At 40.3% G+C, this 144179-nt stretch overlaps 1 non-coding gene across 1 annotated transcript; it reads right to left on the bottom strand.

Moving 5' to 3' along the window:
• Nucleotides 1–88625: 88625 nt before the first annotated feature.
• On the bottom strand, nucleotides 88626–88698 carry TRNAK-UUU (transfer RNA lysine (anticodon UUU)). The gene has a single exon. It is a non-coding gene; the product is annotated as a tRNA-Lys (tRNA).
• Between the last annotated feature and the right edge of the window lie 55481 nt (nucleotides 88699–144179).

Below are 144179 nucleotides of genomic sequence, written 5' to 3' on the forward strand. Positions count from 1 at the left end.
TGGCAGAATTAGAGATGTTAGAGTCTCCAAGCTCTCTGAAATGAAGTTTTACAGTTGTTGAGAAAACTAGGAATGACTCTTTGTGACTCTTGTGTCGTCTCCTTCAGAAAGCTTCTTTAACCTCCATCTCCCTTTCCCCTACACTTCCACCTTTCCCTTAAACATCCCTTCCTGAGGCTCCCGAAATTCTTGTGCACAGTCTGCGTTTTAATTGACTCCCCTCTTGGACTGTGGACTTGGTGTAAGCAATGACAGGGAATTTTTCTTGGTACCTTCAGTTCCTGGCATAGAAACTGTTACTTGATGAGCTTTCAGTCAGTGTTGAAACAAATAAATGAAGGAGTGAACCATGATATTAAGTTTACCTGAAATAGTAGTGTATCTAGAGGCTGAAAAGCATTTGGAATGATTTAAGAGTGGGAAGGTTACTTTCTTCTATTTGGAGAGAAGATCAAAGAGTTACAGCATGAGAAGAGGCTTCCATATGGTTTTTATTGTCATCTTTCTTTTTTCTCCTACTGATTAAAAATAAAAAAAGAGAGAGTCCAAACTAATCTGGGAGACTGGCAGAACTGTGAAAAGGCTGTGAAGCCCTATTTTTAGGACCTTCTGGCAATCTTTGTCAACCCAGGCAAAGCTTGCCCAGTGTTCTGGGCTCTCAGTTTTTAGATGCATCAATGGACACCTTGCTTCTTGAAGGCCAAGTTTCAGAGGCTCCTCAGAGGCTGCTCTGTCATCCCTGTTTTCTCTTCCTGCTAGTTCTACCTGCCTGGTGCTCAGCAGACTGTACTGATGCCCTCCTGCTCTGTGCACTTAGCAGAAAAAGTTAGTATTACTTCTGCTGCCTCTTACACTAGATTCTGCCTAAGTTGCTGCCAATCTCCTATCCTTGTTATCAAATGCAAACAAACTTAAATGTTGGAGTTTAGAGCAGAGTAAGATTTACTGCAGGGCCATGCAAGGAGATGGGTGACTCATGCCTACAAAACCCCAAACTCCCTGAAGGGTTTCAGCAAAGTATTTTTTGAGGCAAGGAAAGCAAAGGGTGTGGTTAGTTGTTGGAAACTTCTAGGTGTAGGAATCCTTTGTTCTTGTAGCCTTCCATGTAGGTCAGGTCACTATGTTCCCGTAAAGCTCCTCCAAGATGAATGTTATTCTCAGTTCTGCAACTTTTTATCTCTGTGTGTGCTCAGTCACTCAGTTGTGTCCAATTCTTTACAACACCATGGACTGTAGCCCACCAGGCTCCTCTGTCCATGGAATTTTCCAGGCAAGAATACTGGAGTGGGTTGCCATTTCCTACTCCATACCTCTGTATGAATGGGCCCTTAAAGGTCAGAGCCCTGAGAACAGGCCATCCTGTATGTTTCAGGCTATAGGCAACATTCTTTTATGAAAGGTACAGAGCTAGCAAGACTAAACACAGGCAACAGAACACAAAGGCTTAAGTAAAAGGAACAGATCTAATATGGAGTTGGATTTGTTCTTCCCCATTATCTCTGCCCCATCTTATTTTGTCTTGCTACCTAGTCCTTTTACTTTGTACTCCTTGAAAAGATTTTGACCATATCCTGATCTTGAATGAAATCCGCCCCTTCCTTGTCCACTTATTTCTTCTACCTGAAGAACCTATACCTGAAGAATAGATAGGTGTATCTATTCAAAGCAGAGTAAGTCATCTGACAAAGTTCTCTGCATGAGGCAGGCATTGAAGACCAAAAGGCAAAAAGTGCAGAATCCAGAGAGAAAACCAGGGCAATGGAAAATCTTGAGAACAGGCAGAAAAATGATGCTATGGGGAATTAAAAACTGAAACAAAGAATTAGTGTCACAGAGGCCAGGAAGCCAAATAGAGAGCATGAGAAATAGCTACAGGGTTACAGCAACAGGCCCTTGCTTCTGCATGAATTCTTTGCTCCTGTCAAATAAATTTGTAGTTATGTCCTATTAATGAAAGGGGAAGCCCAGGAGAAGAACTGTTCATAGTTTGAATTGGGGCACTCCACACATGTGTTCCTGTGTTCTAACTACTCTGCCTTGATTTCCTCTTCTGTAAAATGTAACTAATAGTAGTACCTACACTAAGATTTTTTATTTTTTTGGCCATTAAATGAGATAAGTAAAGTGTTTCCAACAGAAGGTTATCAATGCGTACTATTTATTATTATTACTGTGAAGGCAGTAGTGTTTAGTGTGACTAGCATGGGTCATGCTGAAGGTTTTAGGATTTCCCAGATAAAATGGAAAGAGCCATCAGAATATCATTTGTTGATAAGTAGCTCTGAAATGGAAAAATACTAAAAGCTTAGTTATTTTATTTGGAATTGTTCTACAGCTTTCAGTTCAGTTCAGTTCAGTTCAGTCGCTCAGTCGTGTCCGACTCTCTGCGACCCCATGAATCACAGCATGCCAGGCCCCGCTGTCCATCACTAACTCCCGGAGTTCACTCAAACTCATGTCCACAGAGTTGGTGATGCCATCCAGCCATCTCATTCTCTGTTGTCCCCTTCTCCTCCCGCCCCCAACCTTTCCCAGAATCAGAGTCTATTCCAGTGAGTCAACTCGTCACATGAGGTGGCCAAAGTATTGCAGTTTCAGCTTGAGCATCAGTCCTTCCAATGAACACCCAGGATTGATCTCCTTTAGAATGGACTGGTTGGATCTCCTTGCAGTACAAGGGATGCTCAAGAGTCTTCTCCAACACCACAGTTCAAGAGCATCAATTCTTCGGCGACCAGCTTTCTTCACAGTCCAACTCTCACATCCATACATGACCACGGGAAAAACCATAGCCTTGACTAGACAGACCTTTGCTGGCAAAGTAATGTCTCTGCTTTTTAATATACTATCAAAGTTGGTCATAACTTTCCTACAGCTATATTGGGGTATAATTGACACCTAATAAACTATATGTTTCGGAGAAGGCAATCGCAAGCCACTCCAGTACTCTTGCCTAGAAAATCCCATAGATGGAGGAGCCTGATAACTGCAGTCCATGGGGTCGCTAAGGGTTGGACACGACTGAGTGACTTCACTTTCACTTTTCACTTTCACACATTGGAGAAGGAAATGGCAGCCCGCTCCGGTGTTCTTGCCTGGAGAATCCCAGGGATGGCAAGCCTGGTGGGCTTCTGTCTATGGGGTCACACAGAGTCGGACACGACTGAAGTGACTTAGCAGCAGCAGCAGCAGCAAACTATATGTTTAAAATATACAGTCTGATGAGTTTTGACATACATGTACACCCCTAGAGCCATCACCACAATCAAGATAATGAACACATCCACCACCCCCATAAGTTTTGTCCTGTCCTTTTATAATTGTTACCTCCCACTCCTCTCCACCCCACCCTCAACATCCTCAGGCAACTACTGATCTGCTTTCTGTCACTATAGATTAATTTACATTTTCCAAGATTTATATAAATGAAATCACACAGTATTCTTTTAAAATTTTATTTTGGCCTGGCATCTTTGACTCCCTGTGATTATTTTAAAATTAATCTGTATTGTCATTTGTGTCAATAGCTCCTTCCTTTTCATTGCTGAGTAGTATTCCATTATACAGCATGATCTGTTCATCCATTCATCTGTTCATGGACATTTAGGTTGTTTCCACAGTTTGAAGCTATTACAAATAAAGGAGCAGTGAACATTCATGGACAAGTCTTTTTATGGACCTTGACTTTCATTTCTCTTCATCTGGGGTGAAAATGGCCAGATAGTATGATAAATGTAAACTTAAGTTTTAAAGAAACTGCTAAACTATTTTCTAATGTGGCTGTACCACTTACATACTTAATAGTCAAAGACTTATCTTTTGAATTATTTTTATAAGGGTATGAAACAGGCTTGGCTCTTGTTTCTATCTGGACCTCAGATTTCTAGCTAGGTCCTTGATCCTAAGTGCTGACCTCCCTTGGAAACTTAACCTAACTGTTTTGTTGCTCTGGGAAATACTCTTTAAAATGCAAACCCACAAAATTAAACAAATCAAATGATAAAAAGCAAGCTTCATAACAGCCATTGGATAAGGCATTTATTTGTTTAACTTCATACTCTTTCAAGATTCAGCAGTGGAGCCTTGAGTAGAATAGTCTGGCATATGATGAACAAATCCATCCTTGTCCCATGGCCTTCCAGCCCATCCTCTTAGGTCCCCACTCCCCTGTCAGACTGAAGAGGCAAATAAGTCTCAAAATAAATACAAACTAAAAGCACACTGTGTTGTTCAAGTTAATTGGTCACTTCAGTCCCAGAAGGTTCGAAATCTCTGTTCTGTCTCTCACTTGAAATCCAGTGATGCCAATGGGATCTTCTAATAATAGGACCAGCAATATTCCTGTATTTTTGGCTGACAGCTGTTAGTGTAAATCACACCCCTCTCCTTCCATGTCTCCCTCCCACACCCAAATCCCAACTCCCTCTCTCCTTCTCTCTCTCTCATGGGTATGGGAACTCTGGCTTCCTAACTGAGGGAGGAAAGAGGAAATTTTGGTATGCAGAAGGACCAGGAAAGCTGAAGCAGAAGATGGAAGGCAAAAGCTTATGAGCTGGGTTTAGGCATCTTTGGTTAGAAGAGTGAAAAACAGAAGCTATCCAAGAGGGATTTGGTAGAACTTGGGAGTATGTCAGCCGTCTTCAGGTCCAGGACACAAATGTGTCAACTCACTGTGAAGCATGAAAACAATTCCTGTGGTACCAGAGGATAGGACTCCGGGCAAGTGTTCAGAGGCTGCTCCGTGAGTGAGGCCAGTGGCCTACAAAGCAAGAAAGGGACTTCATCAAGTAACTCTTCAGGCAGTGGATGTACGTTGTGACAGCAATAGTGTTAATAGTGATTTAAAAAAAAAAATAGCTAACATATATAACTAAGGTCCATCTAGGCAAAGCTATGGTTTTTCCAGTAGTCATGTATGGATGTGAGAGTTGGACTATAAAGAAGCTGACCACCAAAGAATTGATGCTTTTGAACTGTGGTGACAGACAAGTCTCTCGAGAGTCCCTTGGACTGCAAGGAGATCCAACCAGTCAATCCTAAAGGAAATAAGTCCTGAATATTCATTCGAAGGACTGATGCTGAAGTTGAAACTCCAATACTTTGGCTACCTGATGTGAAGAACTGACTCATTTGAAAAGACCCTGATGCTGGGAAAGATTGAAGGCAGGAGGAGAAGGGGATGTCAGAGGATGAGATGGTTAGATGGCATCTCTGACTCAATGGACATGAGTCTGAGCAAGCTCCAGTAGTTGGTGATGGACAGGAAAGCCTGGCATGCTGCAGTCCATAGGGTCGCAGAGTCAGACATGACTAAGCGACTGAACGGAACATTTATGAAGCCCTTCTATGTATTAACTATCGTTCTAAATGCCTTACAAATATTAGTTCATTGTACCTTCAAGATAAATGCATTTTCCTGGGTTTCACAGACAAAGAAATGAAGGCACAAGGAAGTTAAGAAAATTGCAAGGCCACACAGCTGGTGTGTGTTAGAGCCAGAATTAGGTGCAGTGGGTCTGCTTCTAGAATCCCTTCTCCCAGGAAAAGGGGGATATAGGAAGAGGGGATTAGATGTGTGTGGCACTGAAGCTGGAAGGCTGTTGTGTGTCAAGTGACAACATGTGAGCCATGTGAGACCCTCTTAGTAAACTCCCAGGAAAAAGTAGGGGGTTCTCCTAAGTAAGAGGAGGCTCCTCACGATTGTTACTGAGTCCAGGCTCACACTGCTCACTGCGTGACAGGCCCAGAAATGGAGAGACAAAACACTGGGGCAAAGAATACCAACTTCATTCAAAAGCCAGCAGACTGAGAAGATGGTGGACTAGTGGCCCAAAGAACCACCTTACTCAAGTTAGAATTTAGGCTTCTTTTATACGAAGAGGGGAGGTGTTGTGGCTGGATGCTGCAAACTATTTGGTGCCTAAATCTTTTGTTCTTGCATCTGTCCTGTAGGTCTGCTCAGAGTGTTCCTATAAAACTCCAATGAGATAATTGTTGTATTCTGTTCTGCCACTTTTTATTATACCTTTAAGTTCAAGCCTGGAGGCAGAGCCTCAAGAATGGGCTAACATGTATATTTCAGGCTAGAGGCAACATTCTTTTACAAAAGGCACAGAACTAGCATGACTAAGTACAGGTAACAGAGCACAAAGTTTAGAGCTGAAGAAATATATGGAGTCAAGCGTGTTCTTCTCTGTTACACCATCATGCAGATGTAGGCTGTCCAGCACAGCCATCTGGGTACCAGAAAAACCTGACAAGTGTCAATTTCCATAGAAGATCTTAACCATAGAACTGTGTCTATTAGGGGTTGGACTTCATGAAACCACTTACAATTTTAGAAGATGTTGTTTGTAGTGAAGTTTCAATTTGGTCTGTTATGAATGTTCCAGAAAACAGACATGCGAGTAAGATCATCTCAGGTCAATGGGCAGCAAAAAGCAGTTTCTGGGAAGGATGCTCAAGCACAGCAGACAGAGGAAAAAAGCCACCAGAGCACATCTGAACTGAAGCCCGGGTGCATGTATACTAAGTCGCTTTAGTCGTGTCCGACTCTTTGCAACCCTATGGACTGTAGCTTGGCAGGCTCCTTTGTCCGTGGGATTCTCCTGGCAAGAATACTGGAGTGGGTTACCATGCCTAGGGGATCTTCCTGACCAAGGAATCAAACCTGAGTCTCTACGTCTCTTGCTTTGGCAGATAGGATTTTTACCACTATAGCCACCTTGGAAGCCAGGGTGAAGGTGAAAGTGTTAGTTGCTCAGTACTATCCAATTCTTTGCAACCCCATAGACTGTAGCCCACCAGACTCCTCTGTCCATGGAATTCTCCAGGCAAGACTACTGGAAGGACTAGCCATTCCCTTCTCCAGGGAATCTTCCTGATCCAGAGAAGCTAGGGTAGGAACCATCAAAAGTTCCTTTCCTGATAGTGATCTCTTTACCCAGAGGAGTCACCACCTCTCAGAGAGATTTTAAGGTTTGGGTGGCTATGGATTCCTTTGAGGCTTGCAAAGAAATCCACGGCTCACCTGGGAGTTTTTCCAGCTTTAAATGCTGACTTCAGGCTCAAGGAGGAAGGAAGAAATTCAGCTCTGCCTAGCCCTAGGAACGGATCTCCACTTTCACATCCCTGTGCTCAACCCCCTGCCCCTGCTTGGCTGCAATGCTCCTCTTTGGGATCACAATCAAGCATCTCCTCCAAAAGGCCTTCCTGACACTTTACTTGTTGCCCACTATCCCCCAGTCCCTGGCTCTCTGAAGGCCCTATGATGATGGAACATATTCGTTGTTCTCGTCTGTCTTTCCACACTAAGGTAGAAAGTTTTTAGAGGGAGCAATCCTGTATTAATCACCTCTAGCTCAATACAGGGCACGAAATATTTTTAATATTTATTTTTTTTTATTTCCCTAGGGCTTCCCTGGTGGCTCAGATGGTAAAGAATCTGCCTGCAGTGCAAGAGACATAGGTTCAATCCCTGGGTCGGGAAGATACCCTGGAGAAGGGAATGGTAACCCACTCCAGTATCATTGCCTAGAGAATTCCAGGGACAGTCCATGGTGTCACAGAGAGTCAGATATTTATTTATCTATTGGTCTGTGTCTGGTCTTTGCTGCAGCATACAGAATCTTTAGTTGCAACGTGAAAACTTAGTTATGGCATGTGTGATCTTGTTCTCTGATGGGGGATCAAGCCCAGGCCCCCTGCTTTGGGAGCACAGAGTCTTAGCCACTGGACCACCAGGGAAGTCCCATACAATATGTTTTTAGAATGAAGGGATGGCAATGAGGAGTTAGTACAAACTTCAAGAAAGAAAGCCAGACTTGCTAGAAACCCTAAACCTTTTCTGATTTTTGTTTGTTTGTTTGTTTGCACTTTCCCCTAGGCCAGAATTGCTCCTCCCTCACTACAGGGTTTAAGAAAACTGGTAATAATATGTGACAGATGGACACTGTCCTCAGAACATCTTCAGTAAGCCCTAGGCCTCAGAAGCACCCAATTGACAGCTCCCATGATGGATGAGATTGCTTGAAAAGGAGAGGCTGGCCAGAGCTGGCAACGCTGGGGCTGATGCCGAGAGACCAGGGCAAATGGGAAATTTAGGGATGTCAGAACAGAGGCTGTCAATGTCATCCCCATCCCTGTCTAACATGCTCTGAAAACAAACAAGGGCCCTGTCCAGGCATCACTTTAAATTTGAGATATAAAGGCTCTCCTAAAAATAAAGGTTGGTACCGCAGCTTTGTCATCATCGTTACCATTTTTTGACGTGTACACATAACTTTAAGAGCAACCTTCTCCATCTCTTTCTTACAAACCGGGCGAAGGGAGGACAAGAGAAGAATAATTTCAGAACATATTTACCCTGCCATCTTTTTTCCCACTGGAGTATAGTTGCTCTACAATATTTTGTTAATTTTTGCTGTACAGCACAGTAAATCATACACACACACACACAGACACACACACACGTATATCCCCTCTTCCTTAGATTTCCTTCCCATTTAGGTCACCACCCTGGTGACTCAGATATTCAGATAGTAAAGAATCTGTCCACAATGTGTTTCTATCCCTTGGTTGGGAAAATCCTCTGGAGAAGGGAATGACAACCCACTCCAGTATTCTTGCCTGGAGAATTCCATGGACAGAGGAACCTAGCAAGTTAAAGTCCGTGGGATCCCAAAGAGTCCGATATGACTGAGTGACTAACATTTTTCACTTTTTTCACTAGGTCACCACAGAGCACTGAGTAGAGTTCCCTGTGCCAGTTCCCTGAGTTGGTTCTCATTAGTTATCTATTTTATACTGTATGTGTATCAATCCCAATCTCCCAATTCATCATCTCACCCCTCTTCATCCCAAGAGCCTATACATTTGTTCTCCACACTTGAGTCTTTATTTCTGCTTTTCAAAAAAGTTCACCTATACCAATCTGTATTCTACATATATACATTAATATACAATACTTGTTTCCCAATCCTGGCATCTTTTGATTTTATTCTTTCTGTCTTGCCAGTGTCTCCATCATATCAGTAAGAACTATGTCTTCTAAATCATTCAACTTCTAGGTCCATTAGAATGTGGACTTCTGTGCAGTTTCTAGCTTTTGAGAATATTTAATAAAATGTAAAATACAATAAAAATAAAACTGATGCTAATTATATCTAAGATTTTTTTTGGAACAGAGTACAGACCTCCATGTGGCTTAATTATACCTAAAAAAAGACTTTGTTGTTAAGTGTGGGAGTGGGGGTTAATTTACTATATTGATTCCTCTGAGACATCCCTTGAGCCATAAGTTGACATTAATTATTTATAGCCCAGAGAGGTCCTGTATTAGGAGAAAATTTTTCCATTAAGACTTAATTCACTAGCTCAACCCTTTAAAAAGTTGATGCCTGGGTTACTCAGAGGTAGAAACATAGTCTAATCATGGCAGCCTGGGGTGAGTCTGACCTGCCTGCCACAATACAGGCTGCAATTGACGAGGGGGAGAGAAGCAAGCCAATAGCAATCTCCCTTTTGCCTACATTATTTACAGAGAGAATCATTATCATTATCACCACTCAGATAAAAAGACTCTTGGCTGAAACCCCAAGATCATCTTTCTCAGTAATAAAGGAGTTTGTTCCCTCTCTTCAAACATCTTTTGTGCCCACTCTTCTTGTTTGTTTTTTTATTATTATTTCCTTACTAGGACAAATGTGCTCACAAAAATATTCCCCAATCTGGCTCCTCCATGGGGAATTGACCACAGGTCACAGACCACAGAATGACATACTACATTATCATCCAATCAAACAAAAAAATAATAAACAGGAGGAACTAGCTATGAGGTCTTGAAAGCGTAGACCTCATAGCCAGTTCTGCCTTTGAAGTTTCACTTTTTTATTCAATACTGATGTGGTGTTGTTCTTAGCCTATGACCTGTGTGCCGTCTCCTGCAGATGGTGGAGATCTGAGGACCATTGTTGTGGAGTGTGTTCATTAGATATGAAAAAAGAGACTGTGAATGAATGAAACAAAATGTCAACTCCCTTCAGATTCTTTAAGAATAAAAGCAAACAAGCCAGATACTGAATACTGTTAGGTTTTACGTGTGTCAGGGAACTGAATTAATTTCGTCTATTAAATCCATTCTATCAAAGAGGAAAAAAAATAGGAAACGATCTTCAAATTAAGTTTTGCATGATGTTTGCCAAATCTAGGTAATATTGTTGCATCCTTTTTAAATAAAATGCCATTTGTACCATGTGTAGAGTATATACCGAGGCCTCCTCATGCAACTTTGAAAGGGATGAAATTCCTCAACAGATGGAGGAAGAATGGATGCCATAGACAGAGATAATCCATATGCTAGAGAACACTGCGAAATAGCTCCCATCATGGAATGGAAAGGTCAGTTGTTAGGATAAAAATTCAAATTCTGCAAGCCCTTCTCTGAGTATGTGCCTTCCTTCATTTTTTCCTTCAAATATGTATAGCGTGTCTACTACCTGCCCACACTGTCCTTGGCCCTGTAGATACAGCAGTAAGGAAGAGCGGATCCATACCCTCAAGTAGGTGACAGTCCAGCCTGCTACCACACCCTTGTCACTTTATCTACTATGTCACAGGCCAAAGAAGAAATCTTATTTATCAAGGATGCTTAAGAAAGCCTGACGCTTAATTTTAAGACTTAACTGCTATTCTTTCATCAGTTCCTTCCTAACCCTCCTCTGGACTGAAAGGTCACATCCTCCTCCATCCGGTATCCACTGCTCACCTCCCACTCCCATCTGCTCAGATGTCTTCTCATTGTGCACCTAGCTTCTCCTTATCTCCATCCAAAAGAAGAGATTTAGCTGTTTTGTTCATGCTTTTTTTGTGGAAAAAGAAAAGAATTGGGGGAATGTATAGAAACTGCCTGAGGGCAGAGGAATGGCTGCAGGAGACTGGAACAAGCCCTCAGAGATGTAGGGCAACCTGGGGAACAGGTTTGAGAATGAGGACATGAGAGAGATGCTCTGAGACACGGGCGGGATGGAACAGGTATGGGTGAGAAACTAGCCGCAAGGGTTTAAAACACTGCTCTGGGTTAAGACTGAAGATTCCTCTTAATGTTATTCAAGAGATGCAAACAACAATTGGAGTCACCTCATTTTTTTTTTTCTTTTTGCCATGCTGTGAGGACCAAATATTTTCAAGTTAACACTTCTTATTCTCATTTTTCCAACTGAAATTGCTGAGGCACAGAGAATTTGTGGGATTATACAGCTATTCAGGCCGGGGTTTCAGACTGGAACCTTGATCTCCAGACTCAAGGCTTTGGACCTTTTCCACTCAGAGCACACTATGAAGCCAAACTGCTAACATGGGAATCTCAGCTTTGCTGCTTAATAACTGCCTCTGTTTCCCTAATCATAGAATAACAGGAGAACGTTCTGACTCCATACTTAATCTCTTTCTTTATCACTAATCTTTGTGCTCTGCTAACTGTGCTTAGTCATGCTGGCTCTGTACCTTTTGTAAAAGATTGCTGTCTATAGCCTGAAATATACAGGATAGCCCATTATCAAGGCTCTAACTTCTAAATGTATAATATTTTTCCAGCCATAACATTTATCCAGAGATAAAAAGTTGAAGAGAGAATAGCCTGTGTCTTGTTGGAGCTTTATGGGAACCTTGTTACCAGACCTCTGAGGGCAGCTTCAAGAACAAAGGATTCCAGAATCAAGAAATTTGCAACAACCAACCACACCTCCTTCCCTTTTAGTGTGAAAGAAGCCTGAATTCTAAATTGGGTGATAATGGTTTTTTGGGACACTAGTTCATCAGCTTCTTGGTCTGATGGCTTTCTGAATAAAGTTGCTATTCCTTGCTCTAACAAATTAGCTCTGGATTTATTGGCCTATCCTGCAGAGAGCAGTATGAGCTTGGACCTGAGAGCAATAGTTGCCACCTCAGACAATGGCTGTGTAGACAAATAGATTAATATATGAGAAAATTTTCAGTAGTCATAGTAAACATTCAAGAAATATAGGTAGCAACAGCAGTACTAGCATTAATAATAGTAATAGTAAAGGAAGTAAAAATGGTGATGGTAGTAGTCCTAGTAGAAGCATTTGCCACAGGTCTGGTAGTTTGCTAAAAAATATTATAAATTGGGTCCTGGTTCCTTATACATGGGTATATTGTATGCCATTAGACTTACTAGAGATACATTCTTGACCCACAAATAATAAATGCCTATTGACATTTGGTGCGACTTTTTATGTAGCAATAGATAACTATTATATAAGCATTATATATATATAGGGGCTTCCCTGGTAGCTCAGACAGTAAAGCGTCTGCCTACAGTGCGGGAGACCCGGGTTCAATCCCTGGGTCAGGAAGATCCCCTGGAGAAGGAAATGGCAACCCACTCCAGTATTCATGCCTGGAAAATCCCATGGACCGAAGATCCTGGTGGGCTACGGTCCATGGGGTCGTAAAGAGTCGGACACGACTGAGTAACTTCACTTCACTTCATATATATATATATAACTATATAAAGTAACAGCAAAAATATATTTAGAAAAACAAGAAGAATATACCCCAAAATATTAAAAGTGATCATCTCTAGTGAGGTTATGTGTATATATTTTTCCTTCCCCTTCTTTCTGAATTTATTGAATGATCATATATTTTCTTTTAAAAATTGAAAAAAATAAACCTTATGTTGAAATCAAAATAGTAAAATAAAAATAACTTATTTCCCTTCCAAAATTACAGGTCCAGGTAAAATACTTAGCCATTGTATCAGAATACAATTTGAAGTGAACAAAGGTTTATTTTCTTATTTAATTCTATGTTGAAAAGAGACCAGACTCTTACAACAGTAAATGACATGAAGAGAAAGCTGTTACTCATCCATTTCTTCCAGTATGTGTCCCACAACTTTAAGAGGTTTAAATGTACTCCTTCTTGTCATGGGTGCCACTCACAGACCCCTGGGGAGTAGAGGGTGGTCTATTCAATGCTGGCCCATCTCATATACACCATCTTTTGTAATCCTTCTCTAAAGCCATATCTGGGTTCTTCTAAGGTCACAAAGTTCAAAGTGGCAGGAGGTTCAAACCCTGACTCTTAATTCAGACCTCTTTGCAGTACACAGCAGTTTCCAGCACCGGAAGTGTCACCCATACACATCCCAGGGAGTTGAAAGATCTCTGCTTTAACCTATTTCTATTCTTGTTCCAAAACACATGATGTTTATCAAAGATCTTTTTCAGCTACCTCTCAAAGGAAACATGATGATCAACCTTACTGAATAAGTCCTAGTCTAACTTCAAAAGCAGCTGACTATGCAGAGGAAGCCTGGAAGAATCCAAAGGTTGCTCCTGCCTCGTGCATGCATGCTAAGTCGCTTCAGTCATATCCCACTCTTTCCAACTTTATGGATCTTAGCCACATCAGGCTCCTCTGTTCATGAGATTCTCAAGGCAAGAATACTAGAGTGGGTAGCCATTCCCTTCTCCATCCCCTGCCTCGTTACCACACTAAGATCTCTGCCTGGAGCCAGGAAGATGTACCTTCCCAGGCACAGTGAATGCCGGGTGCAAAGGAACCTGAGGGACTGCACATGCTTGAGCTGTTTCTGGGCATCTCCACAGTTTTCCCTAGTTTTGTTTTTGTTTTTTCGGTTGTGTCAGGTCTTACTGGCGGCATGAGGGATCTTTCATTGCAGTGCAAACTCTCTAGTTGTGGTGCAAGGGCTTAGTATTTGGGGCGCCGAGGCTTAGTTGGCCTGTGGCATGTGGGAAGGAGATCCAATTAGTCAATCCTAAAGGAAATCAGTCCTGAGTATTCCTTGGAAGGACTGATGCTGAAGCTGAAACTCCAATACTTTGGCCACTTGATGTGAAGAACTGACTCATTGGAAAAACCCCTGATTCTGGGAAAGATTGAAGGTAGGAGGAGAAGGGGACAACAGAGGATGAGATGGTTGGATGGCATCACCGACTCGATGGACATGAGTTTAAGCAAGCTCCAGTAGTTGGTGACGGACAGAGAAGCCTGGCACGCTGCAGTCCATGGGGTCACAAAGAGTCAGACAAGACTGAGCTATTGAACTGAAACTGATGTGGGATCTTAGTTCCACAACCATGGATCAAACTTGCATCCCCTGCATGGCAAGGCAGATTCTTAACGACAGCACCATCAGGAAAGTCTCTCTCCCAGTTTTTGATGGTACTGCTGCTGCTGCTGCTGAGTCACTTCAGTCGTGTCCGACTCTGTGTGACCCCACAGACGGAAGCCCACCAGGCTCCCCCGTCCCTGGGATTCTCCAGGCAAGAACACTGGAGTGGGTTGCCATTTCCTTCTCCAATGTGTGAAAGTGAAAAGTGAAAGTGAAGTCGCTCAGTCGTGTCCGACCCTTAGCGACCCCAAGGACTGCAGCCCACCAGGCTCCTTTTGATGGTACACCTGCCTCTAATTCCTTACAATCCCCCATTTTCCTCTCTTCAGAGAAAACAGGTCTTTTGAGCACAAGCTCTTCATTCTCTATTCCTTGATCAACAAATAAAGTTTCTGCTCTGCTTGGTCGATGTGGTCTCTTTAAAAACTGGCACAAGAGGCACTGGGCAAGGGAAGGACCCAGTCAGGATCCACCCAATCCAAGAGGGTGAGAAACAGAAGCATGAAACAGGGCTAAGTTTCTACAAAAGTATAAAGATACTATTAGCTTTTAAGCCCTAACCGTGGAGTTACCCCAATGCTGGTCTCCTTTCTAGTCTTCATCGAGTTGATTTTCCCTCCCAACTTCAGCCCCCAAACATTCCTCCCAGGTTAACATTTTCCTGCAGCCAACCTATTCTTCTACAGCTCTTGCAAGTTATTTGATGAACTAATTTGAGTTTTACACCCTCCTCACTCTCCCATCTGGGTAGCATATGTTCATCCGGCTACTGAACATTTATTGAGCAATATCATGTGAAAAGAGCCTTGCAAGGTATCAAAAGTGTAAAGGAAGAATGGATAAAGCAAAGTCTCTGTCCTACAGGAACGTATCATCTGGTAAGGAAGCAAAGAGGAGCAGAAATGATCACAGCAGAAAGCACAAGGTGCCGAGTACCTCTGGAGCATGACAAATATATAAGCACGTCCACGGTGACTTTTCTGGAGAGAAAGCTTCCCTAACATTTTAAGACTCAGATTCAGGGACACCACAGATCATGTCGAAAGCAGGTCAATAAAATGTCAATAAAAATCTGCAATTATGCAAAAAAGGTAGAACACATACAGAAAACCTACTGAATGTGTGCAAGGCACATTTCTATGGGAGCTGTACTCTTTCCAGAGATAGAGCTTTTGCAGGGGGAAGAAACGGAAACAAAAGAGGTTTTGATATTGATCTGACAACATTGCCAACCAGCAACAGCAGGTTATTTTGTTCCAAAAATCTATAATGCAATCAATTCCTGATTAAGAATTGTTTATTATTCTTTATAGAGATGATCTAGCGCTTGTCCATCCATACAAACTAACTAATTTCCACTCATTTAATTTTTAAAAGAGATGTCGACTCTACGTGTTGAAAGAACAAAGGATGCGCAGAGATTAAGTGGAGATGGTGTCTGAACGGGTGTTAGGCTCTTTTGTTATGAAAGCATATCACTCCAGTGCCTCAATCCCATTTTAACAGGGCACATTTGAAAAAGTCTGCACAAATGTGAATCTGGTTTCATGATCATGAAGTTTTTTGTTTTTTTTTTTTTTTTCAGGCCAATTAGGGGAAACTGATGAAGGACATTAGATACAATGATGCCTGTGTAATCACTGATTTATAGATTTTCTCCTCTATCTGCTAATTCACTCCTGCTGATAGTCAGGGTTTGAGGTTTTCACTTTTTTCAGATCCCAATTACTCAATGTAAACAAATGAAGAGGAAGTATGGGTATTCAATGTGATTCATTTGAACAGAAGGTAGGAAACATTAGTATCGATGTAGTCCAGGACTTGCAAGCAAAGCACAACTAAATTTAGCAGCCAGTGATATTGATTTGATTAAAAATGGTTTAAGACTTGTAAATGTCACTGGAACTTAGCAAAATGAATATTATTAAATCCTTCTGGTGATGGGGAAAACTAACAAAGGGATTTGCAGTGGTTTCTGTAATTAATTGCTCTGTCATGATTTATATTAACTTACAGTACAACTCCATTAGCTCAGACCTGTCATCTCTGCTCAAGGAACCACCAAGTAATCACTAGCACATTAAAGAATAAATTAGTTCTTGGCTTGGAGCCTAGTTGTAGAATGTTTCATTTGTGTCTGCTGCAGACATATGTACCTAATAAAGTTGGGACGAATGAGTTAAAGTACATATATATCAATGTCAGTGGGTTATATTTTAGAGACAATAGGCTCAGCATTGTTCATTAGGGCTAATGAATCATAGTCTTTCAGCTACATCACCTTGTGTTGAGCAAATGCCTTCAGGTAAGCTGAGATGCAAAAGATTCCTTGAAAATAGGTACGTCTCCAGAGAGTTTGCCCTCTTAGCAGTCTGTGGCCTGTGGTTGTAATAATAGCTTCATGTGGTTTTTGTTAACACTTCATTACCCTAAAGTTGGATAAATGATCCTCCTGCTTCTGCCCTACATGCAAACACAGAGCCAAAGCCTTAGCTACTACTATTTACCATAGATTATGGGGATTTGTAAGATTCTATCAAATCATCTCTGACTTTGATAGTTGGATGATACCTTAAGCAGCGCTTGATAGAAGACTGTTTTACATTTCAAAGAAAGCTCCAATTGCCTTGAGGGTTTGTAAGCTAAAACTTGAACCACTTCCTTTTCATTTCAGGCTCAGGAAAGCTAAATTGGCATTCCGCTGGCCTGAATGATAACTGACACGGAGAGCAGAACCTATGGGGCAGCGTCCTACGGAGGGCTGCGTCCAGGAAAGCCCGTGGCCTCAAGAGTTCACCCAAATCTGCAAGGCTCCAAGGGCAAAGTCACTCCAGCTCAAACTCTTTGGGCACTACCCAGACGTTCATAATTCGTCCTGGATCATTTCTGCAATTTGAATCATCAGATGTCAGTGACTCCTTCACAGATGCTGTGCCTGCAGTGCAAGGAGCTCTCTACACGGGGGCTTCTCCTGCCTGGCTGAATAGAGTGACAAATGTCCAAAATGCAGAAAGATTGCAGTCTTAGCCAGCTGGAAAATGCATACGTTATTGAGGATAAAATATGAAGAGTGTGAGTCGGTTTGTGAAATATGGGGAAGCTTATTTTTGCTCTTCTAATGTGCTAAGTGATGAGATTTCATCTTTGCAGTGAGCAGGGCTGGTAGCTTTTCACTTAATTAGAGGAAAACCTGAAAGCACCCCTCCCCCAACAAAAAATTATTCTGTGTCCTACATATGATCGTGTATCCCCGGCTTCATTGTAAATAGCAAATGAAGCAAAAGAAATATTTTCTCCTGAAATAAAACAAACCAAAAAATTTAAATGGTGTCACGTTGCTGTACACCTGAAACTGACACAACATTGTTAACCGACTATATACTATACATTGCTAACCAACCAATATAAAACAAAAATTTAAAAACAAATAAATTAAAAAGTGGCGCCAGGGGAGGTTGAAAGTAAAGACTTGACATTAAGAGCAGGATGGAGGATGATAACTTATGTAACGGTTCAAGGGAGTATTCAAGTTTTTTGTTAAATAGGAATTATTTCTAAATATGTCTAAATACTGATTTCAGCTCCCTTCCAGATAAAGAAACCCTCTTGAAGCTCTGAAGTTTTCCAGTTATCCCTATGATGTCCTTACTAAAATTACCTCTGTTTGCAGAGTGGATTTTTAAATACGTCCGGGAAATAACTTCTCAGAGAAGCAGTCTCATGTATATTCTTTGGAACTTTATGATGATTTACCTAAATGTTTGATTCTAACATATCAGCAATCAGATACAAAAATATATCTCCAACTAGATTTTAAAAATAGAATAGCTGGTCCTTAACATTTGTTCAGGACTGGGTGAAACATTTCATCAAAGTCAGAATAAAGTGAAAATTGAGGAGGCAGCGAAGGAAAAAAAAAATCAGATGATTCATTAGATTCATTTGGCTGATTATTTTTTATGAAATCACTCCTTTGTTTTCAGGTCTTTCTTATTTTTGCTCTTACTGCCAAGCAGATGCATTCAGAGAGAATTCACAGGCTCAACTCGTGTGTAGATGGAATTAAGAGGCACTACATGTAACACAAAGAGAATCCTTTCCTTAGGCGGTGCTTTGTGATTCTGCCCTTTTGTTTATGCTTCCCCAAAGGGTTTGGAAATATCAAATACAGGTTCTAAATCTATTAGAACAGTAGATTCCCCATGGACAAAAAAGAAGCACATGCAGATCAAACATTCAGATTTTCTAATCTTTCCTGGATGGGTAACACAGAAGCAGCTATATTATCCGAACAGTTACGAAAACATGAGAGGTGCAGAAAGCATCGACAGCCCCCTTTTTCATATTCTTTTGTTTGAGTCAACTAATCATATAAATTGAGAAATTAAAATATAATTTTTTCCTTCTTTCTCCCATCTGTTGGCCAGTTTTTGTGTGCTGGACAACTTCAAACAAATTATATAGCTTTCTCCCTTTTTTTTCCCTCTACTTTGAGCTCTGGCGGAAGTTTCACATGCAGGGTTGAGCCCCCAAGTCCTTCAGTAAAGCAAATGTTTCATTTTCAGCAGAGTCCACATATTCCATTCAGACTGGCTTCTTTCACTTCTAGATGTAAAGAGCAGCTGTGTCTCCCGAGTTGCTAAAGAAGATCCTATGTACAAAGTTAACAAAACACAGCTCGGACAATGGATTTGATCTCTACAGCAGGGAAGCTGTACTTTTCAAATTCAGCTCTTTCTGGCTCCAACAAATTACAGGTCCCTGAAAAGATCTGGTGACCCTTTTTAAGTGTGTTTGTTGAACAAGCTCAGAGGTGACTATATGATTTAGTACAGCATGTTAACATTTTGCCAAGCACCAGAGTGCAGGCGAGACCATCTATGGACTCCAGGCTCCCTCAGTTGGTGGCACTTACGGGATCCATTAACTCTGCACAAACTCCTTTTTTTCACCTGCTTTCCACTGATTGAGGAGCCTGTTTACCCTTTCACACCCTAGAGGCTGATGCTAATATATGGGTACCTTCTCCCTTCAACCACAAGACACTCTAACCTCCACAAAATCGTGTTTTCTAAATATTTGTTCATCATTTATTTGATGGGACAGGGGAAAGCATACTTTTATTAGGAAACTTAAATAGCCACGTATTTACATACTGGGGAGACATATTCAAGCACTTAGAAGGGAAATGATAAATAGGTCATTCCTATGGAAAAACATCTATGACCTGAACCTTGTTCAGGTTTTCCACTGACTTCAGATGATGGACTCTTGGGGTCTCAGAGTTAGTGGTAAGGGCTATGCAACTTCACAACTTGCACATGTCTCTTACAAAAGATATGCAACAAAGTTAGGTCAAAGCTAGCAAAAGGCACACAGTTAATTCTTACTTGAGTATGTGACAGAAACAGTACTGTTACCAAGTACAAGTTCTTGTGTTTGATGCACAGTGAGGGCAAACAAACCACAACATCAAGTTTGCAGCAGAGAAAAGTGTATTGCAGGGCCATGCAAGGAAAAGGGTGACTCCTACCCCCAAAACCCTGAACTTCCTGAATGGTTTCAGCAATCTAAAAGGCAAAGTGAGGGATGAGTGTGGTTAGTTGTTGGAAACTTCTTGATTTCGAAATCCTTTGTTCTTGTAGTTGTCCACACAGGTCAAGTCACAAGGTCTTGTAAACCTCCAACAAGACAAATGCTATTCTGGGTTCTGCAACTTTTAATCTCTATATGAATGGACTCTTAAAGTTCAGATCCCTGAGAAAAGATTTTCCTGTATATTTCAATTGTTAAACAACATTCTCTTACAAAAGGTGCAGAGGCAGCATCACTAAGGCTAGGCAACAGGGAACAAGGGTTAAAGGGAAAGAAACAGGTCCAATGATGAGTTAGATGTGTTCTTCCCTATAATAGTTATAATTTATATATATTTCCAATTAAGTTGTGCATGTGGGAACACAAGTTGAAGGGTGTTCTGCATTTGATTTAGTGCACTGATTTTACTGCCTCTTAAATGTTGGCACCCCTGCCAGCTGCTTGGGCAACCCAATCCTTAAGCTGGCTCTTCCTTTCTGTGTTCAAATTGAACCAAAGTTGTTCATTTAGTGAACTGGACCTTTCCCTGCTAGCAGAGGAGTCACATTCCTCCCTCTTAAAGAAATAATTCCTAGAGCTTACTTATTTCCATATCTTACTACTAATTGATAAATGTTTTTACTTCTTTTTGTGAACCCAAAAGAGATTGAATTCTGCCTTCTCTGTTCTCCCTCTGTAGTCAGCTCAGACTATGGAACTTTACCTAAGACCTTTCTGGGCATGAAACAAAGATTCATTAAGGGATAATTCAATGAAGACTAAATCTGAATATTGTGACAAGCAGAAGTCCCACTTCTACTTTCAACATCTCCATATTTGCTCACATTCCTACATGTTCTACAGATTCATGTTTGCTTGTCTAAACGCTGGCCAAGATGAGTGCCCTAAAAGAAGTACCTAGATGGCATCAAAATTGCCTCAAGTAGAATATGTCAGAGAAAGCATTTGCTGTCTTTTAGGGGAATCCCAGGTACAGGGGAGCCTGGTGGGCTTCCGTCTATGGGGTCACACAGAGTCGGACACGACTGAAGTGACTTAGCAGCAGCAGCAGCAGCAGCAGCAGGGTTAAAAAAAACTATTCACAAAGTTTTTCTATGCTCGCACAATGGAAAGTTAGTGCCCTTTGTCTGGTGTTAATAGTAATTTGATGACATTAAACTTAGAAAATGTCAAACCAAACAGAATCTGTTTCAAAGTACAGATTCATGAAGATGGGTAATAAATTTACTTATATAATGACAGGATAGAATTCAGAAGAGACTTTAAATGTCTGACTTTAACTAATTAGTCACACAAAGAGCTTGACATGAATCAAAAAGGAAAAGCACAATGTTCTTATTTAATGTCTATTAGAGTTCTCTCCTACTATCTCTGCTCCATGAAAAACCAATACAGAGTAAATATAAAAGACCTGCTGTTTGAATTCATTTCTATAAGGTGCTTTTGAAAAAAAAAAAAAACCAACAGGAGCTTAAAATCTGCATAGGTTAATCAGCTTCCTCACCTACAATGTTTTAAAAGCAGTGCCGGTCCAGCTGACTCACAATGTAAACTGCTGATCAGATGAGAATGCCAGTAGAAGAGTGTGGAGGAGTTAGCACAATATTTATCCCCACGTTTTATTTTAAATAGATACATGTTTTTATTTTTCCCTATGAGCTCACTACTATGAAGAAGAAAAATACCTTTAAGGTACATATATTCTAACAATGATGCATCTTTTGTGAAATACAAAGGAAACGTATTCAAGAATTTGGTATAACTTGATGTGAACTTTGGAGTATATCCCACATAAAATTGTAACTACGTGACTCTGGTCAAAGCACAATCTCCCAAAGCTATAATAGAAAACCTCTGAGTATTTTAAGGTGCACTCAATAAGATGTGATTATAAAAGTAGGTTTAATCTTCCCATTTAAAAAAGGAACACGAAGATTTTAGGTGGCAGGATTCATTTTCTGTTGTTGTAGTTATTGATTTAACGGTATGTAGATTCCAAGAAGTTTTATTGAAAAGTTAGATGCTACATCCCCTAGGATGTGGTCATGAACTTGTTACGGGTTCTCATCTTTGGTATTCCTACAATATTCCTTGCACACCTCTGCAGTTACATTTATTACATATTCTCTGTTTATGTGGCTTTGCCTTTGGATATGAACTCTTTGAGTTCAAGGTCTTACTCATCTTCAAAATTCTTGCATAGTATTTACAGACTATTTGGTCATTGTATTTGGCATGCAACATATGTGAACCAAACAAAAAGTGTTTAAGTGAATGATTTAATGAATAAACTATAGCCTACCATCTAAAAAAATAAAAAGGGAACACGAATTATAGATGCTCTCAATGCAAAGAATCATGCCTGTCTTCCTTGTTCCTCCATTTATGCGATTCTCCATATAAACAGGCATCATTGTGATTCTTGCCTATGATTTCATTTTGTCTACTAGTGCTTGCTGCTGCTAAGTCACTTCAGTCGTGTCCGACTCTGTGTGACCCCATAGACGGAAGCCCACCAGGCTCCCCCGTCCCTGGGATTCTCCAGACAAGAACACTGGAGTGGGTTGCCATTTCTTTCTCCACTACTAGTGCTTAGGAGAGTAATTTTGTTATACACAAGTTTAAAGACTTAAACCATCAATTACAGGGTATCACAGCATGTACATACCTCCTGGATAGAGACCCATCACCTTGAGTGAGTCATTTACTGTTTGGGATAACAACCCACCTAGATCATTTTTGGACCCTTGATCAAAACAAACAAACAAACAAACAAAAACCTCCTTTATAATTTTACTAAAATGATTAAACCTAAACCCCTCATGATTACAACTACTAATTTACTCAGCAAAAGTTTTCTTAGGCAGCTAATATGTTCTAGAGACTAGAGATTCAGCACCAAATGCCATGTTTCACCCTTGTCTTCAAGGACCACACAGTCCAGTGATGGACACAGACACATAAACTGCTATACGTTATATAAGACAGAATAAACATGGCTTAAGAGAGAAGATGCCAAATGCTGAATTAGAAAAGAAAGTTCAAGAAAGTTTTCACAGAAGAGGCAGATTGTGAGCAGGGCCTTTGATAACGCATAGAACTTTAAAAGGCAGAGAAAGAAACTTCCAGGGTGAAAACAGTGACTTCCACAAAGACTTAGAACATCAGTGGCAGCAAGTCATGTGGAAACGAGAACATAGCCTGAGTGAACAGATACCATGGTAGATGATAGGTCACTAGAGTAATAAGGAAAGGTGCTGGGTGTCCTACTAAGGAGCTAGGAATTTTCTAAGGGGTGGAGGAAATGCAAGATTTTGTAGAAGAGTGACATAAACAAATCAATGTTTTCAGAAGAAGCTTCAGCATAGAGCTGGACTAAAGAGGCAAGAGCTTGGAAGACTAGAGAATCTTCAGAGAGAAGAGCTAGAACAAGAGATTAGCAGTGAGGTTAGATAATGTGTTGTGCACTGGTGGAATTAAGAAATCTTAGCAATTAGTTGGCTGTGGACAGGAGAAAGTGAAGTTTGGAGTGAGGCAGAGATTGGAGCCTGAATGTGGCTATTACCCAGGGAAACTGAAAAGAAAGAACAGGTTTAGAAAAACAGAAAATACCTAGGTTGGTTTTGGACACTGAGAAAAAAGAAGATAGAAGAAAAAGAAAGAGGAAGAAGAAGAAAGAAAAGGAGAAGGAGAGCAGAAAGATAAGAAAGACAGCAAGAAGAAGTTAAACATAAAAGGAGGATTTTCCCCAAAAATAGAATCAGTTTCAGTCAGAGTGGTAGTTTCAAAAAGCCTAATTTTTTATGTCCTGTGATTCATGGGGTTGCAAAGAGTCGGACACGACTGAGCGACTGAACTGAACTGATGGAGAGGAAAACGTTGATTTTTGTAACTTGTCAATTGTATCACAATTTATCACCACACCACTAAGCTAGTATTTGAACTTCAGATTACTCATCCAAAACTATAATGCCATCGATCAACTACAAATACATTCATTCATTTATTGATTCAACAAATATTTTTTGAGTAACTACTACATGTCAGGCACTGTATTAACTGCTAGGCACACAACAGTGAATATAACAAAAATCCCTGCCCTCAAGGATTCTATCCTTCTATCAAATGAGATTTTACATCCTTTGGAAAAAAGCAAGTCCAAGGGCTATAAAATTGTCAACTGAAGACCTTATGTCTTGTTTTCACTTGAATGGAAATTAGACACACTCATTAGTATATTTACAATGCGAGTTCAAAGACAGGAGATTCATGGCTGGTAGAAACTTCAAATTGGTTAAGGAATGTTGTCCTTTCTCAGTCCAGTCTCTGTCCCCTCTCCTGTGTGGTCTCTACTCATCCATGAAACTGAGATAGTTTGAGTTAAAATCAGGGGTTTGTAACACCTTACTCAGAGATCCAACCAGTCCATTCTAAAGGAGATCAATCCTGGATGTTCATTGGAGAGACTGATGCTAAAGCTGAAACTGCAATACTTTGGCCACCTTATGCGACGAGTTGACTCACTGGAAAAGACTCTGATGCTGGGAAAGGTTGGGGGCGGGAGGAGAAGGGGACATCAGAGAATGAGATGGCTGGATGGCATCACCGACTCTGTGGACATGAGTTTGAGTGAACTCCGGGAGTTGGTGATGGACAGGGAGGCCTGGCGTGCTGTGATTCATGGGGTCGCGGAGAGTTGGACACGACTGAGCGACTGAACTGAACTGAACTGAACTGAAGGGAATTTGAAACATAAGCACTAGGCCCCACTCCAGGTCAATTAAAATGTCTTTGAGGGTAGAGTGTTTCGTTTTTAAAACTCCCCCTATGATTCTAAAAGTCATCACCAAAATTAAGAACCATCAATATACTATAAATTCTTAGTTTTGCAGAGGAGGAAATTGAAATGCATATCCTTGCCTATAGTATCAAGTGAAGTGAAAGTCGCTCAGTTGGACTCTTTGTGACTCCATGGGCTATACAGTCCTTGGAATTCTCCAGGCCAGAATACTGCAGTGGGTAGCATTTCCTTTCTCCAGGGTATTTTCCCAACCCAGGGACTGAACCCACGTCTCCTGCATTGCAGGCAGATTCTTTACCAGCTGAGCCATAAATGAAGCCCATGTCTTGTATTTCTACATGATGAGTCTCTGGGCTCTTAGGTTTGGATACACTCTTTACTTGACGCTATACTTCATTTCACATTAGTAAGCTCTTCGTTCCTACAAGCAAACTGCGCAATACAAACTGAGGTGGAGAACTGGTACCTCACCAGGGATGTGATTTGACGGTATAGCCAATCTGATTCAATCAGAGTAAAAGTACATCACCTGCCCACCAACAACATTTTCTTTTGCTAAACCCTTGAAAAGGAAAAAAAAAAAAATACAGGTTTTGCAGTCCTTGAACATCTAAGGAATCTATTTACATAAATATTTGTACTGCAGGAGGACAAACTCAAAACAGTATTACTGAAGACCTATTACTAGTATAATATTTGTTAATTGTCTATATATGCAGTAGACTCTTGCATTCCCTTAATAATTGATATCCTTTTACTTCAGCTCATATTGGATGGACCTTTCCAGAAACAACTGCTCTCTTCAGGCTTTTAATGGAAATACCATTCAGAAACCTAAGGTTCTATGACCCAGACTCTAAAAACTACTGGTAAGGAAAGTCTGATAGAGAATATGATCATGGCCTTAAATGTGACTGTGAAAATGTGGAATCCAAAAATAAAACTAAGTTTTCCCAATCCTAACTCCAAAATGATGATGTTATTTTGCAAATCAATTCATCTAAAATGTCTTCTTTTATACTTCTTTCAAATTGCCCTCACCATCATAGGGCCCTAAGAACTCAGCACCTCAAATGGTGTGATTAAAATTGGTTGTTAAAAGTCAAGATCAGAGATTTCTCTTCACGCCTTCACTCCCTGCTTCAGTGGCTTCTTGGCTTTACAGGAGGCTCATTAATAGGCCAGCTTGCCCAGTTTGTCATCTATTTCATTATGCAAAATATATACTTTTCAATTACTTTTCTTGTGTGAAAATCTCTTAACTCTAACCTGATATAATGATTTCTTTGGATTTCTTCTCAACCTCTGAATGGCACAGCTTTCCTAAAATCTCAACTGGGGGTAGAATACTTGGAAACCCTGATGGGAATTAATTTTAATGTAATGATCTTTATGTGCCCATTAAAATAGAAGTGAAATAACTTACAAAGCTGACCACTGGGCAAACCTAGAGTTGACCTCAAAGGAAGGGAAAAAAAAATTGTCTAAAGCGTTCTGATCATTTTGTTTAATCTATTTAACATGGAGTGTAAGGAAGTTATCCCTAAGATAAAGCTTTGGTTTGCAACACTGATTTTATTTCAGTGAATAAAGTGGAAAAAGTTAGAATAGGATTCTCTCATCTTCAATGGTCTCATCCAAAGTTAAACTTTTAACATCAGTAGTAGTTGGAATCACACACACAAAATAAGAAGCTGTAACAGTTATCACAATAATAGGTATTTGGTGAACAACCGTGCTTTTTAATTTGCCATGTATAGTCTTTTTCCTGTATAAGAATCAGGATACCTCAAGAGTTGTCCAAATATAGATCCTTTTGTCTGCCTTCTAGGTAGACCCAGACCCATATACACACCCATGACTCCAGGCCCCCATAATATATGGGTGCATTAATCTGGTTATCTTGGTGCACTTGATTCAAAAATATTTTACTTCCCAAAGCTCTACTGCACAATATATTTTTTAAAAGTACTAATACCCACAAAATTGTCTAATTTTTAAGAGGAGGCATGAAAAGCAAGCCTGAAGACCTTCCTGTATTACCATGAGTCTTCATTCTGGAAATAAGCAGGTAGTGCCAGCCTAAATGATGCTTTTGTGAGAGTTGAAGAAAGCTGCAGCTCCCTTAAGACATTTAACTATGGTATGCTTTTAAATTGCTGTTGATTGATACACAAATATATGATATTACAAATGTAAATGGTGATCCTAGAGGTGTGAAATGCACACTTTGCACAACCATAGATAGCAGCCCTAGAAAGTTGTTCAAAGAACACAGAAAACTCACTTCTGATTTTGCTTCTCTGAGAGTCCGTCTTAATTCAATCAGGTACTGTACTGGAAAGGAAGGGTTTACTGTACAGCATTCTATGAATGAGAAGGTAAAGTGTGCATGTGTGTGTGTGTTTCCAAAGCAGGAAGAAATCCTACTTCTGAACCCCTTGACTGGTATTTATGGCACAAAAGAACTAGGGTACATTAAAGGCGGCTCCTTTAAAGCCAGAAGAAACCCAGAAAAATCCTTATATCTTATGCTGTCTAAAACTTGGTTGAGAGAAGGACTGTCCAGACCAAAGAGGGCTTGAGGAACAGAAGGTGGATATGCAGGGGATGGAAAATTGAGAATGGAAAGTTCCAGAAGTAACTCTCTGAGAAATTCAAGGTGGGCAGATGTGATGGAAAGACTGCAGTGGGAAATCCACATGGGTTAAGGATGTCCTAGAAGGTGCAGAAAAGTATCATCTCAGGCTTCTGGATTCAGGAGAAGGTAGACACAAAGATTTCCTAAAGAAATCGACCCTGATTATACATTGGAAGGATTGCTGCTAGAGCTGAAACTCCAATATTTTGGCCACCTGATGTGAAGAGCCAACTCATTGGAAAAGACCCTGATGCTGGAAAAGATTGAAGGCAGGAGGAGAAGGGGACGACAGAGGACGAGATGGTTGAATGGCATCACCAACTCAATGGAAATGAATTTGAGCAAACTGTTGGAGATAGTGGAGGAGAGGGCAGCCTGGAGTGCTGCAGTCCCTGAGGTCACAAAGAGCAGGATACAACTTAATGACTGAACACCAACAGAGGAAAGATCCAACAGCAGAGCTTTGACACTGTGCACACATAATTCAAGTCCTGCGTCTACTTCTCACCCAGTGAATGACTTAAAGAAAACTACTAGATTTTCCTGGTCTCAGCTCTCCCTCTAAAGATGAAAACTAAAACTAATTAGGCTTCAAGGCTACTTTATGCAAGCAGCGAGTTTCCAATACCTTTCTGCTTCATTATAATAATGAAGTACAGCAGATAATTAAACAGACCCAATGTGTGTTTGTATATTTGATATTCAAAATTAAGATAGAAGGCAATGTTATTTAAATAAATGCTTGTCATTAAACCAGCTTCGTAATCATTCTGATGACTCTTCTCTCTTCATATAAAAAAGTTCACTTGAATTAGCTGTTTTTTGAGTGCATGGATTAAACAGAGGATTTGACAGAATGTAAGTGTATTCATAATAGAAATAATTCCCAGTAATTTATTAATTATATGTAAAATTAAATCACATCAATTTAGTACTCTTCCTGTCATAGCTGACCAGTGCGCACTGACAAATTTACTGACGTAAAGTCACTGTGATCCTACATAAAGAAACAAGGATGTCAGAAATATCCTACAATTGCAAATGATAAAATAGGCAATGTCTGGAAATGAGAACGCTATTACCAAAAGTGGCTCATCAGTTACCAGAGGAGGCTGACTGTATGCAGGATGCAGTGACTTCACTGTGATTGACTATGACACATAAATGCTTCAAGAACCAGCACCCACAGAGAGGCTGACCCTTCTTTTTCTCAGCAAATTATTGATGGCACTTCTCTCTGACAAGAAGAAAACTTTGCTTGACTTCAGTTTGTACAATCCAGAAGATCCCTACTGGGACAAGTTTGGAGGCAGAGGGGAAGTATGTCTTATCAAACCCATTCCACATTTTCTCTAGGAAATGGGACAGCAGCTTGGTTTGCCAGATCTGTCTGAGATTGGTAAAATTTACTCAAATGACAGACAGCCACCATTACTTTGAGCTAAACAGTGGTGTTCTTAAATCTACAGATGTCGAAAGTGTTGTAATGAAATTAATAATTAATCAACAAATACATATCAAAACCCCAGCACATTAGAAGTATTCAGTAAGTTTTATACAGGATTTAAGGAAAAATATTATCGTATCGTTGGGCTTCCCAGGTTGCACTAGTGGTAAAGAACCAGCCTGCCAACACAGGAGCTGTAAGAGGTGCTGGGTAGAGAAGATCCCCTGGAGGAGGGCATGGCAACCCACATCAGTATTCTTGCTTAGGGAACCCCATGGACAGAGAAACCTGGAAGGCTACAGTCCTTGGGTCTCAAAGAGTCTACATGACTGAAGCAACTTAGCATGCAGGCTCCTGTTATCTTATCCTTCAGTTCAGTTCAGTTCAGTTCAGTCACTCATTCGTGTCCTACTCTTTGCAACCCCATGGATTTCAGTACACCAGGCCTCCCAGTCCATCACCAACTCCCAGAGTTTACTCAAACTCATGTCCATTGAGTTGGTGATGCCATCTCATCCTCTGTCATCCCCTTATGCTCCTGCCTTCAATCTCTCCCAGCATCAGGGTTTTTTCAAATGAGTCAGTTCTTCACATAAGGTGGCCAAAGTATTGGAGTTTCAGCTCTAGCAGCAATCCTTCCAATGAATATTCAGGGTTGATTTCCTTTAGGATGGACTGGTTGGATCTCCTTGCAGTCCAAGGGACTCTCAAAAGTCTTCTCCAACACCACAGTTCAAAACCATCAATTCTTCCGCTCTCAGCTTTCTTTGTAGTCCACTCTCACATCCATACATGACCACTTGAAAAACCATAGCCTTGACTAGATGGACCTTTGCTGACTAAGTAATGTCTCAGCTTTTTAATATACTCTCTAGATTGGTAATAACTTTTCTTCCAAGGAGCAAGCGTCTTTTAATTTCATGGCTGCAGTCACCATCTGCAGTGATTTGGGAGGCCCCCCCAAAAAGTCTGTCACTGTTTCCACTGTTTCCCCATCTATTTGCCATGATGTGATGGAACTGGATGCCATGATCTTTGTTTTCTGAATGTTGAGTTTTAAGCCAACTCTTTCACTCTCCTCTTTCACTTTCATCAAGAGGCTCTTTAATTCTTCTTCGCTTTCTACCGTAAGGGTGGTGTCATCTGCGTATCTGAACTTATTGGTATTTCTCCCAGCAATCTTGATTCCAGCTTGTGCTTCATCCAGCCAAGCATTTCTCATGATGTACTCTGCATATAAGTTAAATAAGCAGGGGGACAATATATAGCCTTGATGTATTCCTTTCAGGATTTGGAACCAGTCTGTTGTTCCATGTCCAGTTCTTACTGTTACTTCCTGACCTGCATACAGGTTTCTCAAGAGGCAGGTCAGGTGGTCTGGTATTCCCATCTCTTTCAGAATTTTCCACAGTTTGCTGTGATCCACACAGTCAAAGGCTTTGGCATAGTCGATAAAGCAGAAATAGATGTTTTTCTGGAACTCTCTTGCTTTTTCAATGATCCAGTGGATGTTGGCAATTTGATCTCAGGTTCCTTTGTCTTTTCTAAATCCAGCTTGAACATCTGGAATTTCACAGTTCACAGTACTGTTGAAGCCTGGCTTGGAGAATTTTGAGCATTACTTTACTAGCGTGTGAGATGAGTACAATTGTGCAGTAGTTTGAGCATTCTTTGGCATTGCCTTTCTTTGGGATTGGAATGAAGACTGACCTTTTCCAGTCCTGTGGCCACTGCTGAGTTTTCCAAATTTGCTGGCATATTGAGTGCAGCACTTTCACAGCATTATCTTTTAGTATTTAAAGTAGCTCAACTGGAATACCATCACCCCCAGTGGCTTTGTTTGTAGTGATGCTTCCTAAGGCCCATTTGACTTCGCACTCCAGGATGTATGGCTCTAGGTGAGTGATCACACCACTGTTATTATCTGCATCATGAAGATCTTTTTTGTACAGTTCTTCTGTGTATTCTTGCCACCTCTTCTTAATATCTTCTGCTTCTGTTAGGTCCATACCATTTCTGTTCTTTATTGTGCCCATCTTTGCATGAAATATTCCCTTGGTATCTCTAATTTTTGAAGAGATCTCTAGTGTTTTCCATTCTATTGTTTTCCTCTATTTCTTTGCATTGATCACTGAGGAAGGCTTTCTCATCTCCCCTTGCTATTCTTTGGAAGTCTGCATTCAAGTAGGTATATCTTTCCTTTTCTCCTTTGCCTTTAGCTTCTCTTCTTTTCACAGCTATTTGTAAGGCCTCTTCAGATAACCATTTTGCGTTTTTGCATTTCTTTTTCTTGGGGATGATCTTGATCCCTGCCTCCTGTACAGTGTCATAAACCTAGCTTCCCTGATATCTCAGTTGGTAAACAATCTTATCCTTAGAAACTTAAAATTCTTTGCATTCTCAGTTGCCCAGTCATGTCACACTCTTTGCAACCTCATGGACTGTAACCTGCCAGGCTCCTCTATCCACAAGATTTTCCAAACAAGAATACTGGAGTGGGTTACCATTTCCTACTCCAGGGGATCTTCCTGACCTACAGACCAAACCCCCATCCCTTGATCTCTTGTGTCTCTTGCATTGGCAAGCAGATTCTTTACCAGTGTGCCACCTGGGAAGCCATTGAGTTGGCTAAAATGTTCATTCAGCATTTTCCATAAGGTGAAACAGAATAACTTAAACCAAGTTTTTGCCCAATCCAATATATTGAGCAAACCATCATTTATATGTATGTGCAACAAAAGATAATCATCAGTTTAGGCTTAGCAATGTTACATTGACAAATGACCCCAATATCTTAGTGGCTTACAAAAACCAAGATTAATTTCTTGTACTTGCTACTGGTTCATTATCACCAGTTATGATCCTGCTCCACGCCTTCTGTCCAAGACCCAGCCTTATGGAACATCCTTTTTTTGAGATGCTGCTGAACCTGTGACACGGAGAAACTAAAATAAAGGAACCATAGAATGAATTCTAAAGTTTCTGCTTGTAAATGGCATGTATTTTCTAGGCTAACCAAACTATTGTGCTTTGTCTAGTATGGGCTGTGTTTTCAGAACCAAAGATCCACATCCCAGGGGTACCCTGAGTCCCAAGTAAACCAGGATGGGTTGCCTGCATGGTTCTGATTTTAAAACTGAAAACCTTAAATCCTAAGAAATTTGTCAATCCTGATAAAATAGGACAACTGGTCACTTGGACTAATTACCACTTATATTTCATTGGTCAAACAACTGATCAGCCCATTCTGATTCTAACAGGGTATGGTCATATGTTCATCTCACAGAAAGGGCCACTATGAGTCAGAGAGCCAACTCTAATGTTGACATCAATGCAATGGGGAAACAATAAGCCTTTGCCAGAAAGGGACAGCAAAAAAATAAATAAATAAAAACAAAACTGAAAAATAATACAATTGATCATAACAACAAAAAATAAAAGGCGTATTTGAAAATCAACACAATTTTTTGGTTGGACACTATTTGTTAAGTCACTGTCATGTGTTGGATTCTACACAGGTCTGTGACTCTCAGAGACAAAATGACAGTGCTCTTGTGGAGGTCACATTCTAGTGAGAAAAACAGACATATGAACTGTAATGGAAGTGTCACATGATTGATGTGAAAATAAAGTAACCGTGCTTCTTATTTTCCCAAGATATGTCCATTCGAATCTGTTGTGTTAATATATTTTTGAGAGAGTCTCCTTTTGTTCTCAAATGTGTTCCAGTTTGGATGAAAAAAATATATATATTTTCCTGGGGAGATAGAGAGGAAAGTAAATTCCTGGGGATTTATTTCCCCAAGGCAGGTGATATTTAAGCTAAGTTTCAAATAATGAGTAGGTATGGGCCAGGTCGGAGAAGGCAATGGCAAGCCACTCCAGTACTCTTGCCTAGAAAATCGCATGGACAGAGGAGCCTGGTGGGCTGCAGTCCATGGGGTCGCTACTAGTCAGACACGACTGAGTGACTTCACTTTCATTTTTCACTTTCACATGTTGGAGAAGGAAATGGCAACCCACTCCAGTGTTCTTGCCTGGAGAATCCCAGGGACAGCGGAGCCTGGTCGGCTGCCGTCTAGGGGTCACACAGAGTAGGACACGACTGAAGCGACTTAGCAGCAGCAGCAGCAGCATGGGCCAGGTGGAAAAAGTAGTAGAAATTCTTAACAGAGAAAATGCTTGCGCGCGTGTGTGCACAAACACACACACCCACACACAGAGTAGGAGTGAAACAATGTAGTTAGGAAATCTACAGCAGTTAAATATCACTAGAGCTCCAAATGATTGTCCATCTCCCTACAGATAAAGTCTGTAATTTTCACAGCCCCAAAGATCTTCATGATCTGGGCCTTGACCTCTCTTTCTAACTTCATCTCCTCCTACTCTCCACTTGCTGGTTCTACACAAAGCATGTTGGCCTCCTAAATATTCCTCAAAACACACTTCCTCCTCAGTGCAGTTGCCTGGTTTCTTCTCGTTGCTTGGAGCACTTCCCCATACCCGCTTTATATCTGCACAGCTTGTTTCCTCACTGAATTCAGGTCTCCGCTCAAATTTCTCATTATTAGGAAAGCCTTCCTATACAAAATAAAATATCAATAATTCTCCATTTCTGCTTTAGTTTTATGCATAGCACTCAGCATCATCTCACATGGTGGAGTATGTAATGTCATTTATTGATTGCCACTTGCCCTGCAATTCAAGCACTTTAAGGGCAAGGGCCTTGTTTATTCTGTTCACTGTTATTTCCTGTTAATTCTCCCTGGAACCTAGGAGAATTCCTGGTACATCATAGATACCCAGTATGTATTTCTTGAGTCAATAAAGCATAGGAGTCATGAAGACAATGGAAGGTGGTGATAAGAGATGAAGTTAGAGAGTTAAATGCATTCAAACAGATGGATGTGTGTTTGCTGGGGGGAGGGATCTATCGTAGGCATCCATCATTACAAAACCCAGGACATCAGAACCATGATAATTTGATTCTTAATTTCCTTCCAAAGATAAGTCTTAAAATAGAAATGGGTAAAAATGCTATATCTGTCCAAAATGTTTATTGGTCCATGCGTATGAATACAACCAATAGGGAAAAAAAAATGATGAGATCGAATGAAACACTTCATGACTACCAGAAAGCAACTTGCATTCCTCTTTCTTTCCTTCATCCCACTACCTTTTAAAAAAGGTTGTGAAGAAAGTACTTTCCAGACCAGCTAGAGTAAAAGGAAGGTGAGTCACTTACCTCTCACTGTGTAATACCTCCACTCTGAGTGGCCTAAAACAACCACCATGTTCATTATTTCTCATCAGTCTACAGGTTAACTATGTGCTTCTGATAAGCATCAGGCCAGATCTGGATGATTTTCCTGGATCTGCTTATGAATCTGAATTGACAGGTCAGCTAAGGGCTGACTGGTCTATCAGCTGTTCTGATAAGTCAGCTCTTCTGTCTCACATGGTCTATCATCACTCAGGTGACCGTGTGCTTGTTCCCATGGAGAAGGAGTGCCCATCACAAAGGTGATGTGTGCAAGGTCTTTTGAGACTCGGGCTTTGTCTTGCCACACAGACGTAGCCACTGCATCCACAAGGCCACTAGAAATTCACAAGGCCAGTCTAAAGGGTGGGGAAAGAGCTCTACCTTTTCAAAGAACAAACTACAATGCCACATCACATAATGTGTAGAAATAGGGAAGGGTGAAGAATTGGAACCACTTTCTCAATCTATCACACTCTGTGCTCTGGCCACAATACTATTCATATTCTTCCCATATATTAAATATACTCCCTCCCGCATATAAATGGAACACCTGCTCACTGAATTATCTATTAGCTTACAGTAAGATCACTTTTTAAGCTTACATTTCAAGAAGCATACTAACATCTGGCACAACTAATAAGTTGGTTTAGGAAGAACCCTGCATGCATATGGAGCCGACTATTCATAGCCCCTGAGATTGAGCTGTTAGTGAATAATATTTGCCAAGGAAAAAAATAGAAGGAAAGAAATCAACGCAAACCATGACCAGCAAAAACTGCAGTCCTTTTTTTTTTCTTAAAAAAATGTAAATTTTGAAAGATGATGGAAAATTTATATATAATATGTTTATATCCCTGCGTATTCCCAGGCCATGGTATAATTAACAGGCTTCCAGGTAACCCATTGAGAGTAGTTAGGGAACTAAACTATAAATTATCTTTGCACATTTGTCCTCTCATGTCACTTAAAAACTTGGCAAATAATAAAATTATTTTACAATAGAAGCTTAATACAAGTTGAATGACTCAGCTTTAGTCTCAGAAGTGTAAATGCAGCTAGTTTTAAGCATGCCTAATTTTCTGCCCAAGCATTTGGCCACCCAGAGGCATATAATGAAAAGCAATTGAACTTGTTTCTGCAAAATTCTTTACCCCCTTCAGTTGTTGGGTTTATGGACCCATTGTTGAACCATTCTCTCTTGGATTTAAACCCATGCTTGATTGGTTGCTAAGCAAAAATGTAAACAATGTCAAAAAGTGTAGTAGGCACTTGGACAGATTAAGTGATAAAGTACCATAATTATGCAATCAACAATTAAAAGGCCAAATTAAAAATTTTAAAGGCCAGGACCCAGATTTTTGTTTGTTAGTTATCATCCCAGTATATGCTTGGAACGATGTACACCAACAAGTGTGGGCAGCCAATTTAAATCTTTCGAGTAGTGGCACCACTGTTTTTTTCCCCCTGTCTAGAATGCACTTTTGGAGCAGGAAATGGTGCCCACTCCATTATTCTTGCCTGGAAAATTCCATGGACAAAGGAATCTGACCAGCTACAGTCCATGAGGTTGCAAAGAGTTGCACACAACTGAGCACACATCCGCATGCAGCATGCACTTTAATATAATGAACCCAACTTAATAAAATATATATTATATCGGAGAGCCACCATTGTTATTCCAGGTTCATATGCAAATTTAGAAATGGCATTAATAGAACTGAACTCTCAGAAGTACTACTAGGGAGACAGTTTGAGAGGAACTACTAAGTAAGGGGTAATTTGTTGAACTAGAATTTTAATTCCAAGTCCAGGCTACTCTCTTTATGAGAAGTAGGAACAACAACCAAAGCTACTGTTGTCACACAATACAGGAGCTGTGGAAAATTGTTATAGTAAAGTGCCTTAATGAGTCATGTTCCCTTACTGAGACCCTTATATCATTCCCTCCCACACTGATTCTGAGTTTGGCCATGTAACCAATGGAACATTGGCCACCAGACTTCAAAAAAGCTTGTGCATTGAGCCTTATTCTCTTGGAATTCAGCTGCCATGTGAAAAACTCTGAATCAGTCTATGAAAGACATATGGTTTAGCCAACAGACAGTAACAACTGCTAGACACAGGAGTGAAGCCATCTTAGACCATCAACCCCAGCAGAGCTGCCAGATGACTGCAATCACCTGAGTGATCCCAGCAAGAGCTGCGGAATAACTATTCAGCTCAACTCAGCCAAAATTATTGCTCCATATACTGTGAGCACATCAGGTGGTTATTTCTTAAGCCACTATATTTTGGTGTGGTTGTAATATGAGAAGAGATAACTGATATGGCATCAAGTTATCACAGCCACCCTTTCTTTTCTTAAGGTTTGATCATATCTTTACTCATATTTCTAACCCTGCCAGATTCTTCGGTTTCCCAGACTATTCCATTCATCCTCCATTGTAGCTCAGTCTTTGAGACATTATCAATTCTATTCAAGAAATATTTATTGAGCACTTATTCTTTGTTAAGTCTCCTATTAAATTACTAAAGATGCCATCAGGTGCTCAATTATTAAATGGGCTTCTATTCTGGTCTAACCTCTCTGTGTGACTATATATTGGACAATACAAGTATAACAGAGTTACGTTATATGAAAAACACTGCTGAGTTTTAAAAAGGAGTTACTTCGCCGACAGAGGTCCATATAGTCAAAACCATGGTTTTTCCAGTAGTCATGTGTGAATGTGACTAAAAGCTATGGTTTTTCCAGAAAGCACGTATGGCTTCCTTGGTGGCTCAGTCAATGAAGAATCTGCCTGCAATGTGGGAGACCTGGGTTCTATCCCTGGGCTGGGAAGATCCCCTGAAGGAAGGATGGCAACCCACTCCAATATTCTTACCAGGGGAATCCCCATGGACAGAGGAGTCTGGTGGGCTACAAAGAGTCAGACACAACTGAGTGTCAGAGCACAGCACATGTATGGATGTGAGGGTTGAACTATAAAGAAGGTAGAGTGAGGAAATATTGATGCTTTTGAACTGTGGTGCTGGAGAAGACTCTTGAGAGCCCCTTGGACTACAAGGAGATCCAACCAGTCCATCTTAAAGGAAATTAGTCCTGAATATTCATTGGAAGGACTGATGCTGAAGCTGAAGCTCCAATACTCTGGCCACCTGATGCGAAGAACCGACTCACTGAAAAAGACCCTGATGCTGGGAAAATTGAAGGCAGGAGGAGAAGGAATGGCAGAGGATGAGATGGTTGGATGGCATCACTGACTTTATGGACATGAGCAAATTCCAGGAGATAATAATGGACAGGGAAGCCTGGTGTGCTGCAGTCCATGGGGTCACAGAGAGTCAGACACAACTAAACAACTGAACAATACAATACAAAACAGCCTATAAAAGGAGTTTAATAGTTAACTCATATGAAAGTTAATGTTGAACCACAGAAAGTGCGGTGAGTCCATGAAAGCATAACTATGGATGGTGGGACTGAGGGAAGGATGGTTGGAAGGAAAATAAAAACATGCAGAAGAGTCATGGAAATCAATATGAACATATTTCATCCCTTTGCTTTATGTCTCTAGTCTTCTTTTTTTTATTCCTCATCTCTTTTCTTAGAAGTCCTTACTTTATTATTTATTTGTCATTATATTCCTTATACTTCCTTCCTCTTCTTAGCCTATTTGAAATATCATGAAGCTTCAGGACAGATAGAAAACTGTCAAATACATTCCTTTTTCTCTAAAGTCTCACAGGGAAAAAAAGCGCAATAGTCCATTGGCATCTCTGCAACCATAGTGTTTATATCATCATTAGCCACAAAATCTGGTTGAAAAGTGCAAGAAAAATAAAGTGGTGGGTGTGGATGAGCCACATGGCTGGACATGCTTCAGTAGCAGGCATCTGGCCAGGCATGTCAACAAATGTGGTCCACATGGCAGAGTTGTGTGGTAAGAGAGGGCCATGTGGTAAGGAGAGGAGAAATAGCCAATCCTCTCTCCCAGTGTATATGCTGCCCCTAAACCCAAGCCACTCTTTTAGTCAGCACCACCATGTTACACAATTCTAGGCAAAGTCATCTGGAACTCAGGCAGTGTGGCAGTGCTGTTTGACATAGGAATGGGAATTTAAACCTTTTTGTTATACATTATGCCTTCTTCCTCCTTTAATTGACCGTATCTCCTGGGCAATTACAGAGAAAGATGCTGCTTCTAGGTAGAACAGAATCTACATTGTGTTCTGGACCAGAGCACAGTAATTTAGGATGAAGGGGGACATTGTCATTTTTCAAATGAGACAAAAAAGTCATTTCATGCCACCAAATTTTGTTAGACTTCTATATGTATGTCCAGACGAGGTTAGCCATGATAGCTGACACCCAGTGCAGGGTGTGAAAAGACTGACTCTATCAGCACAACGAATGAATGAGTTTAAACATTTTTAAGTGAGATGAAAAATGAAAAGTAATGATTCAAAACACAGTATCTTAGTAGTCACAACTTCATTTACTATTAGTTTAACTCTTTTAACGGTTTGCAGAAAAGTATGGAAATATTCCCAGATAGTTCCTTCGCTGTGCAAGAAAAAACAAGAACAGATTTTATTCAAGGAAATTGATTGGCTCAAATTTTAAATCAAAATCTGTAATGAACTACACTACCACGCTGATTTCAAAGCAGCAAAACAAAACCCACGTATTTATCTACATAATTATCTACAAGCTCAAATTACTTTTGAAATTAATTTTATATTTTACCTTCCCTAATTTCATTTTTATTTGCTGTTCTTTCCTTCACCTGCCTCTCCAGATCCATTATTATAGTTAAGCCTTTGCTTTTCTAATAATAATCTGCATACATTTTGTCTTTATAGTTATCCAAACAGTTTCTGAAATATTTTTTCATTGGATAAACACAGAACTGTTAGATGGGCCATTTTTTTTGAAGGATAAAAAGAAGATTTGGTCCATTTCCGGGTCTGACCATGCCCACAGGGGAAGTGGTAGCCATGAGGCTCAAATCCAGGCAAGATTCCTGCCTTTCTCCTACACCAAGCTTCTCCTCTGCTTTCTGGTATTTTTTCCCAGCATGGACATTGGACCATATAATGTAACAGACACAGGTCACCTTCAACCATGGATGTTGTCTATGGAGGGTACGTTTTCATTTGCTTTGGTTCTATTTTTGTTTGTTTGTGCTTACTATTTGTGTTTACTGAGAATTCTTTCTCCACCCTTTTACAAGTAAGCTGTAGCTGGCAAATTCCCTGGTGAACCAGTGGTTAAGAATCCACCTGCCAATGCAGGGGACACAAGTTTGATCCCTGGGCTGGAGAAATCCCACATGAAGCAGAGCAACTAAGCCCTTGCACCACAATTGCTGATTCCGTGTCCTAGAGCCTGTGCTCTGCAGCGAGGAGTTACCCCAATGAGAAGCCCAGGCAACTCAACTAAGAACAGCCCCTGCTCATGGCAACTAGAGAAAGACCAAGCACAGCCAAGAATAAATAAACAAATTAATTAAATAAGTTGTATTTGGAATGTTCAGGAATGGAAACCTTTGTAAGAGAAAGACATATGTGACATATCAAATTTAAAATGTAAACCATGATAGAATAATATCTTTCACTTTAATATTTTACTTTTCTGGAATATCAATAGGTCATCAATTCTGGTAGCTAAAATGCATATGTGAAAATAATGCACTTTTTAAAAAATCTTTATAACTATAGAAAAGATTTCCAAAATGGGAATTTGAAAGATACCTAAAAATATATTCAGAAACTACATACTATAATTCATTTTTATTGTGCTATATTTTAAGAATATGTGAAAAAGAAAGAAATCCTATGAAATATCCTTTGCATCTAATTGTAAAAATATTATTATTCTTTCCACAAAACCAGTGGATTTCATAGGTCATCAAAAGTAAAAATGGCCTGGAAATGTAAGTCTAAATTATCAAAGAAACTAGATTAAAAGATTGAAACACTCTTTCTACACTAATATATATATGTGTGTATATATATATATATCTTTTCAATCAAGAACATTTTTGTTTATCTATTATTTTTTCCCCAAAACTTTAAACTTTTTATTTTGTATTGGGGGATCCAACCAGTCCATTCTAAAGAAGATCAATCCTGGGTGTTCATTGGAAGGACTGATGCTAAAGCTGAAACTCCAATACTTTGGCCACCTCATGCGACGAGTTGACTCACTGGAAAAGAGTCTGATGCTGGGAAGGATTGTGGGTGGGAGGAGACGGGGACAACAGAGAATGAGATGGCTGGATGGCATCACCAACTCGATGGACACGAGTTTGAGTGAACTCCGGGAGTTGGTGATGGACAGGGAGTTCTGGCATGCTGTGATTCCTGGGGTCACAAAGAGTCAGACACGATTGAGCGACTGAACTGAACTGAACTGATAGCCAATTAACAATGTTGTGGTAGTTTCAGGTGAACAGAGAAGGGACTCATGTATTTCTTATCTAACAGACTATTCAGCATGGTAAAACAATTCAAGTCTATTATATGTAAGATAATTATTAAGTATATTCTTTATACTTAGTTTTATCTCCATTAGAGATATTTGAAATCCATACTAATATTTGTCTTAAAATCAAGCTAAAGATATGAGTGTACTTGTCAATTTTTTTCCCTGAGTAAACTAATTAAAGCCGACATATTTTTTAAGACTTTCACTGGTGACATAAAGCATTTTCTGATACAAGTTTGAGCTGGATTATGTCATGTAAGCCTTGCTAAGTCACTTCAGTCGTGTCCGACTCTGTGCGACCCCATAGACAGCAGCCAACCAGGCTCCCCCGTCCCTGGGATTCTCCAGGCAGGAACACTGGAGTGGGTTGCCATTTCCTTCTCCAATGTAAGCCTTAGGTAATGAATAAAAATATTCATTCAAGTACCATGAATTTCTCATGGTACTTTGTCACTTACAAAGTACCAATTTTTTAAAAAGCCTGTTTTTTTTTTAATTGAAAATAAAAGTAAATATTTAATCTGTATTATTCTTGGGCTTTCATGTTGAAAAGCCTTACACAGAAATATTTGAAATGTCTTTAGCATAGGCAGCAGCCAAAAGGAAACCAAAGACAAGAGAAATAAAAACAGAAATAGAGATCATAAAAGAGAGAAAGAAAAAGTACTTAAAAGATAGGGAAATAAGAAAGAGATTTAATGTAAATGTGATATGGTCATGATGATTTAACTCATACATAAGTACACAAGGAAAAAAAAATGGCCACATAAATGTGCTGGGTAAACTTTAGGGATCCAGAAAGGAGCCATTTATTGCCCTGTAACCTCAGTGGTGAACTAAAATTATTTCCTAATAACAGATTTCCAGTCCTGCTGAATTATTATGAAACAGAGGGCCAATAACTTCCACTGAATCTCTCCCTTGGTTGTCTATAAAAGGAACATTGTGCACTAGATCCAGGTAATGTTAGGTGCTGTTTTCCTACAACTCAAGCCTTAGAAACTTTCCTGTCGAAAAGAGTCACGAAACAGTTCAGGTTTGGAGAGTTTTAATTAACTACCTAAGTGACTAAAAAGCTGGAGAATAAGATGAAATAGCATCATGCTAATTAAAAACTTTTGATAACACTGATGCTATTTTCCCTTTTACATCCTGTCATCATGAAGAAGTACATAGTCTGGCCACATATTTATCAGAATGTCTATTGCTATCTGGGCTTCCCAAGTGGCTCATCAACAAAAAAAAGTTCACCTGCCAAGCAGGAGATGCAGGTTCTCTGAGTCAGGAATATCCTCTGGAGGAGGAGATGCTAGAAAATGTTGTCAGCTATTACAAAGGTTTTCCCTTACAATATTGAGATTTCCAAAGATACTTAAATCTCCTAACAATGTCATAAGTCAATTTTAAAATTTGCTGCTATCAATAATTAGAACAACAAGTAAGGGATGACAAATTTATACTGGATAATATATTAATTCATTCATACATTTAATAGGTATTTCACCTAACTGGGGCTTCCTGGATGGCTCAGCAGTAAAGAATCCACCTGCAATGCAGGAGACACGGGTTTGATCCCCGGGTCAGGAAGATCTCCTGGAGGAGGAAATGGTGACCTACTTCAGTATTCTTGCCTGGAAAATCCCATGGACAGAGGAACCTGAAGGGCTACAGCCCTTTTGTCTCAAAGTGTCGGACACAAATGAGCGTGCATGTACTGGAATAATCACCTGATTCAGACATACGAGTTTATGGAGTCCTTTTTTTTCTTTTAGTATTTATGCACTTCAAATTCAGTGCATGCTATCATTATGATTTTACCGGCTGGTGGTAATTTTTTTAAACATGCAATTATTTGAGACTTATTACAAAAATAAACTATTTAGTTATAGATTTGAATAAGAGCACATATGTCCTTAATTATTATTATATTGAGATGATTATTTAATCTTTCTTCTCTGAAAAGATTTCAACTTTCTTTAAAGCTCCATATTGGTCTGTCAGTCAGTTCAGTCACTCAGTTCAGTTCAGTCGCTCAGTCGTGTCCGACTCTTTGCGACCCCATGAATCGCAGCATGCCAGGCCTCCCTGTCCATTACCAACTCCTAGAATCCACCCAAACCCATGTCCATTGGTCGGTGATGCCATCCAGCCATCTCATCCTCTCTCATCCCCTTCTCCTCCTGCCCTCAATCTTTCCCAGCATCAGGGTCTTTTACAACGAGTCAGATTTTCGATCAGGTGGCCAGAGTATTGGAGTTTCAGCTTCAACATTGGTCCTTCCAATGAGTACCCAGTACTGATCTCCTTTAGGATGAACTGGTTGGATCTCCTTGCAGTCCAAGGAACTCTCAAGAGTCTTCTCTAGTACCACAGTTCAAAAGCATCAGTTCTTCAGTGCTCAGCTTTCTTTATAGTCTAACTCTCACATCCATACATGACTACTGGAAAAACCATAGCCTTGCCTGCTGCTGCTGCTAAGTCACTTCAGTTGTGTCTGACTCTGTGCGACCCCATAGACAGAAGCCCACCAGGTTCCCCCGTCCCTGGGATTCTACAGGCAAGAACACTGGAGTGGGTTGCCATTTCCTTCTCCAATGCATGAAAGTGAAAAGAGAAAGTGAAGTCACTCAGTCATGTCAGACTCTTTGCGACCCCATGGACTGCAGGCTACCAGGCTCCTCCATCCATGGGATTTTCCAGCAAGAGTACTGGAGTGGGTTGCCATTTCCTAGATGGACCTTTGTTGACAAAGTAATGTCTCTGCTTTTTATATGCTATCTAGGTTGGTCATAACTTTCCTGCCAAGGAGTAAGCGTCTTTTAATTTCATGGCTTCAATCACCATCTGCAGTGATTTTGGAGCCGAGAAAAATAAGGTCAGCCACAGTTTCCATCGTTTCCCCATCTATTTGAAATGAAGTGATGGGACCGGATGCCATGATCTTTGTTTTCTGAATGTTGAGCTTTAAGCCAACTCTTTCACTGTCCTCTTTCACTTTCATCAAGAGGCTCTTTAGTTCTTTGCTTTCTGCCATAAGGGTGGTGTCATCTGCATATCTGACGTTACTGATATTTCTCCTGTAAATCTTGATTCCAGCTTGTGCTTCTTCCAGCCCAGCGTTCCTCATGATGTACTCTGCATATAAGTTAAATAATCAAGGTGACAATATACAGCCTTGATGTACTCCTTTTCCTATTTGGAACCAGTCTGTTGTTCCATGTACAGTTCTGACTGTTGCTTCCTGACCTGCATATAGGTTTCTTAAGAGGCAGGTCAGGTGGTCTGGGATTCCCATCTCTTTCAGAATTTTCCACAGTTTGTTGTGATCCACACAGTCAAAAGCTTTGGCATAGTCAATGAAGCAGACATAGATGATTTTCTGGAACTCTCTTGCTTTTTTGATGATCCAGCAGATGTTGGCAATTTGATCTCTGGTGCCTCTGCCTTTTCTAAAACCTGCTTGAACATCTGGAAGTTCATGGTTCACGTATTGATGAAGCCTGGGTTGGAGAATTCTAAGTATCACTTTACTAGTGTGTGACATGAATGCAATTGTGTGGTAGTTTGAGCATTTTTGGTATTGCCTTTCTTTGGGATTGGAATGAAGACTGACCTTTTCCAGTCCTGTGGCCACTGCTGAGTTTTCCAGATTTGCTGGCATATTGAGTGCAGCACTTTCACAGCATTGCCTTTTAGGATTTTAAATAGCTCCACTGGAATTCCATCACCTCCACTAGCTTTGTTCATAGTGATGCTTCCTAAGACCCAGTTGACTTCACATTCCAGGATGTCTGGCTCAAGGTGAGTGATCACACCATCGTGATTATCTTGGTTGTGAAGATCTTTTTTGTACAGTTCTTCTGTGTATTCTTGCCACCTCTTCTTAATATCTTCTGCTTCTGTTAGGTTCCTACCATTTCTGTCCTTTATTGAGCCCGTCTTTGCATAAAATGTTCCGTTGGTATCTCTAATTTTCTTGAAGAGATCTCTAGTCTTTCCCATTCTGTTGTTTTCCTCTATTTCTTTGCATTTATTGCTGAGGAAGATTTTCTTATCTCTCCTTGCTATTCTTTGGAACTCTGCATTCAAATGGGTATATCTTTCCTTTTCCCCTTTGCTTTTCACTTCCCTTCTTTTCACAGCTATTTGTAAGGCATCCTCAGGCAGTCAATATGCTTTTTTGCATTTCTTTTTCTTGGGGATGATCTTGATTTCTGTCTCCTATTACAATGTCACGAACCTCCGTCCATATTCATCAGGCACTCTGTCTATCAGATCTGGTCCCTTAAATCTATTTCTCACTTCCACTGTGTAGTCATAAGGGATTTGATTTAGATCATACCTGAATGGTCTAGTGGTTTTCTCCACTTTCTTCTATTTCAGTCTGAATTTGGCAATAAGGAGTTCATGATCTGAGCCACAGTCAGCTCCCAGTCTTGTTTTTGCTGATTATAGAGGTTCTCCATCTTTGGCTGCAAAGAATATAATCAATCTGATTTTTGGTGTCAACCATCTGGTGATGTCCATGTGTAGAGTCTTCTCTTGTGTTGTTGGAAGAGGGTGTTTGCTATGACCAGTGCATTCTCTTGGCAGAACCTTATTAGCCTTTGTCCTGCTTCATTATGTATTCCAAGGGTTACTCATTCTGTACTCCAAGTGTTTCTTTACTCCTACTTTTGCATTCCAATCCCCTATAATGAAAAGGACATCTTTTTTTGGGTGTTAGTTCTAGAAAGTCTTGTAGGTCTTCATAGAATTGTTCAACTTCAGCTTCTTCAGTGTTACTGGTCGGGGCATAGACGTGGATTACCATGACATTGAATGGTTTGCCTTGGAAAAGAACACAGATCATACTGTCATTTTTGAGATTGCATCCATGTACTGCATTTTGGACTCTTTTGTTGACTGTGATGGCTACTTCTTTCTTCTAATGGATTCTTGCCCACAGTAGTAGATATAATGGTCATCTGATTTAAATTCACCCATTCTAATTCATCTTAGTTCGCTGATTCCTAGAATGTTGATCACTCTTGTCATCTGTTTGACCATTTCCAGTTTGCCTTGATTCATGGAAATATTCACAACTGGGTGTTGTTTTTGCTTTGGCTCCATCTCTTCATTCTTTCTGGAGTTATTTCTCTACTGATCTCCAGTAGTATATTGGGCACCTACTGACCTGGGGAGTTCATCTTTCAGTGTCTTATCTTTTTGCCTTTTCATACTGTTCAAGACAAGAATACTGAAGTGGTTTCATTCCCTTCTTCAGTGGACCACATTCTTTCAGACCTCTCCACAATGACTCCTCCATCTTGGGTGGCCTCACACGGCATGGCTTAGTTTCAGTGAGTTAGTCAAGGCAGTGGTCCATGTGATCAGATTGGCTAGTTGTCTGTGATTGTGGTTTCAATCTCTCTGCCCTCTGATGCCCTCTCTCAGTGCCTACTGTCTTACTTGGGTTTCTCTTACCTTGGATGTGGGGTATCTCTTCACATCTACTCTAGCAAAGTGTACCATGTTGGTACACTATTTTAATATTTTAAAATCCTGAAGGAAATAAAGAGAAAAAATGAAGTTTATATTAATGCTTTGTGAATAAAAGGTTAGAAAACATTATGACATAACATAGGAAATACATTTAATAAAATAGTGAAGAAAAAACTGCCAAGGAAAGTATGTTATATTCAGAGCTGTAGAGTAGGAAGATGCTTATCTGCCCACTGTAACTCAAGACAGACTTTAGTTTCAGAACTGAAAGACCCTGTAGAGGGAGAGAGTAGTTGATGAGGCTAAAAACAGAATTATTTGAAGGTTTCTTTAAACATCAGGCATCTGGCATTTGCCTTTAGGCCAAAAACAAAACAAAAATTATGGGGGAGTTTCCTGTAGAGAAATGGCAGAAAATGTTGAGAAAAAAAGACTGAGGATTCTAGTGAGAATATTGAACCCTCAGAGTAACTGTACATCTTCTGGAATTTGGAAAGTCCTTATCCTGTCAGCAAATTATTTTGTCCACTTATTCTAGCATGAAGTCTTCTAAAGGACACATCTAACCCCACTCCACTCCACTTCGTGTAATACTGCCAGTTATGAGAGACTTATGGGAAAATTAACTGACAGAAACAATAGTAGTTAGAGTGAAAGTTGCTTGGTCATGTTCAACTCTTTGCAACCACATGGACTATACAGTCCATGGAATTCTCCAGGCTAGAACACTATAATGGATAACCTTTCCCTCCCTCAGGTGATCGTCCCAACCCAGGGGTAGAACCCAGGTCTCCTGCATTGCAGGAAGCTTCTTTACCAGCTGAGCCACAAGGGAAGCCCAAGAATACTGGAGTGGGTAGCCTATCCCTTCTTCAGTGGATCTTCCTGAGCCAGGAATTGAACCAGTGTCCCCTAAATTGCAGGCAGATTCTTTACCAACTGAGATATCAGGGAAGTCCAATCAACAGTAGAGGAGACCTAAGCCATGTATATATAGTCTTTCTTAAACCATGAGAGGGCAAAACAAGGCATATTAGAATCAGTAGTGGTAGCATGGAAGAAAAAGAATAGCTAATATTGCTAGAGAGAAAGAATGAAGAAATGAGAGAAGCCGAAGGATAAAATTATCAAAGAAATAACAGAATAGACATTCCCAGATGAAACAGAGTCACAAGTCTGCAGTTTGAACTTTTTTACTAAGTATCCAACATGTTAAATTATAGAAGGCCCACAGACAGACATATCCTTCAGAAAATGGAACACCTCAGGGAAGAGAAAATCCTAAAAACTTTCAGAGACAATAATAAATAACTTCAAAGGAAGAAAAATGAGATAAGCATTAGACATTTTTCACCAGGAACACTGGAACTAGAAAGAAAGGGAGCTTTTAAAATTTAAAAACAATGGTGCCTTTAAAATTCTAAAGGAAAATTATTAACAATCTAAAAGACGCTTGCTCCTTGGAAGGAAAGTTATGACCAACCTTGATAGTATATTAAAAAGCAGAGACATTACTTTGCCGACCAAGGTCCGTCTAGTCAAGGCAATGGTTTTTCCCATGGTCATGTATGGATGTGAGAGTTGGACTGTGAAGAAAGCTGATCGCCGAAGAATTGATGCTTTTGAACTGTGGTGTTGGAGAAGACTCTTGAGAGTCCCTTATACTGCAAGGAGATCCAACCAGTCCATTCTAAAGGAGATCAATCCTGGATGTTCATTGGAGGGACTGATGCTAAAGCTGAAACTCCAATACTTTGGCCACCTCATGAGACGAGTTGACTCACTGGAAAAGACTCTGATGCTGGGAAAGGTTGGGGGCGGGAGGAGAAGGGGACGACGGAGAATGAGATGGCTGGATGGCATCACCGACTCTGTGGACATGAGTTTGAGTGTACTCCGGGAGTTGGTGATGGACAGGGAGGCCTGGCGTGCTGTGATTCATGGGGTCGCGGAGAGTCGGACACGACTGAGCGACTGAACTGAACTGAACTGAACTGAGAATTCCATACCCAGCTAAAATATCAATGATGTGTGTGGTGGGGGAGGGGAGTCAATATATTTACATATATGCAAAGGCTCAGAAAATATAACTGCTCTCCTACTTCTAGAAATATAGCTGAAGATACACTCTGGTAATTTAGGAAGTGAAGTATCAGTTCAGTTCAGTCGCTCAGTCATCTCCAACTCTTTGCGACCCCATGGATCGCAGCATACCAGGCCTCCCTCTTCATCATCAACTCCCAGAGTTCACTCAAACCCACCTCCATCGAGTCGGTGACACCATCCAGCCATCTCATCCTCTGTCGTCCCCTTTTCCTCCTGCCCTCAATCCCTCCCTCCCAGCATCAGGGTCTTTTCCAATGAGTCAACTCTTTGCATGAGGTGGCCAAAGTATTGGAGTTTCAGCTTTAGCATCAGTCCTTCCAATGAACACCCAGGTCTGATCTCCTTTAGGATGGACTGGTTGGACCTCTTTGCAGTCCAAGGGACTCTCAAGAGTGTAGTACAGACCCAGCCAAAAGAATATAACAGTTCTTTTTTCTTTTTTTCAGCATCTCAGAATGTGACTTTATTTTGAGAGAGTATATTTTTTTAATTTATTTGCTTTTTATTAAAGAATAACTGCTTTACAGATTTTTGCTGTTTTCTGTCAAACCTCAACATGAATCAGTCATAGGTATACATACATCCCCTCCATTTTGAAACCCCCTTCCATCTCACTCCCCATCCCACCCCTCTAAGTTGATACAGAGCCCCTGTTTGAGTTTCCTGAGCCATACAGAAAATTCCCGTTGGCCATCTATTTTACATACAGTAATGTAAATTTCCATGTTACTCTTTTCATACATATAACCCTCTCCTCCACTGTCCCCATGTCTATATATCTATTCTCTATGTCCATTTCTCCATTGTTGCCTTGTAAATAAATTCTTCAGGACCATTTTTCTATATTCTGTTTATATACACTAGAATATGGTATTTGTCTTTCTCTTTTGACTCATTTCACTCTATAATAGGTTCTAGGTTCAGTTCTGAATAATAGTAATACAGTTGACCTCAGAGATGAACCAGCTAAAGTAGAGGAGGAAAGATGGTGAGCCTCATAAATTGTGAAGAGTATCTCTAGGATAAAAATAAGTAAGAGCATGGAGAGCCTTAAGGATTCAATGAAAGTAAATTACACCAAAACAGTAAATCAAAATTTTAATTAGATTTAGTAACATTTGACAAGAAGCTTTCAACTGATTAATTTTTTCTTACAGGAATTTTTTTTATTTTTAGCCGTTTTAGTTGAAGCATAGCTAATTTATAACATTGTGTTAGTTTCAGATATACAGCAAAGTGAATGTGTATATATATATATATACACATATATATATATATGGGCTTCCCAGGTGGCTCAGACTGTCATGCCAGTCAGAATGGCTGCCATCAAAACGTCTACAGATACTAAATGCTGGAGAGGGTGTGGAGAAAAGGGAATCCTCTTATTCTGTTGGTGGGAATGCAAACTGGTACAGCCACTATGGAGAACACTGTGGAGATTCCTTAAAACCTGGAAATAGAACTGCTATATAACCCAGCAATCTCACTGCTGGGCACACACAGAGGAAACTAGAATTGAAAGAGACACATGTACCCCAATGTTCACTGCAGCACTGTTCACAATAGCTAGGACATGGAAGCAACCTAAATGTCCATGGGCAGATGAATGGATAAGAAATCTGTGGTACATATACACAATGGACTATTACTCAGCTATAAGAAAAAGAATACATTTGAGTCAGTTCTAATGAGGTGAATGAAACTGGAGCCTATTATACAGGGTGAAATAAGTCAGAAAGACAAACACCAATATAGTATATTAATGCACATATATGGAATTTAGAAAGACAGTAATGATGATACTATACACAAGGCAGCAAAAGAGACACAGAGTTTTGGACTATGTGGGGGAAAACGAGGGTGAGATGATTTGAGAGAATAGCATTGAAACATGTATATTACCACATGTAAAGTAGATGACCAGTGCAAGTTCAATGCATGAAGCAAAGCCAGTGCTCTGGGACAACCAAGAAGGATGAGGTAAGGAGGGAAGTGGGAAGGCGGTTCAGAATAGGGGGACACATGTGTACCCATGGCTGACTCATGTTGATGTATGGCAAAAACTACCGCAATATTGTAAAGTAATTATCCTGCAATTAGAATAAATAAATTAAAAAAAAAATCTGCCTGCAATGTGGGAGATGTAGGTTCAAGTCAGGAAGATCCCCTGGGGAAGGGACTGGCAACTCACTCAGTATTCTTCCTTTGAGAATCTTATGGACAGAGGAGCCTGGTGGGCTAAAGTCCATGGGGTTGCAAAGAGTCAGACATGACTGAGCGACTAACACACATACATACACATATATTTTTTTCTTTTCTTTTTCAGATTTTTCAGGTTTTTTTCAGATTTTTTTCTTTTCTATTGTAGGATATTATACAAGAATAGACTACATCTCAGACTAATTATTAAACAAACCAAAATGTGGCCCTTAATGGGATATAAGAAAAGAAAATCCAGTTTATCGTGATGCTAGCAACGTTGTCCTCTTATTGGTTTGGGGCATTGGACCTGAAGACAGATAAATGAAATCTTAGCAAACTGGCCCGGGAGTAACAATACTTATAAAGTCACAATAATATACATATAATTATTGTATATATGTATATGTATGATATTGGTTCTCAAATTTTAGATCAACATAGCAAAAGCCTAGAATTTTTAGCTATGACTATTGAATGAAATGTAAATGTTAACAACCTTGACTGTGTAAAAATGTAGCTGACAAAATGTAGAATGTGCCAGGTAGGAGTTAAATTACCCTTATCTTTCATTTTGGGAAATGAGAAAATATTGTCAAAGATTATTGAAACAAGAAATAGAAGTTTTAAAAAATATATAACATAACCAATAAAATAATACAAATATATAATAACATATAATTAAAATATAACTAACAAAATTTGAGAATAAGAGTAGAAGTCAACATGCAGTGATTTAAATACGTGACTTTAACAGAAAGTGTTCAGCGGATGTGGCACAGAGTTGAGAAATCAAGCAATGTAAAGAAATATTAACCAGAGATATGAAGACAATCAACAGAAAATTTGTGGGAACATGGTTGACTTTGCCTCTGTTGGATGAACCTGGGGATGGCTGTGACTATTGCTTTGAGTAGTATTACCCAACCCTCTTCCCTGGACTATTTGCTTCAATGTTCATTTTACTTTGATAAAACTCTCCTTTTCAAAATAAAAATTTTGAATAACAAAGGTTTTGCTTAGACATTAAAAAAAAAAAAAAAAAGACCAACACAATGTAATTCTGGACTGGTCCTCTGACAGGAGAAAATGACTGTAGCTCCTATTTCCTGAGCACCTACTTTGTGTAAGACAAGATGTGAAGCACTTTATTTTCCTTGATTCTAAAGTTCAAAATAAGGTAGAAATTATAATGCTCGTTTCAAAGATGTGGAAATTGAGCTTCAGGGAATTTAAGTAACAAAAGTCTGGAGTAACAATGTAGAGGAGAAGTAGTGCTACACCAACAACCTAGTCCAAAGACAAAACTTAAAAAATCAAAAACCAAATGACAGAAGTAATATCAGATCATTTCCCCAGGTATATTTCAAATCTGCCATTCTTTGATTCCCCAAGAGGAATGTAAACAAAGCCTACTCACTTTTCCATGTCAACCTAAAAATCAATTCAGACTTCCAGAAGAATGTGGGTCATTAGATAAGCTTTCATTCCGAGAGGCTGAGTGTAGGGTCTAAAAGGTTAGTGCTCTAGCACAAGTGCAGGTATTTTCCCTTGCAAACTGTACACCTGATGAGTCTGCATTTATATGTACTTTATTCAATTAATGATTTCTTGAATCTCCAACATTTCTGCATACAAAAATATTACAGTTATAGTAAAACAGTAAATCAAACAACAACAGCGAAAAAGCATCTCTCTATCAAAGCTTAGTTTATGTTTATTTTAAGAGTGTTCAAAAATCCACTCCATGCAGTTACATTTTACAGCTCAGAAAAACAAGCTCCAAATTTACAGATATTTCATAACATTCCTATCAGCGTATAAGAGCTTCTTTCACAGCTGGCAAAGAGTGTCCTTTCTTGTGTCTCTTCTAAATCGGTAGGAAGCTCCTTAGATCTCCTTTTTCGAACATTTTCTCTCCTGGCAGTGGGGAATCACAAAGGGGATGCTATTGATCTGGCGCTGAAGTGAAAATTTCCACACGATGAGAGAGCTAACATAAGTACAAGTTCAGGCAGGAAACCAATGATTTTATTAATTATTGCTGATCACGTCATCATAAAAAATCCTTAAGCTAAAAGGAAGCATACAGAATGTGAGTGTGTATGTGTATGTGAGTGTGTGCATGTGTAAGAATGAGAGGGATAAAAAGGAAAAGGGGCTTGAGATGAGAATGAATGCCATGCTGTAGACACCCCACCAGCACTCACCAGAGGAAATCAAGTTCCCGCCAGTTTGGCTGGGGTTCAGCGCCATCTGCATAGTATTTAAAAGTGAGAGCCAAAGTCTGAGCTATTTTATTGGAGTTAGTAAAGAAGCTCTCCAATCTATATCTGAAACGCCACCGTTCCAGCTTCTGAGCATCACTAAAAAGAGCTTAGGGAGGTCAACGAACTTAAAAACAGTAAGAGGAGCCGCTTTGCAGTCCATATAAAACTAGGACTCAATAGCTTAAGCATTTGAGACCATTTTGTCTCCCATAAATGCTGGGAAAGTCCTAAAGCAGTTGTTGGGGAAATGTATGAGATTAAGGATAATAATTACATTAATAGATAAAATAGAGGACTTAGAGTCAGGCATTGTTTTAAGGTTTTGCTGGTGGTTTAGTCACTCAGTTGTGTCTGACTCTTGTGACCCCATGGTCTATAGCCCACCAGGCTCCTCTGTCCATGGGATTCTCCAGGTAAGAATATTAGAGCGGATTGCCATTCCCTTCTCTGGGGGATCTTCCTGACCCAGGGATCAAACCCAGGTCTCCTGCATTGCAGACGGATTCCTTACAGACTGAGCCACCAGGGAAGCCTTAAAGGTTTAACTTTTTGTTAAACATTAAACCTTCACTAATTCATTCAATCCTCACTTTAACCTCATATGGTAAGTATTATTATTATCCACAGTTTGCAGATGAGGAATCTCCCAGGACTGAATCCTAAGATAAGAATTCTCTTTCTAACGTTAGTTTTTAAGTTTTGCTCTTTCAAAATCTAGGACTTGTTTTTGTTTCCAAGTGACTCAGAAGTAAGCAAATGTGATTCTCAATTTCTTCCCATACTCATGAAGCAATTAAGAAAAACACAGACTTGACTAGATTAATGAAACCTATCTTGACATATAGTTAATAGTATTGCTTTTTCACATAATAAATTAATCCCTACAGCAAACTTTTAAGTTAGATGCTGTTATGATACCCTTTGGCAAATGAGGAAAGTAGGCATAAAGTCGGAGAAGGCAATGGCACCCCACTCCAGTACTTTTGCCTGGAAAATCCCGTGGAAGGAGGAGCCCAGTAGGCTGCAGTCCATGGGTTCACGAAGAGCTGGACAAGACTGAGTGCCTTCACTTTCACTTTTCTCTTTCATGCATTGAAGAAGGCAATGGCAACCCATTCCAATGTTTTTGCCTGGAGAATCCCAGGGACGGGGGAGCCTGGTGGGCTTCCGTCTATGGGGTCGCACAGAGTCGGACACGACTGAAGCGACTTAGCAGCAGCAGCAGCAGACATAAAGTATTAGGTAACTTACTCAAGATCACAAAGCCTTTGAGTAGCTGAGACAGGACTGAATACAACCCAATTGGCTCTTGAGTCTCTGCTGTTGTTCTGGTATCTATTGCTGACCTCAAAAATTAGTGGCTAAAAACAACAATTTATTATTATTTCTCTCAGTTCTGTAGGACAACAGAGCTCAGTGAGTGTTCTCACTTGGCATCTCTCAAGAAGTTATAATCAGATGGCGCCTGAGGCTGGAATCAAATGAAGACTTAACTCGGCTGATCACATGAAATGTCTCTTCACTCTCAATTTGGCCCTTCAGGGGACAGCTAGAATTGCTGGGGGGTGACTGTCCTTCTCTTTCTCCACCCAGTCTTTCTATGTGGGTAGTTTGGACTTCCTTACTGGATCATGGTCTCAAAATAGCAGGACTTCTTATAGGGCAACTGGCTTTCACTTGTGTGAGAAATCCAAGAAACTCTAGAAAAAGTGAGAACATTTCTATTTTACTTCATCTTGAAGGTCATGCAGCATCACTTGTCAACATTCTGTTGATCAAAAACAAGTCATGGGGTCCACCCAGATTCAGGATTCAAGGGGAGGGGATAGTTGTTCAACTGTTCAGTTGTGTCTGAGACTTTGTGACCCCATGGACTGTAGCCTACCAGGCTCCTCTGTCCTCCACTATCTCCTGGAGTTTGCTCATATTCATGCCTATTGAGTCAGTGGTGCCATCCAACCATCTCATCCTCTCCCACACTCTTCTCTTTTTGCCTTCTATCTTTCCAAGTGTCAGGATCTTCTCCAATGAACTGGTTCCTTGCATCAGGAAGCCAAAGTAATGGAGCTTCAGTTTCAGCATCAGTCCTCCCAATGAATATTCAGGGTTGATATCCTGTAGGATTGACTAGTTTGATCTGCTTGAAGTCTCAGGGACTCTCAAGAGTCTTCTCCAGGACCACAGTTCAAAAGCATCAATTATTCGGTACTCAGCTTTCTTTTAGGTCCAACTCTCATATCCATACATGACTACAGGATAATCAATAGCTTTGACTCTATGCACCTTTGTTGGCAAAATGTCTCTGCTTTTTAATATACTGTCTAGGTTTGTCAGAGTATAAATACTGGGAAGCATGATTCACTGGGGACCCATCATTGATGACCAGTACCGTAGCTCTTAGCAACCATAATTTGCTGCTTATACTATAAATCACAGAGCTGGAGATTTAAGCCCAGTTTGAACAAGGCACAACAATGCTACTGAAAATAAGTACACAGGAAATCCTTTCCAAAATCACTGTCTTTTTCTACTAGAGAAATCTTCAGAGGTGGCACTGAGTTGCCTCAAGATGATATCAGTGAGAGGAATTCCAAAAATGTCTGGAAAGATTCTAAGCCTCATTAAGTAAGATATAAATTAGCATTTTTCTTACTCCTTCACTCTTTGGAACTAAGTTTAAAGTCTCCGTAGAATGCAGGCATTCTCTTGATTGACTGCTTGTCCTAGCTCTGCTGCTAATTAGCCTTGACTAACTTCTCGGCATGTTTCCTCTTCCTTTAAATGTGATTATTAATGTTCTCCATCAAGGAATTGATGGAAGGATCAAATAAGATTATTCACAGGAGGGTGCTGTGAAAATTCAAACTCAAAGCACTTCTTACTACTGGATCTTGCTATTGGTGTGTTATTGCTTGATGTATATCTCCCCAGTTAAGTTGTAAGCTCCATGACATGAGGGGCTGTTTTCAACACTGCAGTATCCTCATTGTCTAGAACAGTGCTAAGCCCATAGTTTAAAAGCTTTATCATCCAAGTAGGAACACTCTCAAAAATGAAAAGTGAAAGTGTTAGTCGCTCAGTCATGTCCAACTCTGCGAAGCCATAAAATGTAGCCTGCCGGGGACCTCCATCCATGAGATTCTCCAGGCAAGAATATTGGAATGGGTTGCCATTTCCAACACCAAGGGATCTTCCTGACCCAGGGATCAAACCCAGGTCTTGAGCATTGCAGGGTTCTCCCATATTTCAGGCAAATTCTTTACCATCTGAGTTAGCAGGGAAACCTGGAGAAAATGAAAGGGGACATTTTTGATAATTATGCTATAGATCAACAGATGTAAAAGGGATCTCTTCTAGTAGATACTGAATAAACATTTCTTGAATGCAAATATTTTTATATTACTTATTTTAATATTTTTGTTCCTTTCTCATTATGAGTCATATCCTTCCCTCTTATCCCATCCTTCCTTCACCATCATCCAAATTTTATCTTTATTTTCAAAGTCAGAAATCAAATTGTACCCCAACTCCAATGGCAAATTAATTCTTCCATTAATAGGTTGTCAATATTCTAAATGTCAGAGCACCTTCCAGAAATTCAAAGTTCAGTTCAGTTCAGTTCAGTTCAGTCGCTCAGTCGTCTCCGACTCTTTGCGAGCCCATGAATCACAGCATGCCAGGCCTCTCTGTCCATCACCAACTCCAGGAATTCACTCAAACTCATGTCCATCGAGTCGGTGATGCCATCCAGCCATCTCATTCTCTGTCGTCCCCGTCTCCTCCCACCCCCAATCCTTCCTAGCATCAGACTCTTTTCCAGTGAGTCAACTCGTCACATGAGGTGGCCAAAGTATTGCAGTTTCAGCTTTAGCATCAGTCCTTCCAATGAACACCCAGGATTCCAGGATTGATCTCCTTTAGAATGGACTAGTTGGATCCCCTTGCAGTCCAGGGGACTCTCAAGAGTCTTCTCCAGCACCACAGTTCAAAAGCATCAATTCTTTGGCGATCAGCTTTCTTCACAGTCCAACTCTCACATCCATACATGACCACTGGAAAAACCATAGCCTTGACTAGACGGACCTTTGTTGGCAAAGTAATGTCTCTGCTTTTTAATACGCTATCTAGGTTGGTCATAACTTTCCTTCCAAGGAGTAAGTGTCTTTTAATTTCCTGGCTGCAATCAGCATCTGCAGTGATTTTGGAGCCCCCAAAAATAAAGTCTGACACTGTTTCCACTGTTTCCCCATCTATTTCCCATGAAGTGATGGGACCAGATGCCATGATCTTCGTTTTCTGAATTACATTTGATTAATTCCAAATATGACTGTTTGGTCCCTACTACATAGCAAACTTTGTCTTAGCTGGGCTAGGCAATAGTGACCAAAACAAGCAAAGTCTGTTTTCAGAGAACTTACATTCTTGTGGGGTTTGGCAGACAATAAACATAAAGCTATTACAATCTCAGATTGAGGTAAGTGCTAGAAAGGATACAAAATAGAAAAAATTGGTAGTGAGGCAGGTTTTAGAAAAGGCAGTCTAGAGAAAGAAGACACTGAAACTGAAATCTGAATGACTTAGAGACCCAGGCATAAGTGGCACAGTGGTAAAGAAGCTGCTTGCTAGTGCAGCAGACACAGGAGACTCAGGTTTGATCCCTGGGCCGGGAAAATCCCCTGGAGAATGAAATGGCAACCTACTCCAGTATGGAGTGACTAAGCACACAAGCACATCACGGGTGTACCCATGAAGAATTTCAAGGGGCTTCTTTAATGGCTCACTGGTAAAGAATCCACCTGCCAATGCAGGAGATGGGGGTCCAATCCTTGGGTCAGAAAGATCCCCTAGAGAAGGAAATGGCAACCCACTCTAGTATTCTTGCCTGGAAAGTTCCATGGACAGAGGAGCCTGATGGGCTACAAGTCCAGGGGGTCACAAAAAGTCAGATACAACTGAGCAACTGGGCATAGGCCCACAGGCACACATAGGCATAAAGGGGCTAGAGAAAGTGCTTGGAGCAGAAAGAGAAGCAAAAACAAAGGCCCGTAGGTGGATAAGCTTGGCAGCAGAGGAACAAGAGGTCATGTGGCCAGAGCCCAGTAAACAAGGTGGAGAGAGGTATAATGGTGGTTGGAGAGCACTGCCTTTGAAGCAGGACAGACCACATTAGAATGCTGACTCTCCTTATCCCAGTGGTGTGCCTGGGTGAGTTATTGACACTTTCTGCATCTATTTTTCAGGGTTGACGTAAGGATTGAACAAGATAAAGGAGTGTGAAGTGTCCGATACATGGTAGATGCCATATAAATGGGAGATGCTAGAGTGATAAAACTAGAAGCAAGCAGTGACAAATGACCTTGAGTTTCCCAAATGAAACTCTTTAAATAATTCATTATGGGATGTATTTGTAACCTACCCAGGTGGTGCTAGTGGTAAAGAAACAGCCTGCCAATGTAGGAGACACAAGAGACTGAAGTTCAATCCCTGGGTTGGGAAGATCTCCTGAAGGAGGAAATGGCAACCTGCTCCAGTATTCTTGCCTGGAGAATTCTCTGGACAGAGGAGCTAGGCACGCTACTGTCCATGGGATCCCAGAGAGTTGGACATGACTGAGAAACTAGGCAGCATCAAACCCGAAGACTAGATGTAAAAATCAAAACCAGTATCAATTTTTCTGTTTTTACATTTCTCTGATGGTCACTGAAAATTCATGTCTGGGGTTAATCTGATTATAAATTGGGCAGAATAGATATTGCTATAAGTCACTTATCATTTCTGGAAACCCCTCTGGCATTTCACACCTAGTGCCCTTTACCTGTTCTCTAATGCCCTTGTCTCCCCTGGTAACCCTTACACATCACTGTTTATTCTGCAACTAATGTAACCAATACTCAGGCACCGGGTTTCTTATCCTCTTTTTAACCCTCACCACATCCTACTCTGCATTTGTCATGGAATAAAATAGTGCTATTTCTAAAGAAATGCCAAGCTAGTCAGTCTATGCTGACAGGGATGGAGCATTCTAACTCGATTGGCCTTTTGTGCTTATCCTGAGCTACACCTGTTGTGCAGGTGGCTCTTCACTGAAATGGATAGTGTATGAAGTCCTTTATGCAGCTCTGCAGGTGCATTAATTATAGATTACCTGGATGTATCTAGAATACTTGGCAGTAGCAAGATGTTATGTTAAACAGTGTTTCCAATGGCATGTACTGTGGACAGTTATAAGAGGCAGTCAGATAATGGCCCAGTATAATTCAGGAGTCATTGGATCACCCCAATTGAACCTCTACTCAATTTTGTTGCAAAATAAACCTTTTTCTTTTAATAATAACCCTTAAAAATTGATAAGAGGTATTAGTCTTGGAACAAAATTGAGAGAGTTATATTTACTGCTATGAAAATAATTTCTAGTCAGGGCAATTCATTAGCATTACTGAAATGTTGGCTCTTGTATGGATATGCCCTCGTTCTTGTCTGAAGCCAGGAATCCTGAAGGCATTTTCTTACTTTGATTTCAAATGTGGAAAAACTCAGTACTGCCAAAGACTGCATTTTGGTTTTTTGTTTGTTTGTTTGTTTGTTTTAAGATGAACCTGAGTGGATTCTTCACCAAATGCATGAGAAACAGAAGCAATTTGAATGACCTGTGTTGAAAATTAAAAAGCACTCATGTTGAAGAATCAGACTGTGGATCTCTCATTTGAAAAAGACTAAAAGTAATTAAATCATCTTCTTTTAGCTAAATCATCTTCTTTTAGTTAGTCCAAAGAAAACTCACTAAGATGAAACCAGTTTGCCAGCTCATTAGGTAAAGCACACAAAGGCAGTGAGAATTCTCTTAGTTTCCTTGAAGCTCAGGGAAGGGAACAGACCAACCAATATAGAAAAACTGATCAGGTACTTGCCCCTCACACCCTTTGTCTATCATCCTTTACCAAAAACACAGCCTATTTCCTTTGTCTTATTTTTATTTAGCTAAGAAATGATTTTTGAGAGTAACTTCTCGACTCTTACAGGAAGATGCAGATGATGGAAGGGGCCGAGATTTTTCTTAGTAGATGGAAAAGAATTATGCTGTGGAACTTACCAGTTCCAGAAGAAGTAAGTTTTCTATTATTTAATGTCACTCATCTTGTAATAATATCGAGGAAGGATCTACCCAAAAAAGGTTTTTATGGCTAAGTTTTAGCAGCTCCTTCAATTCCCTCAATAGACCACTGTGTGCTCAGTGGCTCAGTCGTGTCAGACTCTTTGCAACCCTATGACCTGTAGTCTGCCAGGCTCCTCTGTCCATGGAATTTTCCAGGCAGGAATACCAGAATGGGTTGCCATTTCCTTCTGCAGTAGATCTTCCTGACCCAGGGATCAAAACTGGGTCTCCTGCACTGGCAGGCAGATTCTTTACCACTGAGCCACCAGGTAAGTCCTCTTATGTGTTTTCCACTTCCAAAGGATGTATCCCAAGCCTCATGAGGAAAAAAAGCTGCCTTTCATCTCACTCAGTAATTCTATTTAAAATTGCCAGAGATAGGCTCCTTCAAGGATCTGAGAGTGGGCTGTTGCCTAACACTTGGAAATGAATTGCCTGAGGAGACACATGTACTGACAAAGCAAAAGATTTTATTGGAAATGGCGCCAGGGTAGACAGCAGCAGGGTAGACAGAGGCAGGGAATCCAAGAGAACTGCTCTACTCATGGCTTGCAATCTCGGATTTTATGTAGGTGGGATTAGTTTCCAGTTTCTCTCTGGCCAATCATCTTGCTCATGCCCATATTGGTTCCACTCAAGAACCTTCTGGTGGTACATGCATCTCTCAGTCAAGATGGATTCCAGCACAAGGGTTTGGCAGAACTTAGCAGGACATATTATGGTCTGGTGTCTGCTCCCTCTTTTTGGGCCCTCCCGAATTCTATTGATTGGTTTTGGTGGCAACTTCTCAGTTCCAGCTTTTCAGGTCCTTATTGGGACCTCCTGTTGTGAGACAAGTTATGAAAGTGATTATTTTTGTGCCCAGGCAAGGTGAGTGGCCAGTTCTAACAAACATTGTCATCATAAACTAGGGAAAAGATACTGACCTCAGGGAAATAGCATAATGGTATTTTATTTTTCCTCTGGAATCATGGACTCACAAATACAAGAAAAGCATTTTTCTTAAAGTCAAACTTCTGGAGTTTCCATAAAACAAACAAACAAACAATAGTTATACTCTGATCCTTTGTTGTATTGTTCAGTTGCCAAGTCGTGTCCAACACTGTGACCCTATGAGCTGCAGCATACTGGGTTTTCCTATCCCTCATCATTTCCCAGAGTTTGCCCAAATTCATGCCCATTGAATAGGTGCTACCATCCAACCATCTCATCCACTGTGCTCCCCTTCTCCTCCTGCCCTCAATCTTTCCCAGCATCAGGGTCTTTTCCAATGTGTCGGCTGTTTGCGTCAGGTGGCCAAAGTACTAGAGCTTCAGCCTCAGCATCAGTCTTTCCAAAGAATATGCAGGGTTGATCTCCTTTAGGATTGACTGGTTTGATCTCCTAGCAGTCCAAGGGACTCTCAAGAGTCTTCTCCAGCACCACAGCTCAAAAGCATCAGTCCTTCAGCACTCTGCTTTCTTTATGGTCCAACTCTAATTCTCAGCACCTAGATTATGTCTTGACCCACTCTTACTCTTTCCTGAGTCCCATGGACACAGGTTCCCAAAGGATATCACTACTGATGATGTCTCTTTAACAGCAGAATTTACACCGAATCCACAACATGTTCCATTTTCCCATTATGACACCCAAAGATCTCCAGATTCTTAGACTTCTATCCTTAGAATCATTTTGGAGCTGTAGCCCCTTTTCTTCGTGGATAATTCCATTCCACTTATTGCAATAAATATGTATTGTCTAGACCCTAACAAGTGCATGACATATAAAGCTAAATAAAAGAACAATCCTACCTTCAAGAGACACAGTGTGGTGTGAAAGAAAGACACATACACAAGTGACAACAACCCCAGTTGGACCAAGATCAGCTCTAAGGGAGACATGCAGAGTGAAACGACTGAGTAGAGTTTCAACAGGCAGAATGTGAGGAAAAGCATTCAAAGCAACTGTGACAACATGAGCACAAGCAAAGCAAGAGAAATTGGTGAATATATTCAAAGAAATGAAAGTGATCTGTACACGGAGTGGATGGTAGGGTGTGGTCAGAGATGAGGACAGACAGCTCAGGCACATCCTTTATCCACACAGATAAAGATCCACTGGGATCTTTCCTCAACTCTGTTCTTTTCACATATTTTCTCTTATTCCTGCTGCCAGAGAAGATTTTTCAGTTAGTTTATCTCTTCACGTCTGATCTGTTTATAACTAGATTATAAAGGCTTAAGGAAAGAAACCACATCTTCTGTGTTTGCTTGTGTATCCCAAACAAGAGCAAGTATTATACACAAGAAGCAGTCTTGGTGATTCTGTGTTGCACTGAGCACATTCCTCCAGTGTTTGTGGTTTTACAGACAATTTTCTGCACAGAGACCCAATGGAGAGGTCAAAATCTTTAGGAAGCAATGCTAGTGACCAAGATGAGGGCAGGGGGGGAACCCCATTTTTGTTAATAAGAAGGAGGCCTGACAGATTGTAACATTCATGATTCCCTGATTATTAGGAAAAGGGGAAGCTCTTAAAAGGCTGACATTTCTTCTGCCTCTTTCAACAACTATCTGAAACTAGAAACAATGGATTAGAAGGTCCAATTTGAAGATCTACTGAAAATCATCAGCCTGAGACGTTTTATTCTTTTTTTATCTCCTCCTACAACAATATTTCACAGTTCAAGTTTTGTCTTTACTTGTCCTTTTTACAATCTTTTTCACAATTTTAAAGAATGTAGCATGCATTCTGTGGCAGGGAAAAAAAAAGACAGGATAGCACCAGATTTACTCTGACCTTTTTAAGGTTCCAAATTTAGCTAGTTAGCCATTTCTATCCTCCAAGCTTTTCAGAAGCTCATGTGCTGGAGAGAACTAAAAATGGCAAACCCCTCCAAATTACCAGCATTTAAAAGGTTAAACAGTTTATTTTTATCCCACGAGCAGAGAATGAAAGCTCCAGTGTGTTCAGGCTTGGTATGACAAAGATCACAACAAGGAACTGGAAATGATCTGTGGTTAACCCTTGCCATCTAAGTCATTTCAGTTGTGTCCAACTCTTTACAACCCTGTGGACTGTAGCCTGTCAGGCTCCTCTGTCCAGGGGATTCTCCAGACAAGGATACTGAAGTGAGTTGCCATGCCCTTTTCCAGGGGATCTTCCTGACTCAGGGATCAAACCCTCATCTCTTATGTCTCCTGAATTGGCAGGCAGGTTCTTTACCACTAATGCCACCTGGGAAGCCCTTTGTACAATCCTCAAATCTCACTCTGGGGATTTTTCTCCCAAATTTTGCAAAGTATTAAACCATGGCTGTCAGGATTGGTCACAAGACAGCACAGCTGCTCCTTTTCTTTTTTAGAGTTGATCATATCTGTCCTTAGAAGTCCAGAGGGCAAGATTCAAAGTCTCCCCAATATGGAACTCCCACTGCAATCAAAACCTCACTCTCTGGACTGCTTCAGGGAGCATATGATTCTTCTATGTAAGGCAGCTTTCCTTTGTCAACTACAGATTGGCACTTGCCATGGGCACTTGTTATCTACATCTACAAGGATTAAATCATGTGCTGCTGCAGCTATTGATTCTCAACACCCCCTGAAAGGAGTTGAGAGTGGCGAAGCATAAACGAGGCACTCTGTGCTCAGAAAGGGGAGGTGGGGAAACTGGCAGAACAGGCCTTCAGATAGTCAGATATTTTCAGGAGCCAATTTTATGAACCCAGACCTTGTATCTCCTCATATTTAGAAGAGCACTAAAATCCTTCATGATGACGACTGCTCCTCATGGCTAGCAGAAACCTTCTGCAAAAATATAGGCTTATTTGCATGTATTCCCCCTTCACCAAAATCACAGATACACTGACCTTCCCCTGCCTCTTTAGAGCAATTTTTCAGAGCTATCTGTGGTGCTGTCTCCTGGCTGCAAGCCTCATTTTGCCCCCCAAGAAACTTAAGTCACAACTCTCATGCTGAGCATTTTTTAAAGTTGACACCCTCAAATGAAGGGGATTCAGGATTGCTTGCTTTCTCTGTGATCAGAAATAACTATTTTCAATGATATTGAGTGAAGCAAAAACCAGACTCATACTTTTTGTGTAAAAGATACAATGGCTTAAAAGGGTAGTCAAGAACTTCAGAAGGAAATACTTAACCATTTATAAGTTACATGCTTTACTTCTCTCTCTTTCTGTAGATTGAAAGTGAAAGTGTTAGTCGTTCAGTTGTGTTTGACTCTTTGGGATCCCATTGATGGTAGCCCACCAGGCATCTCTGCCCATGGAATTCTCCAGGGGAGAATACTGGAGTGTGTAGCCATGCCCTTCTGCAGGGGATCTTCTTGACCTAGGGATCGAACCTGAGTTTCCTGTATTGCAGGCGGGTTTTTTATGGTCTGAGCCACCAAGGAAGCTGTTTCTGAAGATTAACTCTAACAATTAGTTTTCTAAACTCACCACTTTGGGTCACACATGCAGAAAGTGAGCGTCCCAACGGTAGGCAGTGAATGCTCTGTCTTGTCACCTACAAATTAGGCTTGTGTGAGACATTTCTCCTTCAAGAGAAATGGGGTCACCAAGAAGCAAGTTCAGCAAAGGAAGGGACACATCCAGATACTTAACAGCTTTGACCCTTTCTTCCCATCCAGATAACTCTCAGTTTTCTACCAAAATAGCCAGGTCTTATCTTTTCTTACTCATTTCAAAACCTGCATTGAGAACACATAAATGGGTGGTAGAACTTCCAAGCATGAGAAAAGTGAAATACCCACTGTCAGAAAACAAAGAAAGCCCATTGGGCTGTTTAAAAAAAAAATTAAAAGTGGAGTTTCTTTTTGTTTCTAATGGAAAGCGTTTAGTTAGGCTTTGGGAAGTACAGTTCAGGCTTTTGTGACCTACACCCTGAGAGACATCCTGCAAAGCGCGGTTAGGAGGTGTGGTTAAAATACAGGTCTCAGATAAAAGATTCACTACTTATGCAAAAGTGGTTCTCTCTGGGGTCCTAAAACTACATCTCTATTCTCAGAAAATGAAAATGTAAGTGATAATAGTGTGTTACATTCCTTGAATATATCAGCCTTACTAAACCACTGCTAGCCTACGATTTTTTTTTAATGTATTTGCTCTAGTCAAGGAATTTTCTTGCATAATATAAAAATTCCCCTTTTTTTGGCCACCATTAGAGCACAGGGATGATTGAAGCATGGGGGAATCAAATCTTCTGTGGAGTTAAATTCTCAGTTCAGCACGTAAGGTGAAAATTGCATAGTCCAAATTACCCTTGAAAATCCCTGAAATTATCCATAAAATAGAGTATACATATTTCTGTATATACAACATTATACAGTAATTTTTATTCATGCTAAATCATGGGAACTTCAAAGCTGGATTAATGGAAAGAATAAAAGGTCTATGAAATCTACACAGCTCTCTGGGTGTTCAAAATAAGAAAAGTAGGAAAAGATGTGTGTGCATGCATACTTGGTCATGTTCAATTCTTTTGCAACCCCATGGACTGTAGCCCGCCAGGTTCCTCTGTCTATGGGATTTCCCAGGCAAGATTACTGAAGTGAGTTGTCATTCTCTTCTGTCAGGGAGGTTTGTAATTCCCTCATTTCTGTCCCACTGCAGCAAAAATTTGATGTGATGGAGAGACCAGTGTCACAACTCCATGTTACAGCTCAACTTTATTTTCAAATAAAGGAAAATGCATCCTTGAGGTGTGAGGGTGGGCCAACCCAAAAGACATGAAGAGAAGAGAAGCCCAAAGCTCAATTTTGGCTCCTCTTTTTATATGTTTTTTCTTCTCCCCTTGAGCCTGCCCTATGTGAATTAGGCTAGCCAGGAGGGCTGTTTGTTTTACCTGAGGTCTTCACTCCAGTCCCGGACCTTCCTTTGTTCTATTTTTACAGGCTTTTCCCTTTTCGTCTTTTAGCCACTGCCATTTTGGACTCCCTTTTCCTATTCTAACTACCTAATCCTGGGTGTTCATTGGAAGGACTGATGCTAAAGCTGAAACTCCAATATTTTGGCCACCTCATGCGACGAGTTGACTCACTGGAAAAGAGTCTGATGCTGGGAGGGATTGGGGGTGGGAGGAGACGGGGACGACAGAGAATGAGATGGCTGGATGGCATCACTGACTCGATGGACACGAGTTTGAGTGAACTCCAGGAGTTGGTGATGGACAGGGATGCCTGGCGTGCTGTGATTCATGGGGTCGCAAAGAGTCGGACACGACTGAGCGACTGAACTGAACTGAACACTTCTCCAGGGAATATCCCTGAACTAGGGATGGAAACTGAGTCTCCTGCATCTCCTGCATTGACAGGCAGATTCTTTACCACTGAACTACCCGGGAAGTTCCAGGAAAAGATAGATTTGTAAATCTTTCATTTGCTTGCATGATTTGTCCTATTCTCTGTTCATATATAGTCTCTATAACCTTCACACATGTTCATAGAATTTTGGGGTTTTTTTTAGTGAGCATTAAACAAAGAAGGCAATGGCAACCCACTCCACTACTCTTGCCTGGAAAACCCCATGGATGGAGGAGCCTGGTAGGCTGCAGTCCATGGGGTCCCTAAGAGTCAGACACGACTGAACGACTTCACTTTCACTTTTCACTTTCATGCATTAGAGAAGGAAATGGCAACCCACTCCAGTGTTCTTGCCTGGAGAATCCCAGGGACGGGGGAGCCTGGTGGGCTGCTGTCTCTGGGGTCGCACAGACTCGCACATGACTGAAGTTTCTTAGCAGCAGCAAACAAAGTTAGTGGAATCAAATCATACCTAAACATGCATATGCAGGCTTGATATGACTCTCCTGTAATCAGCTAGGATTTTACAATCCTAATCATTTTATAAAATGTATTTACATCCATTATGTTATCTGACCCTTATCAGGTAACAGGGACAAGAGTGAACATTTTCAGTTGTAGATGAAAAAGTGACCTGGAGTTTAAGCTGCTTCTTCAAGGTCACTCCGCTCATTAAGGGCAGAACTGGGAATTCAGACCAGATCATCTCATTCTCAGTGTGGCAGCTCTTCCAAAGGATCCTACTGTTCAGGAAGTAGTTGACACAGAAACTTGTGTTCCTTCCTTCTGGGGGTGGGGGAGGGGTGCAGGAGGATGTCTGTAGAGTGTGGGAAAAAAGAAAAAAAGAAGAAAGGAGAAGCAAAACTTGTTGTGCTCACCCAGTTTGAGACTCACCTTTGAAAGGAGAATGAGATTTGTGAAAGAACAAGTAAAACATCATTTTAAAAGTTATGGATGTTCTCTGAGAATTCAGAAAAGAAAATTCAGAAAAAGAAGAAATAAGAACCTGGTAATGCAGCAGTGTTACTAGCTTACCTAGAAAGACTTCAGTTACCTATAAAGACTTCCCCTGATACTAACCACAGATGAAGCATGAATTTTGCACTCATATTTGATTACTTCAAAAATATGTCAAAAAAGAAAGAAGAGAAAAAAGGAGAACAAGAACAAAGAAGAATAGAAGAAAAACACAGTAATACTCTTAAGAGTCATTTCCTTGGAATCTGGGGCCCACTCAGGGCCCATTCATACATAGATACACAATAATCATCTAAATGTATGTTTTAGGAAGTGGAGAGGAAGGGGAATTATATTTTTGGATTATTGAATAAAGAAAATAAAAGCTGACATTCTGAACTGAGAAGCCAATGAGTCTGTGTTCAATAGGATGCTTCTGTCTTAAAGCTGGCAAAGGCTTTAAATGCTGCTCTTTGGTACTGAGGAAGTCCTTTTAGACTTTAATATTCCCCTTTAATCTAATGAGAGAACAGTCAATGCTAGCAGTTAACCAAGGGAATATTTCCCCCCAGGTTGCAATTACTAATTCACTTCTAAGAATTATCAGCAGATAGGTCTCATTTTTGGTTCCATAGTTAAGTGGAAAAATCAATTGTATCCCCCAAATTCTTGAAATAAGTCAAAATGATTTTTTGATGAAAAAAAATAATAATTATTTTGTTGTCCAAATAAGCAAATATATTCTAATCTGTGTTATCCTGGAGTTGAACAGATCCAGTGAATCTCACAAGTAAATGAGAACTGCTTATATCTGCAAGGAGGTGAAGAATCTGTTACCTATCAGGGTGCTAGAACTCTGGTTGATAGGCAGCTTGGAGGGAAGAAAACATGGGTGAGAGCACTGAGAAGAGTGGAGGGGAGGAGGGGGATCAGTAAGAAGGGGTAAGGCAGGGAATTCTTAGGGGGATGTGGCCAGTAAAACTTCAACTTTTAAAGAATTTCTTTTTTTTTTCTTTTCCATTATCCCTTAAGGATTTAAAAATATTTTAAGGATAGAATCTTCAAATGTCAATTTATCTTTTAAATTACTTCTGTTATTTAAAGTTCTTTACTCTGTTCCCATCCCTGTGTGTGTATTTGTGTGTGTGTAAGTGTGTATGTGTGAGAGAGAGGTAGAAATTAAATCTATTATTTCCATAAATGTGTTCTATGAAAGAGTTTTTGGTTGAAATCAGTGAGTTGAGTTTCTCGTCTTAGCTTTCCAAGTGTACAATAAAGGAAGCAGACACCCAGAGGCAATGACTAGCACTCATTCCTTCATTTAATTAGGATACATTAATTGAATACTCATTATATCCTTACTCTTTTCTAGGCAAGGAAGATAGAAAAGTGCACAAATTCACAGACTCTCTTTTTTCATGGAGGTTAGATTCTAGTAGATAAAAAAGATAATAAATCAAAATACAAAATAATGTCAAGTAATACAAAGAAAGATAAAGTGAACATTTTGAAAGAAAACTGGAGGGAAGTGACATACTACATATCACAGAACAATAAGCATTTCACTAACTTTTCATATGAAAAGGGGGAAGCCTGAAGACAATGGGACGCCATCTTTAAAGCATTAAAGGAAAATGGTCAGTTCAGAATTATCACAAAATACCCTTAAAAATGTGGGTGACTAATAGTGTATGATTCCAACTATAAGGCATTCTGGAAAAGAGAAAACCAAATAATAAAAAGATCAGTGGTTCTGAGGGGCTGGAGAAGAGGGAAGGGATGACTAGTCAGTGCACAGAGGATTTTAAGGGCTGTGAAAATGTTCCATATGACCCCATAATGACGGGGATCTTTCACTGCGTGTTTGTTCAGATTCACTGAATGTACAAGACTGAGGTTGAATACATTGGGTATTTGTGAGCTCCGGGAGCTGGTGATGGGCAGGGAGGCCTGGCGTGCTGTGATTCATGGGGTCGCGGAGAGTCGGACACGACTGAGCGACTGAACTGAACTGAACTGAATGTAAGTTCATCCTTGGTTTAAAACAAAAAAAAGTATACCATTCTTGTGTGTGATGTTGATAATGGGAAAGTCTGTTTATGTGGCGGCAGAAAGTATATGGGAAATCTCTGAAGCATCCTCTTAATTTTAATATAAAATCTAAAAACTTTCTTTTAAAATATGATGTCTTTTTTAAAAAAATGAATAGGGATTGGTCTTGAATACCAAATATGAGACAGTTTTAATGACCAAATTATGGAATCTGGAATCTAGTCCTGATGTTATAGGATTCAATATTTAATCGGGAAATAGAGAGTTGACAAAATGGAGTTAAAGACAATGTTTAAGAAAAAAACTACATTCCTTATTTATACTCTAAATGTTTTTTAAATCCTTCAAAAACATATTACATATTTTTTAAGTGAAGATAAATAAAAACATTCTCAGATAAAAGAAAACTGAGAAAGTTCATTGTAGAAGACCTGTATTAAAAGAGTTCTTCAGGCTGAAGGGAAATAATGCTGGATGTAAAGTCGAATCTATATAAAGGAATGAAGAACACCAAAAGTGGTAAATAAATGTGTAAATAAAAGATCTGTTTATTTGTTTCTTCCTGAAATTTTCTTAAATGACAATTGACTGTTTTATACAAAACTATGGTGATAAAAGTCAAAAAGCAGCAATTATTTAACAAGGGGAGTAATGGAACAAATGTTCTATATCTTGATCTAGGTAGGGTTATATGGGTACATATGGAAGTTAAAAGTTATCAAACTTTTGAGTCTTACCTCATTTTACCGCATATACCTCTTTCAATAAAGCAGTGTTAGAATGGAAAAAACATAAGGACACAAAAAGGTTTCAAATCAAGTGATATTAAAAGATAACTGGAAAATAATAATAAAGCGAGTAGTATAGCTGCATTAATATTTAGTCTGTCTTTAAGGAATAAATTATAAAAGTTGTGTTTTATAATAAAGTGTTTGATATGCCTAAAACAATGTTAAATAGACCCTCAAAATATAAAGCCAAAATTGACAAAACTAGAAGGAAAAAATATAAAAATCTATCTTTATAGTAGGACATTTCATCACTTCTTTCCCAGGACTTGATAGATCAAACAGGGCAAAAAATATGTAAGATTATATAGGATTCCAACAATAAAACTAACCAGCTTAATATAATGGACATAGATAAGGACTTCCCCAGTGGCTCAGTGGTAAAGAATCTGCCTGCCAATGGCACGAGACTCAGGAGACACAGGTTCAATTCTTGGGTTGAGAAGATTCCCTGGAGGAGGAAATGGCAACCTGCTCCAGTATTCTTTCCTGGAAAATCCCATGGACAGAGGAGCCTGTCAGGCTACAGTCCAAAAGACTGTAAAGAATCAGACAAGCACACGCACACACAGATGGACTACTAACCCAACAACTAGAGGTACACCTTCTTTTTAGGCACCAATGGTACATTTACAAAAGTTGACCAGGTTTCAGACCATAATTATAGCAAGACTCAAATAACTCCAATTACAATACAATTAAAAAGTCAATAATCCAAGCAATATTTGCTAAGAAATCTTTAAGTATGCCCTACTAAACTATTTGTTGGTCAAGGAAGAAATAATCATGTACATGAGGGTGGGAGTGTTGCTATCAATCAGAGTAAAGATGATGTAGCTGTTGGAAGAATGTAAAATTCACAGAGGTTTAGAGTTTGTTTTAACATGGGGAATATAACATTGTGTTGTGTAGTAATGGGGAGACTCCTCAGGACACACAGGGAAATGATGCTGCTGGTGAGGATGGAGACAAGTAATTGAATTTACACACACACACACACTGACAAAACTTTCATAAAACAATACTTATCCTTAGTTACGGATACTTATGAGATATAAACTCTGATATTTCCTAACATAGTCTATTATTTCTATTTTATTCTATTTTTGATGAGAAATTAAAATTTAATGAAGCTGTACTGAAATACAGCCATGCCCATTCATTGGTTTATCTGAGTCTGAGCCACAGCAGCACAGTCCAGGAGTCAAAAAGCCCAAAAAATTAACTACCTGGTGCTTTGCAGAAAAAACTTTGCTGATGCTGATCTAAAGGATTATTTTCCCCACTTACTTCTTACATGATGTGTAGTGCTGCAGGGGCCTTTCAGTGGTCACCAGTCCTGGCTATATGTTGGAATCACTGAAGCGGCTACTGATTTAGATGCTTCAACCCCTATTCCTTTACCCAATGGTAGAGCCTCTCCAGAGGTGAAGTGAACCCAGGAATCTGTATTTTCAACCACTGCAGTCATCCCATAGGGTTCTGTGTTGTGAACCCCTGGCTAGTAGATAGATCAGTTGTTAAGACTCATCATTTTGTTTTCCCTGAGTGGGAAAATGCTTTCCCTAAAACGACTAAGATTGACAATGGTAAAACCCATGCTTCCTGCTACCAGAAATGCTAGCTGTAGGGCTCTCAGAATTGAGTATTGCATTCTATTTTTTAAATGTTGGTAGCAAATAATTATTTAATTTTTCAGCCCTAGCAGGCAGTAATCTGAAATTTAGAAAATCCTACCATTGAACGATTAACTGCTTGCCATTCATTCTTCTCTGTTTTTCAAGCTGAAGACAGTTGTCCCAACAGTTTTTTGAATAGGCTCTGGGAGCGAACCCAGGTCTCCTACATGGCAGGCAGGTTCTTTACCATCTGAGTCATCAGGAAAGCCCCAAGAATACTGGAGTGGGTAGCCATTCCCTTCTCCAGGGGATCTTCCTAACCAAGGGATCGAACTCAGGTCTTCTTGCATTGGAGACAGATTCTTTACCATCTGAGCCACCTGAGAAGCCCGTGGGACAGTTTATAGTTACCACCATAAGAAAGCAGCCACCCAATGTTTACAAAATGCTTTAGAGTCTTCTAAATGCTTACTCCTGCTTTCTTTCCATGCAATACCCCTAACCCAATGATTGAAGAAGTGTAATTCATAATCCCCATTTTATACCTTAGGAAACTAAGGTTAAAAGATATTAGGCAGGACTTCCCTAGTGGTCCAATGGTTAAGAATCTGCCTGCCAATGCCGGGGACACAGGTTCAATCCCTGGTCCAGGAAGATTCCACATGCCACGGGACAACTAAGCCCTCAAGTCACAATTACTGAGCCCATGCACTGCAACTACTCAAGCCCACATGCCTAGAGTTGGTGCTCGGTAGCAAGAGACTGCATTGAGAAGCCTATACACTGCAATGAAGAGCAGCCCCAGCTCACTGCAACTAGAAAAAGCCTGCTTGCAACAAAGAATCTCCAGTGCAGCCAAAAATAAATAATTTTTAAAAATCTAATTAAAAAAAAAGATATTAGGCAAATCGACCAAGGCTACAAGGTCAATTAGCAGCACACCTGTAACTGGTAACTGGCTATTCCTTCTCTCAAACAGTACTTTTAACTGTCTCTATCATCAAATTAAAAAATGTAACGTAAGAAGTAAATTCTAACACATTTCTGGAGATCCAAAATAAAGGAAATAGGTGGGATAAAAAGGAAAAAGGATTCTGGTTAGAAATCAAAGGAGTGGGGAGAGACATATAAGAGGCAAAGTAAATTCAAATGTCCTGTGGACAAAGGGCTAATATAAATACATATGTATATGTGTACATGCAGGCAGGAGAGCTTATCATCGAGATCATTTGAAACAAGAAGTAAGGATAATCCTTACTTGCCATCTCGTTTGTTGGACTAGCATTCAGACTTAAAATCGATGCCTTTGTACTAATTACCTAGTCAACAGAGCTCTGGTTTTTAAACACTGAAACATGAAAAAGAAAAAACTATTCAAAAAATTTTGCTTTTAAAAAACCCCATGCCTTCATTCTCCTTGGCATCATGAGAAATACTCCCTCAGGAAATTAAAAATCATCCACCACTGTATGCCTATCTTATTTCCATGATACAATTACAGAAACACTAAAGATTAGAAGACAACGTCTTAACTGTTTTAAGATAAATTTATTTCCTGTAAGAACACAGACTACCTCCTATATTTATATACCTTACATATCCTAGGTAAAACAGATGGTGATAACAAAATAAACCTCTACTTAAATTGAACAATAGCAGAAAGTTAACATGCACTAGTTCCAGACTAGACAAAAAAAAAAAAAAGGAAGCACACGTGTTTTCTTTGCACCACTGTCTAACATGATTGGAAAACACACACAGCAGTGATGCACCCTAGTAGCTTTCTGTGTTGCCAGTCCTGGCGAAGAAGCTTCTCTGTAAGATTTATCAAGTAGAAAGTTTGACCATTTCTAAAACGGATAAACTACTTTGGAAAATACAATAATACTGATCATTATGCTGTTTCAAGGAAGGGCTTGTGGTTGCTCATGGAAGCCAATGGATGGGTCTGAACTTGGGAGCTAACTTGAAAGAATTTTGAATTAACTTTCAGAAACACTTTCAAGGTGATTTAAGGACAGTCTTTTGGAATTGATTTTAAACAATGAAAACCAGGTTTAGTGTCTCCATATGGAAAACCAAAGATTTAATTGGAAAAGCACTTAACGTTGTCTGCTATGTTGCAGGAGTTCTTTTCTTGTGCAGTGTTTGTATTATTTTTAACAACTCTCTTTGTATAATCTTGCCCTGTGTTTACCCTACAGTTCCCTTTTGTTTCTTTGTCAACACACTCACTCCAGACAAGCAGATTCTATTATTTTAGCTTACTCAGTGGCTCTTAGATTGTTCATTGAGAAGATCACATCACATCTCACCACAGCTGCTGGCAACATGTCTTGTATGAAATAACAAACAGATTTTATTTCTTCAATATAGAGTTTAGCTAATTTATTTTATCAGCAAACTCAAATGTCCTTTGGAAAATCTGAAAGGTTTTGAATTTAAGATACAAAACTATGACAGTCTCTAAGGTCTTCTTTTAGGATGAGAAAAGGAACCTGAATATTCATAATACTATCTACATATAAGAAGCTACATTTTTGAAAGTAATGAATACTCCACATTTCATTTTTAATTACTAAGTTTTCACTATGAAAATTGTTATACCAAGTGGAAACCTTGAAGTGTTTTCATTTTCAGTCTATGGGCTTGGAGTCAGGCTCCCTGCTCAGTTTCAGGAGGGACTATAGTGTACCATCCTGTTTGCCTGATTGGTGCAATGCTGGGCACATGACATAGCAATGCCATTCCAAGGGACTTTACTAGAACTAAAAAGGTCTGTATAGTCAAAGCTATGGTTTTTCCAATAGTCACGTATGGATGTGAGAGCTGGACCATAAAGAAAGCTGATCACCAAAGAATTGATGCTTTCAAACTGTGGTGCTAGAGAAGACTCTTAAGAGTTCCCTGGACAGCACAGAGATCAATCCTAAAGGAAGTCAACCCTTACTACTCATGGGAAGGACTGATACTGAAGCTGAAGCTCCAATACTTTAGCCACCTGTTGCATAGAGCTGACTCACTGGAAAAGACCCTGACGCTAGGAAAGATTGAGGAGGAGGAGAGAAGGGGGTGACAGAGGACAAAATAATTGGATGGCATCATTGACTCAATGAACATGAGTTTGAGCAAACTCTGGGAGATAGAGGAGGACAGGGAAGCCTGGCATGCTGCAGTCCATGGGGTCACAAAGAGTCGGATGTGACTTAGTGACTGAACAACAACAACACCAGCAAACAACAAGGTTCTCTCTCTTTCTCTCTTCCCCTGAAGTAAAAGGTACTAAGGAAATAAGTAAGGAGACCTGGACTGTGAAGAAAGCTGAGTGCCAAAGAATTGATGCTTTTGAACTGTGGTGCTGGAGAAGACTCTTGAGAGTCCCTTGGACTGCAAGGAGATCCAACCAGTCCATTCTAAAGGAAATCAGTCCTGGGTGTTCATTGGAAGGACTGATGCTAAAGCTGAAACTACAATACTTTGGCCACCTCATGCGATGAGTTGACTCACTGGAAAAGACTCTGATGCTGGGAGGGATTGGGGGCGAGAGGAGAAGGGGACGACAGAGAATGAGTTGGCTGGATGGCATCACCGACTCGATGGACATGAGTTTGAGGGAACTCCAGGAGTTGGTGATGGACAGGGATGCCTGGCGTGCTGAGATTCACGGGGTCACAAAGAGTCATACACGACTGAGCGACTGAACTGGACTGAATCTTAAAACTAACAAGTACCATCTCTACCAATGCATGCACAGGCCTGTGTGACAGCGAAGTCAACCTGCAAAAATGCAAAGCCAGAGATGGAAATGGCATTGCCCCAATGACACCATTTCATCAGCCAGATCTCTTGGGCTTGAGCTAGAAATAGACTCCGACTTCCACTTTTACATGCTCTGGATTTCTGCCACTTGCCAACAAAATGACTCCTGTAAGTGTTTGCAGACAACAAAAATAAATGAAGTGTGTTGCTGCTGCTGCGAAGTCACTTCAGTCATGTCCAACTCTGTGTGACCCCATAGACGGCAGCCCACCAGGCTCCCCCATCCCTGGGATTCTCCAGGCAAGAACACTGGAGTGGGTTGCCATTTCCTTCTCCAATGTGTGAAACTGAAAAGTGAAAGTGAAGTCGCTCGGTCGTGTCCGACCATTAGTGACCCCACAGACTGCAGCCTACCAGGCTCCTCCATCCATGGGATTTTCTAGGCAAGAGTACTGGAGTGGCTTGCCATTGCCTTCTCTGAGATGAAGTGTAGTCCCTCATTATATACGCTATTCATACAAAGTTACTTAAACCGGAAATGTGAACTTGACCTATCTGCCTCCAGTCTCCCGTCATGATCTTTTCTCTACTCTGCACCTCCCCTCACACACATGTCCACTGCCCTTCTCCTGCTCTCTCTGATCCACCTTCAGTTCAGTTCAGTTCAGTCGTTCAGTCGTGTCCAACTCTTTGCAACCACATGAATCACAGCACGCCAGGCTTCCCTGCCCATCACCAACTCCCGGACTTCACTCAACTCATGTCCATCGAGTCGGTGATGCCATCCAGCCAACTCATTCTCTGTCGTCCCCTTCTCCTCCCGCCCCTAATCCCTCCCAGCATCAGTCTTTTCCAGTGAGTCAACTCGTCGCATGAGGTGGCGAAAGTATTGGAGTTTCAGCTTTAGCATCAGTCCTTCCAGTGAACACCCAGGATTGATTTCCTTTAGAATGGACTGGTTGGATCTCCTTGCAGTCCAAGGGACTCTCAAGAGTCTTCTCCAGCACCACAGTTCAAAAGCATCAATTCTTTGGCGATCAGTTTTCTTCACAGTCTAACTCTCACATCCATACATGACCACGGGAAAAAACATAGCCTTGACTAGATGGACCTTGGTTGGCAAAGTAATGTCTCTGCTTTTTAATATGCTGTCTAGGTTGGTCACAACTTTCCTTCCAAGGAGTAAGCATCTTTTAATTTCATGGCTGCAATCAGCATCCGCAGTGATTTTGGAGCCCCCCAAAATAAAGTCTGACACTGTTTTCCCATCTATTTCCCATGAAGTGATGTTACCAGATGCCATGATCTTTGTTTTCTGAATGTTCAGCTTCAAGCCAACCTTTTCACTCTCCTCTTTCACTTTCATCAAGAGGCTTTTGAGTTCCTCTTCACTTTCTGCCATAAGGGTGGTGTCATCTGCATATCTGATCCACCTTGCCCTTCCCCAAATCCAATCCTGTTCATAAGCAAAGTGCTGATAGAAATCACTTCCATCTTAGTGTAAACATATTCACTTAACAACCCTCTGAGGGGCATTTACATGTTAAGATTGATCTCCAAGTGCAGACTGGAAGTCACATTAGAGTTTCTCATGTTATCCTATTTTCTTTCTGTTCACACCACACTCCTTCTCTCATTCTAGAAATCTCTAACAGTTCATCCATCTTCTCCAGTCAATCTGACGTCAAGTCTTAATTTTTAAAAATTCTTTTGCATTATTTTTAAATGTGCCCTTTTATCTCACTCAATTTCTTCTCATTTTAGCCTGAAGCAATTTCTACTGACTCCTAACTAGTCCCCCTGCCTGTCCTTTGGAGATGTTTTCTCCCAGTCTGTGGCTTGCCTTATCATTCTCCAAGTGTTGTCTATTGTGGAGCAGTTTTTAATTCTAATAAAGTTGAGCTTATCAATTATATCTTTCATGAATCATGCATTTTATATTGTATCAAAAAAGTCATCACCATATCCAAAAGCATCTAGGTTTGATCCTATGTTGTATTCTGGGAATTTTACAGTTTTTCACCTTACACTTTAAGTTTGTAATCCATTCTGAGTTCATTTTTGTGAAGAGTGTAAGGTCTGTGTCAAGATTTAATTTTTCCATGTGGATGTTCAGTTGTTTCATCACCAGTTTTAAAGACTCTCTTTGCTCTATAGTATTGTCTTTGCTTCTTTGTCAAAGATCAATTGACTACATTCATGGGGGTCTATTTCTGGGTCCTTAATTCTATTACATTGATTCTTTTACCAATAACACAGTCATGAATACTTCAGATTTGCAGTAAGTCTTGAAGTTGAATAGTTTTAAGTCCTTCAATTTTGTTCTCTTCCAATATCAAGTTGGCTATTCTGGATCCTTTGCCTTCACATACAAACTTTATGATCCATTTTTCAATATTCACAAAATTACTTGCTAGATTTTTACTGGAATTACTTTGAATCTATAAATTAAGTTGAGATAAACTGAAATCCTGACAGTGTTGTTTCTTCCCATGGAATATCTTTCCATTTAATTATCTTTGATATCACTCATCAAATTTTGTAGGTCTCTCACATATATCTTGTATATATTTAGATCTATATCTAAGTATTTCATTTTGAAGGGGTGTTAATCCAAATTGTATTGTGTTTTCATTTTAAATTTCACTTGATTATTGCTGTTATATAGGAAAGTGACTTTCGTGCTTTAACTTCATTTCCTGCAATCTTGCTAAAAATGCTTATTAGATTCAGAAGTTTGGTTTTCCTTTTATTTTTGTATTTTGGTCAATTCACTAGGGTTTTCACAGATTATCATGTCATCTGCCAACAGAGAGAATTTTACTTCTTCTCGTCCAGGCTTATATCTTTTATTTCCTTTTCCTGTCTTATTACATTAGCAAGACCTTCCAGTATAATGTTGAAAAGAAGTGTTGAGAGGAGTCATCCTTGCCTTGCCTGTGATCTTAGTGGGAAAGCTTCAAACTTCTCACCATTAAGTATGATGTTTTCTGGTAAATATTTTTTGTCACAAGTTGAGGATATTCCCCTCTAGTCCTAGTTTACTGGGAGTTTTTAACAAGAAAGAGTGTTGGATTTCATCAAATGCATTGGTTTGGTTTTTTTCTTTTCTTTTCTTTTTCATCTATGATGTAATCATGTGATTTTTCTTTTGTAGACCATTGATGTGATGGATTACATTAATTGATATAACAATGCTGAATTAGCCTTACATACCTGGGATAAATCCCATTTGAGCGTGGAGTATAGTTCTTTTTATATGGTGTTGGATTTAATTTGCTAGTATTTTGTTGAAGATTTTTACATCTATGTTTATGAGAGATACTGCTTTGTAATTTTATTTTCTTGCAATGTCTTTGTCTGGTTTTGAAATTTGGGTACTAAAAAGTGACCTCATAGAATGAATTAGTAGGTATTCCTTTTGTTTCCATTCTCTGAAAGAAATTGTAGAGAATTTCAATATTCCTTAAATATTTAGCAAAATTCATTAGTGAACACTTTTGACGCTGTTTTGTAAGGTTATTGCCTATTGATTCAATTTGTTTACTAGATGTCAACCTACTCACATTGTTTATTCCTTCATGTGTGAAAGTGAAATTGAAAGTCGCTTAGCTGTGTCCGACTCTTTGTGACCCCGTGGACTACAGAGTTCATCAAATTCTCTAGGCCAGAATACTGGACTCAGTAGCCTTTCCCTTCTCCAGGAGATCTTCCCAACCCAGGGATCAAACCCAGGTCTCCCGCATTGCAGACAGATTATTTACCAGCTGAGCCACAAGGGAAGCCCTTCATGTGCGAGGTTTGGCAAATTGCATCTTTCAAGGAATAGCTCCATTTCATCTAGGTGATCCAAGTTGTGAGCATAGAATTCATCATAATGTTCCTTTCTTATTCTTTTAAGGGCCATGGATCTACAGTGATGTCTATTCTTTCATTTCTAAAGATAGCAACCTGTGCCCTCTTTTTGTTTCTTCTTGCTTCTGTTGTTCAGTCACCAAGTCTTTTAGCCTGGCTAAAAGATAATCAGTTTTATTAATCTTTTCAAAGAAACAGCTTTGGTTGCACTGTTCTTCTCTATTGATTTCCCACTTTCAATTTCATTGATTTCTGCTCTAATTTTTATTATTTCTTTTCACTGGTTTTATTTGGATTTAATTTACTCTTCCTTTTCTAGTCTCCTAATGTGGAAACTTGAATGATTGAACTTAGACCTTTCTTCTTTCACTAATATATGCATTCAGTGCTATATGTTTCCAAAACGCTGCTTCTACTACATCCCACACATTTTGACAACTCATATTTTCATTTCACTTTCAAAGTAATATTAATCATAAATAAATTTAATAATTTCTCTTGAGCTTTTTCCTTTGTCTTGTGTGATGGGGGTTGCTTAAACTCCACATATTTGGTGATTTTTTTAGTCAGATTTCTAGTTTAATCCATTGTGATCTGAGGGCAGATCTTGTATAATTTCTATTCATTTAAGTTTTTCAAGATGTGTTTTATGGCCCCATATGTGGTCTGTCTTGATGAATGTTTCATATGAGCTGGAGAAGAATGTGTTTTCTTCTGTTTTAGATGAGGTAGTCTATAGACGTCAATTATATCCAGCTGATTGATGGTGTGTCCTTACTGATTTTCTGCCTGTTGGATCAGTACGTTTCTGATAAAGGGATGTTGAAATCTACAGCAATGATAGTGGCTTCATTACTTCTCCTTTCAGGGCTACCAGTTTCTGCCTCATATAGATTAATGTTCTACTGTTAGTCACATACATATATTGTTATAACTTCTTGAAGAACTGACACATTGTTATTATGTATTCATTTTTTCATCCTTGATATCTTTCTTTGCTTTTAAGAGTGCTTTTTCTGAAATTAATATAGACCATCTGTTTTCTTTTGCTTAGTGTTAGCACGATGCATTTTTCTATATTCATTTATTTTTAATATACATGTGACATTGTATTTAAAGCAGATTTCTTATAGACAACATATAGTTGGTTCTTAGTTTTGTGTGATGCACTCTGACAATATTTCTTTTTGTATTGGTGCATTTACCATGGATATTCAAGTGATTATTGATATTATTGGATTAATAGCTACCACATTTGTTGTTTTATATTTGTTTAATCTTTGTTCTTATTTTTGTCTTCTACTCTTTTTCTGCCTTTGTGGTTTTAATTAGCATTTCATACTATTTCACTTTCTTTCCTTTTCTACATACATTCCCTGAAGTTTGCAACACACTTTTGCAACTAGTCCAAGTCTATTTTTAATTAACACTATACCATTTCATGATTATCTTGGTCGTGAAGATCGTTTTTGTACAGTTCTTCTGTGTATTCTTGCCACCTCTTCGTAATATCTTCTGCTTCTGTTAGGTCCATACCATTTCTGTTCTTTATTGAGCCCATCTTTGCATGAAATGTTCTCTTGGAAACTCTAATTTTCTTGAAGAGATCTCTTGTTTTTCCTATTCTGTTGTTTTCCTCTATTTCTTTGCATTGATCGCTGAGAAAGGCTTTCTTATCTCTCCTTGCTATTCTTTGGAACTCTGCATTCAGATGCTTATATCTTTCCTTATCTCCTTTGCTTTTCGCTTCTCTTCTTTTCACAGCTAATTGTAAGGCCTCCTCAGACAGCCATTTGCTTTTTTGCATTTCTTTTCCATGGGGATGGTCTTGGTCCCTGTCTCCTGTACAATATCACGAACCTCCGTCCATAGTTCATCAGGCACGCTGTCTATCAGATCTAGTCCCTTAAATCTATTTCTCACTTCCACTGTATAATCATAAGGCATTTGATTTAGGTCATACCTGAATGATCTAGTGGTTTTCCCTACTTTCTTCAATTCAAGTATGAATTTGGCATTAAGGAGTTCATGATCTGAGACACAGTCAGCTCCTGGTCTTGTTTTTGCTAACTGTATAGAGCTTCTCCATCTTTGGCTGCAAAGAATATAATCAATCTGATTTCGGTGTTGACCATCTGGTGATGTCCATGTGTAGAGTCTTCTCTTGTGTTGTTGGAAGAGGGTGTTTGCTATGACCAGTGCATTCTCTTGACAACACTCTATTAACTTTTGCCCTGCTTCATTCCATGCTCCAAGGCCAAATTTGCCTGTTACTCCAGGTGTTTCTTGACTTCCTACTTTTGCATTCCAGTCCCCTACAATGAAAAGGACATCTTTTGGGGGTGTTAGTTCTAAAAGGTCTTGTAGGTCTTCATAGAACCATTCGACTTCGGCTTCTTCAGTGTTACTGGTTGGGGCATAGGCTTGGATTACTATAATATTGAATGGTTTGCCTTGGAAATGAACAGAAATCATTCTGTCATTTTTAAGATTGCATCCGAGTACTGCATTTTGGACTCTTTTGTTGACCATGATGGCTACTCCATTTCTTCTAAGGGATTCCTGCCCACAGTAGTAGATATAATGGTCATCCGAGTTAAATTCACCCATTCCAGTCCATTTCAGTTCACTGATTCCTAGAATGTCTACATTCACTCTTGCCATCTCCTGTTTGACCACTTCCAATTTGCCTTGATTCATGGACCTAACATTCCAGGTTCCTATGCAATATTGTTCTTTACAGCACCGGACCTTGTTTCTATCACAAGTCACATCCACAGCTGGGTATTGGTTTTGCTTTGGCTCCATCTCGTCATTCTTCCTGGAGTTATTTCTCCACTGATCTCCAGTAGCATACTGGGCACCTACCAACCTGGGGAATTCCTCGTTCAGTATCCTATCATTGTGCCTTTTCATACTGTTCATGGGGTTCTCAAGGCAAGTATACTGAAGTGGTTTGCCATTCCCTTCTCCAGTGGACCACATTCAGCTGTGGTCCATGTGATCAGATCAACTAGGTTTCTCTGATTATGATTTCAGTGTGTCTGCCCTCTGATGCCCCCTCGCAATACCTACCGTCTTTTTTGGGTTTCTCTTATCTTGATCGTGGGATATCTCTTCACAACTGCTCCAGCAAAGCACAGCCACTGCACCTTACCTTGGACAAGGGGTATCTCCTCAAGGCCGCCCCTCTGACCTTGTACGTGGGGTAGTGCCTCTCGGCCCTCCTGCACCCACGCAGCCACCGCCTCTTGACGTGGAGTGGCTCCTATTGGCCGCCACCCCTGTCCTCGGCCATGCTTCTGCACGCCCAGTTGGTTGCGCCAGAGCCCGCATCTCTCGCATCTGCACCTAGAGCCTTAGAAAGCATCAAAATGAACAAAGCTAGTGGAAGTAATGGAATTCCAATTGAGCTATTTCAAATCCTGAAAGATGATGCTGTGAAAGTGATGCACTCAATATGCCAGCAGATTTGGAAAACTCAGCAGTGGCCACAGGGCTGGAAAGGTCAGTCTTCATTCCAATCCCAAAGAAAGGCAATGCCAAAGAATGTTCAAACTACTGCACAATTGCACTCAACTCACATGCTAGTAAAGTCATGCTCAAAATTCTCCAAGCCAGGTTTCAGCAATATGTGAACCGTGAACTTCCAGATGTTCAAGCAGGTTTTAGAAAAGGCAGAGGCACCAGAGATCAAATTGGCATCATCCGCTGGATCATGGACAAAGCAAGAGAGTCCAGAAAAACATCTATTTCTGCTTCATTGACTATGCCAAAGCCTTTGACTGTGTGGATCACAATAAACTGTGGAAAATTCTGAAAGAGTTGGGAATACCAGACCACCTGACCTGCCCCTTGAGAAACCTGTATGCAGGTCAGGAAACAACAGTTAGAACTGGACATGGAACAACAGACTGGTTCCAAATAGGAAAAGGTGTACGTCAAGGTTGTATATTGTCACCTTGCTTATTTAACTTATATGCAGAGTACATCATGAGGAACGCTGGGCTGGAAGAAGCACAAGCTGGAATCAAGATTGCTGGGAGAAATACCAATAACCTCAGATATGCAGATGACACCACCCTTATGGCAGAAAGTGAAGAGGAACTCAAAAGCCTCTTGATGAAAGTGAAAGAGAAGAGTGAAAATGTTGGCTTGAAGCTCAACATTCAGATAACAAAGATCATGGCATCTGGTCCCATCACTTCATGGGAAATAGATGGGGAAACAGTGGAAACAGTGTCAGACTTTATTTTTGGGGGCTCCAAAATCACTGCGGATGCTGATTGCAGCCATGAAATTAAAAGATGCTTACTCCTTGGAAGGGAAAGTTATGACCAACCTAGACAGCATATTAAAAAGCAGAGACATTACTTTGCCAACCAAGGTCTGTCTAGTCAAGGCTATGGTTTTTCCCGTGGTCATGTATGGATGTGAGAGTTGAACTGTGAATAGGCTGATCGCTGAAGAATTGATGCTTTTGAACTGTGGTACTGGAGAAGAATCTTGAGAGTCCCTTGGACTGCAAGGAGATCCAACCAGTCCATTCTAAAGGAGATCAATCCTGGGTGTTCATTGGAAAGAGTGATGCTAAAGCTTAAACTCCAATACTTTGGCCACCTCATGGGATGAGTTGACTCACTGGAAAAGACTCTGATGCTGGGAAGGATTGTGGGCGGGAGGAGAAGGGGATGACAGAGAATGAGATGGCTGGATGACATCACCGACTCAATGGACATGAGTTTGAGTGAACTCCAGGAGTTGGTGATGTACAGGGAGGCCTGGTGTGCTGTGATTCATGGGGTCGCAAAGAGTTGGACACGACTGAGCGACTGAACTGAACTGAACTGATACCATTTCATGGGTAGTGTATTTTATAGTAACAAAATAATTCTAAGTCCTTCCTACCATACCTTGTATATTTGCTTCTTATTAACTTCACTTATGCATAAGCATATATATATATGATATATACATATTTATACATATTTCAATATACTATTGCTATTGTTTTCTTTAACAAATTATCTGTTAGATCAAATAAGAATAAGAAAAATAAAAAATTTTATTTTACCTTCATTTATTCCTTGTTTAGTTCTTTATATAGATCTGAGGTTCTAACCTATATTGTTTTCTTTCTCTCTAAAGAACTTCTTTTAATACTTCTTGTATGACAGGTAGGAACACAGTCCCTTGGTTTTTGTTTGTATGAGAAAGTCTTTATCTCTCCTTCACTTTTGAAGGATAATTTTGCAGAGCAGAGTATTCAAGTTTGGCAATTTTTTTCTTTCAGTACTTTATTTTGCTCTGCTCTATTCTTGCTTGCATATTTCTGAGGAAATTTTGGATATAATTCTTGTCTTTGTTCTTCTATAGCTATTTTTTATCCCTGTGGTTACTTTCAGGATTTTCTGTTTATCTTTTATTTTCTTTAGTTTGAAAATAATATTCCTCTATGTAGCTTTTGGGCGTTTATCCTGTTTGTTGTTCTCTGAGTTTTCTAGATCTGGGTTTCAGTTCAGTTCAGTTCAGTTCAGTCGCTCAGTCGTGTGTGACTCTTTGTGACCCCATGAACCACAGCACACCAGGCCTCCCTGTCCATCACCAACTCCAAGACTTCACCCAAACCCATGTCCATTGAATTGGTGATGATTTCCAATCATCTCATCCTCTGTCGTCCCCTTCTCCTCCTGCCCTCAATCTTTCCCAGTATCAGGATCTTTTCCAATGAGTCAGCTCTCCACACCTGGTGACAAAAATATTGGAGTTTCAGCTTCAGCATCTGTCCTTCCAATGAACACCCAGGACTGATCTCCTTTAGGATGAACTGGTTGGATCTCCTTGCAGTCCAAGGGACTCTCAAGAGTCTTGTCCAACACCGCAGTTCAAAAGCATCAATTCTTCAGTGCTCAGCTTTCTTTATAGTCCAACTCTCACATCCATACATGACCACTGAAACTGGGTTTGGTGTCTGACAATAATTTGTGGAAATTATCAGTTTTTGTTTTAAATATTTCTACAGTTCCTTTCTCTCTTATTTCTCATCCTGTTATTCTCATTATGTATACATTTCATCTTCTGTAGTTGTCCCATAGTTCTTGTATATTTTGTTATGTTTTTTAGTCTTTGTTTTTGGGGTTTGGAGGTTTCTATTGATACATCTTCAATCTCATGGATTCTTTCTTCAGCTATGTACAGTTTACTAATGAACTCATCAAAGTCATTATTTTTGTACAGTGTTTCAATTTCCAGCAATTCTTTACTGTTCTTTCTTAGGAATTCTGTCTACACTGATAAGCTGTTTTTGCTTGCTATACATCTTTACTCATAGAGCCCTTAACATTGTTGTTTTTGTTGTTTGGTTGCTAAGTCATGTCCAACTTTTTTGTGACGCCATGGACTGTGTCCTTGGGATTTCCCAGGCAAGAATACTAGAGTGGGTTGTCATTTACTTTTCCAGGTGATCTTCCCAACCCAGGCATCGAATATGTGTCTCCTGAATTGGCAAATGGGTTCTTTACCACTGAGCCACCAGGGAAGCCCAGTCCTTAGCATATTTAATCACAATTGTTTTAAATTCTCAACCTGATAATTTCAACAACCCTGCCAAGTCTGGTTCTGACAATACAGGCAGACAGCTTGCTCTTCAAATTGTGTTTTTTGCCTTTTAGTATGCCTTGTAACTTTTTCTTGATAGAAGGACATGATGGATCAGGTAAAAGCAGTTGCTGTAAATATGCTTTTAGTAATGTGGTGCTAAGATTTGGGGACTGGGAAGGTATGGGAAGAGGGGAAGTGGTCTACAGACCTATGATTAGGTCTCAGTGTTATAATGAGCCTGTATCTCTAGAGAGTGAACTTCACAGTGTTTCTCAGTCCTCCCTCTTCCACCATTAGGTGGGAAACAATGGTTATAGCTGACAAGAGCTGAGTGTTTCCTTTCTACCAGGTCAGTTTGGTTATGCTAATGCTCCATCAGGTTAGGCTCTGGTTAACCAGTTTTTTCAGACCAGGACTTAAGAAGAACAGAGAGCTCAGGCATATTTCAAAATTGTTTATTTTCCTTCCCCTTTCAATAGCACGAGGGGACTTTCTGCACTATTTACTGTGAGACTCCGTTTGAGTTCCTGGAGATAAAATTCACAAAAGTGTGTGTGTGTTGTGGGAGTAGCTTTGATGACTAGATTCCCCTGGAGTTTTTATCTGTCATACCGATCCACACTGAGCATCCAGAAATTCATCAGTTACACTCAAGTTTTCTTATCTTGGTGGTACTGGTTCCACTGGCAGTTCTCATCCAGGGGTCTCTAGTTCAGTAAGCTGTGATTCCTATATCTGCCTGTCTTTCTCTCCAATCTTAGGGACAATGCTTTGACTTTGTCCTCATCTCTCTTCAGATCAAAAAGAGTTTTTGATTTTTCAGTCTGTTCAGCTTTTCCCTTGTTAAATAGAATATCAACTTCCAAGCTCTCTACATCCAAAATCAGAAATCCAAGCTTTCTTTATTACAACATCCTTAATGAATCAATAATTTTTTAATAGAATGTCTAAACCAAAAGAAACATCCAACAGTTATCTTTGTTAAGTAGATAGGCTCAGACTACTTAATAAATATTCATGTCCCGACATCTTATCAGCCATTTTGAAAAGGAATTACACACATCAATTGAAATAAAAGGGTTTTTTTAAGTAACTGAAATTATTTAGCAAGAGGATGTATAAACCTACAGTGTAAAAACCTACAGCACAACTTCTCAAACCTTAAAAAGAGATTGAATTCCACCTCTTTCATTTTCTATTTCACATTGATTGCAATGTGAATTGGTTTTCTATCACAGCAACCACAAAAAACTCAGCTTTGCAAAGCTATGACATCATCAAAAGGAACATGGCACAATCTAACGTTGAAATAGCAATTTGCTTAAAGCTAGGTGTTTGTGCAGTCTGGAAAACATCAAATATTACTGTGTTTCTTCAAGAATTTAGAATACCCTACAGTACATCTGGAAAAGGTCAGTTTTCATGCCAATGCCAAAGAATGTTCAAACTACTGCACAGTTGTACTCATCTCACCATCTAGCAAAGTAATGCTCAAAATTCTCCAAGCCAGGCTTCAACAGTATGTAAACTGTGAATTTCCAGATGTTCAAGCTGGATTTAGAAAAGGCAAAGGAACCAGAGATCAAACTGTCAACATCTGTTGGATCATTAAAAAAGTGAGACAGTTCCAGAAAAATGTCTACTTCTGCTTTATTGACTATGCCAAAGCCTTTGACTGTGTGGATCACAACAAATTGTAGAAAATTCTTAAAGAGATGGGAATACCAGACCACCTGACCTGCCTCTTGAGAAGCCTGTATGCAGGTCAGGAAGCAACAGTGAGAACTGGACATGGAACAACAGACTGGTTCCAAATAGGAAAAGGAGTACGTCAAGGCTGTATATTATCACCGTGCTTATTTAACTTGTATGCAGAATACATCATGAGAAATGCTGGACTAGATGAAGCACAAGATGGAATCAAGATTGCCAGGAGAAATATCAATAACCTCAGATATGCAGATGACACCACCCTTACGGCAGAAACACTGAAGAAGAACCAAGAGCCTCTTGATGAAAGTGAAAGAGGAGAGTGAAAAAGTTGGTTTAAAACTCAACATTCAGTAAACTAAGATCATAGCATCCAGTTCCATCCCTTCATGGCAAATAGATGGGGAAACAATGGAAACAGTGACAGACTTTTCTTTTTTTTGCTGGGGAAGGGGCTCCAAAATCACTGCAGATGGTGATTTCAGCCATGAAACTAAAGAACACTTGCTCCATGGAAGAAAAGTTATGACCAACCTAGACAGCATTTTAAAAAGCAGAGACATTACTTTGCCAACAAAGTTCAGTCTAATCAAGGCTATGGTTTGTCCAGTGGTCATGTATGGATGTGAGAGTTGGACTATAAAGAAAGCTGATCACCAAAGAATTGATGCTTTTGAACTGTGGTGTTGGACAAGACTTCTGAGTCCTTTGGACTGCAAGGAGATCCAACCAGTCCATCCTAAAGGAAATCAGTCCCGAATGTTCATCGGGAGGACTGATACTCAAGCTGAAACTCCCATACTTTAGCCACCTGATGTGTAGAGCAGTCTCATTTGAAAAGACCCTGATATGGGAAAGATTGAATGCAGGAGGAGAAAGAGAAGACAGAGGATGAGATGGTTGGATAGCAACACAGACTCAATGTACATGAGTTTGAGTAAGCTTCTGGAGTTGGTGATGGACAGGGAAGCCTTGCGTGCTGCAGTCCATAGCATTGCAAAGAGTCGGACACAACTAAGTAACTGAACTGAACAGTGCATCTGAGGGCTGGCTGCAGTGCCTGAAAGTGAAAGTGTTGGTCACTCAGTCATGTCTGACTCTTTGAGACCCCATAGACTGCAGCCCTATGGACAGTGGAGTCTGGTGCGCTACAGTCCATGGTGTCACAGAGTCAGACACAGTAAAGCAACTAACCCCTTAGACTGCAGCCCTGTAACCAGGCTCGTCTTTCCATGGAATTTTCCAGGCAAAAATACTGGAGTGGATAGCCATCCCTTCTCCAGGGAATCTTCTCAACTCAGCAATCATAACCAAGTGTCGAGCATTGCAGGCAGATCTGAGCTACCAGGGAAGCCTACAAAGGGAACCATGCTGCCTGAACAGGGACTTGAACCCTGGATCCTCAGGTTAAAAGTCTGATGCTCTACCAGTTGAGCTATTCAGGCAATGCCCTGGGGGGTTGATAAATGGTACATCTACCCAAAGCAGGCATACGCAGTTGTGAACAGTTATGAGATCCAATTAAAATAAATTAATTTTTTTAAGTTATGAGAAATATCTTTATATCATCCTATGAAACGATCTTCAGTATCTTGTTAAGTAAGGTGGGAAGGAAAAAGGTATAAAGCATATTAGCAAAAGAAGGCAAAAGATGAATATAAATACATTTTTCTTATGTTTAAAAACTGGGAGGAGAAATCAAAATTGTTTCCAAAATTCACCCACAGAAACAGGAGGGTGACAGAGTGGAGGATTCTGAGACAAAAGTTAGGTTTTTTTAAACTACATCTTGCTTTTTGGATTTGACTTAGGAAACATATACAAATGTTACATAATTATTAACAGTTTTTAAAAACAATTTCTAAAAACAGAAAGCTAAATGAAGCAAATGAACTTAACTGCATATTGATTTTGTGTCATAACCACACAGAGAGTAACTACTTCATGTTATTTGAAAACAAAACTAGTACTAAATTATTCAAAGGTATTAAGAACTACAAAAACACATTAAGCTATCACCATTTATCATATTCTTGTTGGTAGTCAGAGACTATTTTGTGTATACTGTGGGTTAAAACAAATTAACGTTAATGTTGAGAACTTAACATGAAAGAAAGTAGATACAGATGTAAATATTGTAAGAGCAAAGAAAAGAATCCTAGTCCTATAGTTGGGAGAGTCAAACTGAGTTCGTGAAAACATTACCTATTTTACTTGTTATGGTTTCTCAGATACACCCATCATTTAAAAGTGGACATTTAACTTCCAAATACATGGAATTTCTTAAGTACCTTTTCTATTAATTCCTCATTTTGATATTCAGTTCAGTTCAGTTCAGTTCAGTCACTCAGTCATGTCTGACTCTTTGCAACCCCAGGACTCTCTGTCCATCACCAACTCCCGGAGTTTACTGAAAATCAAGTCCATTGAGTCAGTAATGCCATACAACCATCTCATCCTTTGCCGTCCCCTCCTCCTCCCACCTTCAGTCTTTCCCAGCATCAGGGTCTTTTCAAATGAGTCAGCTCTTCACATCAGGTGGCCAAAGTATTGAAGTTTCAGCTTCAACATCAGTCCTTCCAATGAATACCCAGGACTGATCTCCTTTAGGATGGACTGGTTGGATCTCCTTGCAGTCCAAGGGACTCTCAAGAGTCTTCTCCAACACCACAGTCCAAAAGCATCAATTTTTATATTAATTTTTCATTTAAATTCTTCTTCTCTGCAATTGCCCTCTGTAGGTTTTTTTTTTTTTTTTTTTGGTCTCCTAACTTTATTGAGGCTTTCAATGGCTAAGAGCTTTCAAAGTCAAAGAGCTCTCTTGGTAAATGTCACCTGCACTTGAAAATATGAGGGTTATTTTCAAATATCTTTTGATATTGATTTCTAACTTAATCCACAGTGATAAGAGAACAAACTCTGTATGATTTTAGACCATGAAATTTGTGCACTTCGTTTTATGGCCCTGGATATGTTCCAGTGTCTTCTAGTTTATAATCTATGGGAACCTGAATAGAGTTTGTATCCTACTGTTGTGTGAAAATTGCATAAATGTTAATCATATTGAGTTTGCATAAATGTTAATCATATTGAGTTGGTTCATGGTGATTTTCAGGTCTACTATATCCTTCTACTTTTCTATATATTTATTCTATTAATTTTTGAGATATTGAAAATCCAACTAAAAATCTTAATTTATCTACTTAAAAAAGTTATAACAAATAGTGTAACTGTATGTAACTTTGTTCTATATGTTCCAAGGTTTCTATAAATGCATTATCATACTTCCATAATTTAAAAATAAAAAAATAAAGAGAAAAAAATGAGTTCATGAAATATGTTGTCTTAAAATATACATATGTTTCTTAACTCTAGCCCTAAAGTGGCACCCAGCATCAACCCAAGCCTACAGAGGACAAACAGTATGACACCATGACTAGTCAATTTCTTTTCTCTTTAGTAAAGAGAGTATCTTCTGGGTCCTCCTGGGAAACAGTCAACTGATGGGTTTTCTAGTTTTGTATAAACCACTCTACCACACCACTCTACCCATTCCTATTAGCCTTTTAAATCACTTTCTCAATCCTCAGCTAAGACAGTCCAAGAATCTCAAATTCATTTATTGTAGATTGTTTTTTCCACAAGCTTCAAGGAACCAACCACCCCGACAATGCATTAAGAATGGTTCCAGGCGCACTTGTCAGAATATTAGGTCCTGATTCATGGAAGGATAAGCCCAATCAATGTACTCTCACTTATCCCACTTTATATTCTGTCCCTCAGCTCCAGCACTTTGAAGTCCATTCCAAAACAATTTACTTTGCTTTCTGCCAAAATATATTAGCCAGATCTAATTTGGGGTGACTTTGTTTGAGGGTGACTAAGCCCTTTTCCTCCCACAAAATGAACAATAATTTCCAGCTGGCCCATTCTGAGACCTAATCTTAGTTATTGCTTTAGAATAGAAGGTTGTAAGGAAGATCCAAGGAGGGCAAGTGTCATCTTATGAGGTTGCCGTCTCAGATGAGGACTTTGCATGGTATCCAGGCAATGGGGAATGGGGAGGTGGGTCAGTTCGACTGGAAAATTGGGAAACTGAGAGTTGGAGATTTTCAAGTTCATCTGTTAGGAGAAACACTGACAAACTGCCCACCCTGGACAGGCACAAGAGTAACAGTTTGCATGAGCGCTTCCTGGTAAGAAGCATGAAATTAACAAGTCATCACCAACCAGAAGAAGTCAGGAAAGATCAAAAGGAGACACCAGTCCTTAAGTCCTACCAACCTCCCAGAATCCTTCTCATTGGCAGTGCAGTGCAACACTACCAGGAAGGACCTTGAGTCAGACTGATTGGCTAGAGATGACCCAGAAACAAACCCCATCACCATAAAACCTGAAACTGCAAACCACATGGCAAGGGAGTTCTTCCAGTTTCCCTCACCCCACTGCTTTCCTCCTGAGCACCCCTTCCCAGTAAAGTCTCTTGCTTTGTCAGGACATGCATCTCCTTGGATAATTCATTTCCAAGTGCTACACAACCGCCTACTCTTGGTTCCTGGAAGGGGTTCCTCTTCCTGCAACATTTCCACTCAACATCCCTGTCTTACTGCTACATCTCTAGGGCCTCAGCCCTTCGCTAAGGGTCTTGACTTGACTCTAGAAGACTTTATTGTTGCCATATACACAGTCTTCTTTCTAACTCTATTAATCTCACAATTAGGTCCAAGGTCTAATTTTCTGTACCATCTTCCCTCTTGCTTCAGAATGTGAGGTCCTCTGTAAATGCTACCCCAGAGGCCTCTGGCTTTCACACTGTAGCTTGATAGCTGACTGATTCAAATGAGTTATTTTCTTTCTTTGGCATTTAACAACAAGCAACCAAATTCAAAATTTTTATGACTATTATTGCACTTTTACCTCTTAATTACTTGAGAAACTATTAATAGTACATCTTCTCTAGTATTCCTAAGACAGTCAACTGCAGGTCTCACTAATTGTGATGTTACAACATACCAAGCACTGTGTCATCATCACACTTCCATCAGAAACATTAATTACTGTTGCCATCTGGTGAAGTGTTATCCAGTTCCAGAACCCCACTCATATATCAGCTGTTTTGTTTGCTGGTCCGCCCAGAAGCAAGTACTGATTGAAGCATTCAGTGCAAGTAGTTTATCTGTGAGGTGATCCTAGGAAGTACCAGTACAGTAGGGGTGTGAGTTAAGAAAGAAAAAGAACCTGTGGTCTGGTACTGGAGACGGAGGAAGACTAAAATGTCATTAAAATAAGAAGTTAAGCATCCTCAGAAAAAGAACTACTTTGATTTCAATGGAAAGTAAAGGGAAAAATCAAAGGGGCGGGGGGAAGAGAATAAAAGGAGTTTTATTTAATTCTGAAACTATTTGATTTTAAAAACTTAAAGTAGCAGAAGTTATTAATGATTTTTAAAGCCCTTTCTAAAAAGTTGGCTTAAAGCTCAACATTCAGAAAACTAAGATCACGGCATCTGGTCCCATCACTTCATGGGAAATAGATGGGGAAATAGTGGAAACAGTGTCAGACTTTATTTTGGGGGGCTCCAAAATCACTGCAGATGGTGACTGCAACCATGAAATTAAAAGATGTTTACTCCTTGGAAGGAAAGTTATAACCAACAGAGATAGCATATTAAAAAGTAATTGACATTACCTTGTCAACCAAGGTCCGTCTAGTCAAGGCTATGGTTTGTCCAGTGGTCATGTATGGATGTGAGAGTTGGACCATGAAGAAAGCTGAGCACTGAAGAATTGATGCTTTTGAACTGTGGTGTTGGAGAAGACTCTTGAGAGTCCCTTGGACTGCAAGGAGGTCAAACCAGTCCATTCTAAAGGAGATCAGTCCTGGGTGTTCATTGGAAGGACTGATGTTGAAGCTGAAACTCCAATACTTTGGCCACCTCTTGCGAAGAGTTGACTCATTGGAAAAGACCCTGATGCTGGGAAGAATTGGGGTCAGGAGGAGAAGGGGACGACAGAGGATGAGATGGCTAGATGGCATCACCAACTCGATGGATATGAGTTTGAGTAGACTCCGGGAGTCAGTGATGGACAGGGAGGCCTGGCGTGCTGTAATTCATGGGATCTCAACGAGTCAGACATGACTGAGCAACTGAACTGAACTGAACTAAATGTACTTTATATTATTTAATTAATTTTCAAGGTCTAAATTGTATTAGTCAGTGATGCAGCCTCTAGGCTATGCATATCCTGAAACCGTGTTAGCATTTTTTAAGATTCTATTGTGATGTCGGTTGTAAAATTGGCAATACTTAAATTATTCTGGCCTGCAGCACATCATTGCAAGCTGTGAATTTATTAAATTTGAAAAGACGCAGGCAAAGATTCATTTTTTTAATTAATTTATTTTTATTGAAGGATAATTGCTTTACAGAATTTTGCTGTTTCCTGTCAAACCTCAACATGAATCAACCATAGGTATACATATATCCCCTCCCTTTTGAAACTCCCTTCCATCTCTCTCCCCAACCCACACCTCTAGGTTGATACAGAGCCCCTCTTTGAGTTTCCTGAGTCATACAGCAAATTCCCATTGGCTATCTATTTTACATATGGTAATGCAAGTTTCCATGTTACTCTTTCCATACATCTCACCCTCTCCTCCCCATGTCCATAAGTCAATTCTCTATGTCTGTTTCTCCACTGTTGCTCTATAAATAAATTCTTCAGAACCATTTTTCTAGATTCCATATATATGTGTTAGAATACAGTATTTATTTTTCTCTTTCTGACTCATTTCATTCTGTATGATAGGTTCTAGGTTCATCCACCTCATTAGAACTGACTCAAATATGTTCCTTTTTATGGCTTACGACTCTTTGGGACCCCATGAACTGCAGCCTCCCCAGCTCCTCTGTCCATGGAATTTTCCAGGCAAGAGTACTTCCATGTTCTAGCTATTGTAAATAGTGCTACAATGAATGGGATACATGTGTCTCTTTCAATTTTGGTTTTCTCAGGGTATAAGCCTAGGAGTAGGATTGCTGGGTCATAGGGTGGTTTTATTCCTAGTTTTTTAAGGAATCTCCATGACATTTTCCATAGTAGCTGTATCAATTTTACATTCCCATCAACAGTGCAACAGCATTCCCTTTTCTCCTCACCCTTTCCAGCATTTATTGTTTGTAGATTTTTGAAGATGGCCATTCTGACAGGTGGTATCTCATTGAGGTTTTGATTTGCATTTCTCTAATAATGAGTGATATTGAGCATCTTTTCATGTGTTTGTTCAGTTCAGTTCAGTCGCTCAGTCATGTCCGACTCTTTGCGACCCCATGAATCACAGCACGCCAGGCCTCCCTGTCCATCACCAACTCCCGGAGTTCACTCAAGCTCATGTCCACAGAGTTGGTGATGCCATCCAGCCATCTCATTCTCTGTCATCCCCGTCTCCTCCTACCCTCAATCCCTCCCAGCATCAGAGTCTTTTCCAGTGAGTCAACTCGCCACATGAGGTGGCCATCTGTATATCTTCTTTGGACAAATGTCTGTTTAGGTCTCTTTCCCACATTTTTATTCAGTTGTTTGTTTCTCTGGTATTGAGTTGTATGAGTTGCTTGTATATTTTGGAAATTAATTCTTTGTCCGTTGTTTCATTTGCCATTACTTTCTCCCATTCTGAGGATTGTCTTTTCACTTTACTTATAGTTTCCTTTATTGTGCAAAAGATTTTAAGTTTAATCAGGTTCCACTAGTTTACTTTTGTTTTTATTTCCATTATTCTAGGAGGTGGGTCATAGAGGATCTTGCTTTGATTTATATCATCGAGTGTTCTGCCTGTCTTTTCCTCTAAGAGATTTATAGTTTCTGGAATTACCTTTAGGTTTTTAATCCATTTTGAGTTTATCTTTGTGTATGGTGTTAAGAAGTGTTCTAATTTCATTCTTTTACACGTAGCTGTCCAATTTTCCCAGAACCATTTGTTGAAGAGGCTGTCTTTGCCCCATTATATATTCTTGTCTCCCTTGTCAAAAATAAGGTACCTATAGGTGCATGGGTTTATTTCTGGGCTTTCTATCTTTTTCCATTGGTCTATATTTCTGTTTTTGTGCCAGTACCATACTGTCTTGATGACTGTAGCTTTGTAGCATAAACTGAAGTCAGGAAGGTTGATTCCTCCAGCTACATTCTTCTTTCTCAAGACTGCTTCCTCTATTCGGGGTCTCTTGTTTTTCCATATGAATTGTGAAATTTTTTGTTCTAGTTCTGTGAAAAATGCTATTGGAAACTTAGGTAGGGATCACACTGAATGTGTAGATTGCATTTGGCAGTATAGTCATTTTCACAGTGTTGATTCTTCCTACCAAGGAACATGGAATATCTCTCCATCTGTTTATATCATCTTTTATTTCTTTCATTCAGTTCAGTTCAGTCGCTCAGTCGTGTCCAACTCTTTGCGACCCCATGAATCACAGCACGCCAGGCCTCCCTGTCCATCACCAACTCCCGGAGTTCACTCAAACTCATGTCCATTGAGTCGGTGATCTCATCCAGCTATCTCATTCTCTGTCGTCCCCGTCTCCTCCCACCCCCAATCCCTCTTAGCATCAGACTCTTTTCCAGTGAGTCAACTCGTCACATCAGGTGGCCAAAGTATTGGAGTTTCAGCTTTAGCATCAGTCCTTCCAATGAACACCCAGGATTGATCTCCTTTAGGATGGACTGGTTGGATCTCCTTGCAGTCCAAGGGACTCTCAAGAGTCTTCTCCAGCACCACAGTTCAAAAGCATCAATTCTTCAGTGCTCAGCTTTCTTTATAGTCCAAACTCTCACATCGATACATGACTACAGGAAAACCATAGCCTTGACTAGATGGACCTTTGTTGGCAAAGTAATGTCTTTGCTTTTTAATATGCTAACTAGGTTGGTCATAACTTTCCTTCCAAGGAGTAAGCGTCTTTTAATTTCCTGGCTGCAATCAGCATCTGCAGTGATTTTGGAGCCCAAAAAAATAAAGTCTGACATTTCTTTCATTAGTGTCTTATAATTTTCTGTATACGGTTCTTTCATCTCCTTAGGTAAGTTTATTCTTAGATTTTTAATTCTTTTTGTTGCAATGGCAAATGGGATTGATTCCTTAATTGCTCTTTCTGATTTTCCATTATTAGTATATAAAATAACAAGTGATTTCTCTGTATTGATTTTGTATATTGCAGCTTTGCTAAATTCACTTATTAACTCTAGTAGTTTTCTGATACTATCTTTAGCGTTTTATATGTACAGTATTATGTCATCTGCAAACAGTGAGAGCTTCACTTCTTTTCCTATCTGGATTCCTTTTATTTCTTTTTCTTCTCTGATTGCTATAGCTAGGACTTCCAGAAATATGTTGAATAATAGTGGTGAAAGTGGACACCCTTTTCTTGTTCCTGAGCATAGAGGGAATGCTTTCAGTTTTTCACCAATGAGAATAGTGTTTGCTGTAGGCTTATCACATAAGGCCTTTTACTATGTTGAGGTAGGTTCCTTCTCTGCCCATTTTTTGAAGAGATTTAATCATAAATAAGTGCTGAATTTTGTTAAAGGCCTTTTCTGCATCTATTGAGATGATCATATGGTTTTTCTTTCAATTTGTTAATATGGGTATCACATTGATTGACTTCTGTATATTGAAGAAAACTTGCATCCCTGGAATAAACCCAACTTGATCATGGTGTATGAGCTTTTTGATGTGTTGCTGAATTCTGTTTGCTAAAATTTTGTTGAGGATTTTTGCATCTATGTTCATCAGAGATATTGGCCTGTAGTTTTCTTTTTTTGTGTTGTCTTTGTCTGATTTTTCTGGTAGTCATGTATGGATATGATAGTTGGGCTATAAAGAAAGCTGATCACCGAAGAATTGATGCTTTTGAACTGCCCAGTTCAGTTCAGTTCAGTCGCTCAGTCGTGTCCGACTCTGCACGACCCCATGAATCACAGCACGCCAGGCCTCCCTGTCCATCACCAATTCCCGGAGTTCACTCAAACTCATGTCCACAGAGTTGGTGATGCCATCCAGCCATCTCATTCTCTGTTGTCCCCTTCTCCTCCTGCCCCCAACCTTTCCCAGCATCAGAGACAAAACTCTTGAAAGTCCCTTGGACTGCAAGGAGATTCAACCAGTCCATCCTAAAGGAAATCAGTCCTGAATATACATTGGAAGGACTGATGTTGAAGCTGAAACTCCAATACTTTGGCCACCTGATGTGAAGAACTGACTTATCTGAAAAAACCCTGATACTGGGAAAGATTGAAGGTGGGAGGAGAAGGGGGCGACAGAGGATGACATGGCTGCTTGGCATCACTGACTCAGTGGACATAAGTTTGAGTAAACTCTGGGAGTTGGTGATGGACAGGGAGGCCTGGCATGCTGCAGTCCACAGAGTTGCAAAGAGTCGGATGCAACTAAGTGACTGAACTAAACTGACTGAACTGTCTGGTTTTGGTATCAGGGTGATAGTGGCCTCGTAGAATGAGTTAGGAAGTGTTCCTTCCTCTGCAGTTTTTTGAAAGAGTTTTAGAAGGATAGGCATTAGCTTTTCTCTAAACGTTTGATAGAATTATCCTGTGAAGCCATCTGGTCCTGGGCTTTTGTTTTGGGGGAGATTTTTGATCACAGCTTCAATTTTCAGTGCTTGTAATTGGGTTGTTCATAATTTCTATTGCTTCCTGGTTCACTCTTGGAAGATTGAACTTTTCTAAGAATCTTTCCATTTCTTCCACGTTATCTATTTTATTGTCATATAGTTGTTCATAATAGTCTCATAATCCTTTGTATTTTTGCATTGTCTGTTGTAACCCCTCCTTTTTTATTTCTAATTTTGTTGATTTGATTCTTCTCTATTTTTTCTTTGATGAGTCTGGCTAAGGGTTTGTCAATTTTGCTTTTCTTCTCAAAGAACCAGCTTTTAGTTTTATTAATCTTTGCTATTGTTTCTTTCATTTCTTTTTCATTTCTTTCCTCTTGGATCTTTATGATTTCTTTCCTTCATACTAATTTTTGGTGTTTTTTCTTCTTCTTTTTCCAGTTTCTTTAGGTGTAAAGTTAGGTTGTCTATTCGGTATTTTTCTTGTTTCTTGAGGTAGGTTTGTATTCCTATAAACTTTCCTCTTAGAACTGCTTTTGCTGCATCCCACAGGTTTTGAGTTGTTTGAGTGCTTTCATTGCCATTTGTTTTTAGAAATTTTTTAATTTCCCTTTTGATTTCTTCAGTAACCTGTTGGTTATTTGGAAACATAATTTTTAATCTCCATGTGTTTGTGTTTCTTATAGTTTTTTTTCTTGTAATTGATATCTAGTCTCACAGCATTGTGGTCACAGAAGATGCATGATACAATTTCAATATTCTTAAATTTACTGAGGTTTGATTTGTGACTCAAGATGTGGTCTATTCTGGAGAATGTTCCATCTGCACTTGAGAAGAAGGTATATTCTTCTACATTTGGATGGAATGTCCTGAAGGTATCAATGAGATACATCTTATCTAATGTATCATTTAAGACTTGTGTTTCCTTATTAATTTCCTTATTAATTTTTTGACGATCTGTCCATTGGTGGTTCAGTTCAGTTCAGTCGCTCAGTCATGTCCAACTCTCCGTGACCCCATGAATCGCAGCATGCCAGGCTTCCCTGTCCATCACCAACTCATGGAGTTCACTCAAACTCATGTGCACAGAGTCGGTGATGCCATCCAGCCATCTCATTCTCTGTCGTCCCCTTCTCCTCCCGCCCCCAACCTTTCCCAGCATCATAGTCTTTTCAAATGAGTCAACTCGTCACATGGGTGGCCATTGGTGGTCAGTCAGTCAGTCAGTTCAGTCGCTCAGTCGTGTCCGATTCTTAGCGACCCCATGAACCACAGCACGCCAGGCCTCCCTGTCAATCACAAACTCCCAGAGTTCACTCAAAGTCATGTCCATCAAGTCGGTGATGCCATCCAGCCATCTCATCTACTGTCGTCCCCATCTCCTCCTACCCCCAATCACTCCCAACATCAGAGTCTTTTCCAGTGAGTAAGCTCGTTGCATGAGGTGGCCAAAGTATTGCAGTTTCAGCTTTAGCATCAGTCCCTCCAATGAACACCCAGGATTGATCTCCTTTAGAATGGACTGGTTGGATCTCCTTGCAGTCCAAGGGACTCTCAAGAGTCTTCTCCAGCACCACCGTTCAAAAGCATCAATTCTTCGGTGATCAGCTTTCTTCACAGTCCAACTTTCACATCCATACATGACCACGGGAAAAACCATAGCCTTGACTAGACGGACCTTGGTTGGCAAAGTAATGTCTCTGCTTTTTAATATACTATCTAGGTTGGTCATAACTTTCCTTCCAAGGAGTAAGCGTCTTTTAATTTCCTGGCTGCAATCAGCATCTGCAGTGATTTTGGAGCCCCAAAAAGTAAAGTCTGACATGGTTTCCACTGTTTCCCCATCTATTTCCCAAGAAGTGATGGGACCAGATGCCATGATCTTCGTTTTCTGAATGTTGAGCTTCAAGCCAAACTTTTCACTCTCCTCTTTCACTTTCATCGAGAGGCCTTTGAGTTCCTCTTCACTTTCTGCCATAAGGGTGGTGTCATCTGCATATCTGAGGTTATTGATATTTCTCCCGGCAATCTTGATTCCAGCTTGTGCTTCTTCAAGCCCAGCGTTCCTCATGATGTACTCTGCATAGAAGTTAAATAAGCAGAGTGACAATATACAACCTTGACGTACTCCTTTTTCTATTTGGAACCAGTCTGTTGTTCCATGTCTAGTTCTAACTATTGCTTCCTGAACTGCATACAGGTTTCTCAAGAGGCAGGTCATGTGGTCTGGTATTCCCATCTCTTTCAGAATTTTCCACAGTTTATTGTGATCCACAGAGTCAAAGGCCTTGGCATAGTCAATGAAGCAGAAATAGATGTTTTTCTGGAACTCTCTTGCTTTCTCCATAATCCAGTGGATGTTGGCAATTTGATCTCTGGTTCCTCTGCCTTTTCTAAAACATGCTTGAACATCTGGAAGTTCACGATTCACATATTGCTGAAGCCTAGCTTGGAGAATTTTGAGCATGACTTTACTCGCGTGTGAGATGAGTGCAATTGTGCGGTAGTTTCAGCATTCTTTGGCATTGCCTTTCTTTGGGATTGGAATGAAGACTGACCTTTTCCAGTCCTGTGGCCATTGCTGAGTTTTCCAAATTTGCTGGCATATTGAGTGTAGCACTTTCACAGCATCATCTTTCAGGATTTGAAATAGCTCAATTGGAATTCCATCACCTCCATGAACCTCCGTCCAGAGTTCATCAGGCACTCTATCATATCTAGACCCTTAAATCTATTTCTTACTTCCACTGTATAATCATAAGGCATTTGATTTAGGTCATATCTGAATGGTCTAGTGGTTTTCCCTACTTTCTTCAATTTAAGACTGAATTTGGCAATAAGGAGTTCATGATCTGAGCCACAGTCAGCTCCTGGTCTTGTTATTGCTAACTGTATAGAGCTTCTCCATCTTTGGTTGCAAAGAATATAATCAATCTGATTTCGGTGTTGACCATCTGGTGATGTCCATGTGTAGAGTCTTCTCTTGTGTTGTTGGAAGAGGGTGTTTGCTATGACCAGTGCGTTCTCTTGGCAAAACTCTATTAGCCTTTGCCCTGCTTCATTCCGTGCTCCAAGGCCAAATTTGCCTGTTACTCCAGGTGTTTCTTGACTTCCTACTTTTGCATTCCAGTCCCCTCTTATGAAAAGGACATCTTTTTGGGGTGTTAGTTCTAAAAGGTCTTGTAGGTCTTCATAGAACTGTTCAACTTCGGCTTCTTCATCATTGCTGGTTGGGGCATAGGCTTGGATTACTGTGATATTGAATGGCTTGCCTTGGAAACGAACAGAAATCATTCTGTCATTTTTAAGATTGCATCCAAGTACTGCATTTCGGACTCTTTTGTTGACCATGATGGCTACTCCATTTCTTCTCAGGGATTCCTGCCCACAGTAGTAGATATAATGGTCATCTGAGTTAAATTCACCCATTCCAGTCCATTTCAGTTCACTGATTCCTAGAATCTCGACGTTCACTCTTGCCATCTCCTGCTTGACCACTTCCAATTTGCCTTGATTCATGGACCTAATGTTCCAGGTTCCTATGCAATATTGCTCTTTACAGCATCGGACTTATCTTTGCTTCTATCATCAGTCATATCCACAACTGGGTATTTGTTTCGCTTTGGCTCCATCCCTTCATTCTTTCTGGAGTTATTTCTCCACTGATCTCCAGTAGCATACTGGGCACCTACCAACCTAGGGAATTCCTCATTCAGTATCCTATCATTTTGCCTCTTGATACTGTTCATTGGATTCTCAAGGCAAGTATACTGAAGTGGTTTGCCATTCCCTTCTCCAGTGGACCACATTCTGTCAGACCTCTCCACCATGACCCGTCCATCTTGGGTCGCCCCACACGGCATGGCTTAGCTTCATTGAGTTAGACAGGGCTGTGGTTCATATGATCAGATCAACTAGTTTTCTGTGATTATGATTTCAACGTGTCTGCCCTCTAATGCCCCCTCCCAATACCTACCCTCTTATTTGGGTTTCACTTACCTTGGTCGTGGAGTATCTCTTCACAGCTGCTCCAGCAAAGTGCAGCCGCTGTACCTTACCTTGGACGAGGGTTATCTCCTCAAGGCCGCCTCTCCTGACCTTGAATGTGGAGTAGCTCCTCTCGGCCCTCCTGTGCCCAAGCAGCCACCGCCTCTTGGACGTGGGACAGCTCCTCTCGGCCACCGCCCTAACCTTGGGTGTGGGGTAGCTCCTCTCGGCCACAATTCTGCACGTGGTCGGTTGTGCCGGAGCCGGCGTCTCTCACGTCTGTGCTGCCGGAGCCGGCATAGTGGGGTGTTAAAGTTTCCTACTATTATTATGTTACTGTCAATTTCTCCTTCTATGTCTGTTAGTGTTTGTCTTATGTGTTGAGGTCCTCCTATGTTCAGTACATAGATATTTACAATTGTTATGTCTTCCTCTTTTTGATTAATCCCTTGATCATTATGTACTGTCCTTCCTTATCTCTTGTAATCTTCTTTAAGGTCTATTTTGTCTGATATGAGGTTTGCTACTCCAGCTTTCTTTTACTTCCTATTTGCATGGAATATATTTTCCCATATATTCTCTCACTTTCAGTCTATATGTGTCTTTAGGCCTGAAGTGTGTTTACTGTAGACAACATATATATGGGTCATGTTTTTGTATCCATTCAGCCAGTCTGTGTGTTTTGGTTGGAAAATTTAATCCATTTACATTTAAAGTAATTATTGATATTTGTGTTTGTATTGCCATTTTCTTAATTGTTTGGAGTTGATTTTTAGATCTTTTTTCTTCTTTGTATTTCACAAGTCCATTTAACATTTGTTGTAAAGCTGGTTTGGTGGTACTGAATTCTCTTAACTTTTGTTTGTCTGAAAAGCTTTTTATCTCTCAATTTTGAATGAGATCCTTGCTGGGTACAGTAATCTTCACTGTAGATTTTTCCCTCTCAATACTTTAAATATCTCCTGCCATTTCTTTCTGACCTGCAGAGTTTCTGCTGAAAGATCATCTGTTAAGTATATGGGGTTTCCCTTGTATGTTACTGTTACATCTCCCTTGCTACTTTTAATATTCTTTCTTTGTTTTAGTCTTTGTTAGTTTGATTAGTTTGTGCCTTGGCATGTTTCTTCTTGAGTTTATCCTGTGTGGGACTCTTTGTGCTTCTTGGACTTGATTGGCTATTTCCTTTTCCATGTTGGGGAAATTTTCAACTATAGTAGCTTCAAAAATTTTCTCATACCCTTTCTTTTTCTCTTGTTCTTCTTAGACCTCTATCATTTGAATGTTGGTGTGTTTGATATGGTCCCTGAGACCTCTTTTCATTCTTTCTACTTTATTCTGCTCTTCAGAAGTTATTTCTTTCCAGCTCACTGATTCGATCTTCTGCTTCAGATATTCTGCTATTGATTCCTTCTAGAGTATTTTTCCTTTCAGTAATTGTGCTGTTTGTCTCTGTGGGCTTATTCTTTAATTCTTCTAGGTCTTTGTTAATTGATTCTCACATTTTCTCCATTTTGTTCTCAAGGTTTTTAATCATCTTTACTATCATTATTCTGAATTCTTTTTCAGGTGATTTTCCTATTTCCTCTTCATTTATTTTGACTTCTGTGTTTGGTTTGTTTCTTCATTTGTGTAGTAATTCTTTGCCTTTTCTTTCTTTCTTTCTTTTTTTTTAAAGTTATTGTGTTTGAGGACTCCTTTTTCCAGGCTTCAATGAAAGTTGAATTTTTTCTGGAAGAAAGTTGAATTCTTTCTTGAAGAAAGTTGAATTCTTTCTTCCTTTTGGTTTCTTCCCTCCTAAGGTTGGTCCAGTGGTTTGTGATGAGCTTGGTATAGGGTGAGATTTGAGCTGAATCTTTGTTTTGTTATTTGTTTTCCCTCTGATGGGCAAGGCTGACTGAAGTGGTAATCCTGTCTGCTGATGATTGGGTTTGTATTTCTGTTTCGTTTGTTGTTTAGATGAAACATCCCGTACAGGGTACTACTGGTGTTTGGATGCTGCCTGGTCTTATATTTAAGTGGTTTCCTTTGTATGAGTTCTCACTATTTGATACCTCTAGGGTTATTTCTCTGGTAGTCTAGGGTCTTGGAGTCATTGCTCCCACTCCAAAGGCTCAGGGTGTGATCTCTGGTCAGGAACAAAGATTCCACAAGTGGTTTGTTATGTCATTAAGGGAAAGTAAAACAAATATCCAAAACCAAGAAGCCAAAGATGAATCATAGACAAATGGCAGTTACAAAATCAGACAAATAATAATTAAACTAATGGAATATACACATATACATATACACCCATGAGCAAAGTTAAAACAATACAACAAAAATAAAATACAGTAGATTGATCTGGCAAACAAAGGAAATCAAAAATTATATTTACCAATTAAGAACAAAACTAACTCAAGCACAAACTGGAAAACAAGACTAAAGCAAGATGCCAAGTGGGGAATAAAGCAATGAAAACAAAGCTAAGAAATATGTTGAGAGGAAAGCAAAGAAAGAGAAGAAAGAAAGAATAGATATGCAGAGTAAATAGAGGGAGATGAAGAAGATTTATATACTTAAAGACTAACTGCAAGGGGAAAAGAACAGTAGGAAAAGCAAACAAAGGAATAAATGTAGAAAAAAATAACAATAGGTTTTAAAAAGTAAAATTAAAAAAGAGAAAAGAAAAGGAAAACTCCACAGAACTGCAAAAGCCCAGCATAGAGGCAGAGGTTTATGACAACAATAAAAAATGTGACTGAGGAAGAAGAAGAAAAAAAGAGGAAGCACAAAAGCTTAATTGGATTTCTTAGTGCCAAAAAAATTGACAACTAAAACCGGGGGGGGGGGGGGGAAGGAAAAGAAAAAAAGAGAAAAATCTAAAAGAATCTACAGAACAAGTAAAAAAATAAGAATCATTAATGTTTTTCTTGACTTACTGCTGTCAGAGTCCTATCCTGCGCTGGAAATCTCAGTCCACCTTACCTCCCTAGGATGCCCTCCAACACTGTGCTGATCTCTGTACCTGCTATGGGGGCAGCTCAGATTCTAATCTGGTCCTCCTCCTGTGTGTTCTTGCCTCCAACATCCATAGCTATTAGACCTAGTGTGTTTTCTTTTCTGGGAGCTCTCAATGGTCTTTTATATATTCCATAGACACAGAGTCTTCTTAGTTGATCATGTGGATTTAATCTGCTGCTTTTACAGCTGGTGGGAGGGTTTTGGGTCTTCTTCCTTAGCCACATTGTCCCTGAGTTTCAACTATGGTTTTATTTCCACCTCTACATGTGGGTCGTCCACTGGGGTTTAGTTCCTGAGGCTGCCCTGGAGGGCTTGGGTTTGCCCCTGTGAGGGCAAGGTGTGTAAGTGGTGCAGCTGCTTGGGTTGCAGGGGTTCTGGCAGCACCAGGTCCTCAGGGGGGTTGGAGGCTAGGGTAGTAGGAATTATAGTGCTCTAGAGGGTATGGCAACCAGTATTGGACAATACAGTCCAGTATTCTTGCCTGAAGAACCCCTTCTCTGACAGAGAAGCCTGGCAGGTCACAGTCTACAGGGCCACAGAGAGTCAGACAGGATCAAAGAGACCCTGCACACATAAACACAAGACTTTTTTTTTTTGCTTGTGGTAGCCCTGCCCCAGTGAGAGTTGAGCATGAAGGTGATGCAGCTGCTTGGCTTGTGGGGACTCTGGTGGTGCCAAGTGTGCAGGGACACAGACTGCCTCCATGGCAGGAGTGATGGTCCTATCAGAGTCTTTTTTTGAGCCTCTTGTACCTGATGATCAGAAGGCCTCTTTGGCCCGTCTTTCTCCATAGCCCCGCCCATTCTGGCACTTAGACGGATCCCTTGCCTGGGATCGTTCTCTGTTGTTCAGCGTGTCAGGCACACAGAGGGGTGCCCCTGACTAGGGTCCTACTCTGTAGGTCAGCGCACTAGGCTCTTAAAGGGTCACCTTGGGTGGGGTCCTACTCTGTAGTTCAGTGCGTCAGGCGTTTGATGGGGCAGCCTCTCTATTGTTCAGCTGCCTATGCTGACTGTGGAGAGAGAAAAGCTATGGTGTTGGCTCCACCCCCTACGTGTGACTCAGCAGTATCACCTTGCTTCCATGGCTGCCTGGCTTTCCTCCATAGGCATTTCCCACCACGATCTCCTCCCTCACATCCCCTAGATCCATCTCTCCACCGGTAGCAGTAGCCCTTGCACTGGGATTGCTTCACAAGCCCTAAACTCCAGCTCCCAATCGCTGCCCCTTCCAGGAGACCCGCATTCCTGCCCGGCATATGGCTTTGGCAAGGACTATCTGATTCTCATTCCATTTAGGCTGCCACAGATCAGCTGTTTCACTCTCAGGCTTAAATGTTTCTCCTTTGATTCAGACAATTGGCCTGCTGTGGGGATCAGACCCCTGCTTCATTTCCCCCGTCCACTGAGGGCAGGTCCAGTCCTACTAACACTCTTGTTTTTCCCCCAATTCCTTCATCCTACCGAGTTTTGTGTGGGTCTATATATTCTTTTCCACTGGTTAGGTACTCCTGTCCATTCTCAGCTGGTGTTCTACATTCACTTCTGTGTCTGAAGGTGTATGCCTGATGTATCTGTGGAGAGAGATGTACTCCACGTCCACCTACTGCTCCACCATCTTGTTCTCGAAGATTCATTTTGAATGGGAGTTATCAAGAAGAATGAGCAGGTTAGTCCAGGAGTTGCTGTTGGGTGCCTTTGAAGAATGGGAGCACACTTTCCCCTAAGAAAGAACTGAATATTCCAGCATATGGTGTTTGTGAATACACACGAACCCTCTTGGTAAAAGAGAAAACAGCACTTAACTCCCTAAGCTGTCCAGATAGAAATTAGCTTACTGTCTCATCCATCACTGTTTGGTTTGAGCACTTTATAATTCATTTCCAACTCTTAGGCCTCTGTATACCATCACGTGTGTGTGTGTGTGTGTGTGTGTGTGTTAGTCGCTTAGTCGTGTCCAACTCTTTGTAACACCATGGACTACAACCCACCAGGCTCCTCTGTCCATGGAATTCTTCAGGCAAGAATACCGGAATGGGCTGCCATTCCCTTCTCCAGAGGATCTTTCTGAGCCAGGGATCTAACCCTGAGTCTCCTGCATTGCAGGCAGATTCTTTACTGTCTGAGCCATCAGAGAAGTCCAAGTATATCACAAGTGTTATTACAATATGTAGTATAGCAGGCTGGAAATATGAAGTGATACATAGGCACAGTACTTAGTTTCAGATGATCACACAACACTATGACTTGTAAAAGGTTCTCAGAACTAAGTTCATAAATCAGCTTGAGTCCTTCATGTTAAAAGAATGACAGACAATAGAATCATCTGCGTTTTCTGAGGATGTGGCTTTCTGGTGAGATAGTAACATTGGATTCTGAAACTTTTCTTACAGTGAAGAACACTTAAAACTGGCTTTAAGGATTCATTTTGTAGGCTTAACAATCTATTTTGGGAAAAGCAGGACTTGTAGGTAACCTAGTATGAAAAGAGAAAGAAATGAACAAATAGATTCACTCGTCCTGTGAGAATTCTGAGCATAAGAAGTAATGTAAAGAGACAGTTTGATTTTCCTTTTCTTTTTCAAAATCACCGCAAAGTGATAATGACCTCGGGAGTCTGTGTGTGGCCCATTTAATGTAGTATAAGCCTAAGGAAAAGCTAAAGGCTAAATATATTTTAACTGGGCTACAACCAAGATAAACATATCCCTCAGGCAATTGTTTCCATTAGTTGACAGCCTATATACAATATTAAAAGCATTATAAAAACAATATACACTTTTCCGATGGTTTACTTTTGAAGAATATTTATCCACACTCTGAACTCTTGACTCAAAGTAAAAGCAACTTTTATTCCATGGAAAAAACAATGTTTAAGCAAGCAACAAACAAACAATGGTTTACAGAATAGAGTCACTTTCATTTAGTAAGTATGGTATACAGAATGGTATAAAACAAACTATGGAGGCTAACTAAAGTGTATATTACACATATCAAACATATGTAGAAGTGTTTAGCAGACAGTTTTTAGCAGATTGTATAGCTATTGATCTTTGTACGATATAGCCTACCTGTTCACAAAATCAATTGAGGAAAACAGGCCTAATCCTCGGTGTGAAATGAACTGCCAGTAAGCTGTCTATTTTTATAAACATCTCAAATTAGATTGAGTTAAAAATAATTTTACATTTTGATTTTGGTGTGGTCCTTTAAAAATCAACAGATTATTGCCAGTAATGTGTAAATACGGTTGTAGAGGCTGATTCTACAAATCTAAAAGCTGTAATCCCATTACATACATAAGATTTATCTGATATCTCTAAGTCAACAGTAAAGATAGTTCAAACAGATTTATTTATCCCTTTGTGTTAGGGAATATTCCTCCACATACCTCTGTGCTACAAAGGCAGTTCTAGTAATTTAAATAATTCACATGACTCTAGAACATAGCTTAATCATCTTTTCAACCTCCTCTTTCTCCTTGAGCAAGTAAAATTCTATTTAAACTTCTCCGTTAAGGATTACCTGTTTGTGTTTTCTAACAATTTTCAGATAAATATTCTGATTTTGATGGGCTTCCCTGGTGGCTCAGTCAGTAAAGTGTCTGCCTGCAATGCAGGACAAGTGTTTGATCACTGGGTTAGGAAGATCCCCTGGAGGAGGGTGTGGCAACCACTCCAGTATTCTTGCCTGGAGAATCCCAGTGACAGAGAAGCCTGGTGGTCTATTTCATGGGGTCGCAAAAAGTCAGACATAAATGAAGTGACTGAGCACACATGTATGCACACTTATTTTGATAACATTTATTTTATCTCTGAGATATTTAGTCTATGACAATTTGTGACTGAGCATGCCAGTTTGCAGAAAATGAAGAATAACTTTTCTTCAAAGTACCAATGTTTACATCAGAATAGCCAAAACAATAAAGATTAAGATACTACCTAGTAAGAGGATATAGGCCAGCTGACATTTCCATGTGTTGCTGGTGGAAATGGTAAAATGGTACAACCACTACAAAAAACTATTTGGCAGTTTTCACTACAGGTAAATATAGTCCTAAAGTGTGATTCAGCAATTCTACTCCTACCTAGTGACCAAATGAAGTTGCTCAATCGTGTCCGACTCTTTGCGACCCCATGGATTGTAGTTCATTAGCTTATTGCTGTGTAGCATTCCAATGGGTAAAGAGATCATAATTTATTTATTCTTTCTCTGTTGATGGATGTTTGGGTTGTTTCTAGTTTGAGGATGTTAAGAAGAGTACCCCTCCATCCATGGGATTTTCCAGGCAAGAGTACTGGAGTGGGTTGCCATTTCCCTTTCCAGAGGATCTTCACAACCCAGGGATCGAACCCAGGTCTCCCACATTGTAGGCAGATGCTTTACTGTCCTAGGTTTATTCCTAAAAGAAATGAGCATTTATGTCCAAACACACACAAAAAAAAAATACAGAAAAAAGTTCATAGTAGCACTCTTCTTAATATCCTCAAACTAGAAACAACCCAAACATCTATCAACAGAGAATGGGAATAAAAAAATTATGATCTCTTTACACATTGGAATGCTACACAGCAATAAGCTAATAAACTAATGGTATGTGTATCAATATGGATGAAGCTCATAAATATTATGTTTTGTAAAATTATTCTAGATACTTAATAGCATAGTATATGAGTCAATTTAGATGAATTCCTATGACAGAAAAAAACTAACTTGTGGTGATGAGTATCTTTTGGGAGATAGGACACAGATTGAAAAGCAGCATGAGGTGATATCACACAGGTGGGAAAATGTGTACCTTAATTTGGGTGGTAGTTACATGAGTATGTAGATATCTTTAAAAAAAAATTAACTCTAGTAAAATTCTTTTCTATATTTACATGTTATGTTGTTCTGTCCCTAAGTCATGTCCAACTCTTTGCAACCCCATAGATTGCAGCATATCAGGCTTCCCTGTCCATCACTATTTCCCAGAGCTTGCTCAAATTCATGTCCACTGAGTTGGTGATGCTATCAAACCATCTTATCCTCTGCTGTCCTAGTCTCCTTTTGCCTTCAATCTTTCCCAGCATCAGGATCTTTCCCAAGGAATTGGTTCTTTGCATCAAGTGGCCAAAGTATTGGGCTTCAACTTTAGCATCAATCCTTCCAGTGAATATTCAGGGTTCATCTCCTTTAGGATTGACTGATTTGATTTCTTCGCAGTCCAACGGACTCTCAAGAGTCTTCTCCAGCCCCATCATTTGAAAGCACCAATTCTTTGGTACTAAGCCTTCTTTATAGTTCAGCTCTCACATCTGTACATGATTACTGGAAATGTTGTAGTTTAATATTGAGACAAAGTACATTTATTTGTCAAGATGTGATGTCACTAAAGATAACTGTATACACTCAAGCACTGGTCATGCTATGCTGCTAAGTCAAATTCCCTTCTACCCTTAGGAGGAACAGAGGAAGTGAGGAAAAAACTGAAAATAGTGCTATTGATAAATGACATCTTTAGGAACTATGAAAATATAATAGTTTGAATACTCTTGACATCTGGACTCTGTTTGATGTTGCTGTGGGCATTAAACTCACATCTGCAAGGACACTAGTTGACATGCCACAGCTGTCAGTCTCTTGATAGAAAGTTTGAAATTGGCTTCTCCACAAAATATCAAGAAAGAGGTGGAAGAAGTTTTCTGAAGGACAGGGACATTAACCCTGAGGAGAAGAAACAGAAGAATTTGATGTGACTGGATTAGCATTCTAGAACTGAAAGAAGAAACAAGACAGAGAGCTAAGAAACATCGAGTTTAACCCTGCATCTGCGGGTTCTCCGTGCTCGGATTCAACCAACCACAGATGATTGTACTACATCATTTTATATAAAGGACTTGAGCATTTGTGTATTTTGGCGTTCAGAGGAGTCCTGGAACCAACCCCCCATCCCAGACCGAGGGATGAATGTATTACTATTTTGTTGTTGTTTAGTCACTAAGTCATGTCCAACTCTTTGCAACCCCATGGACTGAAGCTCACCAGGTTCCTTTGTCCATGGGATTTCCCAGGCAAGAATACCGGAGTGGGTTGCCATTTTCTTCTCCAGGGGATCTTCCCAACCCAGAGACTGAACCCACATCTTCTACATCAGCAGGCAGATTTTTACCACTGAGCCACCTGGGAAGCCCTTATTTAGAGGGTTCAGAAATTTACAGACACAGTATTTGTGTTCAACTGATATGCTCTTACTCGTGGTTCCCTAACTAATGGGAAGTAAGGGAAAACCCGTGGTTCCAACACTTGCTTTTAAAACCCACTGAACTCCTATTATAGGCAAGTTGCCTTTGTTGGGCTAACTGAAGATCCATGAGACTATATAATTTTCCAAAGTCATGCAGCCTGAAAGTGGCAGAGCCAGGATTTTCATTTTAACCTTGGACCATTTGACTCTGAAATCTAAGTTGACTCCACTGTCCATTTTACAGATTGTGACACTGGAGCGCAGAAGACTCAAATAACCTGCCGAGGCCAAAACCTCTGGTACATTTATCCTCACCCTGTGTTCTGTCCACTAGGCTATACTGCTTCTCACCGGTGTCAGGCAAGTCCTGTGCCCTATGGCTTCCTGTGCTGCCTGTCAAACACAGCATCCTGCTCTGAACATTGTAGAGCATCAAAGAATGTTAGAGCTAGTAGGAATTTCGAACCTGGGTAGAAATCTCTTATTTTGCACACATGTCCATTTTGAAGCAGAGCAGCATGGTAAGAGCCAGGTCTAAAACCCAGATCTCCTGACCCCATGATCTGCTTTCTTTCTGCTTCCTTCCTGCACCAATAGATATTCATTTCTCTTCTCCCCTTCCAGAGGCTGAAAGAAGAGAAATATGAGGGAAAGAACAAGAGATAGCAATCAGAAGACAGGGGGTGGGCAAATCCCACAAGTCGTCTGGGAAGAAAGGGGTGCTGGCTCAGGCCCAAAAAGTGTCCCCTGGGGAGCTTATGCCAGCAGGAATCCCCACATCTTCACGTGCAAAGAAGTGCCTGGCAGATCCAATCCTCCAGTGACTCAAATGTCACAGCATGACTGTAGGGAAAGAATAATAGTGGGAGCACACTGGCCAATTTTCAACAGAAGGGCTCAGGATAAGGAAGCTGAAGAAAATTGCTAAAAAGGATGATAATGACAATAATAAAAAACAAATAGCTGCCATTTATTGAGCACTTATGTGTCTGGCATTGGGCTACACACTTTACATATCAACCTGATAAAGTACAGTGATTATCCCCATTTTGGAAGGAGGAAACTGAGGTGGGACAAGGCTGAGGAAGGTGCCCAAGGACATACAACTTGTGAGGAGAGACCTTGGATGTGAATTCAGGTCTGCCTACATGTAAGTCTCTGCACCTCAGCACAGAATCATAATAGCAGCCATTAGACATCCAAAACTGAAGGAAGTGCTGAGAACAATGCATTATCTCCTTTCTTCCTCACAAAACCCCGATGAATGTGTGTAAGTCTCTTTATTTTATAGTGAAGGCAAAGACCTTGGGCTTCCCTGATGGCTCAGATGGTAAAGAATCTGCCTGCAAAGCAGGAGACTCACAGTTCGATCCTGTGTCGGGAAGTTGTTGTTGCTATTCAGTCATGTCTGACTCTTTGTTGATATCCCCTGGAAAAAGGAAATGGCAACCCACTCCAGTATTGTCTGGAGAATTCCATGGATAGAGGAGCCTTCTGGGCTACAGTCCATGGAGTTACAAAGAGTCAGACGTAAGTGAGTGGCTAGCGCGCACACACACACACACAAAGAGCTTGGAGACACTAATTGTTCAAGGTCACACACTAAGTTAGGAATAGAAACAGGATTCAAATTCTAATTGGTCTTATTCTGGAGCTCATTGTGACAGCAGAAATAACTGCAGCAAAAGTTATCACATTATGTTAAACAGATTATTAGTGAGAACGGTCCATTTAATGTATTATTCACAACCAACTCCAAATGATTCTGAAGAGTTGCCTGCAATCCAGGCCCAAAAGCAAGAGAAGGGTGACTTCATGTAGTTATTTTCCCTGTGTTGTCAAACTGTCTCTCTGTGCAACCCTCACCATTCTAAGTGACAACAGACAAACACTTGTGTAATCATCAGCACTCTTAGAATAAAAGTAATCATCCTTTTCCTATAGTCTCTTTTTTTTTAATTGGATATAGTTCATTTATAATGTTGTGTTAGTTTGAGGAGTACAGCAAAGTGATTCAGATTATATCTATATATATACATAGGATATTGAATGAGGAATTCCCCAGGACGGTAGGTGCCCAGTATGTGACTGGAGATCAGTGGAGAAATAACTCCAGGAAGAATGAAAGGATGGAGCCAAAGCAAAACCAATATCCAGTTGTGGATGTGACTGGTGATAGAAGCAAGATCCGATGCGGTAAAGAGTAATACTGCATAGGAACCTGGAAAGTTAGGTCCATGAATCAAGGCAAATTGGAAGTGGTCAAACAGGAGATGGCAAGAGTGAATGCAGACATTCTAGGAATCAGTGAACTGAAATGGACTGGAATGAGTGAATTTAACTCAGATGACCATTATGTCTACTACTGTGGGCAGGAATCCCTTAGAAAAAATGGAGTAGCCATCATGGTCAACAAAAGAGTCCGAAATGCAGTACTTGGATGCAATCTCATAAATGACAGAATGATTTCTGTTCGTTTCCAAGGCAAACCATTCAATATTACGGTAATCCAAGTTTATGCCCCAACCAGTAATGCTGAAGAAGCTGAAGTTGAACAGTTCTATGAAGACCTACAAGACCTTTTAGAACTAACACCCAAAAAAGATGTCATTTTCATGTAGGGGACTGGAATGCAAAAGTAGGAAGTCAAGAAACACCTGGAGTAACAGGCAAATTTGGCCTTGGAGCACGGAATGAAGCAGGGCAAAGGCTAATAGAGTGTTGTCAAGAGAATGCACTGGTCATAGCAAACACCCTCTTCCAACAACACAAGAGAAGACTCTACACTTGGACATCACCAGATGGTCAACACCGAAATCAGATTGATTATATTCTTTGCAGCCAAAGATGGAGAAGCTCTATAAAGTTAGCAATAACAAGACCAGGAGTTGACTGTGGCTCAGATCATGAACTCTTTAATGCCAAATTCAGACTTAAATTGAAGAAAGTAGGGAAAAAGACTAGACCATTCAGATATGACCTAAATCAAATCCATTATGATTATGCAGGGAAGTGAGAAATAAATTTAAGGGACTAGATCTGATAGATAGAGTGCCTGATGAACTATGGACGGAGGATTGTGACATTGTACAGAACACAGGGACCAAGACCATCCCCATGGAAAAGAAATGGAAAAAAGCAAAATGGCTGTCTGAGGAGGCCTTACAAATAGCTGTGAAAAGAAGAGAAGGCAAAAGCAAAAGAGAAAAGGAAAGATATAAGCATGTGAATGCAGAGTTCCAAAGAATATCAAGGAGAGATAAGAGAGCCTTCCTCAGTAATCAATGCAAAGAAATAGAGGAAAACAACAGAATAGGAAAGACAAGAGATCTCTTCAAGAAAATTAAAGATACCAAGGGCACACATCATGAAAAGATGGGATCGATAAAGGACAGAAATGGTATGGACCTAACAGAAGCAGAAGATATTAAGAAGAGGTGGCAAGAATACACAGAAGAACTGTACAAAAAAGATCTTCACTACCAAGATAATCACGATGGTGTGATCACTCGCCTGGAGCCAGACATCTTGAAATGTGAAGTCAAGTGGGCCTTAGAGAGCATCACTACGAACAAAGCTAGTGGAAGTGATGGAATTCCAGTTGAGCTATTTCAAATCTTGAAAGATGATGCTGAAACTGCTGCACTCAATATGCCAGCAAATTTGGAAAACTCAGCAGTGGCCACAGGACTGGAAAAGGTCAGTCTTCATTCCAATCCCAAAGAAAGGCAATGCCAAAGAATGCTCAAACTACCGTACAATTGCACTCATCTCACACGCTAGTAAAGTCATGCTCAAAATTCTCCAAGCCAGGCTTCAGCAATATGTGAACCGTGAATTTCCAGATGTTCAAGCTGGTTTCAGAAAAGGCAGAGGCACCAGAGATCAAATTGCCAACATCTGCTGGATCATGGAGAAAGCAAGAGAGTTCCAGAAAAACATCTATTTCTGCTTCATTGACTATGCCAAAGCCTTTGACTATGTGGATCACAATAAACTGTGGAACATTCTGAAAGAGATGGGAATCCCAGACCACCTGACCTGCCTCTTGAGAAACCTGGATGCAGGTCAGGAAGCAACAGTTAGAACTGGACATGGAACAACAGACTGGTTCCAAATAGGAAAAGGTGTACGTCAAGGTTGTATATTGCCACCTTGCTTATTTAACTTCTATGCAGAGTACATCATGAGGAACGCTGGGCTGGAAGAAGCACAAGCTGGAATCAAGATTGCTGGGAGAAATATCAATAACCTCAGATATGCAGATGACACCACCCTTATGGCAGAAAGTGAAGAGGAACTCAAAAGCCTCTTGATGAAAGTGAAAGAGGAGAGTGAAAAGGTTGGCTTGAAGCTCAGCATTCAGAAAACAAAGATCATGGCATCTGGTCCCATCACTTCATGGGAAATAGATGGAAAAACAGTGGAAACAGTGTCAGACTTTATTTTTTGGGGCTCCAAAATCACTGCAGATGCTGATGGCAGCCATGAAATTGAAAGAGGCTTGCTCCTTGGAAGGAAAGTTATGAGCAACCTTGATAGTATATTAAAAAGCAGAGACATTACTTTGCCAACCAAGGTCCGTCTAGTCAAGGCAATGGTTTTTCCCGTGATCATGTATGGATGTGAGAGTTGGACTGTGAAGAAAGCTGATCACCGAAGAATCGATGCTTTTGAACTGTGGTGTTGGAGAAGACTCTTGAGAGTCCCTTATACTGCAAGGAGATCCAACCAGTCCATTCTAAAGGAGATCAATCCTGGGTGTTAATTGGAGGGACTGATGCTAAAGCTGAAGCTGCAATACTTTGGCCACCTCATGCAACGAGTTGACTCACTGGAAAAGACTCTGATGCTGGGAAAGGTTGGGGGCGGGAGGAGAAGGGGACGACGAAGAATGAGATGGCTGGATGGCATCACCGACTCTGTGGACATGAGTTTGAGTGTACTCCGGGAGTTGGTGATGGACAGGGAGGCCTGGCGTGCTGTGATTCATGGGGTCGCAGAGAGTCGGACACGACTGAGCAACTGAACTGAACTGAACAACTAAGCAGGGAACATAGGTTAGCACTGCTAACCAGGAAAATTGTGGTGCTGGAGAAGATTCTTGAAAGTCCCTTGGATAGCACAGATATCAAACCAGTCAATCCTAAAGGAATTAATCCTGAATATTGGAAAGAGATATAGAAGGTGAAGCTTCAATACTTTGACCACCTGATGCAAAGACAACTCATTGGAAAAGACCCTAATGCTGGGAAAGATTGAAGGCAGGAGGAGAACGGGGTGAAAGAGAATGGTTGAATGGCATCACTGATTCAGGGGACATGAGTTTGAGCAAACTCTCGGAGATAGTGAAGGACAGGGAAGCCTGGTGGACTGCAATTCTTGTGGTCGCAGAGTCAGACGCAACTGAGCAACTGGACAACGGCAGCAAAGGACTGACCAAGGTGTCTCTTAAGAAAGAGAAGTGTCAGGGCACAAGCCCCCAGTCTTGAGGATTCCTGCCCCAACCCACAGGCACGATTAGGCCTTACCTCTTGCCCCAGTACACATATCCCTAAAAATGCTAACAACTCTAAGGAATATGAGCGTAAAATAAAATGAAGCAGGATCCTATGGTCCTTGTCCCCTGTGTCCTCAGCCTGCCTTTTGTCTGTAGAAAAACTTTAGCCAAAAAATAAGTTTAATTAGAGAAGTGAAGTCACTAAGCATAGTCAAGTACCTTTAGTTCCTCTGCAAGGGCTATAGATACTCCTATCATGAAGGAAGTCAGCTACATGTTGACCAGACTGTAGCCATGACAAGTTGCCAGAGTTCTGAGAACTGACCACCAAGAAATGGGATAAAATGGATTCTAAAACTGAAGACTAACTGTATTTAATCAAGATGCTGCGGATCAGAGCACTAAATGACTAATTTCAGTCTGACTGTCAGAGCTGACTGCAGCTTCTGCATGTAGCCCTCTCCCTCGGCCTACAAAAAACTCTTGCCCACTTACTGTCAGTGGGGGCAGGGATGGGAGAGTCAGTCATTGAACACGAGTCTGCCCCTTCCTTCCAGGTTGCCAGCATCCAAAATAAAACAAACTTTCCTTTCCACAAATTTGCCTCTTTATTGACTTTTAAGTGGTAAACAGTCAGAACACCACTTTTGGTTACCCAAAGAAATTTATGGCTCCATCTTAGAAAAGCAACAGCTATGAAAGAAAGACAACAAAGTAACAATCAGTGCCAGAGAGATGTCCAGAATTAATGGACAAAACCAAAGAATAATTTTAAATAATCTGAATAACTGTCTTGGGGAAATAAGAAAGGATATTACAAACCCAAAGCCCAAATAAGAAGACATTAAGAAGAACCAATTGGACATGTTACATATGCAAAATATAACAAGTAAGAAAAATAAGGGGTTTAATAACAGAAAGGACATAGAATAGCATACTGTTGAGAGGAAGATAGATCAAGAAGAGCTATTCACCATGAACATATATCAACCTACCAATATGTTCACAAAATGTATAAATGAATCAGAAATTTGAGCAGTAAATCTTATTCTTTGCACTTTATGATTTTAAGATCACCCTGTCAGAAACTGGTTAGATCTAACAGACTCCTAAGTAAGTAACTACATGGAAGAGCTAAATAACACATTGTTAATTTTTAATTTATTGACATATAAAACTTTATATCCCCAAATAATGAACATTCCTTTAAAACACATGCAAATATTTACAAAATTAATTATATACTCAGTCACAAAGGAAGTCTCAATAAATTCCACAGAATCAGTACCTTGGAGATTATGTTCCCTAACCATGATCTAATACAACTTAAAATCTACCTGAGGATAGATTTATAAATCTCCTAAGTCCAAAAGCACAATATCATACTACTGAGCAATCATTATGTTTAATGGAAAATTATAAAATATTTTGAACTAAATAGTATTAAAACATCAAAAACTTGGTATGCAACTAAAGCAGTATTTAAAAGGAAAGTTATTGCTTTAAATATATTTATTGGAAACAAAAAAGCATAAAAATAAATGACCAAAGCACTCAACTCAAAACCAGAAAAGGAGCAATAACTAGAGTCATGTAGGAAAGAAATAATAAAAATAAGGATAAAAATCAATGAAATAGAACCAAAAAAACACAACAAATAGGGACGCTTATAAAATCAAGAGCTGGTTTTGAAAAAATTAGTAAGATAAACTTCTGATAAAACTGGAAAAAATAAGCAAAATGCAGAATGAAGGGAAGAACTAACTCAGACACAACAAACTACAATAACATCAGTAATAATATAATGGGACTTCCTTGGTGTCTCAGTTGGTATGAAAAAAAAAAAAAACAACTCTGCCTGCAAAGCAAGAGACCAGGGTTCGATCCCTGGGTCTGGAAGATTTCCTGGCAAAGGAAATAGCAACCCATTCCAGTATTCTTGCCTGGAGAATACCATGGACAGAGAAGTCTGGAGGGCTACAGTCCATGGGGTTGCAAAGAGTCAGACATGACTGAGAGAATAAACCACTACAAAACAGTATAACAGCAAACTGAGAAAACGTACACAACATGAATCATTTCTGGGAAATTATGAAATCACACTAGTGTCACAAGAAGCACAGAAAATTTGAACTTAAATTCAAAAGAGATTACTTTAAACAAAACTAAAAAACAATTGGAACACATTTAGAAAATATGTTTGTAATGTCAAAATCAATGAGGAAATGATATTTAGAACATATAAGGAACTACAACAAAATAAGACAGGAAATCCAGTAGGAAAATAGGCAGAGGAAATGAACTGTTGATAATTCACAGGCAAGAGAAAAAATGGCTAACAATGATTGAGCTAACTAGAAATAATGAAAACAAAAATTAATACATTTTTTAGCTTCAAAACACTTTTCAAATTGTTTTTAAAAAGTGGGGCGGGGGGAGGGACATGGAAACAAACTGTGGGGAAATGGAAACTCATAGGCTGCTGTTGGGAGTGTAGGTTGGTGAAGTTATTCTGGAAATTTGGCAATGCTTTCCTTTTTTAAATTAATTTTTATTGGAGTATAGTTGCTTTACAATGTTCTGTTGATTTCTACTGTACAGCAAAATGAATCAGCCATACATACACATACACCCCCTCCCTTTTAGATTTCCTTCCCATTCAGATCACTACAGAGCACTGAAGAGTCCCCTGTGCTAATACAGTAGGTTCTCATTAGTTATCTATTTTTTACATAGCATCAGTAGTGTTTATATATCAATCCCAGCTTCCAGTTCCTCCTTCCTCCTCCTTCCCCCGTGGCATCTAAACATGTATTCTCTACATCTGTGTCTCTATTTCTGCTTTGCAAATAGTATCATCTACCATTTTTCTAGATTCCACATGTATGCTTTAATATATGATGTTTTTTCGTTTTGACTTACCTCACTCTCTATGACATTCTCTAGGTTTATCCACATCTCTACAGAGGACCCTGTTTCATTCCTTTTCATGGCTGAGCAATATTCCATTGTATATATGTACCACATCTTCTTTATCCATTCCTCTGTTGATGGACATTTAGTTTGCTTTCATGTCCTGGCTATTGCAAATAGTGCTACTATGAACACATGTATCTTTTTTAATTGTTTTTCTCTGGGTATATACCCAGTGGTGGAATTACTGAGTCATGGGATAGTTCTATTTTTAGTTTTTTAAGGAACCCCCATACTGTTTTCCATAGTGGCAATGCTTTCTGAAACTAAGCACGCATAGACTAAGATCCCTTTGCTGCATATATATATACTCCCAAAGAAACCCACATATAATTCCATAAATGTACATGCACAGGAATCCTCAGTCCAGCCTGCTTGTAGAATTGGGTTGTTGGGTATCATTCAGGTGTCCATCTCCAGCACTACATATAAATGACACATGGTAGGTGAGTACCACAAAGCTACAAATTAGAGGAGCATACAGTAACAAGGACTCATGATAATAACAGTTGAAAGAAATGTGTAAGAAGTAAAACTACAGCTATAGTACAAAAGCATTTAGGTAAATTTTAATATACATATTTATAAAAGCAAGTAGTATGCATGTTTCAAGGTACATACTATATAAGGAAAATAAAAATGGAGTTGGTATTGCTGAGAGAATTCTCTACAATAGATCCGGGAAGCCACTGAGGAAGTGTAATCTACACATGTCTCAGCCTAGGTGATACCTGACCTTCTGACCACTTACTGTCCTAATGAAGACATTCAGAACATCAACCAGGAACTTATCGAACCTTTACCCTATAGCCACTCATGTCCACCCATCCCTTAAATACAATTATTTCTGTTTTTTATGTCAGAGTGAAGCCTTGTGACTTCTGCCTTTATAAGCCCCTGACTCTTTACTTCTTCCCTGAAACATTCTTTGTTTTATGAGCCAGAAATTAAAAGATGCTTGCTCCTTGGAAGAAATGCTATGACCAAACTAGACAGCAAATAAAAAGCAGAGACATTACTTGGCCAACAAAGGTCCATCTAGTCAAAGCTATGGTTTTTTCCAGTGGTCATGTATGGATGTGAGAGTTGGACTATAAAGAAAGCTGAGCGCTGAAGAATCGATGCTTTTGAACTGTGGTGTTCGAGAAGATTCTTGAGAGTCCCTTGGACTGCAAGGGTATTAAACCAGTCAATCCTAAAGGAAATCAACCCTGAATATTCATTGGAAGGACTGATGCTGAAGCTGAAACTCCAATACTTTGGCCACCTGATGCGAAGAGCTGACTCATTTGAAAAGACCCTGACGCTGGGAAATATTGAAGGCAGGAGGAGAAGGGGATGACAGAGGATGAGACGGTTGGATGGCATCAACAACTCGATGGACATGAGTTTGAACAAGCTCCAGGAGTTGGTGATGGACAGGAAAGCCTGAAATGCTGCAGTCCATGGGATCGCAAAGTGTCGGACATGACTGAGTGACTGAACTGAACTGAAATTACCTGAATCTGTGTCTCTTGAATTGCAATTCTTAAGACCTCAAATAAAGCTTTTTGTTCTTCTCGATACTAATTATTGTTCAACCATACATAAACTGCATATACTAGTTATATGCATATATATTAAAAACATTATACTGGGTTCCTTTAGGGGGGCAGGGAAGAAGTTGGAGGTGAGGACTAGTAACTGGGAGACAAGCAGGTGTGCAGCAAAATGGCAAAGAGACAGAAATGCAATGGGGTTTCCTGGTCAACACAAATCTTACTTGTTTTCTGTGTATGATCCAAGGGTTTCAAATTAGGCAAGACAACCAGACTCTATCCAGCAACTAAGAGCAGTTTACAAATCTCAGAAGGTGAAATAGCAAGGCAAGAACAAACATGGAACTTGTTTGAGGCTGAAAGATGGAATAACGACCATACTGTAAACTAGATGATAAAACCAGTGGGGTACAATAAAAAATAAATATTAATAGTTTATCTTTGTCCCCAGTTCCTGGCAAAGAACTCTTAAAACGCTTGGAATACCCTGAATGACAAGAGTGTCTTTTGTCTGCTAGTGACATCCTTACCTTTAGATGGCTTCAGGACTAGTTACCAGAAAGATCTAAGCCATCCTTAGTGATTTGAACTTTCAAGTCCATCCAACTCCTTCTCTCTTCCTCCACCCAACCCCCAACCAGAGGAAAGGGACTGGAGATCAACTTCAATCAATACAGCCAATGACTTAATCAAATATATCTCCATAATGAAACCTTCATAAAACCCCTAAATGATGGGGCCTGGAGAGCTTCTGGGTTGAACATGCGGATGTGCTGGGAAGATGGCTCACTAGAAGAGAGCATAGAAATGCCACCTACCTCATCCACACACTTTGCCCTATGTATCTTTCCCACTTGGCCATTCTTCAGTTGCTTCCTTTATAGTAAACCAAATAAACATAAATAAATAATTTTCTTGGGTTCTGTGAGTTGTGTTCTAACAAGTTGTCAAACCTCTTATTTATAGTTGGTTGGTCAGAAATTTCTCTGAACTTAGGTTTGGCTGCTTGCATCTCAAAAGCCAAAACTTGGGAGAGAAGTGTTGGTTGGAAAGGAAAGTTTGCTTTATTCAGGAGGCCAGTAATCTGGGGAGAAGGTAGATTTGTATGCAAGAACCAACTCCCAAGATTCTGCTCGGCCCTGAAAATGTTTGAAGGGATAAAAAAGAAGTTGATAGCAGTTGATAATTTGGGGAGGGAATCAGAGTCTTCATTTTCTCCCAGAATGCATAGACTTTCTTCTGAATGGTCATGATGAGGTAACATGGTGGTGTTCCAGGAATCTTGTGCTTAGCCTGAAGTTACCATTTTCTACCTGCATGGGGCCTCAGTTTCTTAAGAAGCACTCAAAGACACCCCTTAAGGAGGAACCAGGACCCTGTTTTATTGCTTCATTATTGTTTCTTGGGTGCGTCTCTGTTATTTCTGCATTCCCTCCTTTTGCTAATGAATAACTGTTTGAATCTTCCCTGTGAAATGCAGAGAAGGTCAAGGAGGCTGAAGAAAGTCTATTCCCTACAAATAAGAATGGGGGGAGGGGGAGTGGAAAGGATTTGTACCCAGGAGGATCCCACAGGGTCCTCCTCAGTTTCAGAAAGACTCTTGGCCCAGGATTTGCATCTCAAGTAGGGGCAGTCTTTAAGTGCCGAAGAGCCTGACACTATCTCCAAGTGTGTGTTTGCTGTTGATTCAGTCATGTCTGAGTCTTCATGACCCAATGGACTGTAACCAGGCTCTTCTGTCCATGGGGATTCTCTAGGCAAGAATACTGAAGTAAGTTGCCATGCCCTTCTCCAGGGGATCTTCCCAACCCAGAAAATGAACTCAAGTCTCTTACATCTCCTACACTGGCAGGGTGGATTCCTTACCACTATCACCACCTGGGAAACACCTTACTTCAGGTAAATAGGATCAAAATTGATTTGAATTTTTGAACACCAAGTTGGTGTTGGAGAAGTGATGTCAGATGGAATCACAGAACCAGTTAGATCACAACTGATGACTTAAGAAGTGAAGGATTTGTCAACTTCTTGTTATAATCACCAAATAAAAATAATTGGATACTATTTAATGTCAATCAAATGTATGAATGAAACTTGGGTCTTTAAAGAGACAGTGTGTGTTGAAGATCTCTGCCAATCCCAAACATATGACACAAAGGGCTGTTGGAGGAGGAAGTTTTCCTCTATCCTTCCAGTCAAAGGATAAATTGACATGAGACATATTCAGTTCAGTTCAGTCACTCATTCCTGTCCCACTCTTTGCGATCCCATGAACTGCAGCACTCCAGGCTTCCCTGTCCATCACCAACTCCTGGAGTCCACCCAAAGCCCTGTCCATCGAGTCGGTGATGTCCTCCAACCATCTCACCTCTGTTGTCCCCTTCTCCTCCTGCCTTCAATCTTACAGGGTCTTTTCGAATGAGTCAACTCTTTGCATCAGGTGGCCAAAGTATTTGCATTTCAGCTTCAACATCAGTCCTTCCAATGAACACCCAGGATTGATCTCCTTTGGAATGGACTGGTTGGATCTCCTTGCAGTCCAAGGGACTCTCAAGAGTCTTCTCCAACACCACAGTTCAAAAACTTCAATTCTTCAGCGCTCAACTTTCTTTACAGTCCAACTCTCACATCCATACATGACCACGGGAAAAACCATAGCCTTGACTAAACGGACCTTTGTTGACAGAGTAATGTCTCTGCTTTTTAATATGCTGTCTAGGTTGGTCATAATTTTCCTTCCAAGGAGTAAGCGTCTTTTAATTTCATGGCTGCAATTATCATCTGAAGTGATTTTGGAGCCCAGAAAAATAAAGTCAGCCACTGTTTCCACTGTTTCCCCATCTATTTCCCAGGAAGTGATGGGACCAGATGCCATGATCTTAGTTTTCTGAATGTTGAGCTTTAAGCCAACCTTTTCACTCTCCTCTTTCACTTTCATCAAGAGGCTCTTTAGTTCCTCTTCACTTTCTGCCATAAAGGTGGTGTCATCTGCATATCTGAGGTTATTGATATTTCTCCTGGCAATCTTGATTCCAACTTGTACTTCTTCCAGCCCAGCGTTCCTCATGATGTACTCTGCATATAAGTTAAATAAGCACGGTGACAATATATAGCCTTGACGTACTCTTTTTCTTATTTGGAACCAGTCTGTTGTTCCATGTCCAGTTCTAACTGTTGCTTCCTGACCTGCATACAGGTTTCTCAAGAGGCAGGTCAGGTGGTCTGGTATTCCCATCTCCTTCAGAACCTGGCTTGGAGAATTTTAAGCATGACTTTACTAGCATGTGAGATGAGTGCAATTTTCAGTAGACAATTTACAAATTTTAACATCATGTATATGTGGGAGAAATTCAGGAGAAATGAGTAACTCACCAAAATGGTTAAAATCCTCACCTTAAAATCATCTTCAGCTAAAAACAAGAATATATTGGGGGGAGTGATTTGGTACCTCAAAAGGGAGGAAGGCAATTGAGATGGAGACTTTGCTAGGTTCCTCCCTGTCTACACACTTAGTCCATACTAATAGTTATCCAGAATTGCGCTACCAGAAGGGGACGCCTCCACTCCCTGCAACAACAGCAGAGCCCTACAGGAAGAAGAAAAACTCATTTCCTGGCAAGGAGTCAGTCAATGATAAACCACAGACTCTTTGTTTACTATGGCCCTCCAAAGTTCTTTGTCCTCTCTATAAAAGCATTCTCCCTCCTTTGCCACATGGGGACTGAACATGACTTACCATATTTGTGTGTGTGTGTTAGTCACTCAGTCCTGTCCAACTGTCTGTGACCCCATCAAACTCCTCTATCCATGGGATTCCCCAGGCAAGAATACTGGAGTAGGATGTCATTCCCTTCCACAGGGGATCTTCTCGATGCCGGGACCAAACCTGGGTCTCCTGCATTGCAGGCAGAGGCAGATTCTTTAGCATCTCAGCTACCAGGGAAGCCCCTCACTATGTTTGCAGACCCCGATTTTCAGCTCTCTGCTGATCTTGAATAAACCCATCTTTGCTAGAGAATTAACTGGCAGGCTATTTGTCATAGGTCAACACATCAAAGTGAGATAATCCTAAAATTTTAATCCACCCCCTGTGGCCACAAGAGGCATGTGAAAGTCATTCAGTTTTGTCAGACTCTTTGTGACCCCATGGACTATACAGTCCATGGAATTCTCCAGGTCAGAATACTGGAGTGGGTAACCTTTCCCTTCTCCAGGAGATCTTCCCAACCCAGGGATTGAACCCAGGTCTTCCGCATTGTAGGCAGATTCTTTACCAGCTGAGCCACAAGGGAAGCCCAAGAATACTGGAGTGGGTAGCCTAGCCCTTCTCCAGGGGATCTTCCCTATCCAGGAATCAAGCCAGGATTACCCCCGTCACAGGGTGACTCTTTACCAACTGAGTTACCAGAGAAGCCCAACCAAAGGCATAAAATCTTACTAAAATATCCTCCCCAGCTCCTCAAATTATTTTGCATGGGATTTTCTTCTGACCAGAAAGTTCACTGACATATTGCTCTGTCTGCATACTTTCTTACTGGATGTAGAAATAGTAACTATTACTGGATTTAATGCTGATAGAGTAGTTTGTTTTTTCAGTCAAGCTGCTTCCGTAATAGCAAAATGGCCTCTCCACATCTCAGCATGGAAAACCTGATGTTGGTCCAGATTTTGTAGCATTTACTTAATGACCAGGTGGGCTGAAGCCTGTTTATCCAACAATGAACATTTTGTGGACTGCCATTATAACTATAAAGAGTCTTTCTCCACCTAGAAGTTATGTCCTCTTGTAACTCCATGGGAATTCAGTCATAAGGAAAAGAAAACAAATATTTTATATAATGGATGAAATTCAGACCACAAACACAGGTGTGCAAAATGCAACTTTCTTTATTATTCCGTAACAACTTAATTTCTAGTGTGGGCTCCCAATTCTCCAAAGTCAGCTTGCAGCTGTGTTCAAACACTGGGGGTCTCAAACAAATGTTAGGCATGAGGAGGGGACATGGACCCTAACTGTTGATAGTTCTCACTTGCATCTTTGGAGACACCAGCACCCCAGCGGGTTGATGACATGCACTGGCTTTTCAGTGCATGCCAGTCAATGCTGAGAAAGCCATGTACTTGTCAACATAGCCCTGTCAGGTCCAGATATGCTCAGTGTTACTTCCACTCTAAAAGCATTGTATCATTCTGCTGAAGCCCAAGGATCTCAGGGCTGCTAACCTTCACTAATTTCCCTTGAGGAAATAAATACAGAGGTGGATCCTCCCTGAAGGGAGCAAGGAGAGTGTTAGCCAGAGAAAAAGAGGAAAATGGGAGAGATGATTTCCAGGACAATAAATACAAACTTCCCACTCAGTAACGTTATTGCCCATCATTATTACCGCCTCTCCTTAGTCTTATCAGGCTTCTGAAACAGGAAGGGGGTCAACTTTATCTAAATTACATGGCTAGAACTTCTCTGATTTTCCAGTGGTCAACCATCTACCTGCCAATGCAGGGGACATGGGTTCTTCCTGGCCCAGGAAGATTCCACATGTCACGGGGCAACTAGACCCACATGCCACAACTACTGAAGCCTGCAAGCCCTAGTCAGTGCTCCGAAACAAGAGAAGCCACCACAGTGAGAAGCCATGAGTCACAACTAGAAAGTAGTCCCCGCTTACAACAAGAAAAAACCCATGTGCGGCAATGAAGACCCACTGCAGCCAAAAATAAATAAATAAAAATTTGAAAAAAAAAATAATAAATAAATCACATAGCTAAAATGTCCAGCCACAATGTGGATTGCTTTGTATAGTATTTACATGATGCTTTACATAGGAAAGCAAAATTTGCCATCCCAAAATGTGCTTCTTTTGCATGAGGATAACTTTCAGTTCAGTTCAGTCGCTCAGTCATGTCCAACTCTTTGCAACCCCATGAATCACAGCACGCCAGGCCTCCCTGTCCATCACCAACTCCCGGAGTTCACTCAAACTCATGTCCATCGAGTCGGTGATGCCATCCAGCCATCTCATTGTCCGTCGTCCCCGTCTCCTCCTACCCCCAATCCCTCCCAGCATCAGAGTCTTTTCCAGTGAGTCAACTCGTCGCATGAGGTGGCCAAAGTATTGGAGTTTCACCTTTAGCATCAGTCCTTCCAATGAACACCCAGGATTGATCTCCTTTAGAATGGACTGGTTGGATCTCCTTGCAGTCCAAGGGACTCTCAAGAGTCTTCTGCAGCATCACAGTTCAAAAGCATCAATTTTTCGGCGATCAGCTTCTTCACAGTCCAACTCTCACATCCATACATGACCACGGGAAAAACCATAGCCTTGACTAGATGGACCTTTGTTGGCAAAGTAATGTCTCTGCTTTTTAATATACTATCTAGGTTGGTCATAACTTTCCTTCCAAGGAGTAAGCATCTTTTAATTTCATGGCTGCAATCAGCATCCACAGTGATTTTGGAGCCCCCAAAAATAAAGTCTGACACTGTTTTCACTGTTTCCCCATCTTAGGCTTATTATTTTTAAGAAACAGAAGCCTTCTCTGTGGCTACCTAAAGAATGTAAATAGAGGACCTGTTCCAGGAAGGGAGTTATCACCGTGGATAACTATAGCATGAACTAGGTGTGTAGACAGGGAGAAACCTAGCAAAGTCTGTTTGTTAAAATTGCTCTCTGCTCAGCAAACATTTGTCAATTGCTTTCTGTCAATTGCTTTCCTCCCCTTTGTGGTCCCAAGTCATTTCCCCCAACATCCTCTCTTGCCGTCAATTGAGGATAATATTTCAGGTGAAAATTTTGGCCAGTTTGGCCAGTTACTCAGTTTCCTTGGGTCTCTCCCATGTATGCGTGCATGCATCTAAGTTGCTTCTGTCATGTCCAACTCTTTGAGACCCTATGGACTATAGCCTGCCAGGCTTCTCTGTCCATGTAATTCTCCGTGCCAGAATACTGGAGTGGGTTCCCATGCCCTCCTCCAGGGGATCTTCCTGATCCAGGGATCAAACCCACATCTCATGTCTCATGCATTGGCAGGGGGATTCTTTACCACTCGCATCACCTGGGAAGCCCTCTCCCATGTATTGGTTCAGTTCAGTTCGACACCAAAATCTCCCATGTATACATGTTATTAAATTTTGTTGATTTTCTCCTGTTTATCTGGCTATTGTCATTTTAATTAGGCCAAAGAATTTAGAAGGGCAGAGGAAAATTTATTCCTTCCTGGTAAATTTTTTCACATTTTTCAGTTGCAGAAAGGAAAATATGGGTTTCTCACAAGAAGCAAATTCTAGTGCATATCTGAAAAAATTTTGGGAGTAAGAAAGTTAACACAATTTCATCCTCCAAACTGACCTGGTTGGTCTATGTTGTGATGTCAGTGCCAGAGTGCTGGTCAAAAATAATACAGAGTGAGTGCCTTCATTTTCTGGTGTGTATCAGTTGTTCCCCTGGCTATCAACCTCAGAGAGGACAACCAAGGCAGTTAAAGCATCTATTTAATGGTGAAACAAACCAACCAGCAAAAACCGAGTCTCCAGCGGCATATTTGAGATAATCCAACTTGGCCTCCATCTTCAAGTCATTTATCCCTGTTCAGACATAGAATAAAAAAGGCTGAGCACCAAAGAATTTACGCTTTCAAACTGTGGAGCTGGAGAAGACCCTTGAGTGTCCTTTGGACAGCAAGATCAAACCAGTCATTCCTAAAGGAAATCAACCCTGAATATGCATTGGAAGAACTGATGCTGAAGCTGAAGCGTCAATACTTTGGCCACCTGATGTAAAGAGCTGACTCACTGGAAAAAGACCCTGATGCTGGGAAAGATTGAGGGCAGGAAAAGGCAGCTACAAAGGATGAGATGGTTGGATGGTATCACTGACTCAATGGACGTGGGTTTGAGCAAACTCCAGGAGACAGTGAAGACAGGGAAGCCTGGTGTGCTACAGTCCATGGGGTCACAAAGAGTCGGACATGACTTAGCGACAGAACAATAATATCCATCTATATCTGATTGTCTTATTTGTTAACAATTGGCTATTTGTGGCTGAGTTTCTAGGTGGGTGTGGAAAAATTCTCCTAGGAATCAACTTTATGAGGGTCTTCTGACTCAAAAAGAAAAGAGGACTGTTCCCTCTGGTCCTTTGGGATGTTCCCCGGTGACTGGGGAATTTATGGAGGTGTCTGGGCATCTGCCTGAGATGTGTAACAGCCTCATAGAGACTCCCTTTATGAAAACACATATTTTCAAGACTTTGATGTTCACAACAAAGCAGTTGGCATTGGCACCTCAACAGGGCTCACTTGCATGTTGGTTTCCTATAGTTTCTCTAAGCATCACACTGCCAGGATACAATCAGGACCCTTAGGAAGACTTTGTTACTGTAGCCACCTGGAAACAAAATCCCTTCAAAATAGGAAAGGTTCATTTGATTTCCCCTTGCAGCTTTCTAGGCTGTATTCTCCCAAACTGGATGATTTTCAATTATTACTCCTTGAGAAAAAATTTAAAAAGGTGACTCTTGTTTGTAACACCACATGGCCACAGTGATCTTTGGCTCCAGAGAAAATGGCCAAGATGGGGCTCTTTTGACATTCCAAAACTGGGATTGCATACACAATTAGAGACCGTAGTCTTTCTGGGATACACCTGCATTTCCCAACCTGTGTCTTTGAGATGAAAGGTATTCTACCAGGGCTATCAGGAATCCCTATCCCACTCTTATCTAAACATGTCCAATTCCTGAGACTGAAGGTGAAAAAGGAAGAAAGAGGTCTTTTAAACTCAAGCCAGGAAACCATGAGATCTCTATGTCTATCAGGGTGTATGTATGTCTATGTTTTTACCTGCAGATGGTTTTACCAAAATTAATTTGTAAATGAGCTCTATTTAATGGGCTGAAGAGAAAGTAAGAGCTTACAAATCAAATATTTCTAAATGCAATATAAACTAGCATAAATTTTATAAATTATTATATGATCTAAGGTTAAATTTTAATGAATTAAAACAAGCTTAAGTCATTGGTTAATTAATGCAGAAATGGCTTTAGAGTCATCAATATTAAGTATAATTCATTTACTGGACCTAGGTTTACCAAAAGTCAAATAAGTTCATTTATTTTTGCTAAAGAAATTATCAGCAATTAAAGTAACTAGATAAGATGGAAACTTTTAAGTAAAGTAATGTAAATGATATAAGAGTTTGGGGGCAAACATTTTAGGAATAATTATATTTTAGTACTGTTTAGTTAAAAATATGGCAAAACCAATACAATATTTAAAGTAATTAGCCTCCAATTAAAATAAATAAATTTAAAAAAATTAAAACTAAAAAAAAAAATATTGTCTCCCGCTTTTGGTTGTTTTTTCTTTTTTTCAACTTGAAACCTTTACACTTTTGCTAAATTAAGTTGCATGATAAGACTTCATTGAATATTCAGATTATTTCCAGGAACATTACTTCCTAAACTTACTTCCTAAGTTTGATCTACTTTCGTTTTCTTGTTAGAGACAGACTAAAGATGTTTGGGCTTATTGGACACATGTCTCGTACCAGACTAAAGAAGGACATTTTGCTATAAGAAAATGTAGGTTTCTAGAAGTTACAGACTATGTTCATAAGCTTGCCATGCAGGAAAAGCTGGCATGACAAACAGTACACAATTATTTGCTTCCTGATTTTCACTGAAGATTAAGGCTTTTAAGGGTTAAAATTATATGTATAATTAAATCCATGAATATGGAAAACATTTCGGTATGCAAGAAAAGTAGGATGTGTGTCTTCAGTAAAAGAAGGTATAAGGAATGGAAATGCAATTTGTTAAGGGAAAAGAAAGTAGTTTTGCCCTAAAACTGGTTATTTCTAAATTGAAAAGAAAATAAGGGACAAACTAATATGGATACTGGAAATAGTGGAAGGTTTATGGAAGAGGAACCTTGAGAAAGGAATGTGCGTGGTCAGAACTGGGTAGGATTAGATTGAATTTAATTAAGTAAATGAATTTTGATATTAAAGGTAAAGCATTAGAACTTATTTTTGTCTTTGTTTAGAAAACAACAGTTTTTTGGAAAACTTTTGATACTTTTGATAAAGGATTGTAAGTTCGTTTTTAACTTTTAAGTGATCTGTTGTAACTTTCTGTGTCTTTGAAATCTTTTATTTCACTTTGCTTAAGTGAACAAGTATTGTTTCACAGTGACCTGTGATCCAACTTGACCAAGTATTTAAATATCCTTTTGATATTTTTGGCAAACCTCCCAAAGATCAAATTTTAATTGAAGTTCCTTTGACCTCCAGCTAGCTTTGGGATGCTTCAGAAGGCCCCTGAAGCATCTCAAGAAGAAAAATTAAACTAATTAGGCTTATTTGGTATGTTAAATTACATGGGAAGCATTGTCAAATGAATGGTGATAAACCTTCTTAGGTTGTATTATATGGGTAAATGTCATTAATATAAGTGTTCTAGAATTATATGAAATTTCTAAACTTTGGATATGTACCGGTATAATGTTGTCAATCCTAATTCTAATTATTATCTGACAATGTCATGTGTCACAGCAATAACCAACTTTGTCAATTGCATTGTAACCAGGTCTTATAACTATGCTTTTTAAAGTCATTTATCATTCATAGACAGTTACTGTTTTACTCTGATGCTTTTGAAAAAAAGAAATGCATTATCTTCAAGAATATTCATAGAAAAGATTTTTTGACAGGTTTCTGAAAACTTTCAAATCATACAGGTGAACTGGTTAAGAAATTAAAGAATTCTAGGACTTCACTGGTGGCCCAGTGGTTAAGACTCAGCACTTGCAATGCAGGGAATGCAGGTTACATACCTAGTTGGGGGCTAAGATCCAATACATCACACTGCATGGCCAAAAAAAAAAAAGAGAGAATTCGAAAGGCATATCCGACAGCTTCATAAAACTGTTAACAAAAGATTAAGATCAAAAATTAGTTACACAGGACTGAATGAACTGATGAATATGGTTATAATTTTTAGGATTCTTCTCTGAACTATTACTGACCTTTCATTGGTGTTTTCCAGATATAGGGAACTTTTTCTATTAAATGTAACTTAAAACAACTTGATAAATTTTACTTTTGCAAGTAGAATTGAAGCTTCTAGCTTTTCTTTCTATCTGATCCTTCCAGAAGTTGGAAACTCTTAGGTTTCCAGCAGGCTTATTAGATTTTCTTAGCTCATACACAGTAAAACCAAAAGGAACTGACTCTTGAATTCATATTTCCCACTTAAGAAGAGCCTCTGTGCTGTACTGGTCTCTAGAAAAATTGCTGACCTCAAACTCACCTTAAAACAATGCTCAAACAGAGGAGAAACAACACCCACATCAAGATAAAAAGATGACAGCAATAACAGACAGTTGATCCAAGAGTCCACACCAGGTCTGTAAGATCCATTCTACTAATTCAATTGTACTGTTTATCAAATGTTTGTCTCCTTATGAAAATTGAAAACTATTGTTTAACTTATAGCTATATTTTTGCCCCAATGTTCAGGAGGAAAAACATTATCTTGTGAAGTTGTCACAGAGTATAACTACCATGACATATATCGAGAAGACTTTTGAGAGTCCCTTGGACTGCAAGGAGATCCAACCAGTCCATCCTAAAGGAGATCAGTCCTGGGTGTTCATTGGAAGACTGATGCTAAAGCTGAAGCTCCAATACTTTGGCCATCTCATGCGACGAGTTGACTCACTGGAAAAGACTCTGATGCTGGGAGGGATTGGGGGCGGGAGGAGACGGGGACGACAGAGAATGAGATGGCTGGATGGCATCACCAACTCGATGGACATGAGTTTGAGTGTACTCCGGGAGTTGGTGATGGACAGGGAGGCTTGGTGTGCTGTGATTCATGGGGTCGCAAAGAGTCAGACACGACTGAGTGACTGAACTGAACTGAACTGAATGCTAAAAGTACGTGTGCAATGTTTATGGGACAGTTTTATATAACTGATAAAATGCACAGGTCATGAAATGTTTCCCTGTCAGCATACCTCTGTGCTTTTTCACAATGTCGATTAGTTTACCCCACTGTGTATAAATAATTGTGTGTGTGTGTGTACATATATACAAACAAAAAGAAGCCTGATACCAAGGGATATGATGCGCGGAGGGTAGGCAGCAACCACCCAGGCATTGAGAGACAAATACTGGGTTGGCCAAAGAGTTCATTTGGGATTTTCTGTAAGATTGTTATAAGATGTTATAAGATGTTAAAAGACATTTACTCCTTGGAAGGAAGGTTATGACCAACCTAGATAGCGTATTAAAAATCAGAGATATTACTTTGCCAACCAAGGTCCATCTAGTAAAGGCTATGGTTTTTCCAGTGGTCATGTATGGATGTGAGAGTTGGACTGTGAAGAAAGCTGATCGCCGAAGAATTGATGCTTTTGAACTGAAGTGTTGGAGAAGACTCTTGAGAGTCCCTTGGACTGCAAGGAGACCCAACCAGTCCATCCTAAAGGAGACCAGTCCTGGGTGTTCATTGGAAGGATTGATGCTGAGGCTGAAACTCCAATACTTTGGCCACCTCACGCGAAGAGTTGACTCATTGGAAAAGACCCTGATGCTTGGAGGGATTGGGGGCAGGAGGATAAGGGGACAACAGAGGATGAAACTGATAAGACGTTGTGATAAAATCCAAGTGAACCTTTTTGGCCAACCCAATATTTTGTTCATCACTGTTTTCTATTGAAAGATCTGCAATTAAAAGGGGAAAATGGTGGAGGAAATCCTCACATTTTGTGGTACAGAGAAGTTGATCTGGCTCATACATAATATAAATTAAGCTTTATGCTAACCAGAAGGGCCTACTTTGCAGCCTGTCTAATATACATTGTATCAATATATCTGCTTTAACCACTGAAGAAAAGATAGAGCTGGGTGGTTATTGTAGATGTGGTTTCAGTTGCATTCCTGTATTACTGAGAACTCAAATTTTCTGAACTGTATCAGACTCAAGGACACTATCCACATCTCTGCCCATTTGTGGATTAAATTATTCCTCCTGAACACTGCCTTACTTTGACCCCTGACTTAACCATATCTTAAATGAAATCTCTAAAAACAAAGGTCTAAATTTTAACAATATGTCTGGCAATCTGTGTGCCTCCACAGTGTACATCTTTGAGATTCTAGTAAACAACCCTGGGTCTCTACATGTCAAACCAGTTGATGAATCAGAGGTATCTGCCTACTAAGGTACACTCCCTTTCTGTCTGTAACTTCAACATGACTCAGGACTGAACTGGTTCTTTAAAACTGCTCTCCAGCAAAAGAAGGAATGTTTACCTGCCTGCATTTCAAGAAGACAGATTTTGGCATATGTTTGGTACAATACTTTTACCATGATGGGGAACTGGATCACAAGAACATATGACTAGGAATCTTTTGTCTGCTCTGGGCATCATAACAAGTGAGATTGCCATGCTATTGCTAGCCAGCAAAAAAGGAAACTGATTCAGTAGCTAAAGTAGTCCTAAATAACCATGCAGCTTAGGAATGTACATTAGCTGTAGTGGTGGAGTTTGTGCTATTGTTAATACCTATTGTTGCGTGTACCTTAATGCTTCTATGGAAATGGAAATTTATATACATAAAATCTGGCTACAGTTAGCATCCTCAGAAGTGCCAGGACCAGACTGGTTCTCAAGACTAGTCTCCTGATTTCTCAGGAAATAAAATCTATGTATAGAATTAATTAAAATTTGAGTGGTCATTCTTCCCTCTACTTTTAATTGGGTATCAAATAATAAAATATGCTATTGAAATGCTGCACCAAAAAAGCAGACCAAGGGACTAAGATCTGGATTATGTAGGGCATAAGTCCAAAGCCCAGGACAAAGGCATATTTCCAAGTGAGTTCAAAGTTTCATTTCTCAAACTTTGTTAAACCTGCACCCTTCTTCCTCAGGAAGTATTCAGAGTAGTCATCAGCCCTCTTCCCTCAAGACTGAGGAAAGGTCAAAAGCTAGGGAGGGCTGAAACTGAGGGCAGCCACCAGTTAGATACCTTAAAATAGAACTTGCTGAATATGTATCAGTTTCTTGTAACCTGCCTTCCCTAACCAAACTTGCTTTCTTGTAAGTTGCATAGCCTCCAAGCTTCACGTAGCTTAGGCAGCATATCTCAAGATTCCTTTAACTGCTCCTTCAGACATCTTGATGTGTGGGTTGCTATAGAAATAACTGTTATTGTTTTTGTTTTTTTTCAGGAATGAGGGACTAGTCTTGCCCAGTTCAAACTAACTGAGACCACTGACCATCCAACTGGGTCTGAATGAGTGTCTGCTGGATGAACTTTCTATGTCAGAGAGCCAAAAGCTCCACCCACAGATCAGGCTAATGCCACTGATTTCTGAACATGTGTCCCATGAAGAAGCAAGTAACTCAGATACGCCAATGCAGAGCAGCGATTGTGTCATCTTTCTCACCTCCAATCATCTTTCCCCACATCTCAGACCACCCTGTTTCTCTGTTTGTTGTAAATGTCCCAGGGGCATCCAACTCTTTGCAACCCTATGGACTATAAGCCTGCCAGGCTCCTCTGCCCATGGGATTCTCCAGGCAAGAATACTGGAGTGGGTTGCCCTGCCCTTCTCCAGCGGATGGTCCCCACTCAGGGATCAAACCCACGTCTCTTACATCTCCTACATCCACAGACAGTTCTTTACCACTAGCCCCACCTGCGAAGCCTGTTTTTATAACCCCTAAATATCCTGAAGCCCTCAGCTTTGGGGAGGTGGATTCAAGATCTGTTCTCCCGTCTCCTCACTTGGCTGCCTGGAAGAAATTATTTCTCTACAAATATCAGCACCTCAGGGCTTGACTTGCTGAGCGCTGGTCGGGCAAGTTAACCTGGTTTGGTAACTCCTTCATTGGGAAAGAAGATCTAGCAGAAGGCACAGACTAACCATTCACAGATAAATCTAACTGACAGACACATCATCTTTCTTATGTACAGGGTATATTATTAAAATTATTATTATCGATATTATTAAGCCCACATTTGACAACCAGATGATTTCACATAAAAAATATGGATCTCAGATGTCTCTTTTTTTAAGTTGTTATTTATTTATTTGTTTACAGTTGCACTAAATCTTTGTTGCTTCTCATGGGCTTTCTCTAACTGTGGTGAGCAGGAGCTACTCTGTTGCAGTGGAAGGGCATGTGGGCTTCAGAAGTTGCAATATGGGGGCTCAGTAGTTGCAGCTCATGGGCTCTAGAGCACCAGCTCAGTACTTGTGGCACACAGGCTTAGTTTTTCCACAGAACTTGGGATCTTCCCAGGCCAGGGATCATGTCTGCTGCATTGGCAGATGGATTTTTTGTATTTATTTACTTACTTATTTTTAATTGAAGGATAATTGCTTTACAATATTGTGTAGGTTTCTGCCATACCTCAACATGAATCAGCCTTAGGTATACATATATCCCCTCCCTCCCACTTCCCACCCCATCCCACCCCTCTAGGTTGTCACAGAGCCCTGGGTTGGGTTCCCTGAGTCATACAGCAAATTCCCACTGGCTATCTATTTTACATATGGTAGTGGATATATTTCCATGCCACTCTCTCCATTCGTCCCACCCTCTCCTTCCCTCCCTATGTCCATAATTCTGTTCTCTACATGGCAGGTAGATTCTTATCCACTGGCCCATCAGGGAAGTTCTCTGCTTTCTCTTTAAAAATTAGAAGCTCAGTTGTAACCGAGTCTATATTCCCATGTGGTAACAGCAGGCTAGAGTGAGCATACAAGCTCCAGTTTGCTCCTCCCCACCAGTCCCTGTGATCCCTCTGTCATTCTTCATCTATTTTTCCTCTTTAGCCCCTACAGGCATTTAAGTTTTTGACCCAGGTCCAGAGTCTGCTGGGTGGTCAGGGCCACTGCGAGATTACTGTGGTGCTGGGAGACACTTCTGTTACCAAAGCAGGTTCTTTTGTCCCATGTGTAGCAAGCCAAATGCTGGGACACCAAGGCTTTCAGGAAAAAGAGGGTTTATTCCTAACGCAGGCACGAAAGGAGACAGGAGAACAAATCTCAAATCCGTTTCCCCAAGGGTGAGAGGCTTGAGATATTTATGGGATAAAGCTGAGGTGTGGTGAGCATGGGAAAAGATAATTGGAATAAGAAAAAGGTAAGTGCCGTTCTGTGCAGGTGCAATAACTACAGGCTTCTTTGTAGGACGCCTGTTCAGAAAATGGCAGTATGAGCATGCTCCGAAGGTAAGATTTTTGGTCCTGCAATGTCAGAAGGTCGAAAGCAGACACTCGTGTATACCCAGTTGGAGGGTTAGTGGTCTTTACCAGTCTTCACCAGCTCAGGCTCAAACTGGACATAACTGATTCCAAAATCCTGAAGAAACAACTTGGGTAAAACATTTTATCATTTAAGTTGCATGATTCTTGGAGGACATGCAAGTCTTTTGTAGCAACAATTTAAGTGATAGGGGAAGGCAGGTTAGGGTGCCTCCAGTGGCTCAGTGGTTAAGAATCTACCAGCCAATGCCGGAGATTCAATCCCTGCGTTGGTAAGATTCCCTTGGAGGAGGAAATGACAACCTACTCCAGTATTACTGCTTGGGAAATCCAAAGATCCCGTGGAGAAGGAAATGGCAGCCCACTCCAATATTCTTTCCTGGGAAACCACATGGACAAAGGAACCTGGCGGGCTGCAGTTCACGAAGGTGCAGAGTTGGACAAGACAGAGCACACATAAAGGCAGGTTACAGGTGTCATGGAGCTAAATAATGATTACCCTATTTCATCTCTTCCCACTGCCAGAGGTGCTCCCACATATAGTCGATATCGTCACTATTACAGTTAACTCAGAAGCCCTTTCCTTTTTTCTTAAACCCAGAGGAGTTGAGTCATTGCAACATAAGGGATTCGTACTAATAACTTGGAAGAAGATAGTTCCCATGAGCTTCCATACATTAACATGAGGGATGAAGTTTCCCCAATATGTCACTTGAGGGCTGTGATGAGGAGTAACCATCCCAGCCTCAACATCTCTGCCAGCACCCAGGGCTGCAGGGGTACGGTGCCTTCCCTATATGAATACAGATCCTAGAATGGAAATGAGCACAACTGGAAAGGGGAAGAAGGGAAAAACTCCAGAAGGCCCAAACAAAAATATCCTGTACACTCAAGGAATTAAGAACATCTTTCCCAATGTTCTACAGCAATTTCCCTTCCCTAAATCAGATTTTATCCTTGTATGTGGATCATTCTTAAGCTGGCAAATTTAACATCTCTTTTTTGAGGTCCAAGCTACAGCATTCACATTTACTCTTTGATTTTGACATGAAAGCCTGTAAGTGATCTGAGGGAGTGACCATTACCTTTTTGAAATGAGAACTTTGGGTCAGAGCAGTCAACTAGCTCACCCATGGCCCCATTTCTTAGCAGAAGAAGCCATATCAGAAGTGAATTCTGCAAAATCCTATGCCATTTCTCTTCCTACTAAATCATGGCATGGCTACTCACTCCTCCCCCATCATAGCTAGAACTACTGTAAACTACTATTGTTTTATATTTACATAGTGATATATAAAGGAAGAGAACATGACATAATGATTTTTTAAAGCAAAGAGTGATGAAGGCTTGCTTTCTTTCTGAAATCCTCCTGATTCAATAATAAAACACTAAAGTATATACATGAGATATCCTTTATATAGGAAAATAACATTCCTGAAATACTCTATGAGGACATGTGCTTTAAGTTACACTTTTTATTAATAATGCCCTAAGCAGTATTCTTGCCTGGAGAATCCCAGGGACGAAGGAGCCTGGTAGGCTGCCGTCTATCAGGTCGCACAGAGTCGGACACGACTGATGCGACTTAGCAGCAGCAGCAAGCATATTAAAAAGCAGAGACATTATTTTGCCAACAAATGTCCGTCTAGTCAAGGCTATGGCTTTTCCAATGGTCATGTATGGATGTGAGAGTTGGTCAGTGAAGAAAGCTGAGCGCTGAAGAATTGATGTTTTTGAACTGAAGTGTTGGAGAAGACTCTTGAGAGTCCCTTGGACTGCAAGGAGATCCAACCAGTCCATTCTAAAAGAGATCAGTCCTGGGTGTTCATTGGAAGGACTGATGCTAAAGCTGAAACTCCAATACTTTGGCAACCTCATGCAAAGAGTTGACTCATTGGAAAAGACTCTGATGCTGGGAGGGATTGGGGGCAGGAGGAGAAGGGGACGACAGAGAATGAGATGGCTGGGTGGCATCACCGACTCGACGGACATGAGTTTGAGTGAACTCTGGGAGTTGGTGATGGGCAGGGAGGCCTGGCGTGCTGTGATTCATGGGGTCGCAAAGAGTCAGACACAACTGAGTGACTAAACTGAACTGAACTGAATAGAAACTAGTCATTCTATTCCACCTCATCAGAGGCAATGGCATAGCAGAGTTTGTGAGCATAGTTTAAAGTGTAAACTGATAAGATTAGTCATTTAGCATATTGGTTTAATAGACTTGATGAGTCACCAGTATAACACTGAGCAAGTTTCTGAGCAAAGATGAGTTAGAATAGGGAACAACAATTAATATTGATTTAAGTCTAGGGAGAAAATTAAGAAAAAAATCATCATTTACATCAACATGTGTTCAGAACATAGAAGCAGTTACTACCCAGTCACTGGAATGATGGCTGCATGGACCCCAGAAAGAAAAGAGGCTACTGAGAGAGGTCAGCATGTAGGTCTTAGATTTCAATTATGTCTCAGTAACACCATCATTTTATACTGAGTGGAGGGCATTGGCTTGAAATTACTACTAGGTTAAAGTTTAATTCTAATACAAGAAAAATTTTCCTGGAATTAACAAACTGTCCAGTTTGAGCACTGATTTCTAAGACAGTTTCCTTCTGTGACACCACATTCAAAGATCCATAAAGCTGCCTTTTTTTGGATTTATTTCACATTCCTCCAGCAGATCCTACAGTGTTCAAAAGGAGCGACAGCCGGAATTGGCACAGTGGTTTCCGGTATTTTCCTTGCATCTGAGGAGAAACAGGTTGTAAAGAACTAATCAAATGCTGCCCTTACCGGAGCAGGAGCCGGAGATGCAGAGAAGGTAGGTATTTCTCGCCGATCTCCAACTCCCCCTCCACCAGCCCTCATGCACCTGCAGTGACCCCCTAAACCCCAGAGGTTAGAGTCAACATGGAGTGAATCCAATTAATATTTGTGAGTAGACAAAGAGAAATCTTCATAAAATATAAGAGCCACCTAGACTCATGCTCTTTAGTGGGGAAAAAAATCATTAGGATAATTGACTAATGTATGACAAGCTGCAGCTGGTTCACCTCCTGCTGGATCCAGGGTTTGCCCCGTGCGGAGAGAAACCCCAGAACTCATTCAAATATGTCACTCATCCCTCATGTGACAGCTTTCGATAAATAGTTGTGGTAGAGAGGCTCTGAATGGTGCTTTTATTTTTTTCCATCAAGTCATTCTGTATTTGCAAAATCGAGTTATTTCCAAATGAATGGATTTTAACTTTTTTAGAAAAGTCATGGAGGACTAAGGCCTGGGAGGCATATAACTTCCCTGGAATTAGTCTGATGACTGATGGGGTATCATCCAACCCTTTTCACACCTGTTTAGATATGCTGTGAGCGCCTGGGACTAAAAAGGCCACGGGTGTGGACGCAAGCTCAGGGTATGGAGAGCTGATGGAGGGGGCAAGACTGTTATGGTTTTAAAGGCATGGAGCTGACTATGTACATTAAGAGTTTTAGTCACTCAGTCACATCCGACTCTTTGTGACCCCATGAACTGTGGCCCACCAGGCTCCTCTGTTCATGGAATTCTCCAGGCAAAAATACCAGAATGGGTTGCCATTTCCTTCTCCATAGGATCTTCCTTACCCAGGGATTGAATCCATGTCTTCTGCATTGGCAGGCGGATTCTTTACCATCTGAGCCACCAGGGATGATAAAAAAGAAGCAAGAAAAGTGACCCTGGGGAAGAGGAGACCTTGTGTGTGTTCAGCTTAGATACCAAAGATTGTTCATGCTCCACTGAGACCTAAACTTTGGAAAATTAAATGCATTAATGGAGGAAGAATGAAAAAATAATTCCACCGTATGTGACTAGGAGGGAAGAGCTGGATGTGGAGATGATCTCAGCAGGTGCAATCTAGCATGCCTTCCTAAGACAAAACTAATGCTGGGAAAAGACTAATGATTCCTAATGCTGGGAAAGATTGAAGGCAGGAGGAGCAGGGGGTGACAGAGGATGAGATGGTTGGATGGCATCACTGACTCAATGGGCATGAGTTTGAACAAGCTCCAGAGGATAGTGAAGGACAGGGAAGCCTGGTGTGCTGTAGTCCATGGGGTTGCAAAGAGTTGGACACAACTGAGTGGCTGAACAACAGCATAAAACGCACTGGAAGAACTAACTAGGTATGTCCTTACAGCAGTGAAAACTTTTTAAAATGTGCAATCCATCAGAGACCAACCCTCCTATGAAATAAATTTGAAAGGAATTATTGGAAAAGCAATTACATGCTTAGCTGTGGTGGCAATGCCAGGCTGTTGTAAAAGTGTGAAATGTTTGCTCTTCACTTCTCTGCTGCTCTCATTTCAGACCAGTAACATGTAGTTCAAAAGTGGACACCAGTCTGTGGACCACACTTTCCAAAGCAGTGGCTTACTCCACAGAACCTGATCTCTAAGGATGACACATGAAATGCATCCTTCAGCTTGGCAGACGTAAGTGTCTGTGGGATGACTTTTCAAAGGCAGGAATTCTGGGTCTCAGCTCCCCAGAAAAGCCAGGGTACTGGCAACAGAGATATAACCTTAAAGTCAGGGGAGGTGGGTGACACAGGAGATAAAGACAAGTAGGAATTTGTTAAAAACAAAAATGATACCACAAAAAATAGTCTAGTGGCCCAAAGATGCCTCTAGAGAAGGGGTCCCCAACCTCTGGGACCTAATGCCTGATGATCTGAGGTGGAGCTAATGTCATCATAGAAATAATGCAAAAATGTCATAATAGAAATAAAGTACACAATAAATGTATTGCTCTTGAATCATCTCCAAACCATCCCCCCACTAAGTTGGTCACTGGAAAAATTGTCTTCCACGAAACTGGTCCGTGGTGCCAAAAAGGTTGGGGACCACTGCTTTAGAGGAGGTACAGAGAGAAGACAAGGTGCATAAATCATAGGTGAGTTAAGACAAGAGTGCATATAACAGCAATTATAGAGGCAGGAGGCAGATGGCCCCTGAAATTGCCTGGGTGGTGAATGGTGGATTTGTCTTGTATCTACCCTGAAGCCACAGGCTGAGCCCCTCTGACTCAGAGCAGAGCTGCTCAAGGCTCTAGTGAAAGGAGGACGCCACTGTTAATAACTGCCAGGAGGCTGGGAAGAAGCCTCCATTCATCACATTTCCCCAAGAAGTTACTGATCACTGCCCTGTATCTATTTTCCTGATGGCTGGAGTCACATGTTGTCTCTACATTTTACTTATGTGTTTTGGAAGCTTCACAGCTTCTCCGTTTATTAAATCTTCTTTCTGTCTCTTCCCAGAAGCTCCTCTTTAAAAACACATAAACAGTTCAATGTGCAAATTAGCTGTGGTTGATTTATAATTCATTCTGGAAGAACAGCTTTTAAGAAGACAGAGGGAATTAAGCTGAGAGTTAGGTTTGAGATATACATGCCTCCCTCAGTTTTTGAATTAGTTGTATTTAATGGGAACATGGACACTAGGGCTGTGGGCAGTGGATAAAATCTATTGGCCCTGCTGATTCTAAACATTCCAGCTGTGAGGGGAATTCATTTTGGAATACATAAAGTGAATGAGCCTGGACAGGCTTTGAAGCACTGTTTAAAAAGACCTGGCCTTTCCCCCCCTTCATGAGGCCACCAGGTATCTGTTCTGTGGAAACAGTGTTCTTTCTCAAAGAGAAGCTCAAATCCCAAAACCCTTCATCGTAGCCACTGGTGAAAAGTAATTTTGAAATTTTCATTGTAGTCCCTAGTGAGGACCGATAGTCCTTCCAAACTTTGACCGATGGGGTTTCCTATGTGGTTAGCAAGGTGATATTCCCACAGCCCCTCTTGAGGAAGCTTTAGTCCCAGACGGAGAATTAAATGTACTGGAAGGATTCTCAGAATTCAAAAAGTCTAGAGATGGACAGAGTCTGCATTGAGCCCTCATCTACATTGTTTCATGTGGCATTAGCAAAACTACGAAAGCACACAAAGTTTGAACAGAATTTTGTTTGGAGAGAAGAAATCAGGCTAGAGATGAGAAGGTGAAGGGAATGTCAATGAAGCATCTTCAAAGAAAACTCTTTCAGTAATTCACCTTCGATTAGAGTAAAAACACTTCAACTGCTATGCAGGAGGCAATTTCTGACAAACTACTCTTTTTTATTTTTTTAAGTTTCAAAATTATTTTAGAAGACACAATCAGTATCTATAAGAAAAAAATCTGCTTCTATAAAAGGATCTTGTTTTTATATCTTTCTTTTATTATTTTATTTATTTTTAGCTGTGCTGGGTCTGCATTGCTGCACAGGTTTCTTCTCTAGTTGTGGTGAGTGGGGGCTACTCCCTAGTCGCGGTGCTCCAGCTTCTCATTGCAGTGACTTCTCTTGTTGTGAAGCATGGGTTCTAGGGTGCATGGGCTTCAGCAGTTGTGGCTCCCTGGCTCTAGACCACAGGTTCAATACTTGTGACACACAGGCTAAGTTGCTCCGTAGCATGTGGTATCTTCTCAGATCAGGAATCGAATCCATGTTCAGCAGGCAGATTCCTTAGCACTGAACCACCAGGGAAGCCCTTCAGTTCAGTTCAGTTCAGTCGCTCAGTCGTGTCCGACTCTTTGTGACCCCATGAATCACAGCACGCCAGGCCTCCCTGTCCATCACCAACTCCCGGAGTTCACTCAAACTCATGTCCACAGAGTCGCTGATGCCATCCATCCATCTCATTCTCTGTCGTCCCCTTCTCCTCCCGCCCCCAACCTTTCCCAGCATCAGAGTCTTTTCCAGTGAGTCAACTCGTCGCATGAGGTGACCAAAGTATTGGA

The sequence above is a fragment of the Moschus berezovskii genome, chromosome 6 (assembly GCF_049115385.1).
Source record: "Moschus berezovskii isolate FMDL1 chromosome 6, NW_MosBer_1.0, whole genome shotgun sequence".
Taxonomy (NCBI): domain Eukaryota; kingdom Metazoa; phylum Chordata; class Mammalia; order Artiodactyla; family Moschidae; genus Moschus; species Moschus berezovskii.